Here is a 107405-nt window from a genome sequence, read left to right as displayed (position 1 = left end):
TAATGCAGTCTAGACATGTTGTTTAAGTTTGCTAAATGTTGTTGTGATTTTAAGTCCTTTGGATTGCAACTGAAATGCTATTTGTTATTGTTGGAAATTATTATAGACTTATTATGATTAACTTTTAATATTTTCTGATAAATTTTATATGATTATAAGTATTTTTGTTATCTTAATTGAGTTTAATTATTAGATTAAAATGAATTATTGCCATTCATTGAGAAAAATGGAGGGGAAAAACAAAGTAAGATATGGGAGTATAAAAGCTAGTCTTCCAATGTTATGGACCAAGTTCAATCCTGTCCAATTTCAAGTTAAGTATAGATTAAACTAGACTAGGGGTGGCTAAACCAATCCTTTCTATAAAAGAGGTTAGACTTCAGGTTAGATCAAAATCCTGTCCCGTCGATTCATTGTACAACCCTAGTTGTAACCAAGAAAAGCTAGGAAAAATATTAGCTAAGAACCTTTGGAGAAATTTTATATCAATCACTTGAGAACCTTAAAATTCTGATATTGCACCACACTTTAAAAATTCTAAAAATATTTTTTTTGGGAAAAGACCTAGCTACCCCTCTTAATGAAAGAGAAACAGCTATATAAGAAAGCAGAATAGGTTGTTGTTAATTACAAACGAGTTATTGTTAAAACTTGAATAGATGTTTATTTAGATAGGACTAACACTTGTCCAATTCAACCTGTCCTATAAGCTATTTTCTAACTTGTTTATTTCTGAATGGTTAGTTGTTAATTACAAATCGGGGATTGTTAAAGCTCAAATGGATATTTGTTTATGCAACACTAACACTTGTCCAATTTAACTTGTCCTATCAATTTTTGAATGAATTGTGGTTAATTATGAATTGATTGTTGTCAAAACCCAAATAAACATAAACTTGTTTAATTTGTGCACAACTAACACTTGTCCAATTCTTTTAAATGAATTGTGTTGTCAAAACTTAGATGAGTTATTATTTTAAACTTTAAAGATAATTATAGGTCTTTTTTCATAAAAAACTTATTTTTATATGAATACCATGTGGGGTACAGTGCAATATCAAAATCTGAAGGTTCTTCGCTGATATAAAATTTTTCTAGGGATCCTCGGCTGATATTTCTCCAAAAAACTAACATAAGGTCGACTTGACTTAGTGTATGAATTATATAGAGATGTCATCTATGTAGTTATCAATTCGCCCAACAATTATACACCATGAGAGGTAAATTTCATCTTTGCGTTGTAATTAGTTTTGTACCCTCCTTGCACTTATTTTTTACTAATTCATCTAAAATGTTTTGAGTTGAAAAAAAAGAGGCTAAACTTAGAGAGCTAGGCGATTAACCTACCACAAAAAATAACAAATTGGGCTGAAAATTCGGACTTGGTTTTGTTTTCTACTGCACTTTTCTTCTACTACACTTCCATTTCAAAATTTGAATCATCTATATTGAATTTTAATGATACAGATTAATCTGTATTTTTAAAAATTATTAAATTCAAATAATCTAATCCAATTTAATAGTTCAAGGTTGGAAGTTCGAGCTCAATGGTACTAGATTTAGCCTCAACTTCCTTAAGGTAGTAGATGTTAGAGATTCGAGTTTGGAAAGGCTTCAAAAGACTTCATGATGGGGTGAGGAATAACCCGAGTATCATCTTGGGAAAAGCTGCCTTCTGCTACCGTGAAGTGAGTTGGCCTAGTCCAAAAAACTTTAGGTAGGGTAAGGTGAGTACTGTTATATAAAAGGCACCTTTTATGTAACAGCATAGCCCCCAGCCCCTTACGCCAGCAAATGCAATGCTGGCACATGTCCCCTCACAGGCCCATGTGTGACTTTCTCTAAAATGGTACATGGGTTATTCCTCATCTTATCAAAGAAGTATTTTGGAATCTTCCCAGATTCAAACTTCCAACTTCTATCACTTTTGATTTAATAGTACAAGACTTAGCCTCAATTTTCTTAAGGTGGTAAAGATTGGAGGTTCAAGTTTAAAAAAATTTCAAAAGACTTTTTTGATGGGATGAGGAATAACCCAAGTATCATCTTAGAAAAAGCTGGCTTTCGCTATCATGAGATGGGTTGGCCTGGTTCAAAAAACTTCTGATGGGGTGGGGTAGAGATTATTACAACATTGACAAAAATTGAATTGGGAGTCTTAAATTGATAACTAAAGCAGACTTGAGGGATTAACAATTTCATTATCTTTGTTTAATGTAAGAGAAAATTATATATAAATCTCATAGAAAAAATTAATTACGTGCATGTCCCATTTACTTGTAAATACTATACTGAAATTTGACATGTAAATATTGCAATTTGACTTGTAAATAATTAAAAAATAATTATTTTTTATTTGGAACCTCAATTTAATTGGACTAGAACCAATATATACCTATGTTGAGCTGGCTTTATACTTTATGTCTGTCTTTTTTTTTTCATCTTCTTTTTTTCGATCCAGAAACTCTTCCATGGCATGAAGAACCAACCCTTAAAAGTGGTTTTCCTTTTGGCTCCCGATTAAGGCAATTGCGTGAAGAGAGGCCAATTAATCACAAAGCAATTAACATGTCAACTCGGATTCTTTTCAAACATGCCGACCATTTTATATTATCAAGAAGAGGAATAGGTTCTATTCGCTGAAAAAATAAAGAACAAGTTCTCCACGTTCTGTGGATGCTATCTTGGAAAATTAAACAAGGTCAAAAATATGTGTACAGAGAAGGGAGGATGACAAAAAACAAAACTCACAACTTTTGCAAATAACAATTAAGTATCACAAAATGAAATAATCATTATTTATTCACAGAGAGTTGTCTAATATTTTGATTTTTGATAAAATGATATATTTTCCCTAGGTAACTATGACCACTTTGATTGGCCTATTGAAGAACATAAAATTGAAAAAAGATTAATTATTTTCTTTGGGTAGAATTGTTTATCAATAAGTGCAAGTACTAAAAATTAGTGACTATGGTATATTGAGAAATGATTAGTTGGGTCATTGACTAAAATGGTATTAAAAAATAATTATTTTTTTTAAAATTTGTTTATCAATAAAGTGTGACAAAAGTTTATAAATCACAATTGTGCAAAAAGGAATTAATAATCATTTTCTATTTTATTTTATTTAATAATCTAATTAAAGTAGTCATTTTTCAACATATAATAATTACTGAGGGCAAGCATATCATTTTGTTAAAAATTAAAATGTCAAACAAATCCTTAAAGATTAAATAATAATTATCACATTTTGTGATATTTAATTGTATTTTTGTCAGACAAGTCCCTATGAATTAAATAATAATTATTATATTTCATAGTTTTAATTATTATTTGTATATTTTAAAAGTATTTTTTATCATTTTTGCTACAGAGAGTCATTATAACAAGTGATGACAACAGGCTCTGTATGATTTGTTGGTTTGCCCCTGAATGTTGCCTTTTTTGTTTTATGCGATGATAAAGTTGTTTCTAAATGCCACTAAAGTAAGTGGTTGCCTTGTCAGGTTGAACTCTCTCTTTCTAATCACTCCATCGTTTGTGTCACAATTTTTTTTTTTAACTTAAACTAGGTCAAATGAAATTAGGCTTACATATAATCAAACAAGATAATTAAGAATTTTTTTTTTGTGTAGATATAAACTCTTGACAGAAATACATTATGGCAGCTTTAATTAAAACCGCCACGGCTTCTTTAAAATCGCCACTAAATCACAGCAATTAATTGGCAAGCACATGTAGAAGGGTAAAACATATTTTGAATTGTAGAATTACATGAATTAATGCCCTATTTGGCATTCTAGAACTCGAGCTTATAATTAATGTTTAGTCAAACTTCTACTAATTAAAAGCATATTTGATATGCTCATGTGTTTTTAATTATTAATAATTTCATTCTTTATTTGTCAGTCTGAATCTATTTAAAAATTTATTGAATACAACTTTCTGTTTATATTTTCAATTTATCGCGCAACAAATCTTTAAGAATCACTTTTTCATGGTATATATAACAAGGGTTGGCAATGTAGTGCCCATCAATATCCTCATCTTTGGAGATTGACCATTGGAAGGACATGTGGATATCAGCTTAATTAATTATAGAAGGGGGAAAAGGGAACATAGTTAACATTAATGTCATGATCATCCACCAATAATTATAATCGCCACTAATTTTGATTAATCATAATTATTTATTCCATACCCCCACCACTAATTCCATAACACTAAAAGTCCAAAATATAATGCTCTCTTTTAGAGAGGAAGTCTTTGATTAATTCTCTCTGGAAAATCATTTCTCAAAACCTCAATTGATTAATATATGTCCTCACATAAATACTATAGCAGTGCATAATAATTAACATGCATCACCACAAGTAAATAAAACAAAGAAGATTTGATACCCTTATATAGCAAGTTCCAACCTCGTAAATGACCATGCTCAAATTTAAACTGCTAGCACCAAATATTAGATAACTGTCTCTTAACAAGTTTTTGCCATAGCTGTAAATTTAAGGCTCAAACCCAAAACCACTTAATTAAGCTAGCTAGCATAATGTTAATTTTCTGTTAATAGGATTACATATGCACTAAGTGGCTTCATTTAAGATTTATTTATTCTTGTTTTACTCATTTTATCAGATCCAGATTTAATGTGTGTCAAATCTCAACTGGTGATGAGTCTACTAGTGATGATGGGTCAAATGATAAGTCCAGTGATGATACTGATGATGAGTATATGTTTAGGATTTTTGTTATATGTTATAATTTTTGGTTGACTTGTAAATAGTTATGGAAATATCTATTTAAATTGGTTGCCAAAAAATGGTCTGTTGCATACGTATAGTTATGAAATGTTAATGTCACAAGGATGGGAGCTAAAATGGAACAATTTTAATATCAATATATAATGTAAGGTTCTCACGGATTTCTCTCAAAATGTTTTAAAAAAAAGATTTTCTCAGAATTTTTTTAAGAGATACTGACTAATGTAATGCATGGCATGTGTGATGTTCTTTCAGATTATATTGAGAGAAACATGTTTTCTCATAATTTTCTAAGAGAAATTTCTCTTGAATTAAATCGAGAGAAGTTCTCTTAGATAGTTCTGAGAGAACATGTTTCTCTTGAAAAATTCTAAGAGAACATATATCTCTTGGGACATTCCAAGAAAAATTAATTTTTTCTATGAAATTATATTCACTTTTTTTATTCAAGAGAAATTTTGAGAAAAAAAAGTTTTCTCTCAGATATCTTTACTTTTCTCTCGAAAAATGTCTGAGAGAAAAGTTCAATTTTGTTGTAGTTAAACCCTCTCTCAATGTGACATTATAGAAATCATTAATTCCATGGAACAGTTATTTTTAGAGATATTGGCACAACATATATACAAGAAGGATCATAACTCTATCTTCTACTTTATGCCTGCGTCCTTGATCTAAGGATTCATATGACTATAGATAAATGGTTTTAAATGCATTGTTATAAAATTGTCCTTTAATTAACTCACCGTTACAATTATTTCTAGTCAAGCATGAATTTTCAAGCGTTGATGAAATCCTGACACTCACTAGATGAGAGGACTTAGGACACTCATAGAATCTAGCTAGATCCCATTTTATCCCTTCTTTTCTATTTCTCATGGTATTAGATGTAGTTAATTTGTGACCGTAAAAGGTTTAATGCATTGATGAACAAGTTGTTGAAGATCCGCGACAAAAATCATCCGATTCGTAGCATGCTTTAATGAAAATTCATAAGGGACAAATTCGTTTCTCAAGGTTTTTTTGTTTTTTAGACACCTTTTCCACTTTTAACGTTTCTATTTTACCATGAATATCCGCAAGAGCAAGTCAAGTCACCCAGCAAATTGACGAAAAAGTTGAGAACATGCAATAACGGTACAATGCAGAATCTCAGCCAGAGTCAAAAGTTTCTGCTAGCTGATGATTCTTCATCTCGCATTAATCTTGTTCATGAACCACTCATGCATAATAATGCATTTGCAAGGTTGAGTAGTTTTCTTCTATTTTCGGGTTACATATATGCTTGATAGAGTGATTCAGATTCTTTTCCACGCTGGTTTACTGGGGCAAAACTAGCCTTGAGATTGAGGAAGGGCCAATTTTTTTTTTCCCCAAAAAAAAATACATGCACATGCATATATTGTTAATTTGATTTTTTACTTCTTTATAATTAACTTTTAAAAATAATTTACAAGATCTAAAAAAAAGGAGAGATCTTCAAATTTTATAAAATTATAAATCAATATACAAACTTTAACATATAATAAGTGTTTCTAAATTATTTAAATTAGAAATAATATTTATAATAAAAATATGGAAAAAAATAACTCTCAAATGTCACATAGTTAATCTAAATAAATAAAAGTTTTATAAAATCAAAAAATTACTTTGAAATCCCTTGTCTTTTTAATAAAATTATAAATTATTGTTAGATAGTTATTAATTATTGACACTTAGTTGTCAACTTAACAATTTTACTAACAACTATTCAACAGTAATTGACAATTTTAATATAAGAAATTGACAACTTCAATAAAGATTGGGGAATTCAAAATAATTTTATAATTTTAGGGCATTTTTTGTATTTAGGTTACTTGTATGAGTTTTGAGAATAATTTTTCCGTAGAAATGTCTAGTATAATTTATTTTAATAAAGTAATATAATATTAGCTTTATTTTTACATAAACATGTAAATAAGGATACATATAACTAATTAATAAGTCTTTAGTCTTATTTATAAGTCACTTTTAACACATTTTATCATAACTAAAAAATATCTTAAAACTTATTACTCTATTTAAAAATTTAATAAATTTTTAATTTCGTCCCTATAAATATGCATAGTTTAATAACATGCTTCTCTTGCTAATATTTATTGAAGGGTAAAACATAAAACTTATGAGAAAAATTTAATGACTTCACTTATAAATAAGGCAAAAAAAATTCTTTTGCCTTATAAATAGAATAGGAGGGGGTTAAATATTTTGAAACCCACATAAATATATGGGAAGAGGAACGGAGTGCCCCCCTCAAGATATAGGTAGTTCTGCCCTTGCATGTTTACTTTCAAGCAAGTACTAAAATTAAATTGGTCATTATTGAACAAGCTGAAGCATTGGTTCAAGGATATATGATCAAAAAACCATAACCAAACCGTGAACAAAGCATTTTATTAAATTGATTAAGATACTAGCTGATTTATGAATTCAATTAGGCAGGTTGATCCATATTTTCATACTATGCTCTCAATATAAGATATTGTCTTGTACTTTAGCATTTTACTACCTACTATATATCAATATAAGATATTAACTTAATTAATATGTTTGAAGTTGGAGGGATACAAAATCTTGGCCAAAAAAAAATGAAAGGATGTGGAAGGAAGGGTAGGGGGAATATATGGTTTATATAATATTTATTTTTTTCTTTGAACTAGAGAATTGTTTTTAAAAAAATATTCAGAACAAAATTAAAATTTAAAAAATATAAAAGAGGAATTAAAAAATTAATGTTGTGTTTGGTTTAATGATGCTTTAGATTTGAATTTTGAGACAAATCTCCCATTTAGATGCATAAAAATCTATGTTTGAATCCAAATCTATTTCTAATTATAATTTATTTATAATTTAAAATTTCTTCTTCATACTCTAATTATTTAAAATTTTAATTACTCCAATCATTTCATTCTCTTTGTGTCTTCATTGTTAGTGTTCTATCACTTTCGCATTTTCTCTCATTTCTTGTTCTCATCTTTCATTAATTAAAAAATAAATGTACAAGCTCCACATTCTTAATCATCTTCAATCACTTTAAATCTCAACTCGTCTATTTTCTTTTTTAAACTTTTTTAATAATATCAAAACAATTGATTTTATATATATAAAATTTAAATTTAAAATTTTGAATATGAAATTTTAAATTTTAAATCAAAATCCAAATTCATCTATCCAAATACTACCAATTTTGAAGAAAAAGGAACACAATCGATGGACGAGATGCGACCACCTTTCTCTTTGGATCACTTCGCTCTTGTAAATGTTCTCTCATCAACTCAATTCAGTGGTTCATGCAATATTGGTTTGCACTATTAACAAAATGAATATATATAGGTCACCGCCTAGCTAACAGGAATTCGATTCTTTCCTTTCTAAATGATCTAACACAACATAGTCACATAGATTTCTTTTAAAGCGACCTGCTTTTTCCAGCACTAAAATCATTTTTTTTTTATTTGAAGTATCTTTTGTGGGTTGGAGAAAGAACAAAGCTTTTTCAGAATAATGAGTTTCCCATGGCTTTGCTTTATCAAAGAATTAATGTGCATTTAACTGATGACAGGTATCTTAACAATAGAATGCTGGAAACACGCACTGATCAATCAATGTCAATATAAAGAAAAATTATTAATTAAATATTATAATTTCTACTTTACTAATTAAAATATCTCAAATCAAATAAAATCATTGTTTTTTATTTATTGAGGACAGTATAAATCTAGTGATAAGTGAATATTTTATCCAGATTTATATATATTTTTCATCCTTTTATTTATTAAATAATGCATGAAAAAAGAATAATCATGAATAAAATGCCTCACTTAGTACTTTTGGCATATTCTTAAGGAAAGGAAACAAAATAACATGAAAAGGACCTAAAAACGCAAGATGGCCAGTGTCAAAATCCAACAATCAAGACTGAAAAGAACATCTTCATGCATGGACCAGCTCAACACAAATCATCTCCATGCATGGATGTAACCTATCACGGTGAGAACAAAACCCTCTAACACGACCATGCACGGACTAGAATCTCCATGTGCGGACGTAAGGCCTGGAAATGCAAATTAATATCTAAATAGATTTTAAATAAGATATATCAGCAAATCAAATAAGATTTGGCATGATCTATCCAAATTCTAAGCCCTATGAGGACAAATTAATTATAAATAAACCTCAAGAGATAGACAAAGATAACTAAATTACAGATCATTTAGGATTTGTAATAACTTAGATCATAATTTCATAATTTATTTAAGATTTCAATAAGATTAGCGAGAGCTAATTCAACCTTAAATAAATACACCTTAATTTATTGAAAGGTAATTAGGATAACTTAGTAACGATTCTCACTAGAAATAAAGAAAAAATAATTAACTAAATTAGAGTAATTCATCATAAGAGGTGAATCTTAATTCCTAGTGTTTGTTTGATTAGTTAGTTCATCATTTTTTATCATTGATCTTATTTTGCATTATTTGATTAAGTATTAAATCTCTTTTTTTTTACAATTATTATTTGCTTTTATAAATAACAAAGCCAACAACTTTCCTCTAGATTCAGCTCTTAGAATACTCTGGAAATTATTATTATACCGATCTTGTGTACTTGTGGGAGCAATAATTAGTTTAATTATAAAAATTTAGGATTAATTTAAAAATTGAAATTGTTAAAAAAATAAGGGTTGCCGGCCTACCAACCCCCTTGTGACAAGTTTTTTTTAACAATAAAAAAGAAAAAGAAAACAAAAGTCAGAAAGTCAAAATAATAGTTGGAGAGCTAAAAAAGAAAGATGAAGCAGTATTGTGTCATGTGTGACTGGTTGGTCTTCACAAAATTACAGCTAACAAAATGCTTCAAGAGGGAATTGATATCCCTCTGCACAGTAATTGGGCTAGCATTATTTTGATTCTCAACTTCAAGAGAAAGCCCTTTGTTAAAACAAATTCAAAGAGAGCATTGTTGAACCCTAGATCTTCTAATTGCTTGGGTTGAAATTTCTCATCCAAAGCAACAAGCTTCTAATACATGACTCTATGAATAGATCTGGTGAAGGAAAAGCATATTTCTAGAATATCAGACTCTGGATTTCTTCATCATTGAAGAGGATACAACCATGACAGTAAGATGCCCTGTTCCTCTTAAATTTCCAGATCCTAATCTCCCATGTTAGCAATGAGTTTAAGGATCTTGGGAGATTTGAAGACCTACTAATATTAGAGATTTTCTTTATTGAATTTGGGAGGAGTTGTGCTACTTGAATATCTAGATTCCCAACTGCACGCATTCTTGAGGAATTTGAAACTTTCATTAAACTCCTTGATCACTTGCTGAACTGAACATCTAGCTCCATTATGAATGATCAAATTCCTTTTAAGCCAAATAAGATGAAACATAGTGAAGATGCTCTCCAAGGTGATTAAATCTTGCTTAAGAAAGAGGGTTGTAAAGGCCCTTAGAATCCAGTTTATCAAACTAAAGTTAGATATATCTGTCGAGAGAGTAGATAAAGCCCCAAACCATATAGCTATGGAGAATGGACAGTCACAAAAAATGTGGTTTAAGGTTTCTGGACAATCGCAACCAAAAGCATAGAGAGAAGATGTTCGTAAATGATGAGTTTGATGAATGTCACATGTAGGGATTACCTTATGGACAAGCTTCTAGATAGATAGAAGAGTTTTGTTTGCTAAATTGAGCTTCGAAAGAAAACTCAAAATCTCTTCATTAGCAAGAGGACTTATCTTGATATTTTGAGTAAGCAAAGAGTAGCCTAAATGGACAAAATAAGTACCTTTTTTCCTCACATGATCCTGTTAAGGACTCAAAAAGAAACTGGAGTATCTAAGATGGCTTTGGCAGAATTGACATCATACAAAGACTTAATAAGGGGCATGTTCAATTCCATTTAGGGTAGAAAAATTCTAGGCTACTAGTATTAAATCTCTTTTTAAAATTATAATTTGTTTCTATAAATAACAAAGTTAACTACCTTTTTTTTGGGTTCAACTTCTAAAATATTCAAAGAATTATTACTATATTGATCTTATGCACTTGCAAGAGCGATCATTTAGTGTAATTATAAAAATTTAAGATTAATTTAAAAATTGAAAATGTCAAAATTAATTGGTTGCCGGCGTGCCAACCCCCTTATGACAAGTTAGGGTAGAAAAATTCTAGACTGCTAGGAGGTAGGTTGATTTGGCTAAGACCATATATAGTAGGTTAGTAGTGCTTGACTAGGACCATATATAATTCCTATTGTAAGAGATAGAGTTGAAGGCAAGCTTGAGAAAGGTTTTGAGTGGATTGTACATATAGTGGCGAAGGTCAACTTTGAGATTGATTAGCTATATCAATAACAATATGTACCACTTGCTTTGGTCCTTCAGGTCAACTTTGAGGCGTGATAATAATATATACCTTCCATGTTCATTACACTGTACGTGCCTTGTCTTGCCATATTTGAAGTGACAAGAATGAGGAAATTGTGTAAAAGAAGATGATAGAAGTGGCTTCTGAGGTAGCAAACTAGTTTTTGTCTGACTTTTATAACGATATGCTAATTAATTATTGCCTCCTTTTTATGGTGCCACTTGAATCATGCTTGATAATCAGAGTTAATGTCTCAAATAGATACTACAACATCTAATTTCGATATCTATAAACTTTTGGAGCGTCCAAGACTCTGGCTAGTGACCCTCTCTAATTTGTTATACGATATATTCCTTCTAGTTTTATTTGGAAATCACTTTTAATAAGTTTCACTGAAGCCAATAAAACTCAGTAACTCTTTTTAAAAATTTAATAAGTTTTTAATTAACTTTATCCTTATCACTACCACCAAAAAGGCCTTAGTTGATGGTTATTGTTGGCCTTAATGATTTGTAACTATCAAGTAAGGTGGCACCATTTATTATAGGCCATTTTACTTAACGGTTATTTAAAAATAACTATCAAATATTTGCTTCTAGGTCTGATCTTTTGTCAGTTCTAAAATTATACACTTTGCTTAACAGTTATTATATAATAACCATCAAATATTTATATTTTTAAAAAATAATAGAATTATTATTTATTTTATGCCTGTTACGTTATAACAACTATCACTTTCAACAAATTTTATTGGAACCAATAAAACTCATTAACCCTCTTTAGAAATTTAATAAGATTTTAATTAACTTTGCCCTTATCACTACTACAAAAAAGACCTTATTTGACGGTTATTTTTGGCCTTACTTACAGGCCACCTTACTTAACGGTTATTTAAAAATAATCATCAAATATTTGCTTCTAGGTCTAACCTTTTGTCAATTCTGAAATTATATATTTGATGGTTATTATATTTTTAAAAAATAATAAAATTATTTTTTATTTGATGCCTATTAGTTACTACGTGATAACAACCTCAGTTATATTAACAAACAAGTGTCATATATATATATATATATATATATCTTCAACAAAAAATAAAATAAATTATCTATTTGATAGTTATTTCAATAACCATCATATATTTGTTCGTTTAAAACAACCATCAAGTATTTTTCTGTTTTTTATTGTTACTTTTCTTGAATAACTATCAAGTATGTGGCATCTTATTTAGCTAACTATGTAGTGATATATTAAATGTACATGTTTTAATAACACTTTCTCTCATCAATATTTATAGGATAAAATGTGATAAAAAAGTTAATTAACGACATGCCTTATAAGTAGAGAAAATTTCATTATAGTACCAGAGATGTGACTATTTTAAATCAGTCCTAAACAATTTTAAAAATTACATTGCAAGATCAAATGATTAAATTAAAATTATGTTTTCTAAGAAAATGATAAAATATACATACTTTAATAACGCACGTTCTCTCATCAATATTTAGGGGATAAAATGTGGTAGAAAGTCAATTAATGACATGTCTTATAAGTAGGGAAAATTTTATTATAGGACCAGAGATGTGACTTTAATTCAAATCAGTCCTAAACATTTCTAAAAATTACACAGCATGATCAAATGATTAAATTGAAATTACGTTTTCTTGGAAAATGACTAAAATGTTCTCCAAATAATTATTTTTTGTAACAATTAAAGTCCCAAACAAGTAATATTTACTAAAATAACAAGCCATATTATGATTTTAACAAGGCCACTTCATGTTTTTACAAAATAATATTGAATATTCAAAGTGTGTCCTGTAACAAGTTCCTTTATTGAGTTAACAATTAACATTACTAAAATAACAAGACAAGTTATGGTTTTAACAAGTAATTTCATGTTATAACAAATAAATAAGATTGGATATATAACATGCGTATTGTTAACAAATTCTCCTATTAAATTTACAAGTAATATTTTTAAAACAGAAATAATCATGTTAAGGTTTAATTTTAACAAGTTTGTTGCATGTTGTTACTAAATAATATTGAAAATGTAAAATGTATACTTTAACATGTTCCTTTATTGGGTTAACAAGTAATGTTGTTAAAATAACAATTCAAGTTATTAAAGATTAATTGGAGGGAAGCTTAGTCATTTCCCTACAAAACATAATTTTCAATTAATTATTTAGCCTTGTAGTGTAATTTTAGAATTGTGTGGGACTGATTTGAAATAAAATCACATATCTTGTCTTGAAATGAAATTCTCCCTTTTAAATAAGATGAAAAAAATTATTTTCTCTTTATTTTATAAATAGTCTATCTTATAAGTAGGACTAAAAGGGAGTTGATCCCCTTCTCAATGTTTAGTAATTACCCCACTTACCACCAACCTAAATTGTCACGGAAACATGTTAATGTCAATATGTTTTTCTCATGTGATGTGAATATATATATTAAGAGATATTTCCATGAATTCATGGTCATAAGCTTGTTATATTAGGGGGAAGAATGAAATTAAGGATCCTAAAAAAACAGTAATTAATGTAAAACAAGGACCTGTTTACAATTCGGATTTCAAAATCTAAAACGGATCAAAAACCTTGATATTTTTTTGGCAAAAAAAAATTGTCATTTACAGCTCGAAAGTCTTTATTTAATATTAATATTCTATGGCCCTCAATTGTCACTATGCTTGTCGCGTTTGCTGTAATAACGGGCAAATACATGAAGAGAGTTGCTATAGACCAGATTATAGTGAGGGAAAAAGAGAAAACAATTTTTTGAGGGCATAACAGACATGAATTGCTTTATCGGTCTTTTAATCTAATTACATTTGATCATCCTTTACAATAATTAAATACCAACTCATCAATGTATTTTGAAATTTTTCCCTATTATTAACTATTTCTTTTGGATTTCAATGACCTTATATGATCTAATGGCACATAGTTAGTCCTCGTAGCATGGTATCGCAGATTGTAGGTACAATATAAAACTGTAGGCTGTATGCTACCACTTGTTTTTTATCCCCCTCCTTATAGAAAAAGAAAACGTGAGAATTAATCAAACGTTGGCTATATATGTAATTTGAAAGAGACATACAACTTCCATAGATTAAATTGGGTCACATATAGTCTGTATATGGAATATAGGAAGGGTCCAATGATCATTATGAAAATTAATGAATATTAGAGCATTAGGTTTTTTCCTGAAAATAATTTTGTATTGGATTTTTTTTTTCACTGTCTCTTTTACAACAAAAATAATATTGAAAATTAAATTAAGGACAATATTAAAAAATAGTGGTAATTTTTGAAAAATTTAAGAATGAAGTAGTTAAAACTTAAAAATGAGTAATGACTTGTAATAAAAATTGAAGCACTAAAAAAAGAAAGTTCTTGGTTTTGGCTTTTGAGCCCTAAGATCATAGCTCATAGAGGTTTTGGGGGGGTGTTTCTTTCCTCTTTTTTTTTCTTGTGCTTTTTGAAAGATTAAGTCAATAATAATGACCACATCTAAAAGATTGTGAACAAAAATCATTTGATATGCGCACATTTAATCACATCCTTATAAATCTCGAGTAAATGGCTTTGCAAGTGTGACTGTATGTGTGTGTGTAGACGCACTACTTAATTGGCCTCTCATACAGTCAAATTAAGCCTTGAACATATGGAAACGGGGCTTTTATTAATTACTTGAACGCGGACATTGTGCATAACATTTATTTAACTAAACACTAGCTTGAGACTTAAGAAAGTAAAGCTCTTATTGGTAAAATATGGTAGTCTTTCAATAGTAGCACAAATTATTATCGGGTGCAAATATCAGAGGGTTTTGCGTTTTTAAGAAATACGAGGGTTTTGAACATTTTCACATGGATGAATTATGAATGCATATAAGTACACATAAGATTATTCAAATTAGAGTTTGAAGGTAAAGTACTGTATATTCATTATAACATTCCTTCTTGATACAATTGCTTAAATTCCAATTAATTAATTAAAAGCTTGCATGAGGATATAACCTTTTATTCTTGCAATATCATCAGCATTCAAAGTCGTCTTATTTTTCCCTGCATCTATATGAGGAAACATGATCGCATTCGGATCATCACTATGATCAAGTCCTAGAAGGTGTCCTATTTCATGAATCGCCACCCACACCAAATCATATGACTCACCTGGTGGCGGAACATCGTTGCTCCATTTCTCATCACCATCATAGTGAAGCCTTCCATCTGTTGGTCTAAAAGCATGCGCCACCACATTCCCCAGGCCGTCGAACGGAAAACCATCGCCGTGATCTCCACGATAAAACCCGACCACAAGGTCTTATTTCATGCCGTTAACCGCCTCAGCAAACGTGAAACTAGTGACCTGGGACCATTGTGAGAATGCTTGTTGGAAAACTTGTCTCAATATATCAAGAGACACAACCTCAACGTCGGATTTGATGAAGCTGTAAGTGAGATGTCTCTTAGAAGGAGGCCACGTAGGTTGTCCTAGAGATGATGTCTCGGTATTATTATTATTGTCAGGCACGCCACATCTGGCCGTTCACATTGCTTTGATGGTTTCAGCATCAAGTATCCCAGAAACGTTGAGGTTATAAAACTCCTGAAACTTTTTCGTTGCCGACTCCACATCTTCTAGAAGGTTCGAGTCATTCTTGGCTTGGTATCCGAATGCCTCGAGGTAGTTTTTAGCAACAGCAAGATCTTCAGTTGTCAAGCTTCGAGGTTGAACCATGGCTTCAAACTGGAGAGTGAGAAAGAGGACGAAAACCCTTAAGATTAGGGTTTGAGGTATACTAGTTGCCACCATGGCTAGCTAAAAGATAATCAAACGTAAAATTAAATGAACGGTCAGTTTAGTACATTTAGGTTTTTTCTTTCGCATACTTTTCCGTGTTACGCTTAGAGGTTTATATACACACAATGGTTACCAAAAACTTCAAGTGGATAATTTATGTAGCGAACTGGATATTTTATTATAGAAAAATATAGTTGATTTAATCACTTGGATAATCATAGTGATGATTCGTGTGTCTGCGTGTAAATTAAAATATGCTATTTACATAGAGTATCAATCATTTGTATGTTATAAACATTCTATTATGCTTTACGACTCACTTAAATATTGCAACCGTGTGTTAAGTTCTTACGTCTTGTGCATGCTTGTGCTGGTTTGTTTTTTATTTTTTATTTTTATAAAATCAAATTTTGGTAAGTTGGTCCTGAGAGCTTAAGAGAATCAGGACATGCATGGCTTCAGGTTCAAAAATAATAGATTGTCTATGAATAAGGTCCTTACATTTGAAGCATGATTTGAACTTGTGATCTTGTGAATTATGAGCCAAATTATTGTCAATTAAATCAACATTGATTGGTTGTACTGATTTAATTTATTTCTATATCATTGGTGATGTTTGAATGTATAATTAATTTCTCACAAATAAGAACTGTATCTCAATCCTCACTTATTTTGGACCTACTTGTGATATAGAGTTGAGGGTATAAAAAGGAAGTTGCAAAAATCAAACCTAAATACTTTCTAATGCTAAAATAAAAATATGCCACTTAATATAAAGTTGCTTTTATATACTTCTAAATTTAGTCTTGAAAAGTTATGTTGGTGTCAGTCGTGTGAAAGTAATTATCTATTAAGGTGAGTGGAAAGTCATCATTCCCATTATGGCTAAATTTCGGATGATTTTGAGAAGACAAGATGGTGTAAATTATTTTTGTAAATATTATAGTTGGGTGATCATCAAAGTAGAATATTACCTCTTAATTGTATACTCTTTCTAAATTATAGCCGATGGTGTAGATGAATCAAAATCAATTTGTTGTTTGTGGAAAAAATGACAGTCAACTCCCTTTCAAAAAAATTAATCATAGATAAGAACCAATATAAAATGGTTTGTTATTAAAATGAGAATATAACTATTATTTTTTTTTAATAAGACTTGCTGTTGGTCCTTGTTCATGATAAATTTTTTTTGGAAAGCTGAATGTAATTCTCCCTGTTTGTTTGCTTGTGACTGTGTATATAAATATATATATAATTTTATATTGTAACATCTCTCTTTAAGTTTATAAAATTTTAAGAAAACTGTATCTAGAAGATTGTGCAAAGGAAAGAGAAGAACGTGATTAAAAGATGAAGTGCTTTATACTAATAATATTGTCACCAAGATGGAACCAAAATGCGTTAGATCTTAGTAAAAGAGGTTATGATCATTTAAATATGAGGTATTGGATTTGAGTTTGTGTATAGAAAATGTTTTTGAAAATATGACCAAAGATAATCATATAAAAAAATTAGATCAATGATTAAATCAATTGAGGTATTAACTCACACAGGTGGGACGTTATCAAGTAACATCAACATATATACTCTTTCTATTAAAAATGTTTTCACATTTTTTGAGGAGTTAAATGTTCAAAGATATAAGGTATTTTTAGCCTTTTGAAGTGTAATTATTATATTTTTTTCAAAAATATCTATATTAATAAATGACTTTATATTTATTGTAAGGTATTTAATAAGGATACATATAAAAAAATAGGATTAGTTTGAAAGTAAGTAACTATTTTATTAAGGGTGAGATTCGATTAAAAATGTCTTACAATTTTTAACAGAGAAAATATGTAATTAAGTTAACATATCTTTAAGAGCATGTAACAAGATATTATACAAATTAAAGAAATATATAAACTTCAACAATAACAAATTATATATTATTTATAATTCAAATCCAAATAAAAGCATTTTTAATAAATTTACGTTAGAAATTATCAAAATCATTTCGATAGCTACTCACTATATATGTGCGCGCGCGAATCAATATGACATATCCCTCATAAATATATTCTTTAATTTTAGTCCTTCATAGAATTATCTTCTCAACCTTATTTATTTAAAATTTTTGGAAAAAACTTTATTTATTTTGAATTAAATATTCTCAATATAATCCCTTGTAAAATTGCCTTTTCATCCTTATCCTTCGCATGTAAAGCCATTATAGTTTAGGTTTAAAGCGAAAAAATGTCTTGAAATTTTTTTTCTAAGAGCACCTGATATCCTAAAGTTTTTTTAAGTATTTTTGCCTTGAAATTTTCAAAAAAAGAGCATTTCAATAAAATAATATTAGAAGCATTGACTATTAAATTAAAGTTTGACCAATAATATTTTTGTATTTTGCCCTCCTTTTTTCCATGTTCAGTCTCCGATTTTGTTTTTCAGTAAAGTTTTTAACCTTGCTTTCTCCAACAAAAAGAAAAATTGAAGACTCAAAAATGCAAAATGAAGGAGAGCAAAATAGTAAAATGCTTTGGTCAATCTTTACTTTAATATTCAATGTTCCCAATATTTAACGGTTGGCGAAAATGCTCTCTTTTTAAAAATTTTGAGAAAAAAATATTCAAAAAAAAGTTTAGGATTTTAAGCATTATAGATAGAGTTGGGAAACGGCCTGGCTCGGCCCATCCTTAAGGGCTCAAGTCCTTAAGTCTAATTTTCTCAAAATGCTTTATTTTTTAAAGCTCGGCTTTTATATAAAGGGTTCAGGGTCATACCCGTAAGCCCTTCTTATTATTATTTTATTTTTTGAAAGTTTTAAAAATTAAAATTTTTAATTATAATATTTCATATATTTTTAAAAACGTAAATTATAATATTTAAAAATTAAAAATAAATAATAGAAATTTTAATTTTAAAGTATAAATATTTATTCTAAAGTTCAATTTCAATTTAAAAATTGAAAATATTTTATTTTTTAAGAAAAAAATAAAAACGGGCCTAAAAAGGCCGTCCAAACCTAAGCTCTTTTTTCAAGGCCTCTCAGGACCAGGCTTGAAAGCCTAATTTTTTTAAAAAATATCATTTTTTTAATCCTGAACCCTTATAAAGATGAGCGTAAATGGGCGGTCCTCTAAGTCCTGCCCTTATTCTTGATTCTAATCATAAGAGAAAAAAATTCAGGATACTTTTTTCCTTTAACCCTATATTTTACGTTATTGCATTTTAATTATTTAAAATTAACAGACATAATTAAATAATTAAAGATATGATCGTTTATATTGCTTAATAACTTTATAATATAAAATATGTAAAATAATTGTTTGAAAATTGAAGCTTTGCAGATTTTTTCTGGCCTCAATCTATGCGGGCCAGAAAATCCTTTTTTCAAAAAAAAAAAAGTAAAATACTCTAATCTACCTTTATTTTGCCTTAATTATATATATCTTCCTTCTATTTTTAAAATCTATACGAACTTCTCCTAATATAAATAATTACAAAATACAAACATCTTCTCTATTTTTAAGATTTTATTTCCATCTGCTTAATCATTAATTGACCATTAAGTTACATATGTTAAACTAAAATATCCCTTTTTAAATATAAATATGGTTTACAAAACATTCAAATTACATTACACAACAAAAATTAATGCACATATTTTTTTACTTTTTTATTATTTAAATGTATTTATTTAATATTTTTTAAAAAAATTAAGTATATAAATTGGCTAAAATAATATTTGAACACACAACTAAAAAATTATGAAAATCTAACCAAGGTTTGAATTCTTGCTAAGAAAGTTGTATATATTTAATACCAAATCATGCCTTATATAAGATTACTTTCAATAAGAAGATATCTGTAATTACCAAAAAAATACTCAATATAATTTATTTTATTTTTATTTAAATTTCATTAATTTTAAAACAAAAATTTTAATTAATTTATTTAAATATGGACACACTTAATTGTTTAAAAATTTTTTGAATTGGGGGAGAGAGTAGACAATTAGATCATAAAAAGGAAAATTAATAATTTTAAATTTTTTAACATAATTACAAATTAATAAAAAATAAAATTATATTAAAATATTCAACGGAATATTCCTAATGATATTAAGGATTATACTAAAGAATAGGTTTTGAAAATAGAGAAAAGATCTCTATAATTTTAGCAAAATAAAAGGATAGTTATTGTATTTTACTGAAAAGAAAAATCTATAAATGACAAATGATAAAGCAGAATTCATGCCATATATCTTTTAAAAAAACCTATAGGCAGGGATCTCATATAAGGGCTAATTCTATTGGCTGTGTGTCCTATAATGTGTGTGCCCACGTAGCTTTGATTAATCCAATTCATAGTCATACAATAAAATTAATAACTTGGATTTGTACTAAAAAAATTCATAATCATATAATAAAATACACTCATCTCTAATATATTTTAACTTAATTACAGACAATTTTATTTTATTATTAAAATCTATACAATTTTTTTATAATCAATAGTTTTAAGTTACAAATCTCTTTTTTATTTTAAAGATTAGATATTTCTATCAATTCAATGGTTAATTGATTGTTGAGTCCTGTATTTTAATTTAAAATACACTTCTTTAACGTATATGGTCGTCTACAAATTATTTAGGTTGAAAAAATTTAATGGATCTATTCTTAACATTTTTAGTCACATTTTAATTTAAAATTATGTAATCTTATTTGTTTAATAATTTTTAAATTTAAGTATATAAGTTGGATAAAATAATATTTGGAACACAAATGTTAAAAAGAACTTAATGAAATAAAAATAAAAATAACATACTTTGTTTTTTCCTTATGTATCAAAAGAAAATAAAAACACTTAATGAAATAGGGATTTAATATAATTAGGAATAAATTATTCAAGAAGAAAAATTTTATATTATCTTTATATATTTAAAGTATTTATTTCTAATTAAATTAAGATATGTAAATATTTGAATAAATTGGTCCACTGATCAAAAATAATCTTATATCCAAAAAATATGGACTAAATTTTTAAAAATTTAGGAGTGTGATTGGTTCATATTGATATACAAGGATTTATTATTGATATACAAAGGTTTTATTATTACAAATTTAAAAATTTATAAGAAGTTTATCATTAGTAAATATGATAAATTGAGCATAATATAAAATGTAATAAATATTGAGCTTTTTACTTAATTTGATCTTATAATGTGGGTCATATTTACAAAAGCTCCAAAATATTTTATGTATGATTTATTTCTTAAAAAGCTCTTATTTTTAACATCATTAACATTTTAAGATTCACTTGTTTTAATTTGATTAGAGAACGCTTTATTAAGTTTAAAATGCTAAGTATCCAGGTCTTTTCCATTATTCAATATCATGTTTTATTTATTTTATAAACACTAATTTTAATATGGTATTTTAAGAAAATTGATGAAATATAATGAATTGATTTTCTGTGGTTCAATATCTATGGTTTTATTTTCTTTATTTTTAATAATTAAAAATTATATTAAATAAAATAAGATATCTATACTAACTAGATTAAGATTTGAAATTTCAATTTAAATTATTATTTATTATTATTTTAATGTTTGTAGGATTCTATAAATAGTTGTTTTCAGATTTGATTATTGAATATAATTGCATTTTCTCTCTCTTTTCTTTTCTCTCTTCCCTGTCCCTCTCTCCCTCCTTGCTTCAATGCTTGTTGCCTTCCTCGCTTCACCTCAATTATATATTTAAATATTTTTATAATTAATTATTTAAAGGTCTTAAAATTGAGAGGAGAGAGTAGAACAAGGGTAAATTAATCTTTTTTTATTTAAAATTTAAAATACATTCTACGGAGAAGAGATGGCGTTAAGAATTTGACTCGTTGAAGGTTGAATATTCAAAAAGCGGGGGTATAGAAATTCTCACCTTTGATTCATTGAACCATATCTTTCCCTTGTGTCTGCTCTTGATGATCAACTCACTCTCTACGACGATGACGACGAGCTTGGAAACTCAATCTCCGCCGCCCATTCCAACGCGCAAGAGCAATCTACGTACGCAAATGCATGAGATATTGACAGACACAGAATGGAAGACTATTCTGATCTGATCTGCGTTTTATTTGTCCATTTTGACAAAGCATTTCCATTCCTTAGCTGCGAAGCATCTCTTTCCTCTCCTGCGTGTTTGTATATATAGCTAACTTCCTCAATCCTCCCACACTTCAAGTTCAAGCAACACTGCTCCACGTCTTTGGATATCCACAATCATATTTGACATTTTGCTCCCACATTTCTTCCTCTTCAGAATGGTGGGTCATCATATTCTACTCTTAATATTGTATTTTCTCATATTTATGTCATGAGTCCCACTTTGGGAATCTTTACAACTGAAATGGGGTTCACAAGCTCAAGAACTTTTCCACCTGGCTATAGTTTTTTATTTTGCCAACATTTATGAGTAACATTAATTTGTGCTCATGATATGATTGGTTGAGCTTTTTGGAATATCTTATTATTATTACAAGTCATCTTTGCTAATAACTTTTTTTGTTTTATCCAATTAAGGATATGCCTCTACCCTCTTGATTCTTGAAAACATCTACCCAAGATATTTCGGTTCCGTTTACAATAAACTTTATTTGCACCCACATAGGCCCAAGAAAAAAAAACAAAGAAAATCATAAAAGGTAAATTATGAACTTGTCAGCTGTGGACTAATTTGTGCTTCTTTTTTCTTTGTATGATTTTGTCCGAGCAGGCTTTCTCGCTTCAGATTGAGGTACTGCTATTTACAAAAACTATATCTACAACTCTACTTATCTGTTGTGTTGATCAAATTTTTCTTCTTGATTTATATTCTTGTTAACATTTTGCTGCTGAACTTTTCTGCATCAGAATGAATTTGTTCAGAACTCAGAAAGAGTGAAGTCTGTTGATCTGCATCCAACTGAACCATGGTAAATAACACATCTAATTCACCTATGTCTTCTTCATATTCTACTCTAATAAGAATTCTAGACCCTGAAGGCAATATTTCTAGACAAATACTCTCTCCGTTTCTATATACAAGAGAAAAGAAAATTGTATCATACAGTTTAAGAAAATTGGTTAACCATAATAATTATATCTGAAAATAAAAAAATTAAACTAAAATACTCTATATTAATCAACATAAGTATGCATTAATTATTTCTCGTTAATGTAAATTATGAAGGATGATTTAGAAAATGTGTAATAAATGCTTATTAAAATATGTGATTTTTTTTATATAAAAAAATTAATAAAAAGTGATAGTTTTTCTTACAAATAAAAACGGAGTTGTACTTATTATAAGTGGTAAATTTTCTCATGCAGGATTCTACTGGGTTTGTATTCAGGAACTATTTCCATTTGGAACTACAATACCAAGGTAAGAATAAGAATTCTAGAAAGGAGAAACATTTGAAATAATATGTGTTCTGTATCTTCCAATATCTGAGTTTCTCAGTAAAACTTTGAAAAAGGCATTCCTTTCTAACTTGGTCTTATTACAGACCGGAGAAAAGTCTTTCAAGGTCAGCGAATCACCAGGTAAAGGTCATAATGCAGCAATACTTGGGTGGTTTTAACACCTGACTTAGTTAACTTTGTTTGTTTTCTTGCCTTTTGAATGCTTCAGTGAGATCAGCTAAGTTCATAGCTCGCAAAAACTGGGTTGTAGCTGCAACAGACGACAAATTGATCCGTGTCTACGATTACAACAACATGGAGAAGGTGACAGAATTTGAGGCTCATAAAGATTTCATAAGGAGTTTGGCTGTACATCCCACCCTGCCATATGTGATATCAGCTTCTGATGATCAAGTTCTGAAGGTTTGGGATTGGACAAAAGGTTGGTCAAGTATTCAGAACTTTGAAGGCCATTCTCATTATGTGATGCAAGTTTCATTAAATCCAAATGATGCATTTTGCTTTGCAAGTGCTTCCCTTGATGGCACTTTGAAGGTAGTGTCTTATTAGTGGCAAATTAATCTCTTAAAATTTGAATTTTCAGTTCATTAATTATCAGTTTGCTTCAATTGTGTCTCTCTTTCTCTCTTCTCTTTTTGTAGATTTTGAATCTAAACTCCTCAACTCCAAACTTTACCTTGGAAGGACACTTGAAAGGGGTGGATTGTGTTGAGTATTTCGCAAGCAATGACAAACAATATTTGTTGAGTGGCTCTGATGATTACACTGCTAAGGTTTGTCAGTGAAATTATTCTTTGATTTCATTGTTTATAAGGATTTGAAAGATTCTTCTTCAACACCTAAATTCACATTTTAACAGGTTTGGGATTATCATACTAAAGACATTGTACAAACATTGGAAGGACATGAAAACAATGTTACGGCAATTTGTGCCCATCCCGAGTTTCCTATTCTTATCACAGCTTCAGAGGATAATATTGTTAAAATATGGGATGCTGTCACTTATAGGTAACTCTCTTGCTCTCTTCTCATTTTAGTTTTATTTTTCATAAGATAAAATTTAGGTGAGTTGGGTTTTAAAATCTCACCAAGACTAGGACATGTCTCGAGGCTTAAAAGAGCATTTAAATATTTACATATTGTCTTTCAAAAAGGTCCTCATATCGGCAATAAGATTTGAACCATGAGCCTTATAGATTATGAGTCAAATTTTTATCAATTGAACTAACTTTTATTGGCTTCTTATTTTACTTTTAGCCCATGGAATGAACATATAATTAATTGTTATCATTGACTTGTAGGCTTCAAACCACGTTGAACTTTGGTCTGGAGAGGGTATGGAGTATTGGATACAAGAAAGGATCACATGAGTAAGTTTTAAGTTCTTTGAACATTTCGTTGACTGAGGCAAACTATATATAGAACTCAAAAACTAATATTGTTACTGATTAAAATCACTACTCATTTTCTGCAGGCTTGCTTTTGGATGTGACAAAGGATTCATCATAGTGAAGTTTGATTGCTCTTCTCAACACCTTGATGCTGGCAAATAAAACTAGCAAGGACAAGGCTGAAATAAAAAGGAGACTTTCAATCAAAGACCACAAGAAAAAAACCAGCTTGAATTTCTTGAAATTCACTTGAAGTATAGATATAAAGATAAACACTTAAAGGTGGGCTTCACTTCTATGAAATCCATATTATTAGAAGTGAGGCCCACTTTTCTGTGTCTATCTCTCTGTTATTTTTAGGTGAAATATATTTCAATGAATTTAATTAAGACTAAAAATAAATAACTTTTAATATTTAAAATGCATGCATAATAAATTAAAACCTATGATATAATATTTTATTACAAAGAAGAAATGCTTTGCTGCCCTTGTCCATGGTTGAAGCAAGTTGTTGGTGCGGGGTTCAACATGAGTTACTTCAATTATTATTTCATATATTCCATCGTACACGTTAAGGCTGCACAAAAGACTAGACGTGACTGAACTTTAGCCTAACCCAGAGTCTGGTCCTTTTCATGAAAAGGATTGGCTTAGGTAACCCGTAGTCCGATCTGGTCCTGTGAAAACCCGAAGATTAACAAGACTGGACTTGGTCCATAGGACTGGGAGATTGATCCTGTTAGTTCAATACTCACTTGGCCTTTTTTTTTCTTTTTTTTCCTCTATGATGACCAATAATCTATTTCAACTTAACAAACTCAATTAAGATAATAAAAATACTTATAATCATAATAAATCCATAATAATTTCTAAAACTAAGAAAATAATATTTTAATTACAGTCCAAACTCCAAATGATTTAAATACATAACTTCAGTAAAAAAATCAAAGGAAAGACCAAAAATAGACCAGAGGAAAAAAAATTAGCAAGAACAGAAGTAATAAAAATCAGCCCACAGACATGTTCCTTCAAAGTTCAAACAGATCAAGATCAGAGTGCAAAGTGCAAGGCAGGGGCTAGGGCTTTGGCGCACTGAAGAAATTGAGAATGAGAGCAAAGTTGAGTGAATGGCTGAGACACTAAGTGCTGTTGAGTAACAGTGTTAAGGTTTTTTTTTCGATCAGAGTGCAAAGTGCAAGGTAGGATTAAGACCTTTTTTTCTAAGGCTTATTAATTAATAATTTATAAATTAATTTTAATTATATTAACATAATTATATAGGACCAAACCGGACCACTTAGTCTAGATGCTTGGTCTCTAGTCTGGTCTTACCTAAAAAATCAGTCCTATCTTTTTGGTCTTTTTGGTCCTATAGGACCAGTATTTTATAAGACTGGACAGAACCGGATTTTCATGGGTCGGACCGAACCGAACGAGACCACGAGACTTTTGCACAACTCTAGTACACATGTTTATGTTGTAATATGTTGTAACACATTGTGTTTACTTAATAAACATTCCTTTATTGGAATCGCTTTCTTGAGCATGAATCTTCAAGGGGACATGACTAAGAAATATATATATTACATACATATAATATTAATTATTTGAGTAATAAATCAGTTAGTAAAACTGTGCTCAGTTATCGCAAATGAAAATTATTGCACAAAAATCTCATCTAACAGAGTTTGTTGTTTTGAAATACTTTTAGCAAAGGGAAGCACAAATGTAGAGAAACAACAAGCTGTTGTGATAAATTCTGATGTTCAAAAATTACCCCAAAAAACTAAAAAAAATCTAAAATTAAAGGATAATCAAACTTTTAATCAGTGTTTTAAAAATCAGACTAAACCGACCGGTTCAACCAGTTGAACTGAGAATTGACTCTTGATTCGATTGACCCCTTAAAATTGGCCACAAGAGAACCGGTCAATGACAAAAAAAGTCAAAAATCGATAAAACTAATTGATAATCGGACTGGTTTTTTTAAAAATCAATCTAAATTAATTAAATTTTTAAAAAAATTAATTTGAAAATTAATTAAAACAAAGAATAGCTAAGAATAATTAATATTAATTATGTATTCATCAACAATATATCATTTTCTCTAGCATTTATTAATATTTTTTAAAATATAAATATTTACATATATTTCTTATTTAATTACAATACATAAATTAAAAATATATTAATTTAATGTCTACCAATTCAACCACGGTTGAACCATTGAACTGTAAACAAGTAGCTAGTTCGGTTTAATGACTGGTTTGATTTTTAAAACTTTGCTTTTAATTCTCGAGTTTACTTTAATTATCAATTGAATATATATATATATATATATATATTACATACATATAATATTAATTATTTGAGTAATATACCGGCTAGTAAAACTTTGCTCAGTTATCGCAAATGAAAATTATCGCACAAAAATCTCATCTAACAGGGTTTGTCATTTTGAAATACTTTTAGCAAAGGGAAGCACAAATGCAAAGAACCGACAAGCTGTTGTGATGAATTCTGATGTTCAAAAATTACCTCAAAAAACCAAAAAAAAAAGCTAAAATTAAAGGGTAATCAAACTTTTAATCAGTGTCTTAAAAATTAGACCAAACTGACCGGTTCAACCAGTTGAATTGAGAATTGACTCTTGGTTCAATTGACCCCTCAAAATTGGCCACAAGAGAACCGGTCAATGACAAAAAAAAAAGTCAAAAATTGATAAAACTAATTAATAATCAGACTGGTTTTTTTAAAAATCAATCTAAATTAATTAAAATTTTTAAAAAATTAACTTGAAAATTAATTAAAATAAAGAATAGTCAAGAATAATTAATATTAATTATGCATTCATCAACAATATATCATTTTATCTAGCATTTATTAATATTTTTTAAAAATATAAATATTTATATATATTTCTTATTTAATTATGATATATAAATTAAAAACATATTAATCTACCAATTCGACCACAGTTGAACCATTGAACTGTGAACTAATAGCTAGTTCGGTTTAATGACTGGTTCGATTTTTAAAACTTCACTTTTAATTCTCAAGTTTACTTTAATTATCAATTTAATATATATATATATATATATTATATACATATAATATTAATTGTTTGAGTAATAAACCGGTTAGTAAAACTTTGCTCAATTATCGCAAATGAAAATTATTGCACAAAAATCTCATCTAACAGAGTTTGTCATTTTGACATGCCTTTAGCAATGGAAAGCACAAATGCAGAGAAACGGCAAGTCGTTGTAACAAATTCTGGTGTTCAAAAATTAACCAAAAATACTAAAAAAATTAAAATTAAAGGATAATCAAAATTTTAATCCTCAAATTTCCATTAATTATTAATTTAATTATTTAAATTTATTTTTATAAATTTAATTTTTTAAGTTTGTCTCAATTATTAATTTACTCTTAAGGAGGATATAACATTGTAAAAATTATCTCACATGAACACCAAAATATTAATGGTTACCATATAGATTAATAAAAAAGTATAATTATCTGAGAAAAAAATTATATAGCAAGCATTATATATATAAAGTATTTGTTTTTAATTAAATTAAAATATGTAAATCTTTTATATATAATTATTATATAACAATTTTTTGTTGTTAATATTTTTAGTACATTACAGTCGATTTGGCTTTATTTGATTGAATAAAAGTATATTAAAAATATAAATATAAAAATATAAGTTATATCCTAATTATTTTTATCAGAAAAACATATTTAGAAATTTTTACAAATAAAATAAAAAAGCATATATAAATGACTAGACTGACAAAAAATTATATTAATTTGAAAAATAATTTACTCTCATTTAATTGTGTGTGTGTGTATATATATAATAAGTTATTAGCATACTTTACATTTTAAATTAATTTAAGAGTTAATTTATATTTTAATTTAAAAAATTAATAACATGATAATTGTTTGACCAGTAATGACATGATAGTTGAAAAAATAATATGGAACTAATTTGATAAAAATTAAAATTTTAAAAATAAAATTAATAATTAATAATTAACATAAATTTAAGCGATTCAAATTCTAAGTATCATTATTCCTAAATTTAATATGGAGAAATGCGGGCCACGCCACCTCGCTTTTGTCTGCGGATTGAATCTCCGCCGTTCGTTTTGTCACATTCTGATTAACGATTGGTATTTACAGTACAATGTTTTGAGAGTGGCATTTTCGTAAATTTATCCCTCTACCGCGAATGCAGCGCACCGGTCGCTCGCCCCGTTTTTCTTCCGACGTAATATTTGCACAGTTCTGTCTTACAATACAAAAATTGGCTCCCCCTCTCCTGTCTCTCTGAGTTCGATCCATTGTCTTCCTGTAATTCGGTTTCTGATCTCTGAGGATTTGTTCTCTTCCAAAGCTAGTTACTCTCTAATCTGGGAAAATGGTGAGCTTTTTCTTTGATCTATTCTTTTGCAGGCCATGTTCATTCTACATTTCTGAACACCCTAGATCTGGAGCGAGTTCGCTTCGATTTGATATTTTCTGATCATGTTGTTAATTCTTTCCTATTTTATTTGTTTTTTTATTCCAATGGGAACTAACATCGAATTCTACATCAATTGGTGTTTGTTCTGTTCTTTTTTACGTGCATTTGCAGCCTCTCAGACTCGAGATCAAGGTACTCATATTTCGCCTAGTGATTCATTCAATATCTATGAGCTACTTGGCGCTTGTTTCCTTGAAGATGTGTTTGGTTGCTGAGAAATGCTTGATAAACTTGTCAGCAATGCTTTTTATTCACTTAAAATTTCTCAGCAACCACCAAGCGCACTCTTGAGTGTTTAGCTTTCTAATTACTTAGCTGACGTTTTTTCCATTTCTCGATCAGAGAAAGCTTGCCCAAAGATCAGAAAGAGTAAAATCCGTGGATCTACATCCAAGGGAACCATGGTAGTTCTTCATTCTTTCTTCTTGTCAATAAGAGTAATTATTTTTTCTATGGAGGAGGTTGCATGTGCATATGCTTCTATTGATTAATTATTTCTCAAATGTGGCCCTCAGAGTATTTTGTCATTAATAGCAATGTTTGTTATCGGGGCATACTCTAGATCTTATTCAACTTTTTGTTGAGGTATAGGTTCGTAGTTACTGGTTGGAGTATTGAACGTATTTCTGAATTATGTGATACTATGAATGTTAATGCAGGATTCTAGCAAGTTTATACTCAGGAACTGTCTGTATTTATGACTACCAGTCTCAGGTATGTAAAGTTATAGTTGAATAATGTATGCTGTTTACAATTTTACATGAACTTTATGCAATTGAGAATTCTGATAGTGGATGTATTGCTTCAAATCATGATGTGGGCACTGGGCACTGTACTTAAAGTTTTGTCTCTAATCAGTTTTGTCATAATAATTGAATACTGTGTGTTGTTTACATGAACTTTATGCAATCGTGAAATCTCATGGTGGATGTATAACTTCAAATCATGATACAGGAACTGTACCAAAGGTTTTGCATCTAATTTTTTTTTAATCATTTACTTTTACTTATAAGATAAATTCACTTTTTCTTTTATATATATATATATATAATGGTTCTTTTAACATGTACTAATATTCATGATTATCTGTGATTTTTGTTTTAACATGGACTGATATGTATTTACAGATTGATGTTAAAAGGTTTCAGTTTCCTGTTTTTAAATTTCTCCTATATATATGTTGAAGTCATTCACTAGCCTGTCTTCCATAAATGGACGTATGTCAATTTCTATGGGGATATCTTGTGAAACATGCCCTGAAAAGAAATGTCTTTGCTGCTATTTCAGACCATGGCAAAGTCATTTGAGGTCACTGAGTTACCAGGTACATATTCTCTTGTATTGTTTTTTTCCATCTTTTTTATTGAATGGTCCAAAGAAATACCTTTTCTTTGAATTTTTCTTGCTTCAAGAAGACTGCTTTGGGGCTAAACTATAGTATGATATTGCAGTTAGGTCAGCCAAGTTTATTGCACGCAGGCAGTGGGTTGTTGCTGGAGCAGATGATATGTTTATTCGTGTATATAATTACAACACAATGGATAAAGTTAAAGTATTTGAAGCACATACAGATTACATAAGGTGTGTGGCAGTTCACCCTACCCTTCCTTATGTCCTGTCATCTTCTGATGATATGCTCATAAAGCTTTGGGATTGGGAGAAAGGTTGGGTATGTACTCAGATATTTGAGGGACATTCCCATTATGTCATGCAAGTGACATTTAATCCTAAAGACACTAATACATTTGCCAGTGCATCTCTAGATCGCACCATAAAGGTATATTAGTGCTCTTGTTGAAAGGTACTTTTGGCGCATTCTTTGTTAAAATCCATGCTTGCGTGATTTAATGCTTCACTGGTCTTCTCTTTCCAGATTTGGAATCTTGGCTCTCCTGATCCCAATTTTACATTGGATGCCCATCAGAAAGGAGTGAATTGTGTTGACTACTTTACAGGCGGTGACAAACCTTATCTGATAACTGGTTCTGATGATCATACTGCTAAGGTTGTCATTCATTTTCTGCTTTCTCTGTTTTTACCTTTGATTTAGTTGCCTACAGAACTGTGACATAAAATATGTATGAGTAATGAAAAGGAAATATTTTCATTGATAAAATCTATGAAACAGGTATGGGACTATCAGACCAAAAGTTGTGTCCAGACTCTAGAAGGTCACACGCACAATGTATCTGCTGTATGCTTTCATCCTGATCTTCCTATAATTATTACTGGTTCAGAGGATGGTACAGTGCGCATATGGCATTCAACAACTTATAGGTAATATTTGATTGATATGCTCATTCATCTCTTATTTTTGCTCCTATGTGATCTCTCTCTTATCAGGTTGCATTAGTTTTTCTTATTAATTGTTACCATGGCTTGGACAATGCAGTGTTAGGCAGACTTTTAAAGAGGATGAGTTTTTAAGCCAAGTTGTCTTTTGGTTCTGAACGTCATGAAATTGCTGTGCCTCTTCATATGCTACTTTTATTATTTAGATTAAGTTTTGAAAGTGTTCATTTCTTCATTTGGTAAATATAAATGTCTGGATTGAATGTTTTCTTGGGACTGCTTTGAAATTGAGACTTCCAAATTGGACAATGTTGTCCGTTCTTCCTTTTCTATTTTTCCAAATTTAGACTCATTTAAAATTTAATTGAGATTATTAATAGTATATTGACCCTTGATTTTAATATTTTATGTTGATTTGATCCACTTACAGACTGGAGAACACATTGAATTATGGTCTTGAAAGAGTTTGGGCTATTGGATATGTTAAAGGTTCACGTCGGTGAGTCTTCTTCCTGTAGTTTCTTAAATGAGTTTCTTTTTCTTGGCCGTGAAATCATGTAGAGTGGGATGATAATGTCAGGTCTTCTTTATGAAGTCTGCTTGTTTGATAACTGATTTGAGAAACTGTGTATCATGAAACTTGTTTGCTTCAATCTTTCCTTCAACAGATATTCTCCCCTTTTTCTTATCTTTAAGCTGTAAATGGTCTCTTTTCATTCTGCCCTCATGACATAGAACATCAAAACTTCTTCCTCTACAGGGTTGTGCTTGGCTATGATGAGGGAACTATTATGGTCAAATTGGGCCGCGAAGAGCCTGTGGTCAGCATGGACAATAGTGGGAAAATTATTTGGGCTAAACATAATGAAATTCAGACAGTCAATATAAAGAGTGTAGGAGCAGATGTGGAGGTTTGGGCTCATTTCTACCCTTACGTTTTTCTAAAATGTGAAGAAAAAGTAAAAAGTGTGATTATCATGATAATGTTATTTCTGATTTGATTTGTATGATTCAATATCACTTGGAACTTTAAATTTTAGAATGTTAGATTATATTTGCAAATCTTGTTTGCCTGAATCAATTCACGGGAATCCTTGGAGTAGTGCAATTCTCATTGATTTAAGATTGTGGGTTTTGGAGATGTAGTGAGATTGCATAAAGTCTGTGACTTTGCATTGAGTCTTGTGCAATATGATTGCAAAAGTCCTTAATTTACCCTTTCCTCTTACGATTTACAGCAAGGAATAACTGCAAATTTGAGTCCATATATCACCAATCCATCTCCTTTTTTAACCCTCTTTCATTGACGTGGATTTTTGAGGCCTCAACACTTTTGAAAAATTAGACCTTTTATCCTTTACCCTTTTTAATGAAATGTTTGCCATTTCAAATTTGAATACATTTGATAATTATTGTTATTTAAATCTTGCTTTGTTGATTTAGAGTTGACCTATTATCTTTACTTTCTATAAAACATGCTTACTACATTCTCAAAATGTTTGTTGGGTACGGGAAATTTTATCATTGAGTGGCATAAAATTACTTTGCTTCTCAGGTTGCTGATGGAGAAAGATTACCTTTGGCTGTTAAGGAGTTGGGCACGTGTGATCTCTACCCACAAGTGAGTTGTAATCGTGATTTTATATTAGACTGCATTCTGTTGAGATGCTTCTGAGTTTTCTTTTTTAATCACCACTCTGTTATAAAATGATTTCAAAGAAATGATCAAGGATTGATCAGAGGAGAATAGAGAACTGTGTCCTCCTAATTAGAACTCTGATACTTATACAAGGGTGGGGGCTCTATTTATAATCGTTTCCTTGAACAATTTTTTCTAGATCTATGGTATGAATGCAAACTGGGATTCTTGGTACAGAACTTACAGATAAGAATTGGTTTAACCATACGTAGGCTATATTATTTTATGTTAGACATTGGACTTCAAGGGAAATGAAAGTGATATCTATAACTTTGCCTGATTTTATGGGTGTCAGGAATTGTTCTTTGTTGACCCCACCTAGTGGGATAAAGGCTTGTTGTTGTTGTTGTTGTTGTTGTCTTGAATCTTCTGTGCATGAAATGGGCTTTGGGTTGATTGTTTTTCTTGTGCAGTTTCAGTTGCCAATTATTTGTTCCTTCGTGTATGTGGTGGTTAACTTTTGATTCACTAATATTATTTCAGAGTTTAAGGCACAATCCAAACGGGAGGTTTGTTGTTGTATGTGGAGATGGTGAATATATTATATACACTTCATTGGCATGGAGAAATAGGTCATTTGGTTCTGCACTGGAAATTGTTTGGTCTTCAGACGGAGAATATGCTGTCAGAGAAAGTACATCAAAGATTAAAATTTTCACAAAAATTTCCAGGTTTGTAATTCCTTAAGTGAGATGGTAGGAACCAATAATTTCTTGCTAATTTCTAAAATGAGGAAAGCAAACTAGATTCTTCCATTCCTGTACTGTTTTCAACAAGTAGGTCTTGATAAAATTAAGCTGCCTATTTGTTTTTCTCAAGTGAACCATTATGGGTGAACAATTTGACAAGAACATTTCCCTCTGTTGCCAATAGTACCAGTACATGTCCTGCCATGATTCTAGCTCTTCATTTGATTTGAAATTAAATAGAGTAATCATTTTATATAATTACTAAATGAAACAATTTTTTTAATGAATTTCAGGAAAAGAAGAATATTCGACCAACTTTTTCTGCTGAACGAATATTTGGTGGCACCTTGTTGGCAATGTGCTCAAATGATTTCATTTGCTTTTATGATTGGAGTGAATGCAGGTTAATCCGTCGTATTGATGTTAATGTGAAAGTAGGTGCTTCCATTACATGATGAATGATTTCTCTTTTTGCCTCTCTTCTTCTATTTATTGTTCTACTTTGTTTATTTTATGTTGACAGAATCTCTACTGGGCTGATAGTGGTGATCTAGTGACAATTGCTAGTGATACATCATTCTACATTCTGAAGTACAATGTGAGGATTCTGATAATCTGATGACTTAATTATTTTAATACGATAGCTTCCTTTCTCTGAAGAACATTGTTTTTCCTACATTGTCCCAATATGTTGGCCATACGTTGATACAAGGCAGTATAAACATTGTAACGTTCACTACTGCAGCGTGATATAGTTGCATCATCTTTGGATGGTGGAAGACCTGTCGATGATCTAGGGGTGGAAGATGCATTTGAGCTCCTTCATGAAATAAATGAACGGGTTAGGACAGGCATCTGGGTTGGAGATTGTTTTATTTACAACAATTCCTCTTGGAGGCTTAATTACTGTGTTGGTGGTGAGGTATTAAGCTTTGCCCCTTCTGTGCTTGAAAGAAGTGCATGTTTTCGTTTAAAACTTCGCGGATCTTATTAAGTCTCTGTGTTTAATAATATGACTTAGGTAACTACAATGTTTCATTTGGATCGACCTATGTACTTGCTGGGATATCTTGCCAGCCAAAGTCGGGTCTATCTGATAGACAAAGAGTTCAAGTTAGTGGACCTTTTGTTTTTTGTTATTTAAAGGTACAGCTTGCAGTCATGTTGACTAATTCTATTTATTTATTTTTTTTTCTTTAGTGTCATGGCATACACATTGCTTCTGAGCTTGATTGAGTACAAGACTCTTGTAATGCGTGGTGATTTGGGTAGGGCCAATGCAGTTCTACCTACAATTCCTAAAGAGCATCATAATAGGTATGGGGCAAACGTTGATTTTTTTTTTTATACTTTATTATTATTATTATTATTATTATTTTTTTGCCCGGGGCATAAACAATTTCCTTTTTTGCGTGAGAAATTAGATTGATTTAGGAAAAGAAAAATGCTTTAAGTAACAATTTTTCTTTATAAAATTATGTAAAAGTGGATAACTATTATGCTTTACACTCCACTTTATGCAACTCAGTGCAGACATTCTCTATTTTTTTTTTTAAACAAAACTCTTCAGCAAAATGGATTTTCTTGCTGATTTCCTGAGTAATTTTGCCAATTTGATAGAAAATGGAAGTGCATGTTATGTGTGATTGCAAAAATTTTTGACACAGATTAAACTTTTCTTATTAATTGCTCTGTGTCTTGGGTCCTTTGAGAGTTATTCTGGGCTGCATCCTCTGTTCTTAGTGCAGAGCTATGTGAATATATCGGATCAGTTCTGTACATCATCATATTTTTGCTTTTCATACCTGACCCCACCTAATGGAATCTTTTTATTGTTGCTATGCTTTAATGATTCCAAACCTCAATCATAAGCTTTTATAATCTACTGCTACGTTTTCCTTACCTTCGTGCAAAATGCTGTTTTTATATGCCATATGCTGCTTATTGTTGCCATAGATTTAAAATTTGGTGGCCAAATGACATCTGTGTTATAATTGTCAATGTGATCAAATGATAGTGTGGCTCATTTCCTGGAATCACGAGGGATGATAGAGGATGCCCTTGAAGTAGCAACTGATCCTGACTACAGATTTGAGTTAGCCATGCAGCTTGGGAGACTGGAGGTGGCAAAGGTAAGTTCATGTAACATGCATACAATGATATTATCTATGGACGTGTAAAATTGTTAAGTTGGGTACTTAATTTTCTTTTCTTTATGGAAGTCATCTAATTTGTCAGTTTAATGTAACTCATATTCTTTTTGTAGAGTATTGCAACAGAAGTGCAAAGTGAATCTAAATGGAAGCAGTTGGGAGAACTGGCTATGTCTACTGGAAAGGTAATGTGTCTAAGTGAAATGAGTTGGCACTGTTTCTTATCTCCATTGCTTGAGTAAATTGCAAGGGCTGTTTGTTTAATGTGACATTGTGAGAAGTGATTTATTGTGATAAGATTTTATTTAAAAAAAAAAAAGAAATCATTTTGCATCTGGCTTTAATCATAAAAAATGATTTTTTTACAGATTCTGGTTATTTTTGAAAGCTTAAACATGCAACGTAAAATTTGAATGTCCTTACCTGAATGTACAATTGCGAGGTCTTCAATTTTGGTAATGTGCTTTTGAACATTATGATGTGTTCATGATGACTCTGTACCTTATTGAGCCTTTTGGTGTGCAAGAAGTTATAGGTCATGCAGTTAGGACCAAATGAAGGTAGTCTGGGTGAAATTTCCGCTGACAAGTTGTATTCAGATGCCTTTTGTTTTAGATGCTTATTCTAAGATGTGATTGGAGTGTATGATGCCTGTTGGGAATTTCTGCTTTACTTCAGCTCATTGTATTTTCTGTTCCTGCAGTTAGAAATGGCTGAAGAATGTTTAAAGAATGCAATGGATTTGAGTGGATTGTTACTGCTATATTCTTCTTTAGGAGATGCTGAGGGAATATCAAATCTTGCAACCCTTGCTAAAGAGCAAGGGAAGAACAATGTCGCATTCCTTTGCATGTTTATGTTGGGTAAACTTGAAGACTGCCTTCAACTGTTGGTAGAAAGGTAATCTTCTTTAGTTGTTTCCTTTTGCGTCCATAAACTACTAACACATGTAGGGAACAAGTTGACTAGAATGAGGTCTTACATAGCTCACTCGTTCCTTTGCAGCAATCGGATTCCTGAAGCTGCTTTAATGGCACGGTCTTATCTCCCAAGCAAGGTCTCAGAGATAGTAGCAATTTGGAGAAAAGATCTCCATAAGGTAATTTCTAATTCTGATGTATTGTATATTTTTGCCTAGTAAAACTGCCTGAATGTCATTTTTATTGTGTGTAGAGCTACTTATTCTCAAGCACCTTTCCAAGGAGGCTTATCATCTTAAAAGAAGATTTTTTGCTTAAAGATAACTAATATGTTTCCTTGGTATACACGTCAATGCTTTTATGTGCAGGTTAGCCCCAAAGCTGCTGAATCATTGGCTGATCCTGAGGAGTATCCTAATTTGTTTGAAGACTGGCAAATTGCAGTTGCTGTCGAGTCTAAAGCTACAGAGACAAGGTTAGAGTGTGAAAGTGCTCAATTTCTATATGTTTTGATTGTGCTAGTTCTTATTCAAAGAATATCAGAATAATAAAAATGATGTTCAATCTTTCTTCTTCTTCTTCTTCTTTTTTGGTATGTAGGGGTGCTTACCCTCCTGCACAGGAGTATGTCAAGCGTGCTGGAAAGTCATATGTTACCCTTGTCGACACTTTTAGAAATATGCAGAGTGAAGAGGGGAAGGAGCTTCTTGAGAATGGAGATTCTAATCATGAGGTATACTACTTAAAAAGATAACCTCATATGAATTAGTTCACAAGGATAAACTAAAATTCATGAACTAAATATGAAGTACTTTGTTTTTATTTATTTATTTTTTGTTGTGTAGATTTCCACAAATATTAAGAGTCGGTCTTAAGAGTGTTGTTTTATGTAGTTTGTTGTCATTTTGTTACAGTTGGTTGAACAGAATGAAGAAGAGCTCGACGCAGAGGAAAGGCAGGAGGAACAGAATGGAGAGGAGGCTGTTGTGGTGGATGCTGATTCTACAGATGGTGCAGTACTTGTTAATGGCAACGAGGCTGATGAAGAGTGGGGTACGAATAATGAAGGAGCCCCGTCAACCTAAAAGCAATTTGTTGGAACAGTGTGAAAAATCCAAATTTTGTCTCTGGTGATTAATTGTTTCTGTAGTGCCGTCTCTAACTCTCATTTTGACACCTTGCTGTTTACTATGACTACCTATACTGCCTAAGCCCCAACCATTATAGTTGCGTCATCATATACTTTTCCGTTATTAGTTTTATGTTTGGGAATTAGATATCTCTAAAATTATGCCCATTTAAAATAGGGAACCACCACTCAAGTCTCAATAACTCTAATTTAATTTTTTTTTCATTGATTTTTGCAACTATTTGGCTTGGGATAAGTGGCAATTGGCTGCCAAATGTGAATTACTGTCTTTAGTTGATTTGTTCCGGGTAATCAATCGACTGGATTTGACCGATGCTGAATATATTTTTGTAGATCCGGCTGTTGTGTAAGATCAGGTTTAAATCGAGATACTTCCATGGCTATAAATTATATCTTCACAAAGTTTTAGCTGGCTTTGACTGAGTTTTTATTGTCCATTGAATTGCTTTTCTCCGCCATGATCATATTGTAGATTCATGAAACTCTTGTACATCCATAATGAGTCTTTCACCATTTGGTTATATTAGATTTCTCCTCAGCAAGCCTTTTATTTTTTCCCCCCAATAATAGCTTGCTACTGTATCCTTCGTAGCTGTCATGTGACTGTCCATTCATTAGATTATTGTCCTTCAAATGATGTTCATTTAACATAAAGCCGTATCTATTTCTATTTTAATGCGGTTGGATTCTTGTTTCTTGAATCTCAACTTTGTTTTCTCTTTTGTTGACAGTGCTCACTCCACATCACTAGGTCTCATCAAGACAGACGGTTCCAGCTCCAGTGGATGTATATGAGGTAAGAATAAGAGTAAACACCGTATTGGATTCCACTTGAACATGCTGATTATGCCTATTTTTATTCATTAAAAAAATTTCGTTAAATGTCGGTACTGGTTGCTTACCTAATATGGAAAGTCATAAATATGTCTCCATCAACAAAAATGGGCATCCATTTCAATTAAAAAAAAAATAATGGGTTATCAATATATAATCGTATTGTTTTGTCTGACTGGTATATATAGTTAACATATAGAATTATAGAACACACGGATTGGGTCCTTGACAACACTACTTAACATTTGTGTATCGTGCTGATAGATGCATTGCATGTCTTTGGATGGCGGCATGGGAAAATTTTACTTGAGTCCCTTGTAAACCAATTATTATTAACACTTTGGCACTTGAAAAAAACAGTTAATATAATATATTACAATCATTAATCACGAAAGGGTTATAAATTCAAGAGACCGGAGTATTAATAATTTTCTTTTGGGAACCCAAATGACATTCTCCCTTTTTTGTCGGTTTATGTTATCATTTTTGTTTAATTGAATATAAAATGCAGGTTTCAGTCACGGAGGCCATGATGAGATAGTGGAGATCAATTGTTCCCAATTCCCATTTCCTGGTATTGTGGTTTTAGGATGCCGACTTTTGTCATCTTGCAAGTGGTATAACGATATAACAGTATAGCGTAGGGTCTGTTACATTTTGCCACATTATGTAGCATTCTTCTGAGGATTCTTGCCTCCATAGGCCTGTCCCGTTTTGAAAGTAGAAAGCTGAGGCTGATGATGATTGATTGTTCAAATTCTAGATGGTAATATTGGTCCCAAATATATTGATTATTGATATTCTTTTGGATTGAAACCCGGACCTTTAATAGCTAAAATAAAGATTCTTTCCCAGAATCTTGTTTCTGTTGAGACGATGTTGTTCAAGCTCTTCAAACTGTATTATGTCTTTATCAAAATATATAGGAAGGTTTTTTGCCACCCTTCTTTTTTCGATTCTAATTTAATTTCTTTTTCTGTTGAAATTCAGCCATGTTTCCTGTTTCCAATAATTTATGCATACTTTGATTCGGATCCTCCAATGTGAGGTAATAATTGAATGGTGGAATTCCACTGTGCCAATCTAAGCTTCTGAATTTCTATCTAATGTAACTTTTATTGTTTTTTCTTGGCCAAAAAAAAAATTTGTTGTTTCCTCTTTACATTGTCTCACAAATAATAGTTTGTAATAATTTTGAAAACAAAGATGGACTTGTTAATTATGACACAATTGTGAGAGGAAGCAGAGAGAATGAATCAAAAGTTGCACTACAGATTCAAAATCTTTATCTCTCCTACTGTGACACTATTTGCTTGCATAAAAGGAATCAAATTCCAGATAGTGAAATGATCCAGGAGTAGGTTGGCCCTAGCTGGGTTAGCTCATTGACGTATCAAATCAAGATTTCTTGTTCGTCGAAACAAAATATTCACGTGATATAAGCATTTGGATTTGGTAATAGGTTTATATTCATTTAATTAATGGGTATTTTAATTATAGTCATTAAATTTTATAAGTACTTAAAAATTATTAAATATTTAAAAATTATTAAGATATATTTCCTTTAAACATTCAAAATAGTTTTCACGATCAGAATGCTTCTCATATGTATTAGTATCTTCCAAAAATTTGAGATTTGATTCTAATTGAGTTTCATGTGGCAAAATCTTTAATAGTAATTTAATTAAATTAAATAGTTGTTGTTATACATGTGAGACATTTATTAAGGAAGTGGATTTGTGTCAATATAAATCTGTAATATATGGAAAAAATTTGAACTGATAAGCGGTCTTTGAGACTATTTAATAAAAGCGTTAAGGCCTATTGCAGGTAGCTTCTTGGTGAGGAGGGCCTGAAGTTAGGTTGCTGTTAGACGTAGTGATATAAGCTGAAGATGATCTCGAATTTAAAGAAAAATATGAAGAGTAATTAATTAAGAGTAACTAATAAGATTTTCTCTAATTTAATGCAAAGGCTTTAAGTAACCGCTTGTTGCTTAGTCAGTAACACTTGTATGGAATTATTTACCGATTCAAGTTTCCAGTTGTAATATTAATGCTTCAAGTACACCCTTTTATTAGTGATTTTGAGAGTTCATGCCCAGAAACAAACCAGAGAGAGAAAGAGGGAGTTCAGAACTCAATTCGTGAAAATGCAAACGTGGATGCGTAGACGAGCTTCAAATGTGCACGTAGAGAAAGAAGTTCAATGTGCCCGCAAAATGTATTATAAACAAATTATTTAAAAAAAAAGTATTTTAAAAATAGGCAATAGTAATAGAAAACAACCCTGTAGAGAAATCGAAACTGAGCTGTTCGTCCTTCCTCTTCCATACCTTGAGTTGATTTTTTTTCTTTCAATTAAAAATCAAAATTTATCCGTTTTCTCTCTGATCCTTTTTTTTCTCTCTCTATCCAAAAGCTTCTCTGCCTCTCCCTCCAAGTCCTAAGAATACGAACAGCTCGTCCAGCCGGATTATCTGGGTCCTAGCTTCTCCTTGTTTCCTATTGTCTTTCTCGTACATGCTCACTTCTTTTTTTATTCTAATACACCTATATTTTTTTATGTGTTTTATATCCTTGCTGCGTGCTAGATTGTGTTTGAAATCTACGATCCTGTTTCGTCATCATGTGCAGTTCGTTTTTATGTTTTTGATTCTCAGTTCGTGTCTGATGATTGTTAGGAAACGAAGTTGAGTTTAAATTGTGCTGTTTCATTTGACTTCCGTTAATATCTTACTCTAATTTACTTTTAAATTGTTTTTTTTTTTTTGGCTGTATTTGAGCTACTGGGAATGGGTTGTTTACTTGGAACACAAAATATTCTTGTTACTTTCCTCCAAGGATCGTGTACGGAAAAATTAGCACTGACTCTATTAGCCGGCAAACATTTGGAATTCATTTTTTGGGTATTAATTCGATTAAACTGTGTGCCTATATGGGTGTTGGGCTGTTATAGTAGCAGTATTATTATTAATTTTGATGAGAAATTGTTGTCTGTTGAGATAGCTATGCAGTTCATCAAGACAAAAGACGGTGGTCTAAATCTGATGCTGTGCTAGTTGGCCTTGAAATAGAATTTGCCTACCTTTTTTTAATTAAACGGAGATGGTGTAGACGTCTATATTGAAAATATTATTAAATCCTGGGCTTGTCTCTCTAATGATTCAGCATCCTGAGGTGCTGACTTACTGTTTATTCAGCAAGAATGCCTTTTTTTCATTTTTCATTTTTTTTCTAAGTTGTGGCTATGAAACAGATAGAAAGATTTTGTGCTCAAAAAATCTAGTTCCGTTCACTTGGACTGCAGCGGACCCTAATCTTTCTTAAAACTACTTGTAATTATGATCCTGGTGATGGTAACCGTTGACTGTATGCATCTTTTACTTGAGACCTCCAATACTTCCATTGATTGAGCTTCAAAATATGTTTTAGGTTTTATTAGTATCTATGAATTCCACCTTATTCGAATTGTACTCTACCTTTTAACAGATTAGATCAAGTTATTGTATTTGTCACATGCAATGTACATTAGCAGCAGTACATAAGAGTTAGTCTTGAAATGCTAGTGAGCACTAGACTTTTCATATTCTTTCAAGGAAAGAGGTGGTTACCTTGTTAACTTCATATCGAAGGGAAACTGGTGCATTTTGTGTTGAATTTTATTTGAGTGACTTTGGCCCAAGGATTGGTATTCATGTTTCACAAATGAAGTATCCCAAGGCTATTAGTGTTTGGGCATGGGTGCTTTGCTTTTTCAAACATGCACTATGATTCATGAAGCTTATGTTATTCTTGGTACCTTGAATTTCGCCCTTGATTTGAGGAGAACATTATACTCTTCTGGTTGCAGCTGTTGATTTTCTCTGATTTGACAACAGATCAGTTCTCAAGCTGTAGATTGCTGATTTCTTTCATCAATGGGAGAAGCTGAGAATGCTGTTCCACCTTCAAAGAAAAGGGCTGCTGGAAGAGAGCTCTGTCGAGACACTCCTATTGATGAGGAGGAAGATACCGCAGGGCTTGAATCTGGAACTTTCAAGAGGGCCAGTGATGAGGTTCTTGCAACCAGGAGAATTGTCAAAGTTCGCCGCCAACAGCATAGTTCTGTCCTATCTTCAAATCCTTTTGCTGGAATACGTTTGGTTACTCACACCGAATCTAGTGCTAATCCTGCTGAGACTACTACTGAAGCATATTTGGCCAGTGAAAGCACCACTGCAGATAATACAAAAGGTGCTGATTGTATAACCAAGGATTCTGGAAAGAGTAGAGATGGGGATGATAATCAGTCTGAGATCAGAATTAGTGAGGTGGAGGATCAAAATGCTAGAAATAAGGATGCTCCGGAAGAAAGCACTGAAAAGGAGTATACGGTAGAGGAGAATGTCAATAATAAACCTGACGTGGATAATGACCAAAGTAAGAATGGCAATAACAATGAAAATGAGGATACTTGTATGAGAGGCAGGAAAAGTGCTAGTGACTTAGATAGAGAAAACGCTGAACATGACAATGATACTGAAACAGATTATAAGAAAGGTAAAGAAGTTGAAAGTGGAGAGCCCAACGCAGAAAGTGGCCATTTTAAGTCATTTCAACAACTTTCAAGCAGCCAAAATGCCTTCACAGGTCTTGCTGGCACTGGATTTTCTTCTTCATCATTTTCTTTTGGGTCTGTATCAAATGACGGTTCTGCTTCTGCTTGTATTTTCGGAACAAACAATGGAAAGCCTTTTGGTCTAGGTTTATCCAGCAATGGGAGTTCTGTATTTGGGGTGTCTACAAGCTCAGTTGCTTCTACGAGTGATGGAAGTGGCCTTTCAAAGACGCAGGAAGTTGCGGTTGAAACTGGTGAAGAAAATGAGAAAGTGGTTTTTAATGCAGATTCTGTATTATTTGAATTTGTGGATGGAAATTGGAAGGAAAGAGGAAAAGGGGAAGTGAAGGTCAATGTTACTTCAGTTGGAACAGAAAAAGCCAGACTTCTTATGAGGTCAAGGGGAAATTTCAGGTTGATTTTGAATGCTCGCCTTTATCCTGATATGAAGCTAACAAATATGGAAAAGAGAGGGGTTACTTTTGCCTGCATGAACAGTGCCAATGATGGGACGGATGGTCTCTCAACTTTTGCTTTGAAGTTCAAAGATGGCTCCATCGTTGAAGAGTTTAAACTTGCTATCATGGCGCACAATGACAAAGGTGAGGCGTCTAGAGGTCTAAAGAACCCAGAAAATTCGCCTTCTGACAGGGACAAAAACTAGGGAAAATTTCTTAGGTATCTGTTATTAAATTTTTAATAAAATAGAGACTGGTTTTGGGTTATCAAGTCATGTGTGCAGTGATGAGCTTTGGATAATAGATATCCACATGTTATAGGTAGTCTGTATTTTGTCATAGCAGATCCATGTTTTATGGGGTCAAAATTGTCTATATATATTATATACATATAAGAACTTTACAAGTACACTTTTTATGAGACATGAACATAAGGGCTCATTTCTATGGTGTTTTTGGCTGCAAACTGACTTTTGCATAAGCCGGATGACAAAAAACTGACTTTCGCATGGAATATTAACTCAAAATTAGGTTTTGCAAATGGGAAAAGAATGTCAAAACTCGTTTTTGCAAATTGATAGCCAAACACATTCAAATTTGCATCCCTTGGCGGGTGGCAGAGTCTTGCCCTTGGAAACATCTTTCTTGCTCAGACTTCTTGCCTTCTTTGGAGAAAATAATGTCTTTGAATTATCTTTATTGGATTGAAAATTTTGATGATGCAATTACAATTAAATATTAATAATATTTAAGTTAGAACTTTCTTTTACTTTTTTTTTGTATTTTATTATTAAGAGCTACATTATAGATGTATTGTGTGTTTAGATTTCAGTCTACATTTGATAAAAATCTATTTAGAAGATTCAACTATTTATTAAATTTGGTAAAAACACATCTTAGATGTGATTTAAATGTACTTTTGAGGTTATCCAAACAAGCCTATATTTTATCTTATTTGCTTAGAGTGTGCTATTTAGCTACTCCATAGTTATAAACATTACACCTTTTGTAACATCCCATGTTTAATATATAAGTTACTTCACATATTCTTAGGAGCAATTAATAATTTTTACCAAAGAGTATTTTAGTATCATATCAAAATTACTTAAATCACATCTTACAAATAATTGATGATTGGTAGTTATATAAGTGTTTTTTTTTTTTTTTGGGAGAATATTACCTCCTCTTCCTTTCCATCCTCTCCTCTTCTTGTTTCTTTATTACCATTAAATCAAGATTTAGAATATTCAGATTTACTCTTCTATAAAATTATTATTAAAATATTATATCATAAAAAATAGAAATAATAAAATTCAAACTACAAAAATTTAATATTAACAATTACAAAATACTATAAGCACAAAATAAAATAATTTTTTATAAGAAATCAAATTTAGACTATTCAATAATCTTGATCTAATAGTTAAAAAATAGGAAGATAAAAGGAAGAGGATGGGAAGAAAGAAGGGAGAATTCTCTTTCTTTTTTGTTGCTCACATGTATACTCTTATTGAAGATAATTTTTTTTATCTTAATACATGTCTTAAAAAAAAATCTTTATACACATGTACTCCTTAAAACATGAGGCATTTTTAATTAAATTACTTTTCTCAATAAATTAATTAATTATCTTTAAATTGGTATTATCTATATGTGTTTGTTCTTATTTAATAAGATGTCTCACTTAAAAAGTGTATGGTTGAGTAGTTTATTGATTAAAAGTATGTTTGAAAAAAAATCATTAATTACACATTAAAAAATTAAAAATATCTTATATTTTTTAACAAAATGAGTATAATCTCTTTATTAAAGTCTTTTATTTTTGCATTCTCATTCCATATTCACATTATCAATCAATATTTAATAGTATAAAAGAAGCTTTTGTAGATATAGACCATATTATAGAATCATACTAAATAAATAGCCCCACATTTGTTATATTTTATATTATGATTAGTTTATTATATTTGTTAATAATATATTATTGTATATCAATAATAAACCCTTTATAAATTTTTAAATTTTTAGTGAAAAACTATTTGTATATTAATGTGAACGGTTATATTCTCAATGCTCAACAATCTAACACTAAAATTTTTGGGTATAAGATTTTTTTCGACTAGTTGACCAATTTATCCTGTAAAATATAGTATTAGATTTATAAAATATAGTATTGCTTTAGTTCTTAATATAAGAAGAAGCTATCAAATTTCATACTTATTAATAATGTTAGGTATAACCTTGAAATTGTTAAAAAAATATAACTTTCCAATTTTCCTTTCTTTGTATATATTAAAGATAATAAATTGTATGTTAAAAATAAAGATGGTAAATTGTTGTTTAGGAATTCAAACAACAATAAATAAGCAAGTAGTAAAATTGAAAAAAAAAACAATAATTACTCTAATTTCATTTTATATTAAGAACAAAAAAAATTTAAATTTCATCTTATATTAAGGATTGAAGGAATGCATAACTACATAAGAGCCCACCTACTTAATGGGAAAGAATATATGAGGAAAAAAAAATACTCGTTATTGAGAGGAGTAGTTTGTTATCTCACTTAAAAGTGAAGGGCTGAGTAATAAATTTATTAAGAATATTTTTTAAAAAAGCTTACTAATTAAATATTAAAAAATTAAAAATATTTTATATTTTTAATAACTAACTTTAGAAAAAATATTTTATATTTTTTAATAGAGAGAATAATATTTTTTAAAATATAACCATCAATGCTATATTAATTACAAGGGAACATACTGCTCTTAATTACAATGGCAAAATAGAAAGAAAACAATTAATGCACCAAACATTACCTAAAATGTCTAACATTAAGGATTAAAAAGAAAAACCTTCTAGACTTGGCATTGGGTAAGAGTGAGCATTTTAAGAGGGAGCATTAATTTCTCCTTCCATAAATGAAAAGTGGGAAGGAAACGAACAACTTTAAGAGAATCAGCATTAAATGCAAATTAGCATCTAATCCAATGACATTAATGACCAAGATTCCACAAGCATTCAATTGCCATCTTTTTCATAAATGCTTTATGAACCAACCTCTTGTTATAAATTGCATTATACATTTGGAACCACACACATCATTCTTGCCAAAACAACATTAATAAAAAACAAAACACAAAAATGGAGAGACATGAAAAGATAATGTCTATAAGAAGAGGAATGTTGACAATGCTTCTGATTGCAATGACAATGACAATGACGATGATGATGACGATTGCAAGTGTTACAGAAGGAGCAAGCCCATTGGAAGCTTGCTATGGAGAATGCTACTCAAAGTGTGATGTGAGAAAATCCCTTTGGTGTGGTGCCTTGTGCTTGGGAAAATGCAAACATGGAAAGTCCATTCCTGATAATCTTTGCAATTGCACCTATACTTGTTCCAACCTCATGTGTCCTCATGTCGGCTCTGGTATGAACCCAAAACTAAAACTCACTTGCATTTTTCATGAATCATATGAAATCTGAAAAATAAATTATGTTTAGTCTTATTAGTTACTTGAAAATAATGTGACATGCTATAAATTTTACTAACAAAATGAATTGAGAGTTGTATGAGAAGTTACAAAGAATTAAGATGTAAACCACGAGTAATGGTGACAAAAAGAATTTATTTAAAAGTAATTTAATTCACTTGTCCTGTTGATAAATTGAAAGAATATATCATGATGATTTATAACATTGATTCTTTTGTTATTGCAGATCCAGAAAAAGCCAAAAGATGTATTTTTAGGTGCTCCAGCTTGTGCAACATCAAATACTAGGTTGTATGTATGTGGTGTGAAGTTGTAAACACAAGTTGAGAAATGAAATAAATGGATTTATTAAATTGATTCCTGTTGAGTTATTCATCATTAATTTGCGCTATCACTCGTCAAGCAAATCGTTTTTTTTTTTTTTTTGGGACGGGAGATAAACTATATTCAATCAAATCATTTGCTAAGACTATAATATTATACTTGGCCGTCTCAATTTATAAAATATTTTTAAATAAAATCATGTATGTCAATATATTTATTAAATACATTTTATAATTTTCCTTTTAAAAAAAGAACTTAAAAAAATGTCATTCAGTGAGTGTACTTATACTCCAATTACAAAATAATATGAGAGAGAGAAAGTATAATGGGAAATTAATATTGAATAATAATTATTAATGAAATTTTATTTTTATTAAATATTTTATATTTTAAAATGTTAAATATCTCACCAAAAATATATGACAGTTTGATAAATTGAGACAGAAGGAGTAACGATAATAGTCTAAGTCTAATTTATCGTGCATGAATGTTTGATGAAAAGCAAAGAATATATAAAATGATCGATCATCGCTTCATTGGAAAATGCAAACAAAAATGGGGCATTATGTCGCGTAAATACTATTTAATGGAATAGAGTTAAGTCAACTCATATAATTGAGTTTCAACTTTATAGTTTATAGAATAAAAAACTAGAAATTACCAAGACTTGTTGATCTTAGTAAAAAAAAAAATTATAATATAGTTCAAACACGTAGTTTGAAAAATAATAAAATTTTAAATTATTTAAATTTATCTCAATTAACGATTTGATCTTCTAAATTTAACTTTTATTAATTTTGATTCTTTAAAATTAAATTTGATTCAATTATTGATTTGATCTTTATTATTTAAAAAGAGAAGACACAGTTAAAATTTATTGAAATGAATAGTGAAATATTAATGACAGCCATTTAAAAATTACTTAGGTTAGCAAAAAACATATTCAAATAGAAATTAAATTAATTTGAGAGTTAATTTATTATCATTTAACTAAATATACATGTCATATTATCAATATAATTTACACATTAAATTAATTTGAGAGTCAAATTATTTTTTAAAACTTAAAAAATTAATATAATAATTTAAGAAAATGTAAGGAATTAATAAAAATTAAATTCAAGACACTAAATCAATAACTTAAATAAACTTAAGGGACAAACTTCATTATCTACAGTTTTAAATTTAATAAACAAAATGTTTATGACAACTTATGAAAAAATAATCATTGTTGTTTTTTCTTAATGCAAAAATATCATTAGACCAAATTCAAATCCATGCCAATTCTATTTTCCCCCCTTAGATATAACTACATGATATTTTTTGGTAGAATAACTACATGTTGTTTTATTATGATATTAACTTATATTCAAGTATTATCAAACTTAAATAAGATAATTTTTTAAGAGTGATTAACTTATATTTTATCAATGTCTCCCACTTAACCCAATCACAAGTAATATTAGAATATAGCAAGGCTTGTTTGAATATTTTTTTGTCTTATTGTTCTCCGAATTAATGTTTTGTAAAACATATTCTAAAAATAAAAAAATGATAAAAACATATATTTTTTTTAAAACAATAATCACATAATATCTAGAATATATTTTTTTTAATTTTTCAAAACAATATTTTAATTTTTTTTTATTTTTCAAAATACTTTTAAAAAACATGTTATCAAACATTTTTTTTAATTTTGGAGAACAGAAATTGATTCTAGAACAAGTTACCAAATAAGTCCATATTTTTTGATACAAAATCCCAAAAATTATATTGATGCAATCTTGGGGGAATGTCATCAAACGATAAAAAATTAAATTAAACGTAAACAAAATAAAAGGATTTGAAAATCCAAATAAATATCAAAGGTCCTTCAGTGAATTGGTTTAAAAGTTAGCTACTTTCATTCTATGATTTCCAACCCTCAAAACAAAAATTTGTAGAATAAGATTTTTTAATTTGTAAAGAAAAACTTGTCAACTATATCATAACTTAAAAATTATTTTAAATAAATTAAAAAATTACTTGCAAAATAGTGTTTTGAGGATTGCGAGGAAGGGTATGAGATTAGCAAATCATTAAAAGTGATAATATTTTTGATAAGTTTTTTTTAAATAAATTAATGAAGTTTACTTGCAAATTGTTGCAAATCACAAGATGAGAGTGGCAAAATTTTATACTTAACCCACTAAAAGTTCTTTACTGTTCTCATTTTGAATTTTTAAATATTTTTATCCTTATTTAAGTTAAATGATTTTTTGGGTCCTTTATACAATCTTCATGTGCGATTAGACTAATTGGCTTTAATTCAAAATTTAAATGATATGTTCATGGGGCATTGACGTGTGATTATTTACTTATGGAGGATTTAAATCCTCTAAATTTGTAATTGATGAATTTGTGTTTAATTTTCTTTTTAAAAAAGAGAAAAGATCTTTTATATTTTATAAAATAATAAATGAATAAAAATATTAAAAAAACTTTACACAAATTTTCCAATTGCAACTTTAAAGGATTTGAATCCTTTAATTATACCAGCTCCTTTTTGGCAAAAATAAAATTATACTAACTCTTCACAGAATCACAATTCAATTTTTGTTTCTTTCAACCATAAATCAATAATATTAGGTATCATGGAATTGCCAGGAGTGATCCCAAAATTATTACTTCAATTAATAAGGTGAAGTTTATATCCTATAGTATTTAATTCCCAGGAAATTTTGTCTTCAGAACACATCATCCTTTTTTTAAAAAATCAATATATAATAAAATAAAAAAGTTACATAATCCTAATGGTCTTTAGGCTTGTGTCAACATTTTCTAAATCAATGATAAATATTGTTTCCATAAAAATTTAGGTTTTTTTCCCAGAAAAATTAGTTGTTTGGTGAATTTTTAAATGTTACTCCTCAATGTTATAAGACACTTTTTATTGAAATATCAAATTAAAAATATAAGATATTTTGAGTTTTTTAATATGATTCTTTTTCAAAATTTTTCTTAACTAGATATGTATTAATAAGATTTTTCTAATTTAGACAGCATATTAAGTAAGGGTAAAACAAAAGAACATATAATTTTAAATGTCATTAATTAACTTATTAAGAAATATAAATTAATTAAAAATACTTTATAATTTTGAACAGATATTTTTTTCCTAGTGAGCAAGCAAGTAACCAGGACTGCTCTATCCAATGGGATAAAATCTTAATTCCTAAGTGGAATCATCCAAAAAGAGCAAGGCAAATCCTAAGCTTCTAGCTGCCCCTTTCTCATTATTCAATGACAATGATGCGATTACTTGGAACAGGCACCAAAAATGGCTTGACTGTTTTTTGGCTTGGGATTCCTTTGGAAAATCCAATTACCTCCTGAAAGTACATCTTGTTTTGCATAGAAGTTGATTAACAAATGCTTGCTATCATCATCCTTTTGGCTGTGGAAACTTTAGATCACATTTGCATGAACTACCAACTTTCAAGAGCACAGTATGGTTTGGTCTTTTGTCCTTAGGATAACTTCCTTTCCCTTCTCTCCAAAAGCCTCTAACCAAACAACACTCCAGGTAAAAGTTAATCTTCTTGCTAATGATATTTCTGTATGGGTTAAAGAATTGATCATGCCAAGAACCATTTAGTTCAATGGCATGACCTTCTACTTTGATGCAAAGTGTTGTAGATTCTATTCCCATAAGACCCAAAAATGGGCTAGGGATTAGGTTAGATGAGTGTGTGTTTGTTAGTCAGGAGTATTGTTTTACATTCCCAATGAGATCGGATCCTCAAAATCCACAAATTCAAGACTTCATCAATTAAATCCATTCTTGTCCAACCCTCACATGATATTATTGGACTTTAGATGGGCAATCAACTCCTCAATTAAAAATGAACATTGATATTAAAGCATAGCCAAATGGAGTTGGATTTAGTGAAAGGAGTTAATCCTTTATAATATGATGAACTAAGATTCAATCCTTGTTGGGCGAGATGCAAATATTTAGTGGCCAATTGTGTCTTGAATATAATTGTTTTCAATAAAAAAATATACTTGTAAGAAATAAAAAAAAAGGCAATTCACTAGTGATTCGTTGGATCAACAACAAATTTGTAAGCTAGGAATATGAACAATTGCAACCTATTCATCAATCATAAGCCATAGGAAGAGGTTTATCTCCCCCACAATCTTTACCAATTCCAACACCAAATATCCTCTTAATTGGGACCTTGCTGCTTCTAAGACCTTGTTTTTAAATGTATTCATTTTAATTTCAAATAATAATCATTCCTCTATTAGTAGATCTAGAAAATGGGCAAGTTTAATCCTTATAAGCTCATACCCTCATAATTAATCAATTTTTCAAGCTTAGTTCCTATTGATCAAGCTTTGGCTTAGCCCAAAGGCTCCTCAAAAGCCTTTTTATAAAAATATCTCAATTTTTAAAGCTCAAATCCAAAAAACTGATTTAAACATAAATCCTACTAAGCTTAGCCTATATTTTTGACTCTATCCAGTAATCTTAGTTAAAAATATGTGGATTTTTTAGATATAATGTTAAAAAATATAAGGTATTTTAGGTTTTTCAAGATGCAATTAATGATAATTTTCTTAAAATACATTTAATTAAGGGTGCAATTAATAATATTTTTTTGATTTTAGACACATTATTAAATAAGAGTAAATAATGTAATTTTAAGATAATTAACTAACTTATTAATGGATATAATTTTATTAAAAGTGTTTTATAATATGAAAAGAGGGGGAGAATTATTTTTAAAAGATGGCGGCATGTAATCTTTTGAATTTGGCTTTCTCCTCTGCACCATCATAAAGAGGTTTGGATGGTTCATAATTAATTTTTTTATTTTATATTTATTAAAATAAAAAATTATAAAAAATTTAATAAATTTATTAGATTACTAATTTGGATAATTTAAATTTAGCGTGAATGATTCGAATTTAATACTACATTGTTCAAAATATATTTAGATAATTAATTTATAAAACATTATACATATTTGAATTATCCAAATTAGTAATCTAATAAATTTAATAAAATTTTTATAATTTTTTATTTTAATAAATATAAAATTAAAAAAATTTAAATATGGATTTGCACTATGTGGATCTTTTCATGGTGGAGATAGTGGAGGCCTGGAGGGCATCTCATAAGAGGGAAGCCGACTCTTAATCTTTCCTTTGGATCTAATTTCATTGCTTATATATATATATATATATATATATATATTTATAAAACTAAGACCCTGGATTTCCTGGATTGCCCTCCGAAAGTCAGATAATTTCTGCTAACTCCAACTGCTACGTTAACTTCCTCTCCATGAAAGGGAGAGTCTCTGTCTCTCTACTTCTGACGATGCATTCCAAATCCAAAAAATCTTCCTACAATTTTCTAGGGTTTGGCACTACTCTCCGCCTGGATCCCTTTGACTTTGACGCACAATCAACTATAGTTTCTTTAAATTTTTTTGCCTAGGGTTTCCCTTACTGAAGCAATTTCGACTTCATAACTTCTTGGTCTTGAAGGCTTGTTCTCTTTTGTCTCAACTGGCAGTTCTCGTGTTGAAGAATTTTGTTAATTTTTCGAGGCATTGAGGGCTGTGATTTGTCGAGTGATTGTTTGGATTTGGACTTCTCTTTGGGGCTGGGGATGGATTACGGTTTTCTCTGGATGTTTTCTGCTATATAGGAATATTGGATTTTTTTTCCCGGATTTTGGGGGGGGGGGTGTGAATTTTTGAATATTTTGTTGCCCGACACGTTATAGATTTTGGAGTCTATTGTTGTCGATATTGATGGCTACTGCGGTTGAAGAGGACATTGAGTATGAGAGTGATCCTGAAGAGTCCAAGAGATCATTGGCAATGCGGAGGCGGGAAGCGAGTGATGATGAGGAGGGTGAAGGAGAAGAGCGGGATGAAAGGGTCGATCGTCTGGTTGGGACTTGTTCAGAAGACTCTGATGACAAGGGTGGAGCAGCAGAGTATGATGACGAAGAAGAATTGTATGGAGCGGAGGAAGAAGAGGTGTATGAAGAGGAAGAGGAAGAGGTTGAGGAAGGTGATAGAATTCAAGAAGAGGATCTGTACGACGAGAGGGATGGGGAAGGAGGCATACATGGCGGCAAGTATTGAGGCTTCGGAGCTTATTTCAAAGGAATCTGAAGCTGCCTTTAGAACGCCATTGGAAGCAGAGATGCATCCTGGGAATAAGGATAGCGAAGAGAAGAAGGAGAATGAGCCGTTTGCGGTGCCCACAGGTGGAGCATTTTACATGCACGACGACCGATTCAGAGATAATTCTGGTGGACGTCACAGGTATGCTAATGAGCTAGTCTTACAAGGTATCGTTCTTTACGTAGCAACAAACATGCTGTCGAAAGTTGCGCATGTATTAGAGATATTGATGCTATGTTTTCTGGTATTGAGTTTCAGTAATGAAATAATTAATATTATATTGTTATTCCTTTTTATTTAATGATAGGATGGATTGGTTTTTTTGTGATTTTGTTTGAAGCTGGTTTTTTGGCTGCGGATGACAGCAATTCTAGGCTGGCATAATGTATGCTAAGTGCTAAGTGCTAACCCATTCATATGGCATTACTCCATGGTTTCGGTCATTTCCACACCTGCCTTTTCTTCGTAACAAATGGCAAACTAGAAGAGCAGAGATTGCTTTTGACAGTGCTATCAATATGAGTCTTCATTCTTTGGATTGATTTTGAACTCTTAACATTGATGCCTATTAACTTATTAAAGTGAGTTTTGGAAAGTGGGTTAAAAAATTATTTTAATATATTGTAAGTTGAACTTCCATGGAAAGCGTGGCATAAGTTTCTTCAGGAAGTTGAAAGAACATTTTATGAATGAAAAATGATCTGGATGGGTTCAAAACGAAATGTATGACCAAATATGATAAGTGAAGGGTTTTTTTTTTAATTTCTTTTTTAAGAGTCTTCTAGTTTTTGTTGGAAAGGCTGGAAGGTTCTCTTATTAAGCTTTTACTTTGGGTATTGGAATTGAAATCTTCCTAGTTTGATCTGCCAGGCAGGTATGACATACTCACATTAGAGAGGAGAGAATATTGTATTTTTCTTTCCCCTTATAGAACAATTAATTATTACATATTTTGTTCTGGAGGGAGTTGATTTTATTCCACAGCTTTAATTCACCTAGAATTGGTTGTGCTAGAGGTTGTTGTATCTTTTTTATATTATATTTTAGGTTTGTTTAGCTGTGCATAATAGTAAATGGTAAATTATAATTCCTCAAAGCAAGGTTGTCCTTACATCTTGACCCAATCACATTATTTATTGTGATTACTGATGTTACAAGTGTATATAGTACTCAATCTCTTGTCAACTACCGTGTAGTTTACATAAGTTGCTCTTGTTATTCTTAGTGAAGTTTATAGATGTGTTTACTGAGTATGATTTGTAACACTGCATTTTTTGGTTTTCTTCTTTGAAATTTCTGATCCAGAATCATTATATAATGCCAGATATATGAGTGGATTCTATATTGCTGGTTGCCTTTGAGTAACTTTTGAATTTGTACCCATTGATACTTAAGTGTCTTTTAGTTCATGTTAGGTGAGAAGGAGTCACTTTTAATGGAAAGTGAAGAGAAAACAGAGAAGATAGACTTCCATGGAAGCTTTTTTTATAGTTCCAAAAATGTTTGATGGGCTCAAAAAGGATTTATCTTTTTGGAAAAGGAGTTTTATTATTTGGTATATTGGTAAAGGCTGGAAAGGAAGAATAATATGATAAAATTACACGTTTATCCCTCAATTCTTTTTTGAAAGAAAAATCTGCGCAGCAATTGAATTGGAAAGGAAGAAAAAAATAGGGCTTGATCAATGTCATTGCAGCTAGTTGCTGGCAGCTTCATCTCACCATGCAAAGTGAACAACAGCTCACAAGGGGTTCAATGACATGCAGAAAGCGGGTGTCAATAGTTGCATCATCTCAGTGGCTCACAAAAGGGGTTCACTGGTGGCTTTATAGGAACCTGATATAATTAGGGGCTGTTGAATGCGTTGAGATGGAAAAGCTTTATGTGCTCAGCCTAAATCCTAGTGCAATTTTAACTTTTTGCTAGTGACCTTCTAATATCTCCATTATCAAGCTTCTGCAACTATTTTTACTAAGCAAATTTATGCATATTTGGATATACATTGGAAAGCTCTAGAACATTTCATTAGGCCAAAATTGGTTTTTCTTACAAAATAAATTTTAAACTGCAACACTTTAGAATAATAGCTCAAATATGTAACTGATTCTCCCAAAACCAATCATCCCAACAAATATTCTTGGAAATCTAGAAACTTACATAAATCCCAATCAAATAGTTGACCATTCAGAAATTGATGCATAGCCTTGAATGTTCCAGTAAAAGAAGAGAAAACAACCCATCAAGCACACTATGCATTGTTTGAGAAATACATTATATCTGCATTGATAGATTAGGGAACCAGTTGGCATAGCAACAATTGAATGAAAAATTGAAAGTCCAATGGCAACAATTCATGGAGATGTTAACAAATGAAAGAAGATAAAGATGAAACAGATGATGAGAGGGGCATATCTCATTTGTGGCAGTGGCGATGTCTGTGTTGGTGAGGAGAGATGATAATGGTGTCGAAGTCTTGAAGAAGGGTTGGTTTGAGGTTTCAACTTGAGGCAAATTTGTCAGTATTTTTCACACTAAGAACAAAATAGACACCAATTTTGGGTTCCATGGGACCAAGACTCTTTCCATCTTCCTAGTGAATAAAGTTTGGTTCCACCATATGAGGGAGTCGACAGTTACCTAGGATGGCTTCATATGAAGGACACAGAAGTTGCCTATGAAGGCGTCATATGAAGGAAGCAGCAGTTTCCTAGGAAGGCTTTCTCTTGCACACTCAACGTGCAATTGAAAGCTTTATCTCTCATTCTCCCCTAGGCTCCTCTTTTGTGTACCAAGCATGGCCTTAGGGCCGTTTGTGGATCACAGTCTTGCTAAATAGGCAATTAATTTCTTTTAATATCTTGGAGTTTTGGTATAAGTTAGGTTTTAATGCATCTGACCTTGTCTTTACTTTTAGGCATTTACGGGGTGGAAGGAGACTGTGGGAGTCCAAAGATGACCAAAAGTGGGGACATGATAAGTTTGAGGAAATGACAATGCAGGAAAGGCACTATAATGAGGTGACCATCTTGTAGGCTTGTACACTTACTATACTTGAAATGACTGGTTGGTCAAAATTCCTTTATTTTAAAATGTTCCATTTTCTGAGACTTTTCTCCCTCTCATGCAATACTCAAAAGGGAGGAGAGTTTCCAAGAGAAGTTATGGAGCTCGTAGTAAAGGTCGAGGTCTTGATCATGGGGTGAATGCTCAGGGAAACAGACAAGGAAAGAGCAAACCTGGCAATCAAAGCCAGGTACTCAAGAGTAGTGTGAGATGGAGAGGGCCACAAAGATATGTGCCCACTTTTAAGAGGAATACTGGTCTGCTGCCTCAGATGCAAAATAAACAGTACGTACACTTTGTGTTCTGTTAGATTAGTTGGAGACTTATTTCCTATGTATTTTTGTACTCTGAATTCTGATTTGTGCTTTTCCCAAGACCTGTGAAGGCTTCCCAGAGAAGCTCATATGGTAATTCAGGGAGAACTTCTACACCCACTTCAAATGTAGAATCAGATCCTATGCTGGCTAGAAAACAAGTGGTTGCTTCAAACTTGAATTCTGGCTCTTCCCCTTGTTATCCTTCTGGCTCTTCCAACAGGGACATTATGCCAAAAGGAGATGTTCAAACAGGAAACAGAAGCCGAACTGCTTGCCCTGGTGTTACTGCTGAAGGATTTTCAGTTCAACAAAACAATGCATTACCTCGGGGAAAGAATGCTGTTGAATATATCAGCATGGAGAAGTTGTACATTGATGAGTCCACTACTCCAGCTGTTGGAATGCCTTCGAACAATTTCCATATGCCACCTTCTAGATCTTCTGGAGTTAATGCTTCTCAATCTTCTCAACCAAGGGCTTCAGGGAGGACTGTGGCAATACCTGTACAGATGAATTATGAGCCTTCTTCCACTCATATCCAAGCAAGTAAAGTTCTTCAAACACAACTCCAGGCTACTCATAGAAGTTCTGTACCAGGGCAAACTCAAACTTCTGTGCTTGCTCCTGTACCACAGTTGGGCCAAAGTTTAGGTAGTGGATTTCGAGCTTCCTCTCCTCCCAAAACATCTCTGGCAACAACTTCATTTGATTCTGGAGAAATAGATGCAGCATCAGATTTGGGGAAATTCAAAGAGTCTTTGGTTGGTAAGGCAAAGGGAGGTTCTCGGGGTAGTGGAAGGGGCTCTCTTCTTTATGGTGGAGCGCATGTTATGGGGACTTCTGGAAATATGGGTGTGAGTCATGGTGATCAGAACTTTCCTGCCACCCCAGCCTTCTTGCCAGGTTTTATTAATTGTCCTTTTTGTGGGTTCATGTATTAGCATATATTTGCGTATCACATTTCATGTTGTTGAAAACTGAAGTTGAAATTTTACCATAACTGTGCTAACTTGTGAAAAGTTATTTGTTGTTACAGATAAATAGTTTGATGCTGTAAAGGTTATGATTTATCAATTAATCATGTGATCATATATTCTTTAGGGAGATACTTTATAATATATCATGTACCTCTGTTTTCCTTTAATGTGTTTGTAGATCTTTTAGAACAGGTTGAGGGGTTATTTATGTCTCTGTTTTCTTTTCATTTACAAAACTAGATAGGCCCTGTGCTTTGCACAGAGTCTGTGGAGAGACACATTATACATTGCTTATGAATAATACAGCTTTCAATAGATTTTATATGATATATTGATATTGATGATTTCATTTCTGTTTACTAATGAGTTTTTTTATTCTTTGTGGGGATCTGGTGGAACACAGTCATGCGATTTGGTGGGCAGCATCCTGGTGGTATTGGAGTTCCTGCTGTTGGCATGGCATTCCCTGGATATGTAGCTCAACCTCAACTTGGTTTGGGAAACTCTGAAATGACATGGTACAGATATATAGAAATCCTTTATCTTTAATATGTACCTTATTTCTATTTTTGTGTTTTTTATTGAATTATGTGTGGGTGGTTGGGTTTAAATAAACCGAGTTTAGGTTGATGATCTGCAGTGAGTTCGTTATCCAGCCTCTTTTTAATTTTACTTGTTATTCAAAAGTTTTTTAATCATTGTAAAAATTTCTCCTTGGCTCAGTGTTTAGCTGTTTCTTCTTCTTTTGGTTTAGGCTGCCTGTATTGGCTGGTGCTGCGGGAGCTTTAGGGGCTTCATATGGTTCACCCTACCATGCTGTTGACAGTGCTTATAATGCACGACAATCAGGACAGACCCCTGCAGTGGCTACATCGAGGTTTGTAGTATCTGCCATTATTTTATTTGCAAACGAGTTACCATGCTTCTCCTTTCAGTCCTGTGTTGCTAGTTGCTTGAGGCCAATAATCTTTACTTTTATCTAAAACTGTTTCAACTCGCAATTTTGTTTTTTGGTGTTATTATAGTTCTATGGTATGATATAATATTGTGGTCCAATTTCTTTGCCTGCATTGTTCAGCCAAGAATGGTGGTGTGGTTTGCATAACATTTTTGGTCCATGTTATTTTATTTATCAACGAATGCGCTTTACATTTTTTTGCCCCTTTTAAAATCAGGGCTTGCATATGTTTATCCCCACCCTATGTCTAATTTGTGGAATTTTTGCATGCACGGTACTCAGAAATCAGTGCTTTTATGAAATAGTTTTTGTTACACTTTTCTTGCCTTATTTGTTTTCATCTTGTTATGCCTAATTGCTGATTTCTTGATTCTTCTTTGTATTCCTGAATATTTACAGCAAGCAAATTAATGCAAATAACACTAATAACGAGTGGAAGCCACCACAGCAAACTGGTGAGGCATTGTATTCATGTTCTTTAATATTGTTTACAACAAATCTTGTCATTGTTTTGTAATGTGTTATTATTTGGACTTGTTTTGTCAGCAGATCCTGTAAGTGATGACTTGGGACAAAGGCAGAATAAGCCTCGCAGGCAAGTTGGATTGCTAAAATATTATAATTTTTTGAAATTATTATTCATTTTTGTGAATGCAATGCTTCTATTCTTAAACTGCTTTTTACTTGTTTTCTATGGGTGTCAGGGAATTGGTTGACTACTGAGCTAGATTTTAAGTACAGGCGTAATTTTATTGAATTGTTGCTCTTAACGCAGATATTCAGAAATGAATTTTGGCCAGTGAAGTAATTTATATAGGATGCAGCTTATTTGAATAAGCGGACAAAGGTTTAGTTTTTTTCGAAGGTTTTCTAAAGCAAAGCTGTATCTTCTTAATTCTTGTGCAGTTGCAATTTTCTAAGTGGTTTATTTTGTAATGCAGGCCTTCGATCAGGACCTTTGTTTTCCGGCTTTTGCTCTGGAGCACTCTGGGCTGCCAAAGAATAGAAGAATTTCTAGGTAATTAAATCAAATTGATTATATCTTTATGTTTGAATGGTTGAATTAATTTTATTGGGTTCATTAATCATCATCTCTCTTGCTCATTTTCTACTTCTTTACAGTTAGACAACGCCTCCTCTTGTTGAAGACTGAAGTCATGTAGGGGCTTGGGTATTGTAGCTTGGCGGATGGAGCTTTCTTGTTTAGTTGTGAGGTAAGAAGGCTCAGCTGCTATCTTAAAATTGACAATTAGTGAGGAATTAATGACACGTGTTGGCTTCTTTCTAGGTTTCATGTGATTTGTTTTTAGTGGTGAGGCTTGTGTGAAACATGGGCTGGCTTATCTAGAACGATGGATATGGTGCAGTAGCTGATTGCTTCGTGGATGAAATGTTCCCATGTATAGATGGTTTTCTTATTAACCAAGCGTGACCTTGTGGAGGAATTATATAGCCTTCCGAAATAATCATGACTAGTGTCTTGTTTTTTTCTTATTTCATTTTCCCTTTTGATTGAGTGGACTCTAATTCACCATGATTGCTCATGGTTTTGACTTGGGAGAGACACTTGGTGGTTTGTGTTCATTACAAATCTCCTAAAATACTTGTACAAATGAAATGTTGACTGCTTTAATGAGATCAAGTCACAGAAGCGCATTTCAGGCGTATATAGACTAAAATAGAAGCTAAATCAATATGAATGACGAGGAATTACATTGCAAGTTGTGCTATTTATTTTTCGTGCTCTATATGCCAGTGGAAATGCATCTAGTTTACCGACTAAGTAAATATTCAATCGGAAAAGTAAGTTTTGATAATAGATAGATTAATTTCACTTGAATATCTATGCTAAGATGAGTTTATCAGTGTATTATCAACTAAAATTTGGCAGTAAAATAATCGCTTTTTTTATATCTCTCTACTTCGAAGTTAACTAATCATCAATGCGGTACCAATTTCTGAGTGGTTGAAGCCCTAGAAAACATAATTTTATTTTTTCAAAAAAGAAAGAATGATTGTTTCAACTTCTGTTGCTTTCGCAATGGCAATGGCAATCTTTTGTAAGGTGATTCCTAACTTGTTCATTGATGTGAGAATCGACAAAAGCAAAAGAAAGAAATCAAAGAAGCACTAGGAATAAATCAATGTCCATCTCAGAAAGAAAGATCAAGGAAGGAATTCGAATATTAGTTGCTTCAATTTTTTCTCTTCAAAATTAAATAAAAGGAATTATCATGATCATTCATTTCCAGTCCTATATATAAATTGCATCGACTGTCATGCCAACCCATGGATATTGCAGTCTCTTGTAATCAAGAGGTAGAGGGTCTTTCATTTTGGAATGAATAAATAAAGAAACACACACACACACTGACATATATTTATGAGAAAGCTCTAACTTAGCCATTTTGGGTTGTGATTTTGGATGAATGCAAGCTAGAGGCATCGTTTGGAAGATCAGAAGTGAGAGGAAGATATGGAAAAACTGGGAGGTATCATATGGGACACAACAAAGTATTTGTTTGGGCGCCCCAAACAAGAAGCTCATCTCATTTGGGATTTGGAAGAGAATCTGCAGTCTCTGGAAGCTAAATGGGAGAGGCTTCAAGCCATGAAGATGGACGTGGAAGCACAGATTGAAGTAGATGAGAACACCAGTGAGATGCAAAGGACGCATCAAGTCACTGATTGGCTCAAAAGCGTCCAACACATTCAAGAGGTAATTACGTGATTGGTTTTCTTCATCACGACTTAGATAATTACCAAATTAAACCTCAATGATGTACTATGTTAAGTAATTCGTGTTATACATGCTTAGCTCAATAGTTTCTCATAAAATAATTTAAACTTGTCAGTAGTAAATCGAAAGTGATTTAGACTAAAAAGTGCTGTCCAAACTGAGATGAGTGAAAACCATTAAAATGGCACAATGTTGGCTAAAGGCAAATAGCTAAGTTTACAAGGGAAAGGAGGGGAGGCTCACAACAACAATGAAGGATTCAATTATGGGCTCATTTAGCATAAAAAATAAGTGATTTTATATGTTTTGGAGATTTTGGGCCGTTTAATTCAGCTTTTTATTTTTAAATGAGAAAAATCACTTTTTTTTAAAAAAAATTATTTTTATGAGTTTTTATGATTTTTTTAAAATAATCAAAATCAAGAAAAAATAGATTTCTGATTATTTTAAAAAAATGTGAGAGACTGTTTTAAAAATTTGAAATACATGAAAATATTATAAATTTTTAACATAATTAAATAATAAATTATTCTTATAAAATAGAAATAAAAATATCGTAAAATTAAAAAATAAATAAATAATTTTTTTTTACTAAAACTAAACATAAAATAATTGATTTTTTTTATAAAATCTATAAGTTATTTAAAAATTATTTATTTTTCAATCTTAAACAAATGAGCCCTTCATAAAAATTGATTTATTGTATATCAATTATGTAAAAACATAAATTATTTTATATTTGGTTATAATTGTAAAAAATTGATTTATTATTTAATCATTTTAAAATTAAATAAGGATTTTGTATTTGTTTATTCATAAAATGTAATTTAATATTTACTTATTTTTAAATTTTATGATATTTTCCTTTTTTAAAATTTGTTAACATTTCCTCTCATTTTATGATATTTTTATGATTATCATTTATTTATTTAATATAGCTTTTGATATCTTCATAGATTTTAACTTCATTAAACATGCTTTATTATTTAGTTATTTTAAATTTTTTTGATATATTTGTGTATTGTATTATTTTTAAAAGCCACTTAGAATAGCTTTTTCAAAACAACAAAAAGTTTACATTTTTTTAAATAATGACTATTTTTAAAAGGACAGTAATTTTTTAAAAATTTAAACAAATGGGTCCTAAATACTCCCTTAATTTCCTATTAATTATAGGACATCTTCTTTAAAAAAAATTTGTTTCTTTTTTTATAAGTCATTTTGCAATATGTTAATAGTAATTAAATTTTTTATCCTAACAATACCCTTAAAAAATAAAAAAAAATTACTTCATATAAGTCAAATATATTTAATTATAGTCATATATTGAAAATATCAGAATCTTTTAAGCGCATTCATAACTAACAGTAATTATTTTTTTTATGGTTAAAGTGTACTTTTGGTCATATAACTTATTTGATTTCTTAATTTTATAAAATATTTTTTTAATCATTCAACTTTAATACTGTTAGTTTTAAATAATTATTTTTTATATCAATCATTGTTATTTTAAAAAAAAATAAACATAATATGAAAACATTTGAAAATATTTGTCAATATTTATAGTTTAATATAAAATTTTTTTATGATAAAATTAACGATGTTGGAGTTAAAAGATTGAAAATATATTTTATAAAATTAAAAGACTAGAATAGAATATTTTATAAAGTTAAAGATTAAAAATATACTTTACCTCTTCTTAATTTATGTGAGATAGTCAAATATGACTTATAAATAAATAATGAAGAGTGTATGATGGGCCCACAGTTAGATTATATACGCTGCTAATGATGCTACGATATGCATGATCTTATCTTGCATATCAAAACTTGATATGAAAATGTGCTTAATTATTAGTATGAGCAAGGTTCAGGAAAAATGGTGTAAAAGAAACATGGAAACTAATTAACAATTATATTCACACAGGAAATAAAAGTTGTTCAAGTTAAAGGAGCTCAGGAAATCCAAAACAAACGCCTAAGTAAATGCTGTCCCAAGAATTGCATGTCAAGCCACAAGTTAGGAAAGGATGTTGTCAAGATGCTCACTGAAGTGGATGTCATAACAACTAGGGGACAAAAGTTCGGTAAGGATTTACCAATTACTCACGAGCGACGAATACCAACTAATCAAATACCTTTTGGTGAGACCGTGGGATTAGATTTGATATTTAACAAGGATGGGATAATATTGAAGAAGATAAGGTTGGTGTCATTGGTTTATATGGAACAGGAGGAGTGGGAAAGACCACCTTATTGAAAAAAATTAACAATGAACTTGGGAAGAGAAGGCCGGATTATTTTGTGATTTGGGTGGTGGTATCCAAAGAGCCTAACTTGGATAGAATTATGGACAATATAAGAAACTCAGTAGGGATTGGCAAAAGCTCTTGGATTTTTTGCAATAATCAAGAAGAAAAATGTGCAAAGATCTGGGGTGTCTGGAAACAGAAAAAATTTGTTCTATTGTTGGATGATGTATGGGAGCAATTGGACTTAAATGTGGTAGGGGTACCACATCCAAAAGATGCTAACTTTGAGTCCAAAGTGTTGTTCACAACACGATTGAAGGATGTGTGTGCAAAAATGCAAGCTCAAATATCATTCAAGGTAGAATGTTTAAATGAAATGGATGCATTAAAGTTATTTCAAATGAAAGTTGGCGAGGAAACTTTAAACTCACACCCTCGGATCAAAGACCTAGCAAAAAAGATGGCTAAAGAGTGTAAAGGGTTGCCTCTTGCTTTAATTGTGGTAGGAAGTGCCATGGCTGGTGTGAATAGCGTTAAAGCATGGGAATGCACAAAAAATAACTTAACAAGTTCTTCATGGACTACTCCAAATTTGGAGATGAAGGTGTTTTCTATCCTTAAATTGAGCTATGATCAATTCCAGATGATGGTCACAGAAAGTGTTTCTTGTATTGTGCATTATATCCAGAAGATTATGAGATTCTAGTCACTGATATCATTGATAAATGAATAGGGGAGGGATTTCTATGTGCAAATAAGACAAAAAGCATTGGGGACATTCGCGCTGATGGCAAGTCTGTGATTGGAAAGTTAAAATTTTGCTGCTTGTTGGAGAGTGTTGAAGATGACATTGTTATGAGGCGTTCAGTAAAGATGCATGATATCATCCGAGGGATGGCACTATGGTTAGCATGTGCTCAAGATAAGAAAATGAAGAAGGTTCTAGTACAAGGAGATGCAGTGGCAATGTCCCGTGATGATGATGTTGACCAATGGAAAATTGTTGAGATGATTTCAATCATGGGGGCTGGTGAAGAATGGTCTGTACCATCCGAGTGTCCCAATCTCATAACATTTTTGGTCAGGGGATGCAAGATAAATGGATTGCAGAATATCAAATACATGAGCCAATTAAAGTGCTTGGAATTGAATGTTTGGGAGATAGATGATCCTATAGGAATTTCTGATTTGGTTCTTTTAGAATACCTTTCTTTGACTTTATATGGACCCAAGGTTCCCAAGGAGCTGAAGAACTTGAAAAATTTAAAACTACTTACTTTGTCCATGACAGGAGCTAGCATTGCAAGTATTCCATTGGAAGTGATCTCAAGTCTTCAACAATTAAGAGTCTTGAAAGTTTTTTGTTTTGATGGTGTTGAAGGAGATGGCAAAGAAGAGGGAGAATTCCTAAAGGAGGTGGAATCCCTACCAAAAATTGAGGAACTAAATGTTGACATATGTACAAATAATGGCCTCTCTAAACTTGTTGGCTCAACCAAACTGCAAGGTTGCCTATCTGTTCTTCGTCTTTAGGGATCTAGACACCCTCATTAAGATGCCTTTATTATTGGCATGCATGTCAAAAATGAAGCACCTACGACAATTTGGTATGTTCGGCTTGGGCAAATTGGAAGATTCTTCACTACATGACGTATGTCGTCTTACCATGCTTTGAAGTGTGTCCATTGCAAGGTGCGATTCAATAATGCATGCGACATGGCTCAAGCATGCTCCACTCCTTCAAACACTTTACATTGCGGGTTGCTCTTTAATGGAACAAGTGATCAAGGAAGAAGCAACAAAGGATGATCAGAATGTGGATTCTCCTGTATTCTCTTCTCTTGTAGAATTGTATTTATTTGAATTGCCAAAGCTTAAGAGCATCCATAGCACACCCTTATCTTTGCCTTCCCTGAAATCCATCTTAGTAGTTGATTGTCCAATCCTAAAAGAGCTACCTCTTGGTTCCAGCTCTGCCAAGTATGAGTCGATGAGAATTCCAGGAAAACAAGACTGGTGGAACAACTTGGAGTGGGATCATGACCCAGCTGCTAAGCACAAATTCCAATCCAAATTTCAAAACCTAGCGGTTGATTCAACAACACCTAGAGGTAAATGCATTCTAATGTTGCGATTTAATTTGTCTTTTTGCTCTCATATGATTGGCTTGTCTTTTTCCATGTAATTATTATCTGGATTAACAATTTTCACTTCTCAATTTGGTCATTTTCATGATGCAATTTAATTTTTTCCCCCTTACCGCGAATTAAAAAAATAGCGTATTATTTTTTTGAAAAAGAAAAGGTTAGCTTAGATATATACTCTATTTACTAAATGGCTTTGTCTTTTCGATCATATATGATGAAATTGTAATTTGCAGTGCCACAAATAATGTTTGGGTATTATTATGATGTCTCTTTTAACATTCATACAATTGTTTTGTAGCTAATTGGCTTTCTTTCCACTTTGCAGATTTTGCGATCGAAATGGGTGCAGACTTCTTTCGCCCTGCAGGATTGGATTTCTTTTCTTATTATAGTTTTTTATTAATAAATCAACTACAAGAAAGTTAAGCGGGGAAAAGAAAATTTCCTATATTACTATAGCTTCTTGCAGTTGATTTGATGTTTGAAAACTTTGGTTTGAATTTTAACTTATGCTCAAAATTAACAAGGGACCAAATATGGTATGTGTATTATTATATATTATTTTAATGTTAAACCTCTAAGGTAAAGCTTCACTAGAAGTTGCCGGCATCTTTCAATTGGGCTTTCCAAATTTGATAGTAGAAACTTAGGGCTTGTTTGGTTTTATTTTCATTGCTTGTTTATAAAAACTATTTTATAAACTCATATTTAATTTTTTTTCCAAAACAAAACAAATTAAAAATTTGTTTGATTATTTTAATTTAAAAATAATTTTAGAGTTAAAAAAAATGCCGTATAATAGTGGTTGGCTATAGGTGAAAGTAACTTACAATAATCAAATGTAACATGTTTTAAAAATAATTTTTTTAAAAAAAGAAAACAGTTATAAGATGTTTTCATTTTTTTAAAAACAAAAATAAAGATAATTTTGAAAAAATTTATTTTTTAAAAAATATTTAAATTCAAAACACTTATCCAAATCAACTTTCTGTAAGCAAAATATTTTTTAAATATAAAAATCAAACAAACCCTTAATTTCACTCATTCAATCATAATTGTTTAGAATGTCCACTATAAATCATGGGCAACAGTTTTAAGTTTAGAGTCCTTTCTAACTAGTCTCATAAAATTTTTTATATGAATCTACTAAAAATTAACAATCTTAGTTATGCGATATATGAATTTATGAATTCATATTTGAAACTTGAGTGAAGTTGCACAAGTCAAGGTCTTGTATATATACTTGTACCCTAACATTTCAACATCACAAATGATAGGAAGTCTTCAAATGGATATGCTTACGTGGGCCGACTTCTCCTCCTCCAGGTTTCAATTTCATGTCTCTTGTTTGCAAACTCAGCTTTGGCTTATATTTAATTAATAAAATTTGGATTGATTGCTATAAACTTTTAAAAATTTAAGAGTATAACCAATTAATATTGATATACAAAAAATTCATCATTGCTATATAACGAATTTATTATTAAAAATTTAAAAATTTACAATAATTTTATAATTGATATGAAACAATATATCATTAATAAATATAATAAATCGATCATAATGTAAAATATGATAAATATTAGACTATTTATTTGATTTAGTCTAATAATATGAGTTATATCTGTAAAAAAATTTTAATTATATTATGTGGTATAATTGATTTATGAAATTGATTGCAGCAAAATCAAAAAGTAGAATTGAAAACTTAAGAATATGTTTGGATAAGCTCTCAGAATTGATTAAATATACCAAAATCATGGTTTCACTAAAAAAACACCAAAACACTCACATTTTTACATGATCAATTATATTAATTCAAATCATGTTTTGGCTTAAGGTGCAATGAATAGCTTTCAAGTATTGATTATACGTTTTGGCCACCAAAAAAAAAAAAAGTATTGATTATATGTATTGAAGTGGACCAATCTGTCATAATTTTTAATCTACCAATAAGACTCTTGAGTGCTACACTTGAATGTCCCTGTCCACGACTTCTTTTCTCTCCATGACTGCTCTCTCTCTCTCTTTTTTTTTTTTTTTAAGATTACAATGAAAATAGATAACAAAAAAATTACAAGAGAGAGTGGAAAAGATCATCTTCTAACGTCAAACGAAAGTGCTCTATCACTTCTTTTATCTATACATAGTCTGTTTACCCACACACATGAGTGTATATATATATATATATATATATAGTTTATTTTCAAAACATTTCCGAGACCATTAATTATTCTAAAACTGAATATTAATAGTTATATTTGTTCCTTTTATTAAAATTATTTAAACTTGATATATTTTTTTATTTTTATTTACATTAAAATATTAATGTCACAATATAATATAATTTAAATTTTTATAATTAATCAGAATATATATATATATATATATTAAAACAGCTATCATTGATTGTAATTTACATATCTAAAATTAATTTTTACTAAAATCATCCAAATATTTTAGATTTTATATCCATAATTTAATTTAACTTGAAATGGACAAATTACACAAGATGAAAGAATAACATTTTTATAAATACACAACACAATGTCCATAAAATATCAATACAATGTCATATAATGTACAATTGGTCTAATGAAAATAGTTTAACTTGAAATATATTGGTTGCGCAAGATAAAAGAACAACAGAATATTCATGAATACATAACATAATGTCTATAAATTCTCAATATAATGTCCTATAATTGATTGGCCACATCACTTGGATAGGATTATGGATAATATAAGATGATCTTTAGGGATTGGTGACATCTCTTGGATTTCTTGTAATAATCAAGAAGAAAAATCTGCAAAGATTTGAGGTGTCTTGAAACAGGGAAGATCTATTCTCATGAGGGAGAGATTGGACTTGAACTTGGTAGGGGTATTGCATCCAAAGGATGCTAACTTCAAGTCCAAAGTGTTATTCACAACACGATTAAAGGATGTGGGTGCAAAAATACAAGCTCAAATATCATTCAACATAGACTTTTTAAAGGAAAAAGAATCATTAGAGTTATTTAAATATAATCGCTAATAATAGAAAGTCTTCAAACATGCTTACGTGGGCTGACTTCTCCTCCTTGAGGTTTCAGTTTCATGTCTCTTGCTTGAAAAGTTCGCTTTAGCTTTCAATGGAAAAAGTGATCAAGGAAGAAGCAACACAAGATGATCAGAACGTGGATTCCCCTGTATCCTCTTCTTTTGTAGACTTGTCTCTGTGGGACTTGCCAAAGCTTGAGAGCATTCATAAGACACCCTGTGTCTTTGCCTTCCCTGAAGCCCATCTTAATATCTGATTGTCCAATCTAAAAGAGTTACCGCTTGGTTCTAACTCTGCCAAATATGAGTCCATGAGAATATTCAAGGAGAACAAGACTGGTGGAACAATTTGGAGTGGGATGACCCAGCTGCTAAGCACAAATTCCAAAAAGTTTTATAGCTCACTGGTTGATGCAATAAATGAAGATACATACATTCTAATGTTGAGATTTAATTAATCGTTTTGCTCTCATATGATCGGCTTGCCTTTTTCCATGTAATTACTATCTGGGTTAATGATTTTCACCGTTCAATTTGATCATTTTCATGATGCAATTTATATTTTTCCCTTTACGGCGACATTAAAAAAATAGCACAATTTTTTTAAAAAAAAAAACAAGTTTACCCGCCTATATACTCTATTTACTAAAATGGCTGTCTTTTGGATCATATACGAGGAAATTGAAATTTGCTATACCACAAATGTTTGGGTATTATTACTGCTTCTCTTTTAACTTTCACACAATTATTTTGCACCTAATTGCGTTTCTTTCCACTCGCAGATTTTATTGTCGGATGACAGCAGACGTCTTCTGTTATGCAGTAGTGAATTTCTTACCTGGGAGTTTAATGTTTGAAAACATTGGTTTGGATTTTAGCTTCTGATCAAAATAAAAGACAAAATATGGCATGCGGACTATTACTATTTTAATTGTGGGATCTTTTAGGCTTTCCTATTTGTGTAGATTAACTTTGATTAATTCTGAAACTCAAAGGTAAAGCTTCATTAGAAGTTGCCTACTCGCTTCTTTGGGCTTCCCAAATTTCATTGTCCAAATTTAGGGCTTGTTTGGGTTATATTTTCAATTTTTTTGTTTTTAATAACCAAAAAAAAGGAAAAAAACTTATTTCGAGGAGTGTTTTAAATCCAATTGTTTTTTTTATATTGCTTTCATTTTTTTAAAAAACAAAAAAAATAAAAACATGTTAAAGTTGCTTTCATTTCATTTTTTTATTTTTAAAATACATTATATTAGATTATTAAAAACTACAGTTACCTTGATTAATAATAAGCATAATCCGTCACCATTAATCTTCATTGACAATTATTATTGATCAATTTTTTAATTCTAAAACTAATCTTAAATTAACACAACCAAATAGATTTTTCTTTTGTTTTGTTTTGAAAAGTAATTTTAGAAACTATGCACAAAAGAGTTTTTTAAAATAAAAATAAGAATAGAAACTAAACAGGCCATTAATCTCACTCATCAATTCATACTTGTCTAGAATGTTTGCTATAAATCATGTTAGCATTGGATAGGGACTTCTAAGTTTAGGGTCCTCTATCTCTATAATTTTCTTTCAGCTAGTCTCATAAGATTTTTCACAAATCTACTGAAAATTAATAATCCAAGTTACACATTATATGATTTTAGGAAGTCATATATATTTGAAGCTTTTGATTAAAGTTGCACAAGTCAAGGTCTTGTAGATGTATTTTTACCTTAACATTTCAATATAATCACAAATAATAGAGGGCCTTTAAAATGTATAGGCTGACGTCTCCTACTTGAGGCTTCATGTCTCTTGTATGAAAATTCCAGTTTGTATTTTAGCTTTTTGTTCAATATTACATGGCATGTGTTATTATTGGACCTTCTTGGCTTTCCTATTGGCGTGAACTTGGACTAACAGTTTCACTCTTCTCCGCGATAGAACAGAGCTCTGGTCTCTCTGGTTGGTTCCGTGTTGTGTTTTTTTCTTGATGTTGATGGTTACAAGACTTTACTATTGAACGTCAATTTAATAACTTCAACACTTGCAATTAGATTCAGTGCTTTTGATCTTGAAATTGCATTTTTTTTTCCAGTGAACAAGAGGGCCAGAAATAGGATGTTCCCACAAAAATGTAAGGGTAAGATATCGGTAGAATGTAAGGTAAAGTTGTCAACCTCCATGGGACAACCTCACTGAATGTAGTCCCCACTCTTCATTGAACTTTATGAAATATAATCTTATACTCATCAAATTTTACTGAAAAATTCTAAGGTAAGGTATTTGTATATAAAGTTGAGCAATTTTAAGGTCAAACTGAGTTAAACAAGCCAAAATTTTGCTTATTTACATAAACAGCCCAAGCATGAGATCATGAGCCTACTTCCAACTCCAAGTGTACATGAATTAATGCTTCTCAATCTTTAATACCTACCATATTTATTATTATTATTTTGTGTTATTTTTGTTGAATTCTCTGTGTGGGGGTCCAAAAAACTGAGTTTAAGTGAATGATCTCTACAATGAATTCCTGATCCAGCCCTCTTGTTTAATATAACCATGGTAAAAACTAAAAACTTCTCCTTGGCTCAGAGTATTTAGCTATTTTTTCTTCTTTTGGTATTAGGTACTTCGAGGTTTGTAGTTTTCTGTCCTTATTTTATTTGCAAATGAATTACCATGCATCCCTCACCTTTCAGTTCTGTTTTGCTAATTGCTTAAGGCAAGTTTGTTTTTTGGTTGTATTGTGATTCTATGTGTTAAGAATGAGGAATGACTGCCTGAAAATGGGCAAAAGAAGTAAAAGGATACAATAATATCTCAACTCAAAATTTACAGCCTCAAATTTATGAATCCTTATATTTTATTATATATTAATTATTAAATTCAACTTTATCTTATTTGAGACTTCCCATATTAACACAAGTCCACTTGGACATCCTTATGGTCCAATTTCTTTGCCTGCATTGTTCTGCCAAGAATGGTGGTGTGTTCACACAAGATATTTGGTCCATGGTATTTTATTTAACAACAGATTCGCGCGCTCCTAACATTTGTTTCCCTAAAACCAGGGCTTTCATATATTGATCCCCACCTTGTGTCTTATACTCTTATTTATGGAATTGATGCATGCACAATACTCATCAGTCAATGCTTCCATGAAATAGTTTTTGCTACACTTTTCTTGCTTTCTTTGTTTTCATCTTGGGGTGCCTAATTGCTGATTTTTTTATTCTTCTTTTTATTTCTAAATATTTACAGCAAGGAAATTAATGCAAATAAAACTAATAACGAGTGGAAGCCACCACAGCAAATAGGTGAGAAATTATATTCATGTTCCTGAATATTGTTTACAACAAATCTTGTCCTTGTTTTATGATGTGTTATTACTTGGACTTGTTTTGTTAGAAGATCCTGTAACTGATGACTCAAGATCGTGGAAAAATAAGCCATGCATATAAGTTGAATTGCTAAAATATTATATTTTTTTATGATTATTACTCATTTTTGTGAATATATAGTATATGTAATGCTTCTATTCTTAAACTCCTTTTTTCTTGTTTGTCTAGGAGTGCTTGGGAAGGCATATTGCATTGGTTAATTACTGAGCTACATTTTAATTACAGGCATAATTTTATTGAATTACTGCTCTTTAATGCTCATGCAGATATTCAAAGATGAATTTTGGCAAGTGAAGTAATTTATATAGGATGTAGCTTCTTTGAATAAGTAGACAAAGGTTTAGTTTTTTTCAAAAACTTTCTAAAACGAAGCTACATCTTCTAATTAATTCTTATGTAGTAGCAATTTTCTGATTGATTTATTTTGTGAGAGGGCCTGATCTCCAACTTTTGCTGTGGGGCGCTCTAGGTTGCCAAAGAATTCAAGATTTTCTAGGTAATTAAATCAAATAATTAATTATATCTTTATGTTTAAATGATTGAATCTATTTTATATTAGGTTCATCATCTCCCTTGCTCATTTTCTAATCCTTTACTACAATTAAACAATGCCTGGTCTTACTGAAGAGTGACGCCATGTTGGGGCTAGAGAATTGAAGCTTGACGGATGGCACTTGCTTGTTTAGTTGTGAGGTAAGAAGGCTTAGTGGCATGATTGATTGTTCTTATCAATTACTAATCATTGATTACCTTGTTTTTTCTCATTTCATTTTCGTTTTCAACTGAGTAGACTCAAGTCCACCATATCACTCATAGTTTTGACTTGGGAGACAAACTTGGTATTGGGTTCATAACAAATCTCCTAAAATACTTGTAAATGAAATGTTGGCTGATTTTAATGAGATTAACAAGGGACAAAAGTAAAGCCGATAATTCAAAATCATGCACCATTGATGACAAAAAAAATGTGGATAAAACTAATGTAAATATAAATATTTAAAATTTTAAACAATGATAATAACATTTTTTTTTATTAATGTCTCAGTCAAAAAATATAAAAAATTTATTCTAAATAGTTATATAATATAATATTTTTGTTCAATAACATTTTTTAATTAAATGATATTTTAATCCTCATGAAAAAATAGCATAATTAACAATAGGAGGTTTTAAAAAACAAAATTAAAGGTTAAGGGGGTCAATTTTGAGCTTTTAAAGATGAAAAAATTTATATGCAACTGTTTTAAAGTTCAAAAATTTTATGCATTTAGTCTTTTTAATATGATATGATAACTTCTGTTAGTAAAATAATTAAAATAAAAGATTAGTAAAGTTAATTTTAAACTTTTGAAGTTAAGAAAAATTTTGCGTAATAATCTCAAAGTTTAGAAGAGTTTTGTATATTTTAAGTTAAAAAATATATAAATTACAAGTTTGTTCGAGGTTTGAATTTGAACACTCTCTAATTGAAGTAAACCCAAAAATTAAGCACTAAAAATTTTTCGGCAGCATAAATGCAAGGAAATTGGCGTGTAGTGATTTGCTGTCCAGAGATTCTGCGGTTGCGCTTTGAGCCTTTTACTTGCATGCATTGATCCCCACCCAATGTCTAATTTATGGAATTTTCGCATGCACAGTACTCAGAAATCCGTGCTTTCATGAGCTCTTCTTGCCTTGTTCGTTTTCATCTTGGGATGTCTAATTGCTGATTTCTCGATTCTTCCTTTTATTTCTGAATATTTACAGCAAGGAATTTAATGCAAATGAAGCTAATAACAAGTGGAAGCCACCACAGCGAACTGGTGAGGCATTGTATTCATGTTCCTGAATATTGTTTGCAAAAAATCTTGTCATTGTTTTGTAATGTGTTATTATTTGGACTTGTTTTGTCACCAGATTCTGTAAGTGATGACTTGGGACAAAGGCAGAATAAGCCCCGCAGGCAAATTGAATTGCTAAAATATTATAATATTTTAAAATTATTATTCCTTTTTGTGAATGCAATGCTTCTCAAACTGCTTTTTTCTTGTTTTCTTTGGGTGCTTGGGAAGGTGTGTTGCATTGGTTGACTACTGAGCTACCTTTTAATTACAGGCGTAATTTTATTGAATTGTTGCTCTTGTACTCATGCGGTTATTCAGAAATGAATTTTGGCCGGTGAAGTAATTTATATAGGATGCAGCTTATTTGAATAAGCGGACAAAAGGTCTAGTCTTCTTCAAACTTTTTCTAAAGCAAAGCTGTATCTTCTTAATTCTTATGCAGTTGCAATTTTCTGAGTGGTTTGTACTGTGATGCAGGCCTTCGATCAGGACCTTTGTTCTCCTGCTTTTGGTCTGAAGCGCTCTGGGCTACCAAAGAATTAAAGATTTTCTAGGTAATTAAATCAAATAGATTATATCTTTATGTTTAAACGGTTGAATTAATTTTTCTTGGGTTCATTAATCATCATCTCCCTTGCTCATTTTCTAATTCTTTAGTTATACAACGCCAGATCTTGTTGAAGACTGCAGTCATGCTTTCTTGTTTAGTTGTGAGGTGAGAAGGCTCAGCTGCATAATTGATTGTGCTTAATTACTAATGCATCTTAAAATTGAATATTAGTGAGGAATTAATGACACGTGTTGGCTTCTTTCTAGGTTTTATGTTCTTTGTTTTTAGTGGTGAGGCTTATGTGAAACATGAGCTGGCTTCTCTAGAACAATGGATATGGTGTAGCAGCTGATTGCTTCGCGGATTAAATGTTCCCATGTATAGATGGTTTTCTTATTAACGAAGTGTGACCTTGTGGAGGAATTATATAGCCTTCTGAAATAATCATTGATTAGTGTCTTTGTTTTTTTCTTATTTCATTTTCCCTTTTGATTGAGTGGACTCTAATTCACCATGATTGCTTATGGTTTTGACTTGGGAGAGACACTTGGTGGTATTGTGTTCATTACAAATCTCCTAAAATACTTGTAAATGAAATGTTGGCTGCTTTAATGGGATCAATAAGTCACAGAAGCGCATCTCAGGCGTATTATAGACTACAAATAGAAGCCAAATCAACATGAATGATGAGGAATTAGATTGCAAGTTGTGCTATTTATTTTTCACACTCTATATATATGCACGTGGAAATGCATCTAGTTTATCAACTAAATAAATATTCAATCAGAAAAGTAAGTTTTGATAATAGATATATTAATTTCTTTTGAAATATCAATATTGCTACGATGAGTTTATCAGTGCATTATCAACTAAAATTTAATTTGGTAGTAAAATAATAGCTTTTTTTTTTTGTATTTCTCTACTTCCAAGTTAATTGATCATAAATTCGGTACCAATTTTTGATTGGTTCAAGTCCTAGAAAACATAATTTTATTTTTCCAAAACAAAAAGAATGATTGTTTCAAATTCTGTTGCTTTCGTAGCGGCAATGTCAACCTTTTGTATGATGATTCCTAACTTGTTCATTGATGTGAGAATCGACAAAAGCAAAAGAAAGAAATCAAAGCTGCACTAAGAATAAATCAATGTCCATCTCAAAGAAAAAGATCAAGGAAGGAATTCGAATATTAGTTGCTTCAATTTATTCTCTTCAAAATTAAACAAAGGAACCATCATGATCATTCATTTCAAGTCCTATATGTAAACTTCATCAACTGTCATGCCAACCTATGAATATTGCAATCTCTTGTAATTAAGGGGTATAGGGTCTTTCATTTTGGAATAAATAAATAAATAAATAAAAACACACGTATACAAAATGACACATATATGTATGAGAAAGCTCTAACTTAGCCATTTTGGTGTGTGATTTTGGATGAATGCAAGCTACAAGCATCGTTTGGAAGATCGGAAGTGGGAGGCAGATATGGAAAAACTGGGAGATATCATATGGGACATCACAAAGTATAGATGGTTTTCTAGAACAACGGATAGGGTGAAGCATCTGATTGCTTCATGGATTAAATATTGCTATGCATAGATGGTTTTCTTATTATTCAAGTGTGACCTAAATTTATTACGTATATCAATATGTTATTTTAATGACATTTATATGTCAATATATAATTGACAACTTGTAAGATACATGGAGTTTTAGATCTTTACTTAATTTTTAATTGACTAAGTCAAATTAAGAAGTAAAGTTAATAAAATAACAAGTAGTGTTACATAATTAAAAAGTTAACATTTTATTTCAATTTAGAAGTGGTTTGAAAGTTTGGTATACTATATATATATATATATATATTTCCTAATATTATTGAAATGATTTAGTGATTAGGTGGTCATAATTTTTATGGGTGGCCAAAGAATCATGGATTCAAACCCCCTGGCCACCTTTACCAATTAATTTAATTGGTTGGTCATGGACACTAGAGCTTTGATGGCCCTAATTGTGGAGTTGATTTTATATATATATATATATAGAAAAGTAAGGGTCTCTTTGTTATTTTGCACTCAAATTTATTTATATTTTAGTCTCTTGATCCTGCAGTGTAAAATTAGAATTTCTTGATCTTTTTTGCCAACAAAATTGCTTCCCAGATCCTCTAATGTGATTTTCTCTTTTTTTTCATATTCTATTTATGTGGGAAAATACATCTAGTTATCAAATAAATAAATATTCAATCCGAAAAGAAAGTTTTGATAATAGATATGTTAATTTCATTTGAAATATCAATAAGATGAGTTTATCAGTTCATTGTCAACTATAATTTGTTGATCAAATGATTATCAATCCGTTACCAGTTCTCTAGAAACCACAATTTTTATCTTTCCAAAACAAGAATCATTGATTCAAATTCTGTTGCTTACGTAATGCCAACTCGAGAATGGAAATCTTCTGTATGATATGATTCCTAACTTGTTTGCTGATGCGAGAATAGACAAAAGCAAAAGAAAGAAATCAAAGAAGCACTGAGAATAAATCAATGTCCTTCTGCAAGAAAAAGATCAAGTAAGGAATACGAATATTAGTTGCTTCAATTTATGTTCTTCAAAATTGTTATCATCATTATTTGTGTTTTTTCAATTAACTTTTCATAAAAACTGAAGATTTTTTAAACCAACAAGAATTATTTCCTAATTTCATGTCAAATATACATTTTAAAGTCAATTGACATTCCATCACAAGAATATGCAACTAATATATCATGTCTTTAGTATGCTCATATTAGCAACTTATATGGATTAATTTTCTGACCTTTAAATTATAAGACATATAATTATATACAATTTTGACGAAAGAAATTTGTGTCATACTTTTCTAAAGATACGCTATAAACAAGAAATTGAAATAATAAATATAATTATGTTACATATATTACAAATACTGAAAAAAAGTACATAATTCACATTTTTTGCATAATTTTTTTAAAATGAACGTTAATGTTCATGAGTTTATTTAATAAAGGAACATAAATATTTTTGTTGAAATATTCTAAATTTTGATCACCAAGATACTTTACTCAATTGTTTCATTTTGCACGGGAGCTAATCTAGTACACATTAAAAAGTGCTGTCCAAACTGAGATAATTAAGCACTACTTGAATTTATTTGAAAAACTAGATCGCAATACAGAAACATTATAATCATCACAACTATATATAGAAACAAAAACACGAAAGAATTTATGGGTTGTTATATGACTCAAGATAGTGTATACCCAAAACAAAAGGGTTGAATGATTCAAACATATATAATTAGGTCTAATATGAATGGAACCTAATGGTTAGTATATTTGGGAATTTCTTTTTTTTTTTTTTTTGCCCCAGCAGAAAGCCAGTGTTGTGGTAATATAAGATAGTGTTGTTGCTTAATAAGTTTGCTAAGCATCCAATTGTGAGTGCTTGATCCATGGGGCAATCAATCAATGAGTGAAAACCATTAAAATGGCTCAATGTTAGTTAAAGACAAATCGCTTAGTTTAAAGGGGAAAGGAGGGGAGGATTTCAAATCAACAAAACAACAACAACAACAACAAACAATTCAATTATGGGCTCATTTATTTTAGCTTAAAAAATAAGTCATTTTTAGATATTTTAGAGATTTTATAAAAAGTGATTTTTTTTGTATGGAAACTTCATAAAAATCATAAATTATTTTTTGTTTGCTTACAAATATAAAAATTTTTTATAATTTAATTATTTTAAAATTAAATAAATTTTTTGTAGATTTTTATTCATAAAATATGATTTATTTTTTACTTATTTTTAAATTTTTATGATATTTCCATGCTTTTTTTGTATGTTGATAATATTTCCTCACATTTAATGATATTTTCGTGATTATTATTTATTGATTTTTAAAATCTATGATATCTTCATAGATCTTTATTCATTAAAAATGTTTTATTATTAAGTTATTTTAAATTTTATAATATATTCATGTATCCATATTTTTATGACATTCTCTCTTATCCACCTCATCATATTATTTTTAAAAACTACTTAGAGTAGCTTTTTCAAAAAAATAAAAAATTTACTGTTTTTAAGTTCTGATTACTTTAAAAGTTTTTAACAGTTTTTTATTTAAAACAAATTATTGATAAATTAAAATACTTAAAACACACAAACCCTAAATACTCCCTTAATTGCCTTTTATAGGGCATCTTTTAGGAACATTTTTTTTATTTCATTTTGCAAGTCATTTTGCAATATGCTGAGTAATTAAATATTTTATCCTAACAATACCATAAAAATAAAAAATTACTTCATATAAGTCAACTATATTTAATTATAGGCATATATTGAAAAAAAATTAGAATCTTTTAAGTGCATTCATAAGTAACAGTAAATATTTGTTAAATCTACATGAGGTAGTAAAAATGACTAATCAATAAGTAATGAAGAGAGTATTATTGGCCTACAATTAGATTATATATGCTACCAGTGATACTAAGATATGCAAGTTCATATCTTGCATATCAAAACTTGATATGAAAGTGTGGTTAGTTATTAGTAGAAGTAAGGTTCATGAAAAATGGTGTAAAAGAAATGTGGAACTAATTAACAATTTTATATTCCTAGGAAATAAAAGATGTTCAAGTTAAAGGAGCCCATGAAGTCCAAAACAAATGCCTAAGTAAATGCTGTCCCAAGAATTGCATGTCAAGCTACAAGTTAGGAAATAATGTCGACAAGATGCACACTAAAGTAGATGATCTAACAGCGGAGGGACAAAGGTTTGGTAAGGATTTTCCAATGACTCACAAGCCACCACATAAACGAATTGGTCAAATACCTCTTGATGAGACAGTAGGGTTAGATTTGATATTTGAGAAGGTATGGAATAGTATTGAAACAGATAAAGTTGGTGTCATTGGTTTATGTGGAATAGGAGGGGTGGGAAAGACCACTTTATTGAAAAAAATTAACAATGAACTTGGGAAGAGAAGGCCAGATTTTTTTGTGATTTCGGTGGTAGTATCCAAAGAGCCTAACTTGGATAGGATTATGGACAACATAAGAAAATCAGTAGGGATTGGCAACAGTACTTGGAATTCTTGCAATAATCAAGAAGAAAAATCTTCAAAGATTTGGGGTGTCTTGAAACAGAAAAAATTTGTTCTATTGTTGGATGATGTATGGGAACAATTAGACTTAAACTTGGTGGGGGTACCACATCTACAAGAGACTAACTTAGAGTCCAAGGTGTTGTTTACAACACGGTTGAAGGATGTCTGTGCAAAAATGCAAGCTCAAATATCATTCGAGGTAGAACTTTTAAAGGAAAAGGAAGCATTGGAGTTGTTTCACAAGAAAGTTGGTGAGAAAACTTTAAACTCACACCGTAGGATCAAATTTCTAGCAAAAGAGATGTGTAAAGAGTGTAAAGGGCTTCCACTTGCATTAATTGTGGTAGGAAGTGCCATGGCTGGTGTGAACAATGTTGAAGCATGGGAATGCACAAAAAGTAACTTAACAAGTTCTTCATGGACTACTTCAAATTTGGAGATGAAGGTGTTTTCTATCCTCAAGTTGAGCTATGATCAATTGCCAGATGATGATCATAGAAATTGTTTCTTGTATTGTGCATTATATCCAGAAGATTACGAGATTCGAGTCAGTGATATCATTGATAAATGGATAGGAGAAGGATTTCTATGTGAAAATATGACAAAAAGCATACAGGACATGTGCAATTATGGAGAATCTGTGATTGCAAAGTTAAAGTTCTGCTGCTTGTTGGAGACTGTTGAAGATGACATTGTTGTGAGGCATTCAATTAAGATGCATGATATGATCCGAGACATGGCACTATGGTTGGCAAGTGATCAAGAAAAGAAAATGAAGAAGGTTCTAGTACAAAGAGATGCAATGACAATGTCCCATAATGATGACGTTGAGAAATGGAAGATTGTTGAGAGGATTTCAATCATGGGAGCTGGTGAAGGATGGCATGTGCCATCCATGCACTATCCCAATCTCAAAACATTATTGGCCAGGGAATGTAAGATAAATGGTTTGCAGAATATCAAATGCATGAGCCAATTAAAGTGCTTGGAATTGAATGTTAAGGAGATATATGATCCTATAGAAATTTCTAATTTGGTTCTTTTGGAATACCTTTCTTTGACTTCATATGGATCTAAGGTTCCCAAGGAGCTAAAGAACTTGAAAAAATTGAAACTATTTAATTTGTTGTTGCCAGAAGCTAGCATTGCAAGTATTCCATTGGAAGTGATCTCAAGTCTTCAACAATTAAGAGTCTTGAGAGTTTATTGTTCTGTTAGTGTTAGAGGAGATAGCAAAGAAGAGGGAGAATTCCTAGAGGAGGTGGAATCCCTACCAAAAATTGAGGAACTAAATTTTGACATAGAAACAAACAATGGCCTCTCCAAAGTTGTTGGCTCAGCCAAACTGCAAGGTTGCATATCTACTCTTCGTCTTGAGGGTTCGGGCATCATAATTAAGATGCCTTTATTATTGGCTTGCATGTCAAAAATGAAGCACCTACGACAGTTTAGTATGAGCAGCTTGGGCAAATTGGAAGATTCTTCACTACATGATGTATGTCATCTTACCATGCTTCGAAGCGTGAACATTGTAGGGTGCGATTCAATAATGCATGCGACATGGCTCAAGTATGCTCCACTCCTTCAAACACTTATCATTAAGGATTGCTCTTCAATGGAACAAGTGATCAAGGAAGAAGCAACAAAAGATGATCAGAATGTGGATTCTCCTGTATTCTCTTCTCTTGTAGAATTGTATTTATTTGAATTGCCAAAGCTTAAAAGCATCCATAGCACACACTTGTCTTTGCCTTGCCTGAAATCCATCTTTATAGCTGATTGTCCAATCCTAAAAGAGTTACCGCTTAGTTCCAACTCTGCCAAGTATGAGTCGATGACAATTCTAGGAGAAGAAGACTGGTGGAACAACTTGGAGTGGGATCATGACCCAGCAGCTAAGCACAAATTCCAATCTAAATTTCGAAGCTCATTGGTTGATGAAATACCTGAAGGTAAAATACATTCTAATATTGAGATTTAATTAATCTTTTTGCTCTCATATAATTGGCTTGCCTTCTTCCATGTAATTACTGTTCGGATTAATGATTTTCATCCTTCTATTTGATCATTTTTGTGATGCAATTTATTTTTTCCCTTTTAGCTGACATTAAAAAGTATAGCATATTGTTTTTTTTTTCTAGAAAGCAAAAGCTAGTCCTAATAGATACTCTATTTACTAAATGGCTTTGTCTTTTAGATCATATATAATGAAATTGTAATTTGGAATGTCAGAAATGTTTGCGAATTATTACTACATCTCTTTTAACTTTGATACAATTGTTTTGCAGCTAATCGACTTTCTTTCAACTGCGCAGATCTAGATTTCGGGGCACAGTATGTGGCAAACGTCCTTTGTTATCTCGGATTAGATTACGCACCTGCGAATTTCTTTAACGATTGAAAACTAGCTTGAATTTTAGCTTCTACTCAAAATAAAAGTCCAAATATGGCCTTAATGTATTATTATATATTATTTTAATTGTGAACCCTTGAGGTAAAGCTTCACTAGGGGTGGCTTGCATTCTGCATTGAATGGGCCTCCCAAATTTGATAATTGAAACTTACATCTTGTTTAGTTTTATTCTTATTTTTTAAAAAAAAATTATTTTATAAATTAATTTTTTAAAAAATTCAACAAAAAATAAATAAAAATTTGTTTGATTATGTTAATTTGAAAGTAATTTTAGAGTTTAAAAAATTTCCAATAATAATGGCCATCAATGGTTAAAGAAAATGTTTTATGATAATGATTGACTATATCTAAAAGTAATTTACAATAGTAAAATATATTATGTTTAAGAATAAAAAAAAAGGATAAATTGGCTTAATAGTCCAAAAAAATCTTATACCTAAAAGATATGGATTAAATTTTTGAAATTTAAGAATGTGATTGGGTCATGTTGATATATAAGGAGTTTATAATTGAAAATTTAAAAAATTTATAAGGTATTTATCATTAATATATTATAGTATATCATTGATAAATATAATAAAATAGTTATAATATAAAATTTAATAAATGTTGAATTGTTTGCTTAATTTGATTCTATAACATAAATTATATCTATAAAAACCACAACTCTTCCAAATGTAATGATTTAAGCTTAAATCTTACTCACCCAAATTTAATATCTTTACAACTCATTTTCGCACACCAAATATTTTAAACTTAATTTTGGTACATTTTTGGTTTTAAATTTTAAAAACTCCCATTTTTTGCCCTTTAACTAATATTAAGTTTGACCATTAAGTGTTATTGGATTGACTATTTCTCTTTATGCGGCATCCTCTAATCAAAAATTAAAAAAAAAAAAAGTCAAACGAATAATAGCGATCCGTGACCTCTATTTCTAATGATTTCTTCTTGTCACCTTCAAAACTGTTCCAAAATGATAAAGATCAAGAACATGAAGATCCATGACCAGAACAAATCAGCAAAACCCATAACAAATTTATCAATCAGAAAGAATCTAGAAATTTATAGAAGAAAAAAAAGAAACCATCATCCAGCTAATCAGAAATTAAAAAATAAAAAATTTCAATAAAGAACGACTCAATTCGAAACCTTTGTTTCTGATGCTTTTTGCTTCTTCTTCTTCCCACCTTCGAAGCTGTTCCAAATTGTTGAAGGCCCAGGAACATGAAGATCCACATCCGAAACAAATGAGAAGAAACCCATAATAAATTTAGCAGTCAGAAAGAACCCAAAAATTTACAACAATAAGAAATTAACACCAATAAAAAAGACAATCTCAACAGTCAGAAAGAACCCAATGAGGTCGTGGAGCAAAGGCCACTTGCCGCAGCGAAGCAAATGGTTCAGTTTTGAGAAAATGACTCTTTTGATCCATTTTTTCATCTAGTTTTAAATATTCAATGTTTTTCATGCTTCCAAATCTTTCTCACTCTGATGTTGAATGTTTTTAAGGACCTTATCCTATTGTCTTCAATTTAAAATATTTTATTTTTGGATAGCATTTACTTAAAAAAAATTAATTAATTTTTGGAGTTTTTATATAACCAAAATTGATCGTATCTTTCTCTGATGTCTCCTTAAATTATTGGCTTTGAGGATTGTGGTTAAATATGATTAATGTTGAAGGATATTATAGATAAGTAGAGTTGGTAATTCGGGCTAATTAGGTTTATTTGGATCGGGCTCAATTCAAATCGAGTTTGAAGTATCTTACTCTCTTAAAAAAAGCTCATATAGCTAAGATCAGCCCTAATTTTTTTCAAATGGGTTCTAGCTGACCTGTCAAATTTGACCAAAATTATCAACTCTATATAGATATAAAGTTAAAAATTTCAATGGCTGGGTTTATTTGATTCGGGCTCAATTCAGGCCGAATTTAAAATATCATACCTTCTTTAAAAAAACTCATATAGATAAGCCTGGCACAAACTTTTTTTGAGCTGGCTCGCAGGTTTGGTTTAAATTATTGGCTCTATAGATAACCCAAACGTTTCGGTCCAGGACTCCAGGTTTCAATTCTGTGCATTACAGACTTGAACCGAACCTTAACAAAGCCTGATAAAAATATAATAGTATTTATCCATTTAATAAATTATCCCAACCCAAGTTTTCCTACCGAACCCAATATTTGTTCACAAAGCCTTTTGTGAGATAAGCCCAAACCCATTAACTCAAGAAACCCAAATCCATATCTGACTCGCAGGCGGCACGCAAGCACATATGGCAAATGCTCACTTCACTTCACACCACGTGTCCAATACTCAAATTCATAATCTGGCACTGGCCCTTTTTATGGTACATCAAAATCAACATGCTTTTATGTACAGTTCACTTCTTCATAGTGGTTTAAATATGGATTCATGGTTAAAAAATCGTGACTGGTGTTATTATTTTGAGATTTTTTTCCTTATTTGTGACCAAGAGTTTTTTTTAATAGATAATGCTAATTAATAAGCTTAAAATTATCAACAAATATGCGTATTATATATAATTTCTAAAAAAACAAAAAAAAATCAAATAAACTCATCCAAGTAAATACATTCTATAATTTTAACTAAGAAAATGAGCTATTCTGTTAATAAAAGTCAACGAGACCATATGATAATGAAATATGCCCAATTCTGTACAATTGATTGCTACATGCTCCATCTCTTCTCACAATCTCTCAATTGTTCTGTTGCTAATTGGCTCTCTATCATTTTGCAGATTGGCATTCTTATCGTGCACAATGGCATTTCCACTGTTGATTTCTCCTCCTTGCTTGATGCTTCATGTCTCTTTATTTGTTCCAAAAAAAAAGGTCCAAACATGGCTTGTTTATCATTATATATTAGTTGATCCTCTTGCCTTGTCCTGTTCTTTTACACTTTCATTCTCTGTTGCATCCTTTTCTTTGACAAAACAGAGCATTGACCTGTGCATGCGTTTCCAGGTTTTTTTTTTTTTTGGGGAAAAAACTAAATCAGTGTTCGCCAAGTTATGGTTTTTGAATTCAAGATTCATTCGGTACTTTTTTACAATATATATTGACTGATTATTTGAAAAACAAGGTAATAAGGTATGTGATCTATAATGACTAAAAATGGCATGTATCAACATTAATCAAGTTTCATAATATAAAACAACAGCAAAATATGGATAATTTTTTTATAAAGCTATTATGAGCTTACATTGAATGCCATATAAACTGTGACATGTCTTTTCTTAATATAATATGACAACTTTTATTAATAAGAAAACTAAGAAATTAAACAATAGTAAGGAAGCCTGTGATAAATAAAATAAAAGATTAGTAAGGTTAATTTTAAACTTTTAAAGGTGATGAAAATTTTATACAACAATCTCAAAATTTTAAAGAATTTTGTATATTTTAGCCTAAAAATATATAAATTATGAGTTTGCTCAAGGTTTGAATTCGAACACTCTCTAATTGAAGTGAACCCAAAAATTAGGCAGTAAAAATTTGTTCGGCAACATAAATGCAAGGTAATTTGCGTGTAGTGATCTCTTGTTCAGAGATTCTGCCTTTTGTTTGCGGCTTTTCTTCCTGTACAATAAATATTGAAAAGATGCCATCACTTATTTTTATGGTTTAAGATGGATCAAACATCATCAATATTAGACACAAAATAAGTCAAGAAAAGTTTCACATCTAAAAATTAAAAGATAAAACATATACTCTAAATTTTATATCTTCTTAATCTATCTTTTAATTTTTAAATGTAAAAGTTTCCTTGACTTCAATATCTCTAATAATCACTTCATCGCATTGATACCTAACTATTTCATTTGCTAGTCAATTTAATGGGTTGAGTGTTTCCCTCTCATGGAAGCTTACCATGCCCTTCGATTTAAGTCTGACCACCGTCTCATCCTCGACTCCGAATCACCAAGTCATCAAAATGAGCGACGTCCTGCTAGCTTCAAATACCACGTAGCATGGACCCTAGAAGGCGATTTTAGTGATGTGGTGCAAAAAGATTGGGAGGAGAAATCACGGATTGATGGTACTCAAATTTTTGCACTATATGAGCTCAGGCTTGGAATAAAGACAAACTAGGAAACATCCCTAAAATGAGGAAAAACATCATCAACTGACTTGAAGGGATTGATCGGACAAGAAGACTCAATGACAAGAATGGACTCTACAAGCTGCAAAGGTCTCTTTGGAAAGAATATCCTCTATATATATATATATATATATATAACAATAAAAGAATATCATATAATTATTAAGTAGTCATTTGATAATTAATAAGCACCCATTTATATTTAACAAGAAACTATTCGTTAATTGATAAATTCAAGAATTTAAAAAAACTTAGTTAGAAAAAATAACAAGTGTAGATCATATTTCAACAAAAAGTTATTTGTTAATTAATAAATACACATTTGTAATTTACAAAAAACCATTGGTTAATTGAAAAATTTAAAAATATAAAAGAGTTTGGTTATGAAAAGAAACAAATGTAGATCATGTTTGAATAAGTAGTCATTCATTAATTAATAAGCACTCATTCGCATTTAACAATAAGTTGTTCACTAATTTTTACAAGTTTAAGAATCTAAAAAAAGGGACAAGTGTAAATCATGTTTCAACAAGTAATCATTTATTAATTAACAAATATCTATTCATATTTAATAAAAATTCACTCGCTAATTGATAAGTTTAAAAAGAAAAAGACAAATAAGAGTATTATAATCTTTTTTATCTAAAATTATTTTAAATCAGTCCTTTAATCTTGTAGTGATATTTTAAAATCTTTTGATACTTGTTTAATATTAAATTGACTTTATTTAAAAACCTCAATCACAGTACATATAATCTAAACTCTCTCTCTCTCTCTCTCTATATATATATATATATATATAAAATCGTTCGGTGGCCAAATATGAGTGGAACCAAGGGTTAATGCATTTGTAAGGATTTATTTTTCCGGCACAAAGTTTTATGCTAATATAAGATAGATGTTGCTTACTTAGGTTCTAAAGCATCCAATTGTAAGTGCTTAATCCCTGCGTCAATCAATCAGTGAGCGAAAGTCATTGAAATATGGCATAATTCAAAGATAAAATGCTAAGTTTACCGGGGAAAAAGGGGAAGGCTTGGGACGACAAGACCACCAACAACAACAATAATAATAAAGCATTTAATTATGTAGAGATACCTACATTTAATATTTAACCATGTCTAAAAAATAATTACTTCAAATAGAAAGATACATGTAAACAATAAAATAACTAAATAATTTTTAGATGTTTTTGAGATTTTACAAAAACTGATTTATTAAATAGAGATTTTATAAAAGTGACAAATTAATTATGTATGGTTATAATTAAAAAATTAGTTATTATTTAATGATTTCAAAATCTTATGATAATTTTTTAATTCTTTATTCCTAAAAATTGATATATTATTTACATGCTTGCAAATTTTATAATATTTCCATATATTTTTGTATCTTGATAACTTTGCATCTTTTCTATTGCATGTGATTATTTTTAAAATTTAATTTAGCCCATTTGTTTAAGATTAAAAAATAAATAATCTTAAAATAGTTTATATATTTTATATCAAGATAATTTATATATTCATAATATTATTTATTCATTTTTTATAGAAGAGAAATGCATTATTTGTTGACTTTTAAATAAGGGCAAGACTTATATACTTAACTTTATATATTTAATATATTTTTATCTAATCAAATCAACACGATGAATTTTAATGTGTTTATAATATTAATGACAAAAAAATTTTATAGAAAAAATAATACATAAAAGATACATATATCTTAATTTAATTAAAACCAATCCATTTAAATATATAAGGTTAACTACATAATTTTTTTCCTTTGGATATTTGATATCTTTATGGATCTCTATTCGTTAAAAATGTTTTATGATTCAGTTATTTAAAAATTTTATGATATGTCTGTGTATCTTCATCTTATTATTAATAAAAAAATTTACTGTTTTTAGATTCTGATTTTTCTAAAAGTTTAAAAAGAATGATGTTTTTTGAAAATAAGTAATTTTTACATTAAAAAATTAAACAACAGGCCTAAATACTCTCTTAATTACCTATTATAAGGCATCTTCTAGAAAGATTTCATTTTATTTTATAAGTCATTTTGTAATATGTTTAGAGTAATTAATATTTTTATCCTAATAATACCCTTAAAAATAAAATAAAAATTAGGCACCTTACGGTCGCAAATAATTAGGTACCTTACGGTCGCAAATAACTCCTTTAACTTTTCTCCAATTAAACCACCCAGCTTGAATTCTATGTGAAATATTTTCACTGATTTCGCCATCATTTTAAATAATGGCTCTCAAATATCTAAACTTTTCCACTTGAGGTATAATTTGATCTCCCAATTTCACTTCCAAATTATTGTCAAATAATCCTTTACCAAATTTACAATATAAATATTCCATCTTACTTCTACTCAGACGAAAACCTTTCGACTCCAATGTCCTCCTCCATAACTCAAGTTTGCAATTAACCTCTTCTCTTGTCTCTGCTATAAGAACTATATCATCTGTGAAGAGCATACATTTCAGAATTTTTTCTTGAATATGTTCCGTCAAAACATTTAAAATCAAGTTGAACAAATAAGGATTCAGAGATGATCCCTGATGTAGTCCAATCTTTATAGGAAAATCCTTTGTTTGACCATTAGGCGTTCTTATACTAGTTTTTACCCCCTCATACATATCTTGTATGGCTTTAATATAAGCAATCCGTACTCCCTTTTTTTCCAACGCTTTCCAAAGCACTTCTCTTGGTATACGGTCATAAGCTTTTTCCAAATCAATAAAAACCATGTGTAGATCTTTATCTTTACAACGATACTTTTTTATTAATCCCCTTAGTAGATAAATCGCCTCTGTAGTTGATCTACCTGGCATAAAACCAAATTGATTCTCAGAAATACTTGTCTCCAATCTCAACCTGTGCTCAATTACTTTCTCCCACAATTTCATTGTGTGGCTCATGAGTTTAATCCCTCTATAGTTAGTACAATTCTGAATATCTCTTTATTTTTATAAATAGGAATTAATGTACTTCTCCTCCACTCATCAGGCATTTTCTTGGATCGTAAAATCACATTAAATAACTTAGTTAACCATCTCTCCCCTTCTTCACCTAAACATTTTCACGCTTCGATAGATATACAATTAGGTCCGTTGGCTCTACCATTTGTCATTTTCTTAAGAGCTTCCTTTACCTCCTTATCACGTATTATTCAATAGAATGACAAATTTTGTTCTCCTTCACCAGTTACTAAATCCTCCAAGTTACTAGATGAATCCTCTCCATCATTGAAAAGTTTAGAAAAGTAAGTCTCCCATCTATTTTTAATTTCATCATCTGTAACTAAAATTCTTCCCTCTTCATCGTTAATACACCTTACCTATTCTAGATCTCTTGATTTTCTTTCCCTACTCTTGGCAATCTTATAAATATTTTGCTCTCCTTCCTTTGTCTCAAAGCTCTTATAAAATTCTTCAAAAGCTTTAGAACGAGCTTCACCCACAGCTCTCTTAGTTTCCTTCTTAGTCATACGGTACCTCTCTCAATTTTCCTCATTGTTACACAAATGTATGGCTTTAAAACAATTCTTCTTATACTTGATTTTGTCCTGTACACTATTATTTTACCACCAAGACTCCTTATCTCTCGGACCAGAACCTTTTGATTCTCCCAAAACTACTTTTACAATCTCCCGTATCTTTTTAGCCATATTCTCCCATATGATGTTAGCACTTTCCTGAGATTCTCAAATTCCTTTATCCAAAAGATTTTGCTTGAAAATATCTTACTTCTCACCTTTTAATTGCTGCCACCTAATTCTTGGTGTTACTACTTGTCGACGTTTTTGGATTTTACTCATAATACACACATCAAGGACTAGGACCCTATGTTGTGTCGTTACAGCATCTCCGGGGATCACCTTACAATTTTTACAAAGTCTTCTATCTGTGTTCCTAACCAAAAGAAAATCAATCTGTGACCTTGAGGCTCCACTTTTGTAAGTGATGAGATGCTCATCTCTCTTTTTGAAACAAGTATTGGCAATCTTAAAATCATATGCCAATGAAAAATTAAGAAGAGTTTGTCCTTCATTGTTTAACTCTCCAAGACCAAAACCACCATGCACCCTCGCATACTGACCAGCTTCCCTCCCAACATGCCTATTAAAGTCTCCTCTAATAAAAATCTTTTCACTCTGTGGTATGTGTCGAATCAACCCCTCCAGATCCTCCCAAAATAATTCCTTAAAACTGGCTTCTGTCCCGACTTGCGGCGCATAAACGCTAACAATATTAACAATCTCACGTCCAATTATCATTTTTAAGGAAATAATTCTGTCTCCAATTCTGCTAACTTCTACAACGTTCTTCTTCCACTCCTTATCTATAATGATGCCTACTCCATTGTGTGCACTTACTTTTCCTGTATACCAAAGTTTGAAACCTTGAATATCCTTAGCTTCTTCTCCATGCCATTTTGTTTCTTACAGGCAAAGGATATTGATTTTTCTTTGAATCATAACCCCTACAACCTCTACAGATTTATAATTTAATGTCCCAACATTCCAAGTACCAAATCTAATTTTGCTCTTATGGACTAACTTCTTTAGCCGCGTGCGTCCAGAATGACGCAGTAGCCTTTGCTCATTTAACACTACATCCGGGCGTCGATGCAGCGACTCTAACTCACTTATCACTGTACTCGAGCCATGCAGCGCGTTACTTACGAGCAACGACCTAGCATTAATATTATAACATCTATTGTCCATGTTCATGATAGATTCAACAAAGTTTTACATTAGCTGTTGATGACCTAACACAACCCTCCTCCTTTACCCGGGCTTAGGACCGGCTATAAACATAGGCGGAGTTGGGAAGAGAAAATTAACAATGAACTTAGGAAGAGAAATCCAAATTCTTTTGTGATTTGGGTGGTGGTATCTAAAGAGCATGACTTGGATAGGATTATCAATAATATAAGATGATCGTTAGGGATTGGCGATAGTATTTGGATTTCTTACAATAATCAAGAAGAAAAATCTGCAAAGATTTGGGGTGTCTTGGGATAGAAAAAATTTGTTCTATGGTTGGATGATGTATCGGAGCAATTGAACTTAACCTTAATAGGGGTACCTCATCTAAAAGAGGCTAACTTTGAGTCCAAAGTGTTGTTTACAACAATGTTAAAGGATGTGTGTACGAATATGCAAGCTCAAATATCATTCAAGGTAGACTTTTTAAGGAAACAGAAGCATTAGAGTTATTTCAATGAAAGTTGGTGTGAAAACTTTAAACTCACACCCTAGGATCACAGTCCTAGCAAAAGAGATGGCTAAAGAGTGTAAAGGGCTACACTTATATTAATTATTGTTGGAAGTGCCATGGCGGGTGAGTATAGCATTAAAGCATAGGAATTCTCAAAAAATAGCTTAGCAAGTTCTTCATTGATTACTTTGAATTTGGAGATGAAGGTGTTTTCTATCCTTAAGTTGAGCTATGATCAATTGTCAGATGATACTCATAAAAATTGTTCTTGTATTGTGCATTATATTAAGAAGATTATGAGATTCGAGTCACTGATATCATTGATAAATGGATAGGAGAAGGATATGTATATGAAAATATGACAAAAAGCATACAGGACATGTGCAATTATGGAGAATCTGTGATTGCAAAAGTTAAAGTTTTGTTGCTTGTTGGAAACTGCTGAATATGACATTGTTGTGAGGCGTTCGATTAAGATACATGATATGATCGGAGACATGGCACTATGGCTAGCAAGTGATCAAGATAAGAAGAAGGTTCTAACACAACAAGATGCAGTGACAATGTCCCAAGATGATGATGTTGAAAAATGGAAAATTATTGAGAGGATTTCAATCATGGGAGCTGGTGAAGAATGGCCCGTACCATCTGGGGATTGTTTCAATCTCAAAACATTATTAGTCAGGGAATGCAAGATAAATGGTTTGCAAAATATCAAATGCATGGGCCGATTAAAGTACTCGGAATTAATGTTGAGAAGATATATGATCCTACAGTAATTTCTGATTTGGTTCTTTTGGAGTACTTTTCTTTGAAATTTTATGGTTCCAAGCTTCCCAATTAAAGATTCTTCAACAATTAAAAATTGAAACTACTTAATTTGTTCATGAAAGGAGTTAGCATTGCAAGTATTCCATTGGAAGTGATATCCAATCTTCAACAATTAAAAATCTTGAGAGTTTTTTATTATATTGGTGTTGAAGGAGATAGCAAGGAAGAGGGAGAATTCCGAGAGGAGGTGGAATCCCTACCAAAATTGAGGAACTAAATGTTAACACATATACAAATAATGGCCTCTCTAAACTTGTTGGCTCAACCAAACTGCAAGGTTGCACATCTACTTTTTGTCTTGTGGGTTCGAGCATCATAGTTAAGCTGCCTTTATTATTGGCTTGCATGTCAAAAATGAAGCACCTACGGCATTCTAGCTTGTTCTCTTCGAGTAGATTGGAAGATTCTTCACTTTATGATCCATGTCGTCTTACCATGATTCGAAGTGTGGTCACTGGAGGGTGCAATTCAATAATGCATGCGACATGGCTCAAGGATGCTCCACTGCTTCAAGCACTTATCATCTCTGAATGCCCGTCAATGGAACAAGTGATCAAGGAAGAAGAAACAAAAGATCATCAGATTGTGGGTTCTCTTGTATTCTCTTCTCTTGTAGACTTGTATTTATCTAATTTGCCAAAGTTTAAGAGCATCCATAGAACACCCTTTTCTTTGCCTTCCCTGGAATCCATCTTAGTATTTGATTGTCCAAACCTAAAAGAGTTACCACTTGATTCCAACCCTGCCAAATATGAGTTGATGAGAATTCAAGGAGTTCAAGACTGGTGGAACAATTTGGAGTGGGATGACCCAGTTGCTAAGCACAAATTCCAATCAAAATTTTATAGCTCGAGTGGGATGACCTAGTTGTTAAGCACAAATTCCAATCAAAATTTTGTAGCTCATTGGTTGATACAACACCTGAAGGAAAATACATTCTAACGTTGAGATTTAATTAATCTTTTTGCTCTCATATGATTGGCTTGCCTTTTTCCATGTAATTGCTATCTGGATTAATGATTTTCACCCTTCAATTTAACAATTTTCGTGATGCAATTTTTATTTTTTCCCTTCAGCGCAACATTAAAAAAATCGCATATATATTGTTTTTCAAAAAAAAACAAGAAGAAGCAAAAGTTAGCCCAAATGTACACTATTCATTAAATGGCTTTGTCTTTTCAATCATATATGATGAGATTATGATTTGCAATACCACACATGTTTGGGGTATTATTACTACATCTCTTTTAACTCTGACATAATTGTTCTGTAGCTAATTGGTTTTCTTTCAACTGTGTAGATTTTCAGGCACAATTGTTTGCAAACTTTCTTTACTATGCAGGAGCGGATTTCATATATTTGAGTTTATTTGATGTTTGAGAACTTTGGTTTGAATATATTTTAGCTTTTGCTCAAAACATTAACTACTTATACATGTAATTAGCTACAACTATTTTATAAATATTTTGTTGATTCATCTAACACCTGAGCAGAGCATGGGATACATACTGTTATCTATAATTTCTAAAACAAAAAAAAAATCAAATGAACTCATCAAAGCATGATTCAAACTGATAGGAAGATTGAACGAAACTAATTGGCTTCAGTTAATTATTTTGTAAATCACGAGAAACTCTTTCAAAAGGCAAGCTGTATAAACGCAGGTAACACGAATGAATAAAGTGACATGTACCACCTACAACTTATCCCAATCTGGTTATTATTGTTGAGGTACTATAGGATAGAACGTTCGCAAAACATCAACAATTGCATGAACAAATTTAAAGTGTTAGAACAAATTAAAGATGAGAGTATGTGGATTCTTCTTTATTCTCTTCTCTTGTAAACCTGACTCTCAGCAAACATGTATGCCAAAAGATATCTAAGTCACTAGAATGATATTCTAGATCAAGCTGCCCAAGTCATTGTCGTCCATAGATTGGCGAGCCTATTGTCAAAGTTTAATCTGAGGTTTGAGAACTGAGGGAAAAAAGTTTGGTAAAGATTTTGATATTTCTCACAAGCTACCACCCAACCCTGTTAAGATGCCTCATTGAGAGAGAGTGGGTTCAGATTTGAAGTTTAACAATGAACTTGGGACCAAAAGTTTGATGATTCAAGGATGTCCTTTAATAACTCCTATCACATGGCCCAAGTATGTTCCACTGCTTCAACAACTTTACGTTGTCGGAAGTTTACCCTGTTCTATTTGCTAGGGCTCAAGACCTTTTATAAGACAACCTTGTCTTTTCTATCATGGGAAGATCCAAATCTGAAGAAGTTACCATTTGATTCAACAATTTAGACTGGGATGACCTAGCAGCCAACTAGGTTGCATAGATACAGGTACAAGTATCCGATACGATACGGCATGATACAAGGATGCGGCAAATTTTTAAAATTTTAGGATATGGGTACAGAAATATTTATAATATATATTTCAACATTTTATTATATAAGTATAGGTATTTTAATTTTAAACAAGAATTTCTAATATAATATAAGGATATTTATAATAATTAACTAAAATATTAAGTGTTTTTTTAAGTTCTTAAGTGATATAGTAAAAAATTATTGAAAAAAAAATAATATCACAAATGTTAGAATATGAGATACATATGCAAAAGAATCTTACAAGTATGTATCAGATATGTATCGGATACGGATACGTTTACTTTTTTGAAATATCCATGCTACATAGGCAGCCAAGCACAACCTCCAGTTCAAATATCAAGCCATAGATTTAGGAGGTGAATGCATTCTATTCTCCTCTTTTCTTTTCCTTCTTTAGCTTTTGGGTTAAAAAAGGTAAACACATTCGATAATTTTAGTTATCTCGGTGCAATACTCTGTTTTTTACATGGTTCTTTGTTCACATTTGATGAAATTGAAATGAGCAATTCTGCTAATAAAAGTCAACAAGACCATTTGACAATGAAACATGCCCACTTCTGTACAATTGATTGCTATTCTGCAGATTATCGTGCACAATGGCATTTCCACCGTTGATTTCCCCTCCTTGCTTGGGGCTTTCTTGCTCTTGCTAGTTCAAAATAAAGGTCCAAACATGGCATATATTCTCTCTTCATCGATCCTTTTCGTTTGCCCTGTTCATGAACACTTTGATTCTCTGTTGCATCACAAAACAGGGCATTCTGAACATCAATTCAAGTTTCACAATTAAAAAATAATATATAAGATGCCATCACTTGTTTTAATGGTTAAAGGAGGACCAAACATCATCAGTTCATCACATTTGCTTGCTAAGAATTGGACATCGAACAAAAAGCCCAAATCATTTGCTTCGTACCATAATGTATCTCAATATTTCTGAAGTAAGGTATTTGTATATGAAGTTGAGACTCTAAATGCAGTACATTAAAGTAAGGTCAAACTGAGTTAAACAAGACAAAATTTTGCCAATTTACATAAACAGCCCAAGTATTGAGATTGAATTGAAGTGAAGCCTCCCGCCTAAATCTCCAAGAGACAGCCTGACTGAACATGGCCAGTGTGGCCCATTGGGCTCTCCAACTTTCTCCAACTGTTACTCTTAAGGTCCAATACAAAGCCCATGTATGGCTCAGCATACCCACTCGATCCAATCACCACCAACGTCCCCTCCAACCCCGAACTCATGTAAGCCACCTCCCGGATCTCAGGTGGCAGCGTCGCCAAAGTTTCCCACGTGTCATCTTCTAATGCCACGACGTCACCGCCCTTGCACATGTATACTTTCCTTCCATCACCGCCGTTCACGCAGGTCCTCGGACACGTGGCAGATTCAAGAAACTCCTCTTCCACCGGGTCCCACTTGCACGAAGCAATGTCAAAGGCTTCGGCGCTTCTCTCAAACCGCCCTTGCATCTGCGTGCAGTAACCGCCGATCACCTGAAACTTCCCACTTTCACGGTGGAAAACCGCCTTGCACTCGTCCCTCTCTCTTCCCATATCGGGAAGTGTGACCCACTCGTCTCTTGCCACGTCATAGGATAAAGCCGACCTTAACGCGTTCTTCTCGTCATCGTGCCCACCGGCCACGTAAACTACCCGCTCGGAATCAGACGCGCAGGCGAAGAACGTCCTCGCCCCACCCGGCATGTCCGCCCCACGCCGCCACTTGGCCGACATGAAGTTGTAAATAAACACCGAATTCGAAGACTTCCACGAGTTTGGGTCCCACCCGCCAATCAAAACCAAGTCGTACCCGACACCCGCTATTTGACAGAACATGGGTAACCCGCCAGAGGAACCCGGAGGGGGCGGCAACTCGGTCCACTGACCCGAATTCGCCTCACATACACTCAAACGATAAATCGGGTTGGCTGAACCCTTCATCAAAGCACTGACTCGTTTATCCAAATTGACTCGTGCCTGAACCATGACGATGAGTTTCTGGGTATGGCCGGCGCTCCTCCGTCGGCGGAGAAACTCCGGCATCTCAATCTCCGCCTTCCAGTTCTTACAAACGGACGCAACGGTGGGGAACTGATCGAATGAAACCCGAATCAAACAGTCCATGGCAACATCATCGGGAAGACCCGTAATCAGATCCATGATAGCCGATGAGGAAAATCAATAACGTAGAAGTAAGAAGTAAGTGGGATTAAAAAGTAGAAAGGGAAGATTTAGGAATAGTGAGGGATAGATTAAGAGGAATGGAGGCATAAAGAAGAGAGTATCTGAGAGAAGAAGGGGGTGGAAACGGAATTTTATAGGGGCTGAAGCGTATGGTCGCGACGATAATCATGAAGGGTAAAGGGGACTGGATGTTCTAGAAGAAGGCTCTTGCGGGATAGAGTGAGACGCATTGAAAGAGACTGCCGGATCTTGGAGTGACACCGGAAAACCGGCGCGCCCTGTGCCAATATGGCTGTTAGTTTTTCGTATTTATTTATTTATTTATCAAAGTATTATATTCTTTTTCTCTCCCTTTTCTTTTCTTTCTTTCTTTCTTTCTTTCTTTCTTTTTTTTAACATGCCCGCGGCAGAGGAGATTCCTGTCCAATGTGACCTGCATCTCGTATCCCGTATTTGTAAAGACTTGAAAATTTCGAAGTTTACTATTTACAGTAAACTTTGAATCTTTTTCATCCGAATGAAGAAAAATATTAAATTTTTTTAAATATATTTACTTTAAAATAAAATATTCTGATATTTAATAAGTTTTTAAAAATTTAATAAAAAAATAATAAAAATAAATATAATAATTATTAATGTGTTTTATGGATAGGATTAAAATAAATACGATTTATCTATCCTTAAAATTCACATATTTCAATTTTAAAAAATTTAAATTTTATTTTTAAATAAAGTGATTATTTTAACTTTATATTGGGGCGGATTTAAAAAAACAAAAATTGGAATGACTCGGAGTGAGCTTTCAAATTTTCATTGACTATCATAAATCAATTTTTTCTAACTCTATTTTGGAGTTGAAAATAATGGTCTTATATACAAGAAGATAAGGCACGTCTTTCTTACCTTTTCTTGCTTTTTAACTCCTTCCCACTCTAAAACTACAAGAACACGATAAGAACCAATTCAAATGTATTAATTTTATAATTCTTAAATAATAATTAAATAAAATTATTCATTGTTTAATAAAACTATTAAACAATAAAATGTTTCATTCTATTCAACACCTCCCACTTCAGTCAATTCTATTACATTAATTAATAACCATCTTGTTTCGTTTCATATTTATAACCTCAAACATATCCCAAGTATAGGGCATGCACCATTGTTCAACTTTCTCATAATTCGTTTTAATTTTATTAGTAAAAATTGTCAAAATTAATTGCAGCCTTCTTGTTTTAGATAACTTTCAATTTCACCTTAGGGTATGTTTGATTCAAGGGAAGGGAAGAGTTTTAATATTATCTTATTTAATTTTGTTGAAGGAAAGGAAAAATGAGGAGTTTTTAATGATTCTTTGTTTAGTTTAGGATGGGAAAGGAGGGGAGGTAATAATTAATTTACTATTATATCCCTATACGTTAGTTTAAAAAAATTAATTGTTCCTTGCAGAAAATAATTTTACACCTCAATTTAAATTACAAAATTTTTAAAAAATTCACTCTCATCCTACCATATTGTCAATATGTGAATAAAAAATTAAACTGATAATTATAATGATAAAAAAAATTTTATAAAAAAATAAATAACTCCCTTAAATATATAATAAAATATGATGAAATATAATTTTAAAAAAATCAATGAGGTCAATTGAGGTTCAGAGTGAAGCACAATATGATATGAAAGAGAGATTTTTTTTAGCTATGAGTATACTTAAAATATTAAAAAATAGGTAAAGATAAAATAATTAAAAAAAATTAGCTTTCCTTTTAAAAAAAACTCCCAATTTGGAGGGAAACAACATAAGGGGAGGTCCTCTCCCCTCCAAAATTTCTTAACAAAATATTCCCTCTCTTTCAAAACCCTCCAATCAAAAACACCTTTGAATTTGAGTCTCTAGATCCACTATTGAGTATCGTATACTCTCTCCAAATTAAAATATAAAACATTAATAATTAATTCACAGTCATCAAAAATATTAATTGAAACCTTAATCTTTTTTTAAAAAAATTTACATCTTTTCAATTTTTCCCTCATTAGATGTCTTATATAAGTATTTTGATAATGATAATTAAAATTTTAATATAACATGTTTTTCTCAAAAAGAGTAATAAGTGAAGTAAAGTTATAACTAAAAAATATTATAAAAGTCATTCAATGTTCCATATTTTAAATTAAGTAAGATTTTTAAAAATGTGATTTGGAAGGAATATATTAGAAACTGTTATTGGTTAACAGTATCTACTGATCAAGTTATATTTCTGCTAAAAAAAATATGTTTATACAGAAATAGAAAAGATGGACTTAGTTTTTTAGTCTGAGCTTGGATTTTAGCCAAATGGATGCGGGGGATGAGAGGTGGCTCTACATGATCCCTGTTCCAAAATGACTTAATTCTTTTTTTTTTTGTACTTCTTTAAAATTTTGATCTTACAAAAGTAACAACATAACTTATTTTCTTCATTTGCACAAAATAAATAATTTATTTTAAAAAAACAGTGAAAATAATTGAAAAAATGGATTAGGTTATGAGAAAGAGGAAATCATGCTCTAGCCACATTTATTTGTGATTTTAACCATTGAATTTTAAATTAATATTTTAACCAATTTAATAATCAATTATATTTCTATTATCTTATCTTAATATTTTGAATTCAAAACCGTCTCTCACTTTTTTTAAGAAAAAAAAAGGAATATTACATATTTTAGAAATATGATGCTATTTATAATTTTGACAGAAAAAATTTAAATTTTTGGTCAAGCAATTTATTTATTATATTATTGATGATATTATTGAAAACGAAGAAAGGATAAGAAGGCGTGCCAATTGGGGACCAAAGTTGCAGTGTAAGTGTTCTAGAAGGAAAACTTAGAAATTGGAAAATGATCTGGAACGATGAGCATGCTGTTACGTTCAAGTTGACAAACTGACACTAATGATGGATGTGAACAATTAATGGTGGGTCCCCATCCGACATGGCGATTCAGATCGAAGCAGATTTCTTTCTTTTTTTCCTTTTTAAGTGCAATGGGAAAATTCAACAGCAATGAGACAAAAACTGTACAAGATTCTAAAGAGAAACACCAAAAACAAAATTCAAAAAATTACATAAAACATCTTAAAGTGTGATTAATAATAACATCAATCTGAGAGAGAAATTTCGGTTTTTTTTTTAACTATATCTCCGAAGCCAAATTATATTAAGACTTCTCCGTCTCTTTTAGAATATACCACTTCACTCTTTATTAGTATAAGATATGTACTTTTAATTATTTTATTAAAATTAAAAAAATTGATTTAGATATTAATTTTGGATAAAAATATAATAATTTTATAGTCTTACACTTATTTAAATAAAAAAATTTATATTTGTATTACATTTCATTTTATAATTAATTATTTTAAAATGGCCATCAATTGACTTAAAATAAGGATAATTCATACTCTTTTCATTTAAAAATATAAAGTATTTTTTAAGGAGTTGGATGTTTAAAAATGTAAGACATTTTTAAATCTTTCGAGATATGATCATCTTTTTTTCAAAAATGCCCTTATTGATAATAACTTTATATTTATTGTAAGGTGTTTAATAGGGATAAATATAAAAAGATAGGGTTAGTTGAAAAGTAGATATTTACTTTATTAGAGAGTGAGATTTAATTAAAAATATCTTATATTTTTTAATGAAGAGAGTATTACCTTCCTTCAATATTATAGTAAAGCACTTTTAATTGAATAACACTCTAGTTGATTGTTTTAAAATTCACACTCTTTTCATATTTACGGGTTTATTCAAATAGAAATCTTATTACGTATGATCAGTGGTTAAAAATATTTTTGAAAAAATATTATTAGCTGCACTTTGAAGGTGTTAAAATATCTTATATTTTTTAAAAATTTATTTTAAATTTTTTTATATTTTTAAACGGCATATCTCAGACAAATGTCTCATATAATGACTTCTAAGGTTTTGTACAATAACATTAAAAAATATAATTAATACATTAAAATACTAAATATGTTATTAATTTTTAAATTTAATGTATTAAACATTTTAACATTACACATAAATAAAAATTTAAATTAAATTTTTAACAAATTTTTTAAATTAAAATGTAAATAAATTATATTTTAAACTTCTAAAAAAACATATGACATAAAATAAAAAATATTTTCTAAAAAAGATTTATATTATAGAATACAGTGACTATTATTACTCTTCACGCACATTAATCATTCTCACTGTTTATAAGCCATAATCATAAATCATGTTGAAATTAAATTTTATAGAAATATATGAAGTGTAAATCACAAATTGACAACTTGTAAATTTAAGATAAATTTTATATTATATTAGGTAAATTCACTAGACTTTTTATTAACCTTATGTCTTACGGTGACATATTTGGTTCATATTTATGCTATATATTAAATGTTTGATGTGTTATATTTTGAAAATAAATTCCATGAAGGCTTGCATTTTTCTCCTTCCGATGATAAGGACAATGGATAAGATCAGAAAAATGAGGGAGGAATTGGTTGGCGGATTTTCAAAGAAATTTGCGACTCCCAAACCGTCAAAACGATTGTTTTTCTTGCAGCCACTTGGTTCACCCACTGCTTTAGTGATTAGATGAGTCTAGAGGATATTCACCTTTGCAATTTTAACTGATTAATTTATAGATTTATAATGAGCTACATAAAATCTTATTGGATCATTAAACTAATCAAGGAATTATTTTAATTATTATTATTATTAATGGTTGAAATTGCTGTAGATTTGTGATTAGATTGATCATGAATAAAATATTTTATTGAAGCAGTCTAGATATTAGTTAGACTATTTAGGATGACCTGATTTTTAGTACTAACATTTATATAGAAGGACCAGACAATTAGCTACCTTAGTCTAGTGTCATCAACTGCGCTAATTTCAAGCAGCAACTTAGAAAAACTGTTCACCTTCCAAAACAAAATTCAAATGTTTTTTTTGGAATGTTTCACAAATTATATGTTTTTTTATTGGTTAAAATATATTTTCGATCCTCTAACTTTATAAAAAGTTTAAATTTGATCATTTAACCTTATAAAGTATTTTTTTTCAATCTTTTTACCCAATACTTTTAGTTCAATTGTTTTTTTGGAATGTTTAACAAATCATATGTTTTTTTTATTAATAAAAATATATTTTTGATCCTCTAACTTCACCTAAGGTTTAAATTTGATCATTTAATTTTAAAAAGTATTTTTTCAATCCTTTAACTTTATATTATTATTTTTAAATGATTATTTTTTTGTGATAATTATTGTTATCTTTTTAAAAAAATAAAATTTAATATGTTAATATTTGATAATATTTTATTAATATTTAAGAGTTTAATATATAATTTTTTTGCAATGAAACTAATAGTGTTAGAATTAAAGAATTAAAAAAATTATATATAAAATAAAAAATAAAATTTTATATAAAATTAAAAAGCTAAAAATAAATTTTAATTTTTTTTATTTTACGATATTATTGAAAAAAATTGAACAAGAATCGAGTCAATGAATCAAGAACCACGTTGATGTGGAGCCATGATCGAGGGATAAATGGGAATTTCGGTGATAAATGACAATGAGAATTGAGAAGAAAGAATAGACATAAAGAATTAAAGCCAAAAAAGAAAAAGAAAAAAGGGGAAAAAAAGAAAAAGATAAGAAAGAATAATAATGGAGGGAAGGGAGTGTCACACACTAGTAAACGCTTGAACGTTGACCTTATCAGCGTGACTAACAAAGCAGTAACTGAATACAACCATGACGCGACTCAGGTCCCACGCCTCGCCCTTTTTCTCCAAAGATGCTTCTGAGTTTACTTGTCTTACACGCAACTTCCTTTAACTTATCCTAATTATGGTAATTGTACAGTATTCCCGTGTAAAATATAATTTTTTTTAATTAATTAATTCAAAATATAAATAATTTAATATATGTAAATTTTTTATTTCATTCCTCATATTTATTAACTTAAATTATTATATAAATTTAATAATTGAAATTAAGAGTAAGAAAAATATTTTTTTATAAAAATAAGGATTTGATTGGCATGCAAATTTTTTTAAAAATTACTTATTTTAGATCAGGGAGAAAACTTTTTTAAAGTCTTTTTTTTAATTAGCTTGAAATCTAACTCCATCAATTAGGTATATTAAGTTTTAATATTTAATCTATTAATTTCTCCATTTTATTACTCAGTTACAATTCAATTACTGAAAAATTATATTTTTTTTAAAAAATTATAAAGATAATATACTAAATGGTTGAAATTTAAGAAATTAAATTTTATGGACTAAAATATAAACGAATCAAAATTTCAAAAAAAACTAGAAGATTGATTTTTTTAATTTTATATTATGCCTTGTTTAAAATTCTTAATTAATACCATCACTACATTGTATATTAATTCCACCACTTACATGAAACAACAGAAATTTCTCCTAGCTCGTGTATAAAAAGAGAAAAGAAATTTCTCCTAGCCCAAGTTATGTTATAATTGATTATATTGAATTCTTTTCACTCTTCAAATTTAACTACGAAATTTAAATTGTACAGTACAAAAATTTATAGACAAAATTGCTCAAAGGTCCCCATTCACCAATTTAATTATGCTCAAGAACCTTGTCTGATTAGTGTCCTTTATTATAAATAGACCAGGTCCTTCGTTTTATTTTTTTCCCCGAATTTCTAAAGGCAAAAAAAAAAAAAAAAACCCTGATATGTGGAGTGAATAGTCCAGATGTGGCTAATGATGTGAAGGGGCAGATCTTGTTCAGTCCTTGCATTACTTGATGAAAGATTAGTTATTGAATAGGTCAATATATTATTCGCGAGTTCATTGTAGTTAAATTACGTTTCAGGACCCTGAACAAAATATTTCATTAAATTAATTAGATAGTCTTTTCATTTAAAAAAATAAAAAAATTAATCGAATCGCACTCCTCAATAAAATAATTATTTATTTTTTAACTAACTTTATATTTTTTTATTTCTTTATTTAATAGAATGTTTCATTTTAAAATAAACATAAAGTAATTTATTTAATAAGAGTACTTTTTAAAAAAAGTTAATGATTATATATTAAAAAATTAAAAATACTTTACATTTTTTTAACATCTAATCCTTTAAAAATACTTTACAATTTTAATGGAGGGAGTATATTAATTCAATAATTTACCAATTTAACTAGATAGATTGACTAGATTTTTAATAGTATGTGTTTGGATATAGTGTCCCATGATGGATTATATACTCTCTTCATTTAAAAATATAAGAAATTTTTAATTGAATCTTATCTCAATAAAGTAATTATTTATTTTTAAATGAACCATATTTTTTTTATATTTACCTCTATTTAATAAGGTGTTTCACCTTAAAAAATATAAAGTAATTTATTTAATATGGGCACTTTAGAAAAAAAAAGCAATTATATTTTAAAAGATTAAAAATATTTCACATTTTTTTACATTCAATCCTTTAAAAAATACTATATATTTTTGAATGGAGGAATAGCTATTAGCTAATTAGATAATTTTTTGTAAAAATTATATTTTATTTTAATATATACTACAAATATAAATTATGACATCATTATTTATTATATTTGCAACTATAGAATTAAATGTTTATAAACATTAATTCTAATAAAATGAAATTGATACGCAAAGGGATAGGCATACGCATACCCATAGCTGAGGAGGGGAAAAAATCGAATGCAATATACCACCTCTATTTTAAATTATAAAATATTTTAAATTTTTTTTTAATTTTAAAATACAAGACACTTTAAATAAATTAAAATTTTATTAAATATATCAATTTTAATATTATCATGCTTCTCTCTATAATTAATTTCTCTTTTTTTTTAATATATTAAATGATAAATATTTTAAAAGTTTATATGTTTTTTAAAAAGCTAAAATTATTTAACATATTTAATAAAATTTGTTAACATATAAAATTTTATTTAAAAATATTTTTTAATTTAAAATGAAAGGAATACTTTTGAATTAAAAAATACACATAACTTCCAATTTAATTGCGAGTGGGATGGAATCCGGAGGCCTCGATCGTTCTTCTAGAAGCACCACGTGCTTTGTCAGGAAAAACGAAAAAGCAAGCCTATGGCTCAGATTAGATTCCCACCAAAATGATATCGTTGGTTGGGACCTTCGTTATTATGTGCGTGATCTTTCTTCTAGAAGCGCACGCACATGTTCGGTGTAATCGTAATGTACTCTCTTAATACTTACTCGATTTAAAAATATAAAATATTTTTAATTAAATTTTATTTTTAATAAAATAATTATTTATTTTTAAATTAATCTTATTTGTTTTATTTTTATCTTATTAAATATTTTATAATAAATATAAAATTACTATCAACATAAGCGCTTTTGAAAAAAGATAATGATTATATCTTAAAAAATTAAAAATACCTTATATTTTTAAACATTTAACTCCTCAAAAAATATCTTATATTTTTAAATGAAAAGAGTATAAGATATCTTTTAAAAAGTTGAGTACTTTAAAAAATAAGCATTTTTAATCTTTTTTATTTTTATTTTTTTTTAAAAAAATTTTCTATTAAACAAGTAACCATTTTATTGAAAGTGAAATTCAGTTAAAAATATTTTATATTTTTTAAATGGAGGGAGTACTAATATAAATGCACGAAAAATTTTATTTTTATTGTTAAAATTTGAAAAAATTATTAATTTCTTTTAAATTATTAAAAGAATTTTATACATAGAAAGGATGGAGTATAATATATAAGACAAAATATACTACATGTCTGCAAAAGCTGAAAAAATAATTATACATCTACTATGAGGGCATGTTTTCTTGTGCGTATCAAAAGAAAAATATTTGATTTGTTATCGTTCCATGATAATTCAAAGTTCATTTAAGGAAAGGTTGCAAATAAAATTACAAGAGCCGACTTTTTAAATACTCTCTCCATTAAAAAAATAAAACATATTTTTAATATTTTAAAATATAATTAATGTTCTTTTTTCATAAATTTTCACGATAAATAAATTAATTTATATTTATTTTAAAATAAAATATTTTATTAAATAGAAATAAACATAAAAAGATAGTTTTAATTTTAAAATAAGTAACTATTTTAATAGAAAAAAAATTTAATTAATAATACCTTATATTTTTTAACGAAATAAACAGTTATTAAAAACTACTCCCTTCAAACCATAATATAAGTCATGGTTAACTAATTTACAGTTTACAAACAATGTTAGTTGAAACCTTGAATTTTTAAAAATGTCAATATCTTTTTATTTATATCCTCATTAAATATCATATATAAGAACATGATAATAATAACTAATATTCTAATGCATAATTTTTTTTAAAAAGAAGTAGGGATATAGTTAAAAAAATAAATATAAAAGTCATTCAGTATTCTTATATTTTAAATTTTTTTAAAAAAATATCTGATATTATAATGAGAAAAAAGTAATTGCCTATAGGCGAGGATGGCGTCTGGGAATACAAGACACAATGGAATTAGTACGGGCCATGCTAGTGTCTATAAAAGACAACATAATAGAAATTCCAGCCCATGTCCTGTGTT

At 30.5% G+C, this 107405-nt stretch overlaps 8 protein-coding genes, 1 long non-coding RNA gene and 1 pseudogene across 11 annotated transcripts; 8 read left to right on the top strand and 2 right to left on the bottom strand.

The window, feature by feature from the left end:
- Positions 1 to 15178: 15178 nt before the first annotated feature.
- LOC129289301 (metalloendoproteinase 1-like) lies at positions 15179 to 16006 on the bottom strand (annotated as a pseudogene).
- Positions 16007 to 22115: 6109 nt separating this feature from the next.
- LOC129288614 (coatomer subunit beta'-1-like) lies at positions 22116 to 26191 on the top strand. Its single transcript, XM_054925280.1, has 10 exons — positions 22116 to 22306; positions 22756 to 22776; positions 22893 to 22954; positions 23352 to 23406; positions 23531 to 23567; positions 23656 to 23981; positions 24089 to 24220; positions 24307 to 24455; positions 24749 to 24817; positions 24922 to 26191. Exons 1-10 carry the CDS (start codon positions 22304 to 22306, stop codon positions 24998 to 25000), a joined length of 933 nt encoding a protein of 310 aa, XP_054781255.1. The 5' UTR covers positions 22116 to 22303; the 3' UTR covers positions 25001 to 26191.
- A 2937-nt stretch (positions 26192 to 29128) lies between these two features.
- LOC129288616 (coatomer subunit beta'-2-like) lies at positions 29129 to 39986 on the top strand. The gene is made up of 26 exons (XM_054925285.1): positions 29129 to 29273; positions 29487 to 29507; positions 29718 to 29779; positions 30035 to 30089; positions 30663 to 30699; positions 30827 to 31152; positions 31249 to 31380; positions 31504 to 31652; positions 32098 to 32166; positions 32428 to 32578; positions 33223 to 33288; positions 33850 to 34029; positions 34328 to 34489; positions 34579 to 34653; positions 34801 to 34977; positions 35077 to 35168; positions 35256 to 35372; positions 36073 to 36187; positions 36322 to 36393; positions 36912 to 37108; positions 37214 to 37307; positions 37497 to 37603; positions 37729 to 37861; positions 38043 to 38258; positions 39010 to 39074; positions 39624 to 39986. The coding sequence occupies exons 1-24, from the start codon at positions 29271 to 29273 to the stop codon at positions 38211 to 38213; spliced, it is 2763 nt and encodes a 920-aa protein (XP_054781260.1). The 5' UTR covers positions 29129 to 29270; the 3' UTR covers positions 38214 to 38258; positions 39010 to 39074; positions 39624 to 39986.
- Positions 39987 to 41399: 1413 nt separating this feature from the next.
- Positions 41400 to 44620, top strand: LOC129289508 (nuclear pore complex protein NUP50A-like). 3 transcript variants are annotated; one of them, XM_054926284.1, is made up of 2 exons: positions 41400 to 41595; positions 42993 to 44620. In XM_054926284.1, the coding sequence occupies exon 2, from the start codon at positions 43032 to 43034 to the stop codon at positions 44373 to 44375; it is 1344 nt and encodes a 447-aa protein (XP_054782259.1). In that variant the 5' UTR covers positions 41400 to 41595; positions 42993 to 43031; the 3' UTR covers positions 44376 to 44620. The 3 variants fall into 3 exon arrangements, with proteins under 3 accessions (XP_054782259.1, XP_054782258.1, XP_054782257.1); XM_054926283.1 differs by having other exon boundaries at positions 41400 to 41630; XM_054926282.1 differs by having other exon boundaries at positions 41400 to 41630; positions 42965 to 44620.
- Positions 44621 to 53302: 8682 nt separating this feature from the next.
- LOC129288466 (protein MLN51 homolog) lies at positions 53303 to 61214 on the top strand. Its single transcript, XM_054925056.1, has 12 exons — positions 53303 to 54319; positions 57093 to 57196; positions 57316 to 57526; positions 57617 to 58461; positions 58939 to 59053; positions 59290 to 59412; positions 59893 to 59948; positions 60040 to 60088; positions 60269 to 60340; positions 60435 to 60511; positions 60616 to 60707; positions 60782 to 61214. Exons 1-9 carry the CDS (start codon positions 53829 to 53831, stop codon positions 60294 to 60296), a joined length of 2022 nt encoding a protein of 673 aa, XP_054781031.1. The 5' UTR covers positions 53303 to 53828; the 3' UTR covers positions 60297 to 60340; positions 60435 to 60511; positions 60616 to 60707; positions 60782 to 61214.
- Positions 61215 to 61837: 623 nt separating this feature from the next.
- LOC129288083 (probable disease resistance protein At1g12290) lies at positions 61838 to 67222 on the top strand. The gene is made up of 3 exons (XM_054924437.1): positions 61838 to 62212; positions 64160 to 66595; positions 66957 to 67222. The coding sequence occupies exons 1-2, from the start codon at positions 61970 to 61972 to the stop codon at positions 64490 to 64492; spliced, it is 576 nt and encodes a 191-aa protein (XP_054780412.1). The 5' UTR covers positions 61838 to 61969; the 3' UTR covers positions 64493 to 66595; positions 66957 to 67222.
- On the top strand, positions 64945 to 66017 carry LOC129289300 (probable disease resistance protein At5g63020). Its single transcript, XM_054926073.1, has 2 exons — positions 64945 to 65152; positions 65218 to 66017. The coding sequence occupies exons 1-2, from the start codon at positions 64945 to 64947 to the stop codon at positions 66015 to 66017; spliced, it is 1008 nt and encodes a 335-aa protein (XP_054782048.1).
- A 7446-nt stretch (positions 67223 to 74668) lies between the features above and the next one.
- On the top strand, positions 74669 to 76028 carry LOC129288084 (uncharacterized). Its single transcript, XR_008587921.1, has 5 exons — positions 74669 to 74873; positions 75166 to 75277; positions 75372 to 75448; positions 75552 to 75609; positions 75711 to 76028. It is a non-coding gene; the product is annotated as an uncharacterized LOC129288084 (long non-coding RNA).
- Positions 76029 to 80205: 4177 nt separating this feature from the next.
- Positions 80206 to 82980, top strand: LOC129289298 (probable disease resistance protein At1g61300). Its single transcript, XM_054926072.1, has 2 exons — positions 80206 to 82531; positions 82868 to 82980. Exons 1-2 carry the CDS (start codon positions 80206 to 80208, stop codon positions 82978 to 82980), a joined length of 2439 nt encoding a protein of 812 aa, XP_054782047.1.
- Positions 82981 to 96522: 13542 nt separating this feature from the next.
- On the bottom strand, positions 96523 to 97920 carry LOC129288369 (F-box/kelch-repeat protein At1g80440-like). Its single transcript, XM_054924905.1, has one exon. The coding sequence runs from the start codon at positions 97750 to 97752 to the stop codon at positions 96670 to 96672; it is 1083 nt and encodes a 360-aa protein (XP_054780880.1). The 5' UTR covers positions 97753 to 97920; the 3' UTR covers positions 96523 to 96669.
- Between the last annotated feature and the right edge of the window lie 9485 nt (positions 97921 to 107405).

This window comes from Prosopis cineraria, unplaced genomic scaffold, assembly GCF_029017545.1.
Source record: "Prosopis cineraria cultivar Desert tree isolate PC_DT_omini unplaced genomic scaffold, ASM2901754v1 PC12, whole genome shotgun sequence".
Taxonomy (NCBI): domain Eukaryota; kingdom Viridiplantae; phylum Streptophyta; class Magnoliopsida; order Fabales; family Fabaceae; genus Prosopis; species Prosopis cineraria.
The sequence above is the reverse complement of the archived record's forward strand: the minus strand, read 5'-3'. Positions and strand labels throughout refer to the sequence as shown.

Excerpts from the sequence above, each read along its gene's own strand:
- LOC129289300 (XM_054926073.1), top strand. The coding sequence starts at position 64,945 with ATGGCTAAAGAGTGTAAAGGGTTGCCTCTTGCTTTAATTGTGGTAGGA. Across the intron at positions 65,153-65,217 it reads GGTCACAGAAAGTGTTTCTT|GGGAGGGATTTCTATGTGCA; the intron begins GTATTGTGCATT and ends ATAAATGAATAG.
- LOC129288369 (XM_054924905.1), bottom strand. The coding sequence starts at position 97,752 with ATGGATCTGATTACGGGTCTTCCCGATGATGTTGCCATGGACTGTTTG.
- LOC129288614 (XM_054925280.1), top strand. Across the intron at positions 22,955-23,351 it reads CTGCATCCAACTGAACCATG|GATTCTACTGGGTTTGTATT; the intron begins GTAAATAACACA and ends TTTCTCATGCAG. Across the intron at positions 23,982-24,088 it reads CCCTTGATGGCACTTTGAAG|ATTTTGAATCTAAACTCCTC; the intron begins GTAGTGTCTTAT and ends CTCTTTTTGTAG.
- LOC129288616 (XM_054925285.1), top strand. Across the intron at positions 29,508-29,717 it reads CTCTCAGACTCGAGATCAAG|AGAAAGCTTGCCCAAAGATC; the intron begins GTACTCATATTT and ends TTTCTCGATCAG. Across the intron at positions 32,167-32,427 it reads TATGTTAAAGGTTCACGTCG|GGTTGTGCTTGGCTATGATG; the intron begins GTGAGTCTTCTT and ends CTTCCTCTACAG.
- LOC129289298 (XM_054926072.1), top strand. The coding sequence starts at position 80,206 with ATGCACACTAAAGTAGATGATCTAACAGCGGAGGGACAAAGGTTTGGT. Across the intron at positions 82,532-82,867 it reads GGTTGATGAAATACCTGAAG|CTAATCGACTTTCTTTCAAC; the intron begins GTAAAATACATT and ends ATTGTTTTGCAG.
- LOC129288083 (XM_054924437.1), top strand. The coding sequence starts at position 61,970 with ATGGAAAAACTGGGAGGTATCATATGGGACACAACAAAGTATTTGTTT. Across the intron at positions 62,213-64,159 it reads GCGTCCAACACATTCAAGAG|GAAATAAAAGTTGTTCAAGT; the intron begins GTAATTACGTGA and ends ATATTCACACAG.
- LOC129288466 (XM_054925056.1), top strand. The coding sequence starts at position 53,829 with ATGAGAGTGATCCTGAAGAGTCCAAGAGATCATTGGCAATGCGGAGGC. Across the intron at positions 57,527-57,616 it reads CCTCAGATGCAAAATAAACA|ACCTGTGAAGGCTTCCCAGA; the intron begins GTACGTACACTT and ends GCTTTTCCCAAG. Across the intron at positions 60,089-60,268 it reads AGGCAGAATAAGCCTCGCAG|ATATTCAGAAATGAATTTTG; the intron begins GCAAGTTGGATT and ends CTCTTAACGCAG.
- LOC129289508 (XM_054926284.1), top strand. The coding sequence starts at position 43,032 with ATGGGAGAAGCTGAGAATGCTGTTCCACCTTCAAAGAAAAGGGCTGCT.